The sequence below is a fragment of the Rhopalosiphum maidis genome, chromosome 3 (genome assembly GCF_003676215.2).
Source record: "Rhopalosiphum maidis isolate BTI-1 chromosome 3, ASM367621v3, whole genome shotgun sequence".
NCBI lineage: Eukaryota > Metazoa > Arthropoda > Insecta > Hemiptera > Aphididae > Rhopalosiphum > Rhopalosiphum maidis.
Genome location: NC_040879.1, coordinates 12,926,972 through 13,071,150, shown reverse-complemented (window position 1 = coordinate 13,071,150; position 144,179 = coordinate 12,926,972). Strand labels below are relative to the sequence as shown.

General features: G+C 27.5%; 1 protein-coding gene across 1 annotated transcript; it reads right to left on the bottom strand.

Annotated features, from left to right (window-relative positions):
* Window positions 1-87,205: 87,205 nt before the first annotated feature.
* Window positions 87,206-134,106, bottom strand: LOC113559771 (tyrosine-protein kinase transmembrane receptor Ror-like). Its single transcript, XM_026965519.1, has 10 exons — window positions 133,852-134,106; window positions 99,473-99,628; window positions 99,267-99,406; window positions 95,825-95,989; window positions 93,926-94,103; window positions 92,741-92,902; window positions 90,672-90,793; window positions 89,992-90,165; window positions 89,772-89,930; window positions 87,206-87,646 (listed from the first exon to the last, which is right to left on the bottom strand). Exons 1-10 carry the CDS (start codon window positions 133,883-133,885, stop codon window positions 87,326-87,328), a joined length of 1,611 nt encoding a protein of 536 aa, XP_026821320.1. The 5' UTR covers window positions 133,886-134,106; the 3' UTR covers window positions 87,206-87,325.
* Between the last annotated feature and the right edge of the window lie 10,073 nt (window positions 134,107-144,179).

The following is a 144,179-nucleotide window of genomic DNA, read 5'->3' as shown; positions in this document are numbered from 1 at the left end:
TTACTTTACAGAAACTATTGTCATGGAATTATAAATTGATTTATTGTTAATCTCAAGTTATTAATTATGTATAACTTATTTTAAAAATGTTTAAGATCAACACTGTAAGTTGATGGTAAAAATACAGATACATTTATAAACAATGTAAAATTAATAACATACGTACGTATAACTATATTTTCTAAAAAAAAAATTAAAAATTAAAAAAAATTAATTTTTTTGTTATTTAATTGTATATAACTCTACAGAGTCGTACTATACAATTATTGATATAGATAATAAAATACAAACACGCTTTTAAAATGTTCAGTTTAAGGTAAAGATAAAAGTAAAAAAAAAAAAATAACTAAAAAAATCTAATTCTACAATTTCGTACTTATAGTTATCGTAAACAAGAGACGATTTGAGAATGGTTATAATTATAAAAGTTATTAGACACAAATCTTATAAATTGAGTAATAAAATTCTATATATTAGAAAAAAAATACACTTACTGCTAGTCTCTAAAATATAAATTAATAAATAATATTATACGTTATGATATTATTATACAATCAAACAATGGGGATAATCTAACACAATATTTTCCTTGTAATATTAATATATAGTTGGTATTTTACTATTACAACAATTTACTGATACAAGGACTAACAACTTTTAAAATATCGTTTGCATATCGCCATTTTTAGAATGATGTAACGCAATATTTGGTAAATTACCACAGTGATTCACAGAATTCATTAAATCTTTATTACTTTTATCATTTTTTTTTCAAACATTTTACATTTTTATTATTGTAATTAAAAATGAAATTAATTGAGAATTGTGTTTTTAATTTTATACAATTATTCCAAAGGTTTCTGTTGTTAAATAATTATTCTATCATTTAACTCGTATCTAATACGTTCAATAATAGTGTGTTAATCAATATAATCTTTGAAATACATACAATCCATCAAAGTTAGTTTACCATGTTTTTATAATAAATATTATGAATAATATCTCTGATTAAAATAAATTTTACCACAAACTTTTTGAAAATACCAACGATATAGCATTATATTAGCAGGCATTTTGAAGTTTACTAAAATCGACTTAGGACTAATCTTATAATTCAAGAACATTAAATAAAAGTTATTACTCACCTGGTTTAGCTGGAATAATTTTTTTAAAAATTAATATTTATGAAGTATTAACAATTGTTTTCCAATAAGATCAAAGATTGGAATACAATTTACCTACACGTGATATTCATTATACGAATAATATTAAAAATGATTAATTAATATAAATAATAGCAATTAGTTTTTTTGAAAATTAATTGTAATTTATAGCTACTTAAAAAAGTTCATGTTAATCATTTAAACTATTATTATTATAATATAAACTCACAAATGTCTTATTTATATGTATAATACATAATATTTAATATATTATTGTATAATATTATAATATGTTTAAGACATTAAAAATAAATACTTACTAATATCAACTAAAAAAAAAAAACATACAGTTGTTAGTTATAGTTATTTATAAGCATGAATAAATATAATTAAATATAATCGTATTGTAAAAGCTTGTAAAGTTTTCCTAAAAAAATTACAAACTCATAGTAGCAAACCGTCCTCTTCACTGTTCGTTACCAGCGTTACTCTTATTCGTTTATTATATATAGACTACAATTATTGATGATAATCAAACAATATTTAGAAAGGCAAATATTGTTCACCTACATTTATAAAGAGAACATTTAAACGTTATTAAATTATAAAATATTATATCTATGAACTAAAAATATACAAGCAATGTTTCATACCAGCTGGAAATTAATAAACAAATAATAATTTATTAATAATCAATAATATAATTTTTCATCAAATGAAAAATCTTGGGCCTAATCGGCTGAGTGATAAATAATACTTATGTCTACAATTAACACAATTATTGAAAGAAACGTGTATTAAAGGACTATCCAACTTAAACAATTTTCTCTGGCTTAAATTATAGTACATACTACGACGAAAAAAATGATAGGTGCCACTAAATTTGTTTGCGACAATCCGTTCGTCGCGGAGGTGGCCATATAGAACACACGGCAATACTTATCCATTTTTGATTTAACGTAAAATAACTGCTAATAATGAACTAAGTTTTTTTTTTCGAATGAACTAATCAAATGTATTTAAGAGTAACAATAAAGTAATAATAGATAATAATACTATGTGAGCCCTTACTCACTTCTAGTATTAGCTACGAGTGAAAACTAAAATAGCCAGTTTAGACGTAAAAAAACTATAGGTACACGATGTCATCGTCGTCAAAACAATACTACACGCGTTTACTGCAGTAAATTTATGGTAAGTTCGTAATATAATTTATTTATGTGGCATTATATTTTTTCTAAAAGATTAAACCAAAATGTGATATAATAATACGAATGGAAAGATTATATGAAATACTCTTAAGTGCATTTGATTAATTCATTCAAATAAAGATAAGTTCATTAGCAGTTATTTTAAGTTAAACCAAACATTGATAAATTTTACCGTATACGAGGCATATCCAGAAAGTAAGTGTACTAAGGCTCTCACGACCGCAGGAAATATTTTTTTACTATGTTCGCTACACTGCTGTATAGCTTTACTCCTCTCGTTTATAACAAGACCATCACAAGTTCAGTACGTTGAAAACTGTGGTCACAAGAATTTTTCTCGTGAAACATGTCGATCGAGTTTGCCGCCAAGTGCGAAATCCGCGCCGTCATTCATTACCTCTATGGAACGCTATAAACTGGAGGGTGATAATTTTCTCAAGTCTATTGTTACTGGAGATGAAACTTGGGTTGCACACTATATGCCTGAAACCAAGAGACAGTCCGAACACTAGTGTTCACCCTCAACCAAAAAGTTCAAAACCGATTTCAGTCAAAAAAATCATGGCATCAGTGTTTTGGGACCACAAAGACGTTATATTGATTGAATATTTACCTCAGGGTGAGACCATCAAAGCAGCAAGGTATTGTGAAACCCTATAAAAATTGAGGAGAGCTATTCAAAATAAAAGGAAGGGTCTGTTAACCAGAGGAGTCTGCCTGCTGCACGACAACTCCAGACCCCACACAGCCAATGTCGTGAAACAATTTTTGGGCTCATTTGGATGAGATGTTTTGAACCGCCCTCCGTATTCCCCGACCTGGCGCCTTCAGATTACCATTTGTTCACTTCCCTGAAGAAGCACACGGGTGGAAAAAAATTGTTTACTGACGAGGAGGTGAAGGGGCGGTCGAGAAGTGGACAAAGGAGGTGGCGGCAGACTCGATCGACATTATTCACAAGAAAAATTCTTGTGACCACAGTTTTCAACGTACTGAACTTGTTATGGTCTTGTTGTAAAGAAGAGGAGTAAAGCTATACAGAAGTGTAGCGAACATAGTAAAAAAATATTTCCTGCGGTCGTGAGAGCCTTAGTACACTTATTTTCTGGATATGCCTCGTATTATAGTATATGGCCGCCGCCGCGGCGAACGAATCCGTGACGTCACGCGTAATGTCAAAATTCACTGGCAAAAAAATAATTATTGAATTTTTTTGTGTTGGATGGTCCTTTAAGTATTATTATCAATGATAATCTTATCATGATCGGTAACTAATACAACAAAAATAATGTGTTTTATATAATATTAAATTTATTATAATGTAGGTATACATTTTTTCCTTACACTAATCGGATTTATTAGTATTTCATTGGCTCTAAAGCGATACAAGATAATTTTTAATACCAAATTCGTCGGTAGATAAATTAAATATACCAAGACTTTTGATCCAATCACATTATTTTTGTCAAGATAAATCTTAAATATCAATTATGAATAATTATTTATAATTATTTAATTTATTATCAAATTATAATGATTACTATAATCAACATAAAAACTACTTACTTATATTTACTAGAAATAAGAAATATAAAATAATTGTTAAAAATATGTTTTTATTATTAATTTATAGGGTATTCTTCATTACGCATCAAGATTTGAAAACAAATATTAGGAAATTATACTTGACATTAAGTAATCACTAATTAACCATCCTTACTCAAGCTCCACTATTTACAATAATACTATAATAATATTATTATTTGTAACACATAGTTTACAGCAGTACATTGTTTCCAACATTTAGAAATATTAAACTTTTTTATTTATTTATTTTTTAACGAGTTACAAAAAAACCAAAATCTGCTTTTTAAACTCGGATATTTTGTTCTATTTTTTAATTCTTCACAATTATTTTTAATTATTATATGTATTACAAAATCCAATTGCCTATTAAAAATTTTACGATTGCTCTAAATACTTTGAAAGGGAAAGTATGAAATGAAAACAGTGTAGTCTTTCAATATTAATACATTTATAGTTCTTGTCAGAATCATCCATTTTAAAAAACACATGCTTCATAAAATTATATTTATATGTTTATCATAAAAAATAATACTTACGTTTTTTAACTGTAAGCAATAGGGTTTAATTAATTAATAATTATGTTAATTTTATCATAACCGAAAATAACTATTTATTTGTCATTAGATCATTTCAGTAGAGGGGAAAATAAAAAAGTGAGAGCAGTAAGTATTAAAATAAACATAAAAATACTTACTCATTTTTTCTATTAAAAAAAAAAAAATAAAATATAATGTACCGTAATAATTAATAAATTATACTTTTATACAAAGCAATAATAGATTTTTAAACAATATTATATAATATATATTCTAATATTTCTGAACAACAATGTCTATTTTATCTACAAATATTCCTCGAAAGTAATGGTTATTATTATTCGCATTGTGCGATAAACTTATTAATACAAATATTATGTTTTAATAAAAAAACATACAGAACAAAACAAAAATTTACATACTAAGTAGGTCTAGAAACAAATGTAAAAACAATTAATGATTATACTTTTTTATCGATTTTCAATAGAGAAACTTAAAAATTGTAGCCGAATAATTAATAGTTTTCTCTTATAATGCAATACGATTAAAAACTCAAAAAATACATACCTATTGCTGAATCATCGCTTTGATTGTCTATAAAAATATTAAAATTAATATTTAGATAATTTTAATGTGTGATAGTGCTACGGTAAGAGTAATCTACGTTTGCAATTTTCTTATCAATGACGTAATTACAGCCAATCATAGCAGAGTAGAATGCAGAGGTTGGTCATAATTATTTTTCCCCTAAGGGTTCGGGAAAACATTCAAACAATCGAAATCCATTCAATGGACGTTTAATTGTATCATCCATATAAAACACTGGTTCCTAAACTGGGGGGCATGTACACATTGCTGGGGAGGCACAAGCAATTATTACGAAACTGTCCAAAGAAAAGTGTTGTGAGCATTAACATTAATTATTAATTTCATTATGTATTTTTTTATTTACTATTATTAATTTATTATACTATTTTATTACTATAATATTTCACCTTAATTGATTGTTACATTTTATTATTTACTATTATTTACATTTTACAATTATTATCATCAATAAAAAAGTAGTCATTTCGAATATTGTATAGTTTATTTGGGCGATTGTAAACTCCGCCAGATATTTTTGTTTACCTGGTCAGTGCTCACATTGCCGTGTGCCTTCTCACATTAAATACGATAACATCTATTGCGATGGTAAATGTCGAAATTGACAAAAATAATCATATCAAGGTGAGATCGATTCATTTATTAATAATTTTATCTTCATATTATCTGAAATCAGTATTTCCAATCATGGTGGAGGGCAATTCAAAACTTTGGAATGAGTGTTGAATATAAAAGCGATTCAGAAATAAATAAGTGGCTTCATCTATGTTTCGGATTATTGTTTTTATCTCCCGAAAAAGTTTCCAATGTATTTGCATTTACTTTAGAAGCAATCATGACATCCGACCCCAAAGTAATTAAGTTTTCAGATTACCTTGTTGACAATTACATAAGTAATGACACAGCGTTTCCTCTTTATTTGTGGGCTGATCAGAGTGCAAATTTAAATCTTACTACAAATGCCTGTGAATCTTTTCATAGTCATCTAAGAAATTCATTTTATAAAAGTCACCCGAATGTTCACATTTTTAGTAAAGTTCTTATCGAATTTCAAACCCAAACTTATATTAAACTAAATGGCATAACTCAAGTAAATAAACTAAAAAATTCAAAATCAAAAAAAAAAAATGACTGTATTACAGAAGGATATAAATAAGTGATACAAGACCTAGAATATTGTATCACATCATTTTAGTTAACTATATATATTTTTGGATTATTAAGTATAACGATTATTATTATGAAAAATATGATTTTATATGATTACTTATCAGGGATAACGATATTTTTACTATGATTTAAACATTTAATGTGAACGATATGGATATTATGTTATACTATAATTTTTTTTTAAAAATATATCATATTAATTTTATACTATTACTTGATTTTATTCACTGACGGAGTTTACATGAACTCAATTTTACCTGATTTATTTCAGTGGTAGAGTTTACAGTAAAAAAAGGTACTTGTGGCGGAGTTTACATGCACCAGTTTATTTATAAGTACTCAAAAAAGGTGATAGATTTTTTTCAATTTATAGGAGGGGCACGAGAATTTTGAAAATCTACAAAGGAGGCGTAGAATATAAGAGGTTGGGAACCTTTATTTTATAAAAAGATATTATTCAACCCAAGTCAACTGATTCTTGACGTCACTATGGAGCAATTTAAATGGGAGAAGAACAAAATGCAATACATTTTTGATTTGTCATTTCAAAATCTAGATAAAATAGAAAATATATTTTTGTTTGATGTTCTAATTCAATTTACTTACAAATATATAATTATTATTATTAATAGTAAGTATAATATGACAAAACGAAATGTACTATTGTCTATTTTATAAAATGTGTATCTACAATTTATTCGTATACTAATGTATTTGGGGAATGGACAAATTTCCAGATTTGCGTTGGTACATGCACATTTTATTTATCGGGACACAAATCGTGTATTAAAAAAAAATTGACGGGCATAACTCGTATATTATTTGAAATACCCGCCAGTTACAACTCGTGCAACCTGAAAAAACCTAGGGTTATAATTTCGTATTTGGGATACAACTTGTTTGCAATAATACAAATCTGTGCGGTGACAGGGGGGGATTCTATAACGTTACCAAATTATTTCTATGATATATAATGAAACTAATCAATAATATATGATAAGAATAATTTAAGGTATACGCACCTTTCTTATTATAAAATCATATTATCGTACACACTCAAAGCTAATAAAATGATCCACAAAATTTAATGATGTACCCTCCATTTATCGTAATGCGTTGTCTTATCTTTCTCGCTTATTGGTGCCTTAGGTTTAGATGCTCTTGAACTTCTTTATATTTTAAAGTTCCCACCGATGCAACTCGTAACTAAGTTTAGTTCTATATGCTAATTATCAAGGTTGTAAATTTAATGCACTTAAAAACTATTAAATATGCATGCATATATGCACTAAAACTAACAAAATATGCTATGAAAATTCTTAAAATATGCTCTCATTTTTCAAAAATATGCCAAAAAACTATTAAAATGTTTTAAATCAGATAAAAATACAGTTAAAGAACCACCACAATCAAACCAAGTTATTCATGAATCGACTTCCAAAGTGTGTGTATAGTGTATACATGATGTATACAACTAATCAACCATGTAGCTACCGTCTATAATTTTTTAAAGTAAATGAGATCATAATGCATAAATCTGTAAATAATTATACAGCTTAACAAAATCATATTGAATAAATAACTTAAATTCTTAATAATACTATTGATAATCAAAATACAGATAATACGTACTTATAGATTCTAAAAATTAATATGATAAATTATTTACAATAGTCAATAAATATTAAATAGAGGTACATTTTGAATTCATAAATTATACAAAATTATTTGCAATATATATTATAGTATTTAAGTATACATTTTAAATGTTTAAATCAATATAGTTTATTGTTATAATAAAAAATACAGTCTATTCTTATTACATCTAATAATCTTTGGAAATTTACGATAGTTTTCTTTTTTTTTTTTTTGAAAAATTTGAAATTTGAATAAAACAGCTAATTTTTTGGTCTAAATTAATTTATTGAGGATATGTTCCCAACTACAGTAGATGATATTTAAAATTGTATTTGATTATTTACATTTAGGTTCAGGTATACATACCCATATAATTACGAGATATATCTATTGAGCGTTTTCCTGAAATTTAATTATAGTAGGTAATATACATTATTATTTAATACAACTCGAGTAACATATTATTAAGCGACCCTTTTTGTGATTTATGTATGCTAATTTCTTATATGGGAACCTTGAACAATATTAGACGTATTGGTGACATAGGCATTTAAATTTTGGATTTTAATAATACATAATTACCATTCCGAACAATATTTACATTCTAACTTATCACTCTTATTAATTAAAGATGATATACAGTAGTGGTTTTTGTTACTTAAAAATTAGGATATAAAAATTAATAAAAAAAGGGAGATATGCTAGAAACTCTATATGAACCATAATAGTTAATGTATTTATACTGGATGGTTTTTTTTTATCATTAAACGTTCATTGTTTCAAAAAGTGTTTCATTTTTTCATTTTTTTTAGTTTCGTGTTTTTTCTAAAACTATTATAACATTTTTATTTTTTTCACCATTATATTTAATAGTAAAATCACTATGACCTTTTGATTTTTAAATGGAAACCTATATTTAAAATACCACACAATAGTTTGGCTATTTTTTTTTAATGAATTTCAACGTTAAATTATTATTTTTCATTTAACCGTTAGTGAGTTATAGTTGCTCAAAGTTGGGTTATTTGAGGTTTTTAGATGTTTATTTTACAGATTATAACGGCTGTAAGGAGTTGGTAACTACAGATACAAAATTCATCATTTTGTCAATATTCGATAACGAGTTTATTGTATATAGATATGAATAGGGTTCTAACTTGAAATGTTTCAAATGAAATATTTCAAAATTGAAAATTTCATTCTTTTTAAAAAATTTCAATGAAATATTGCAAAATACTTTTTTTTCTTTAAACATGATCGATTATAGTTGATTAGAAAAACATATACTGATTAAACAGAAAATATTCATAGTAATTATGCAAAAATATGCACTATAAATTTTTGATATTTTTTTAATTTATCACTTGTATTATTAATTGGATCCTTATTGGTTATTATTATTATTATTTATTATACATATTTTCTTTGTTTTACACAATAAACCAACTTTTGAAAATTTTAACTTGCAAGTTGACGTAATTATAAACTTTAAGATATAATAATTTATATTTTATTTTTCATTGCAATAAAATATTTCAAGAAAATAAGTTTCATGAAATTTTAAAACCCTAGATATGAAACAAGAAGTATTATAAAAACCGAAAACCACCCAACTTTAAAAGGCTATATCTTGCTAAAAAATTTACGAAAAATAATAATTTATACGTCCAATTTCATAAAAAAAAAAAAATAGTTCTATTAATTTAGTAGATTTTAAATATAAGTTGTTATTTTAAAATTAAATGTTGTTATTGGTTTCACTATTAAATAAAAGGGTGAAAAAATATAAGTATCATACAGTTTGAGAAAAAGCATGAAACAAATATTAAGAAAAAAATAAATGAAAAACGTCAATACCTACTTGACGAAATAATGAATGTTTAACGATAAAAGAATCACTCTGTATAATTATAAATAAGGTAGGTATGTAAAAGTTTTTGAAGACTATAATGTATTTAAACTATTTCATAACTAATGAAGTATGGCAAAAAATTATTCATATGGAGTAAATAAAAGTAGGGATAGTTTGCAGAGCTATCTGAAATGAGCTGAAGCAGAGATTTTTACCAGCTCACTAATGTGGGCCAATACTCTTAAGTACAATATTTTGTGTAATAGGAACAAAACTTCAACATTTTGATAGTCAAAAAATAAACACAAATTGTAAATTATGAAAAAAAACGTAAATGTAAATAACCGCATCTCCGTACAGCATACATTTTGTTTTGTTATCAGTAAATAATACGCAAAATAAGTAAATGCATAGGTAATATACATTTTAATGATTATAACTAAGATTAATACAATTTAAAAAACGATGTAATTAAAATAAAATTACTTACCAATAAACGCAGCTTTCAGTGTTAATAGATCTAATAAATTTAATAATTATTTATTTCTTGAATAACATAAACAGTTTAAATATTGAATAGATAGCTTTCATTAAATTAACTATAAATGGGAAATTCACGTAATAACATAAATATCGTTTTAAGGACCATAAGTTTGCTAGATTGATTCATTAAATGTTTATAGTAATTGCTTATATACAATCCAGTATTTGCTTAATTAACTTGGAGGTACTGTATAGTACGTTTCCTTAAATATAAAATAACTTTATACAAGTTTATTTTGATGAATACGTTAAAGAATAACAATTGTACACAACCAATAATTTTATTTAGTTATAATTAAATAATAGGATGATTAATTACTAACCTAACGATAATTAAACAGACTTTTACAGAAAGTCGAAATGTCATATATTACTGTAACCAGTTCGCGAAACAAATCGGTCAAACCTTAGAAACCTAATCCTCGAAATACAATGAAGTTATTTTTATTTCCTAAAATGTCTAAATTATATCATTTAATATAAAAATGTAATGTGATATATTTTATAAAATATAAACTAATCAATAATGATCCAGTTGCAGATATATCAAAGATCAATAATAAAAAATAATAATAATAACCTAACTTCACAAAAATTATTATAACATTTATAAAATGTTTTTCACTTTGTGAATTTATTCAAATCAAAAATAGCATTTAAGACTCTTAAAATATCCTAATGTCCTCAATATATTTTTCCGAAAGACTATATACTAAACGCTTTTTTTTAAGAACGACGAATAAAATAAAACTTATTGCACAATAATTTATAGCTTAGCAAGTTTAAATATTTTACCATTAATTCGTTAAACATTACATTTTATCATTTCCCAAAAATATTAAAAATTGACTTAAGGAATCTAAATAAATACAAAAATTACAATTACACTTTATTGAGCATGCAATTTTTGTGGCTATAATAATTTATGGATACGGGTACTGCCAGTTGATTTTAAAAAAGAAATCAATTTTAATTAAAAACAAATTAGAAATTATTGTTTTCGTGAAATGATCCATTGCTCATTGGTCTCATAGTATTTAATGTAAACCATTGTTTAAATTCAAAAACCTAATGTATTAGTCTTATAATTTTATTTAATTATGATTTATATTTTAATTATTAAATTTCACAATCCGTTTACTAATGAGTCATTAGTGAATAGTAACTAACTAATTAGAATTATTACCATGACAAACCGCTAAAAAAAAAAAATATTTATTTTTATTAGTACATTCTATACCTTATGTATCTACTAAAAATTAAGAGTATCAAAAGCCATGATAACTTTCACAAAGTAATAATCTCTCCAATTTTTATGAATAATCTATTACATTTTTAAAGAATAATATTATTTTGTATTCTAAACCTATGCAGAAAAATAAAGATTGCAATTTTATTTTTGTTAATCACATTGATTAAAGCTAAATTTAATTTAATTTCTTGCATTAAAATATTTTTTTGTATTGCTCGTAGATTGTTCTAGGTAAGATGGACATTTATTTTGTGAAGCCAATAATTTTAATATAAAATTTCATTTTACATATTTTGAAAAAATTTATTTGTGAAATTTTCACATTTTTTATCTTTAAATGGTTATCTTATGTTGGATAATAGTGTATTTTTTCAAAAACTTTTTTTATTTCACCAATTTTAAAATGCGTAAGATTTCGAAAAAAAATAGTCACATACAATTTATAGTCAATACATAATCGAATTAGAAAAAAATATATTTTACTTAAACATTTTAAATACTAAATAATTTTTTAGACTATAATACGATAATGATAATACATTTTTTTTCCATTTTTGTATTTTTATATCTAAACAAATATACAAATTATTTTCTGATAAATATCAGTATAAAAACAATTAGAAAACTAAAATAATTATTTTAATTAATCCATACCTCGTGAATACTGTATATAATAATTTATTTCTTCGTCTACTGAAATTACCGGCACAGACCAATTTGCAACAACTATAATTGTAATAGCTGATAATGAATGCTTAAAAAAAACCATTGTAATTTGAATTGAGAAAATATTATAAATGATGAAAATGTTAAATAATATACTGAATTCAATCATACTTCTAGTGTTCTTTATAAGCGATAAGTCAAAAAACTAAAACATGTGTTTGTTTTACAAATAATTGTGTGTCATCAATATTTTGTTTATTTGGTATTGGTAATAAAAAAATGTAACATGACAAATGAGTGCATTTTTATATGTTTTGCTATTTGTATGTTCAATATTTTATTTTTGCGATGACGACAGTGAATTCACAAAAAAATTAAAAATTAAATATTTTTTTTCCACTTTAAGGTTAAATAATACATAATATAATCAAATAATCTGTTCTTTATATTAACATCGAATATTGAAATGTATAAATATTATATTTTATTGGGTGTGATAAATTTGAATTTCAATAATATCTCACTGCATACAAAAAACAGTTTTAATCGGATACAGTCTGTCAGCCTATTTGACTTAGTATATTATGTGATGTGTTTTTTGATAATATAACCATTGAAGTCAATTAATTTACTTTTAGTATTACAGGAGGTTGATAAAATATTTTCTTAAAATATCTCTTTTAATATATTATTAGTATTTAATTATTTTAATAATATAATATTGCTATACTATCTTATATAATTCAAAATTTAATTAAGTCTTTATGTAAATAAGTAAAAATAGATCCATAGTATAGAAGATAATTTTTTTTTTTTTTTTTGGGGGGGAGGTCTGGCCTTTAAGACCATTCCGTATAACAAATATTCCTCCACCTCTTTCGGTCTTCTGCTATACTTCCTTCCAGTTTGCTCTTGGATCTACTGTTTTAACGTCTCTCTTTACACAATCTTCCCATCTAAGGCGTTGTCTGCCTAGCGGTCTTTTTCCTGTTGGCTCCTCTTTAATTACTGCTTTTTGCTTTTTTGTGATTTTGAAAAAATTGACTACTTATTGCTAAAATCTTTATACAGATATAATATAAGAACGTTCAATGTGGGATCTTGAATATAATTTTCAAGAATTGTAACCTATTGTATTTATATATTTTCGATATTTTAATACCTTATTTGGAGTTTCGTATACATTTTTTTAAGTAATTTTACCATATAAATAATTTTTAATTGACATTTCTAAATAATAAAAATTAAAAATTACTTATGCCTATAATAGTTCAAAAATAATCAATATATTTTATCGTATATTATAAATCAAAAATATATGCATATTTTGGTAAGATCTTTAAGTATATACGATTTTTGTTTTCGAGTTAAACAATATTGTGATCATCAATATTAATAATTTGCTAATAACATATTTATAATAATTTGTTCGCGCATCGTACGCTTACAATTAGTAAATATAGTATATTTAATCATTGTATATTAAACAAAATAAATAAAGTATGGTGTAATTGTATTATTTTTAGGTATATTACATCAATATTTTATTTCTATATTCAATAATACGATATTGTTATATAACTAAAAAAAAAACGAAAAATGAATAAAAAATATAATTCTTTCTGTTGTAAACTGGGTTCAAATATATGTGTGGGACACTTTTCGGTTAAAATGAACCCTTTCCTTTTACGGCCAGTTCCCTATTGGTCATTCTGGAATGTCCGTTTTCGGCCAGTACACTATTTTGATCACGAATTTAAAATATTCATAATATTAATCGCAGTAAACTAAATTAGAATTTGAAAATTATAAATTTTTTTTACAAATACCAAAATTGATGAAATATCGCGAAGGAATTGTGTGGTTCGATCATACAGTATTAAACTATACACTACTAAAAATTACGAGATTATAAAAATTATTGGCTCTAGATTTCATCTAACCTGATTTTGGTTTCGATAAGTCCAAAGCAGACATCGGAATTGGATAAAATAATATACTTCTGGGCTGTTGTTTTTGAATCCAGGAGACGTAGAAGATTACTTTGTTGAAGATTTAATATCAATATGTCACGATGACAATATATTAAAATCATACAGTGACTTTTTCATGTGAATTGATAATATATGTAAATTGTAAATTTTATTGACTTTTTTTTCTTTGTACTCTGGCCCGCTAGATTTTCACTTTCAAAAAGTTAGCTCTCTAGTAGTATTGAGTACTGCTGCACTATACCATACCATATATTTTAACAAAGAAACATAATATTATGTACTACCCTGGAGGCAAATCTGAGCACTAACTAGTTAATTTTAATGCATATTAACTTTGTAACTTAACTAATTTAATTTAATGTGTAAAATAATCTAATCTAACTCGTCAAAACCAATAAGTAACTAGTTATTCTTTTAGTTCTTTTTCAGATAATAATGTATTAATAAATATGATTATTATTAAGTGTTTTCCGAGGTATTTTCAATTTTATGACAAAAACATTTATTTTTGTTTGAATAAAATATTAATAATACTATTATTTTACTTTTATAATAAAATTATATAATATATTATATAGTTAATATAGGAAATATAGGCTAAAAAATGCCTATATTATGTATGAATTATTGTATTTATATTGTGTCAATATAGAGTAGGTATAGACAAATATGTTACCATGTTATATATTTTAATGAGTTAGGTATGAATTTATGATAATCTAAGAAATAAAGGTTATTACTTATAACGTACCTACCTACTTGAAAATTTGATCAATATCAGTTGTTAAATTTAATTTTTCATTCATCCCCAATAGTTCATGTTTGTTACCTACCTAATTTATAACTAATTTATGTAATACATTAAATTTAAAAAAACAGGTTTTTTAAATTGATATTTTTAACTAAAAAAAAAACTAATTTCTAATTTATGTTTGTATTTTCACCAAATTAACTTCTAACTAAGTTAGAAATTTCGTAAATTTCAGAATCCTACTTCTATTCTAACTTAGTTTGATTTTATATTAAAGTAATATTACTTTAACTAGTTGAAAAATGACTTACTTGCCCAGCTTTGCCCGCAGGTATATAATATATTATATAATAATTTTAATAATCGGAGTTAGTTTTACATTGTTATAATTATACATTTCAGGATTGGAATTGTATTGCTCAAATTAATAAAAAATGTCTTTAAAAATACGTTTATGCTTGTTACATTGTCTTATTTTAATTGTCAGTGCAAATGCATCGTTATCAAATTACCTATCGATCAAAATAGTGCGTAATTTTCACCACGACCACTGTTTTAAAAACATTTATTGTTAATATGAAGAAATATTTAAATCGATTAAAAAATAAAAGAAATTCATAATTCTACCCCGTTTATTATTTTTACATGATATATTTTTAAACATTTATTACTGGATTGAAGTTAAATATTTATATTTTAACGAATGGCAATAACTATCAACTGTTTTATTTCTCCGTACGTCTTGGAAATTCAGTTTGCTGCTTAATTGTTATTATTTAGTTTGTAGATATATTTATCATAAAGTATGTTATACATGAAAATAAGTTATGTAAGTACAGAAATCAGCCATACTGGTGAATGATGATATGACTTATTGTTTTTTATTTTTTCACTTATGATTAATTTCTCGAAGAAAAAAAATAAGACATAATATCATCATTTACCAGAATGGCTAATTTCTGTACATAACTTATATTCATGTCGACTAATAATAAGACGATTCCCAGTGCCGTAGAAACCACCAGTGCGGGCGGTGCATTGAACTGGAACACTTGATCTTGAAAGGGCCCTGCCGATTACCTGATAATGTAACCAAACATATTTAATAAAACAAAGAAAAAATAAAATATAATAATGATAATAAATAATAGAATGATCTTTATACTTATTATGTAGGTAGACGCGTAGACAGTAATAGTTCGATACATATAGTGTCGTTAGCATGAGACGTGAGTTCGACCTAACCTAGAACAATTAATATTTTAATACTAGCTAATATCTGACTTATGACAAATGTAATTTTGATAATTATTTAATACTATTATAATTATTATTATTTTTAAGTTTGACATTTTTTTTTTTGTATAAAGATTGATATAGATATATTTATCGATGTATTTATACCAATTAGTATAAAAAAAAATATGTTGTAGCCATCGCATACAATTATTAATAATGTGAATTGTAATTAATTTTTTTTTTTTTTGAAATTTGTACAAAATACAATTTAAATTATATATTCGTTTTTACTAAGACAATACCATGTATTTTGTTTTATTTTTTATGTACGTATAGTAAAGTACATGAATATAATATAATACAATCATTAACATTAGTGTTATAGTAATTTTAAATAGTGAATACCTAATAATATTAGATTATATTAAAATCTAGTTCATAAGTGCAATTTAAGGGGGGCTTGGAGGGCTAAGCCCTCTCAAAATCAATCATAGCCAACAAAAACTACAAAATAGTTTGTATATTATATCCTTTTCCGCCTTTATATATCTCAGGGAGCATACACACAGTATATATATATGCAAATTATAATAGCCCCCCCCCAAATCTAAAACTTAAATTGCGCCTACGATCTAGTTATTATTATAATGTAGGTACTTCATAATCTTTTAGATGACGTTAACCTAATAAAATTCTTTGATATTACATTAAATTATATAAAACTTGTGTAAATATAAAATGACGTGTGTTTTATTAAATTATTTAATTTATGTTTCTGAAGTCATTGTTATAAAAATAAATATGATTTGATTTTAAAATTTGAGTGTGGTTGCTTGTGTTGGGGTTATTAAAATTAGTTTGAACTTTTTAGAAACAAAAGTAACAAATCTCTATCTTTACTAAATACCAGGAAATTAAAAAAATATTATGTCAACATTTAATATTATCATTAAAACATTAGTTTGGTACTTTAGTAATGAAAAAGTTACACACTTGTGACTCTTTGTTCAATATTATCATAGTCAAATTCAAATTTAATACATCATCAAAATAAATTATCGATACACCTAATCATTGAAATAAAAATATTATTCATCCACACGTTACGCTATAAATGGCCAAGACTTAAAAATTAATTATTAATTACAAAAAAAAAAAAAACATTTGTTAAAATTGTATTATCGGTTATTAAACTTGGTTACCAATAATTTATACTGTTATCAGTATTATTCAAATTTTTCAATAATATTTGTTCGTGTCGTGCTATTTAGTTTGATGTATAAATATATCAAATCCTTAATAAAACATTTTTATTAAGAACATTTTTTTTAAGCTAGTATAAATCATATCGTATCATTTATTGTATAATATCATCTGCACACGGAAAGCTATAAATAAAAAATGCGTGGGGCTCTATCGATAAAATAGAGTTACGGGTCTAGGTCAAGAAAGTAGAAACGTTGTTGCATCACTCAGTTTGCTAGATCTAATTTTTCAAACTGGAATTCTAGATTGGTGATTTTCTTACAAAAGCATGACGAGCGTGGTTGTTTAATAGAAGATAATATGCTGACTGATTTAGTCAAAAAGCAACTATTTTAAGTGAATGATGATATTGCAATATTATATCTGACATAGTGTATTGCGGATTCTCGTTTAGAATATCCACGTAAAAGATGAAACAGCATTGAAACAGCCAAGGGACCTCGTATGTTTAAATTTTGAACCCGGGGTACATTGAATATGTTATATTTGTCAAAAAAAAAAAAAACAAAATGCTCATGTTGAAACTTAATGATAATGAAGAATCGTGAAACAATATTTAATTCGTTTTAATTACTTATTTAAATAGACAAATTCGGTTAAGTTAGTATAGGCATTAGGTTTAAATTTTAATGGTGAATAAAATATTTAAAATTTAGAACCATGGATATATTATAAATATACGTAATGTTTACAGTACCGAACTTCCGCTAAGCCAAACTAGGCAACTGTCTAGGGGCCGTTATTTTTCAAGTCACAGGCCTCCGGCCAATTAAAAAAAAAAAAAAAATTCCCTACAAAATGGATCAACATAGACAAGGATTTTATGTACAGAATATTAGGTATTTATATTATTTATATAATAATAATTATTTTTTTTTTTTTTTTTTTAATGCTTAGATAGAAATACAATTATAAGAATATTATTATGAAGTAGGCAGTTACTATTGTAAATTAAAATTATGAAACACTATATTGTATATAGTGTTTCATAATATATATATACTTATGTATAAAGTGAATCGTATTTTATACATTTTTAAGAGCAACACATTAAAAGCAATTTATATTAATATATTTTTAAACGGCTCCTTCATTAATAGCTGCCCTGCGGCTCTGAGACGCTTAAATTTGGCATAGTATATTTATGGTTTATATTATGTACGCACTTTTGTATATATGTGCAATGCAGGTGTGCATTATACAATTGCCATAACGATTTCTAACGAAACTGAGAGTACAAATCAACCAAAGACGTTTTATACAATAAGATGCAGACATGCAATCTACTGTCTTATTCGTTGCGCATGTCGATTTGTACATCTTTCTTACATTTGAAATATTTTAAGCAGATACTTAAGGGCTAAGATTTAGGGGGCTTCAGTCCCCATAGCCCCCGTTGTATCTGTGCCTAATCGCTTCTTATAAAGTTACCAACTTCTTATAATATAGTTGTCAAGAGGAATTTAACTATGAACAGATGATAAAATTATTATTGATTTTGTTTGAAGAAATAAACTATATAGGTATAAATTTGATAAAATGCAGTTATTCCGAGAAGTAGAAAAATCTAATGATTCAGTTTCAGAGAAGGTAAATAAGACAGAATATAATATGATTGAGAATATTATGTATGTTACTTTGGTATCCAGACCTGATCTTTGTTACGTAGTAAGCTATTTTAGCCGATTTAAAACAGTATACACTGACACTGATTGGATACATTTAATACGGATTTTAAGATACATATAACAAACTATTGAAACAAAATTAATCTTCTCTAAAAGAAATGAAACTATTGTTGAACGTTCTGATTGAGCGTGTGATACAGTTTATCGTAGAAACGATACAGGATAGTGTTTAAAGTTATATTGTGCATTGGTTTCATGGAAATCTCATAAACAGTTGATAGTAATATCGTCATAAATTGAAGTGGAGTTGGCGGCACTTACCAGTGCAGAATCAGAGGCAGCGAGATTAATTACGTAAAGATTTTAGTAGAAAAAGTGATCAATGATGAAGATAATCTAGCGTGCATTTAGTGCTATACAGCAACTGACACGACATCAAAGGATGAAACATATCGATGTAAAATACTTAAATTACTACTTGTTTCTATGAAAATCGGTGAATTGCTTGCATACATCTCTACTGGAAATCATATCAGATTTATTTATCAAGTCCTTACATTACATAGTATCAAGTATTCAAAGAAAATACTTTTTGATAAATTCATAATTATTTAAACATTACATAATTACATTAGTATTTTTTTTTAATACTATTATGGCATTATTATCATTACTGTGTATGATTTGAGGAGGTGTTATATATATATATGTGTGTGTGTGTGTCAACCACAAATACCTCTTTTGACTAGATCAATAATATAGTGGTTGTGTACCCATCAGACATACATTACTGATGAGTGATGAGGTTTGATGTCGGTATAATAGGTATATTTGTATTTATTTTGTCGAAATCTATGAAAATATTTTGTGTGGTTATAAATTATAAAATATGATAACTAGGTTCTACGGAGATGAATTTATTATAATATAACAAAAAAGAATGATATATAAATGATAATGAATTTACAAAAAAATATACAATACTGGCTCTTCTACCTTACCTAATTATAATAATAATGATTTATGGGTTAAAAATGAAAGCAAGAATTATAAGTAATTTAACAATCGGTTAACTCCGAGATACAAATAATGAATAAAATGGCTCATCATCGCGTTACCTTTTGGTGACTACTGTAGCGTATAACTAAGTTATCCAACCCACGTGGTCATGTGACCGTGCTAAAAATCAATAATTTTATCATTCGAGCCAAAAGTGGGTACAAGACGCGGTGACTCACGCCTACGATTATACGCTAATAGCCGCAACAAAGAACTCACAACACACATAACGTGATTAATGATACAATACAAAAATTAGACCAGTAACAACACACGTGAATCGCTGGGAAATATTAAACTTGAACACCCCCATTCCAGGACAACAGAAACAAACGTAGGTAACCGTACGTTGCGGAACAACGATAGTCATCAGACGATTTATCAAAGGACTACGTGGCTTGGGGTGGGCATTGAACAAAACGAATTCGACTACAAGAGTCGTTTGCAGTAGGTAATAATAAGACATATGTAGTGTAAAAAAGAGATGAGAACGCTCAAAAGGGTCTAAAAATAATATTCACAGATACACTCTGTCAAAAGAATGTAACAAGGCTGAATAATATTAGAATAATAATTCACAGCAACGGATTGTATAGGCAGCACGAGGATAATGATGATATGTGTATTGTGCAGGTGCATATACTGTCGATGGTAATGGCAATTCAGTTTAGAATCTTTCGATGACGATGATGATGATAATATTAATAACTATGTGCCGCAAACTTCGTTAACGATCGGCGCAGCGTAATAATATTATTATGATATAATTTTCTGCGTCTTATCTTCATATAGATAGCCATCGATATGTTTACTTTTCGGCAAACATATACAATATTGTTTTTCATGCTAAACAACTGTCTTGGCCACGATATTAGGAAAAAAAGTCCTTGGAAAAAAAGTCTCGGAAAAAAGGCTACAAATTAGTATTTGATTTAAATTCAGTCTTTTATCATATAGGTATTTATAATCTATACAGATAGGTACATTATAGCCCATAGGTTACATACATTTTACATAATTTGTTGAAGATAATTAACAAACAACTAAATTAAATAGGTACAATATAATAAAATAATTAAAAATTTAATAAATTATGTCTTATAATATTATTTAAAAAATATAAAAATGCATTTATTTAGATATATATCCCTCGTAAAATAATTACCGATACATGACATTTTCACCATTGTTATTTACGGACATTTTCAGTTTCAAATTCAGTTTTTTTTTTTATAAAAATTTGAAGTTCGTATTTTGAAATAATTTATAAAATTTAAAAACTATTTTGTAGCTAAAAATTTATAAAATGTTCAACTTTAACAGTTACTTATAAGCCACTTATAAATTATTATAATAATAGTTAATGCAAATCACCTTCAATAACAAGTTCTTGTAGACTATTTGGTTTTTTCGAGTTTAAACTGCTTCTTTGGTTATGAATACTTCTTTTTATTGAATCTTCGGATGGTAATTCAATTAAAACCTCCTTTGGTACACTTTGTACAGCTTGGGCAAAAATTTGTCCTGGATTGTTACAAATCTGAAGTGAACATTTCTTTATCTTTTGTTTAATTTCCATAGCTCCTAATGCACATTTATTAGCACCTATGACAGTGTTCTTCTTCAAATCGTATGATTTTTGTAATTTCCAAATCAGTAATTAATATTGCTGGACATTTCATGGACGATTTTTTGGAACATTTCCATCGGTTTATACTTTGGCATGTCTTTTTTATAGTATACGTATACCCATCTAGTGCAATTTTATCATTTCCCTTGTGTGATTTAAGAAGTTCCATGGTTAAACACTTAAACTACACTCGCGTACAACTCGCGTACAAAATATTACGTATGATAGGTATATCTGTATATGGTACTGCGTGTAACTGTCAAACTATAGATTTTTTCAATTAATTGTCATGTACTATCTACAGATAAAATTTGTCAACCCAATTTATTTTATAAATAAAATAACAAATATAATGGAAATATCGTTTTATTTATACTGCAACGGGAGATTTTTTTTCCGGGGACTTTTTTTTCGTGGGACTTTTTATCTGTTTACCCTTGGCCACAGATAAGTCCTTTTATTTATTTATTTTTAAACTTTGGTATACAGATCAAGAAATAAGAATAAACGAAACAAGCTTAAATTGTCTTGGTCGACATTGATAGCTAAAGAACTAAGGAGAAATAATGTGTAGGATGCATTATCAACAAAATGAACAATTATTATTTAAAATATCTGAATGTAACACTGCGTGACCCAAGTGATCTTTAAAAACAAAAATACTTCTTTTTAACAGAATTTATTTAATATTTGCTTGCATAATATTAATATATAATGTTTAAAATTAAATATATATTTTTTATTTTTTTACCTACTTACATTTACTATTATCAGTTTATTAAACTTTAAAGAAAAAAAGTACTTTATATATATTTTTTTAAATAAATAAAAACCATATTTGTGCCAAAACGACTAAACAGAAAACAGTTTGTAAGTAAATAAAACCAGTCTGTATTAAAAAAATTGTGAACTATTTTCATACGGTGAACAACTTTTGTAAAAAAAAATCATTTTTACAACAAAAATGTCATGACCTAAACAATATTGTTGTGTCCATATTTTTACTTATTTATTATATTTTTTATCTTTTATACTGAAAATAAAATTAAGCCTATTTTATTGTTTCAAACACACTTTGTTAGAGTGAAATGTTTTTCAAATACTATAATATGACTCATAATATATTATTCAAATTCAGTTATTGTACTTTTCTTTTTTTATCCCATGGTGTCATGCATATGACACATTGTGTAGGTATGTTTGTATGTTGTGATTGTATAACGATATTAAACCGAACAATATTCGACTGACACAAAAGCAATTAGGATTAGGGGTGATAACTCCAATATACGTGAACTCTCGGTTTGGTATTATTCGCGTCCATATAACGGATTTAATTTGTTTTTATTTTCAAATAGGTAATACATTACCTACATTTTGTACATAAAACTCAGGGGAGGGGATGGTTTATCGACCCGGAGACTCTGGAGACAGCCGTCTTACTATTCTAGACGCCCGTTGAAATTAATTTGTAATTTTTGACATTTTGATTATCTACTATTATTAGTTATTTTATATTAAATATTATCTTAAAAATTCAAACTAAAATTATAATATTTTAAGATACTTTGATATTTTGGCCTATGGATTAGAAAGAAAGATGCTATAGTAATTTGGAAAATTAACCGAAGACGTGGCAAAGATCAAAAACGATTAAACCTACATTGTCTTTTATCTATGGAAAACGCGTAGCATTCAATTATACATTTCAAAATTCAAAAAATAAAATCTTAACTTAAATTTAAAAGAATACAGAATAAATTCAAATTTAAATATGCTTGTTTTCATCCTTTTTCATTTAAATTATATTATTTATATTATAACAAAAAAAGAAAAAATAAACATTAATATAATTCTCAAAATCATTATTATTCTCGATTTAATAATTTATTTATAATTGTATAATTGAATATTTCGTATAGGGCCCTCAAGAGCATTTAGTACAGGGGACCAAAATTTGACGTGTGAGACCTGTTGAAGCTTTTTTTTATCAAACGAAATAATTTTATACTTATAATAACTTTACTTATAAATGTATGTAAGTAGTTACGATACGTAAAATCGATACGCCAAAGTCATATTTTCAGGCGTATCGTATATTATAATGAATAGGCATCTATTTCATAAATCATAAATATCTACACCTTAAAACTATAATACGATTAATAATAATAATATTTTAATATGTAATTATTATTTATAAATAAAGTTATAATAAAAATGTAAAAAAATATATAATGTTATGTTGATTAAACAGTACCTATTTTGAATAAAACTAATATACAATAATAATATCTACTATGACGTTATATTAGTAACATATGTATAATTTATAAAAAGTTGACACCTACAAAAAGTTGCACGGTTTTTATAAAAAGGGGTACAAGTCAATTTTTTTATACGCTAATTTTGTGTGAAATTTTATGCGCGATCGAATGGTAGCACTGCCGTGGTCACACAAAGATTTGTTATCACAGTATTTTAAAATGCGATATGGAACAAGTCAAAATTAACTATTTTTTTTATATTCAAAAGGGCACAAGTCATGTATAAAATTTTAAATGTTTATAATATAGCTGTCCCCGTGCACTATGACACCGGTACAAAATGCACTCATTTAAGTTTGGTTGCCTATTATACTAACAATGCTAACATTTAGCGTAAGGATAAAAACTATTTTTGGTTTTCTAATTTGGTGTATACGAGTAGATGATATCTCCTCTGACATATCAATTTCGCATTACTGTATCGCCTAGAGTTGCATTTTTTCAATCGATTAACCGATTATGTATCATTCGTTAAAAATAAATAATAGGTTATAATAATAATAGTTGACTAACTTTAGCTATTAATATTTTATAATATTGACACATTAAAAAAATAAAATATTAATAATTATTTTGAAGTACATGAAAAGGGCACAAGTTAAAATCTTTTTTTTATTAAATGTGAAATTGGTCCAAAGATATTAATAACTGAATAATAATGTAATTTCTTTAATAAAAGTAGGTTAAAAAAACGTATAAATAAAAAACTACAAATAAAACATAAACAAAAAAAAACAATTTAGACTCAGCAGAGAATACAATTTTTGGAATGTTTTACGCCTCTCCTGAAAACCAACGAAAAATGACTTGTGCCCCTTCTCATAAAAACCATCTAAATATGTGTAGGTATCACGTGTGTTTACGTAATTATAAGACATTAGATTTTTTTTTGTACTATTATAAAGTATAATGAAAAAATAATATTAATAATATCTTGAATATCTTGCCAATTTTAATTTAAAATTAATTAGGTATACTATCATGTATATAGTAGGTATATACTTTATAGTTATGTGTATATGTATAGCTTACATACATATCCAACTAATCCTCAGTGGTGAGATGGGCCATTTAACTGTATAAATTAACTATATGTAATTACTATGCAATTTTGGTCAATAAATATTATTATTATTATTATTATATTGTTTATAACAATATATTTATTTTCATAAGCAACTAGTTATTTTTTTTTATTTTTTTGGTTTTTAAGTAAAAAACATTTGTACATCTACGCAATTATAAAAGACATTTTCCACGATAAAATAGTTACAACGTAATATTTTTTCTCGTTTGATTTTTTTTAACAAGTATATGGAAAATGTATTACTTTTTGTTACAACATTTTACATTCATATCAGTGATATTGTCAATATTAGTAGAGTTCGAAAATATGAATATCATTCATAATAATATAACAAAAATTTAATAATTTTTACCTGCAATATCATACGCGTACATGATAAAAGTTTTATTACATTTTTACGATGGTATTAAAAACAGCAGTAAATATAAGGTTATTCTAACATAACAAACTATAAATTAGGTACAATTGGGATTTTATTTTTTATTTTCATATTAAACCACATCGAGATATAAAATATTCACATTGCGTTTCTTTTCACAACATTAATATAAAAATAAAAATAATAATAAATTTTTAAATGATTTGCTTGCATTTCCATCTCATTTAAATAAAATATAAATGTATTTTCATAATGTAATATATTTTTTTTTTTTAATGCGTTTTTATGAATTTTTAGGGCATTGTTGATGTCATTTCTAATAGTTTTAAGTAACTTATTACACTATCAAGTCAAGCCCAGCTTATATAGTCGATTTAAATTATAATAATCTACATAACTTGATTATTTATATTATAATAATATTATCAACTAAAAATGTAAATACAATAACAAAGATTACGAAAAATATGATAAAATATTTACTGCAAATATTAGATCCGCTTTAAAATATAGATTTAAGAACGTGAATGTTTTTTGTATGTCATTGCATTTATAAAGGTCTTGCAGAAGTAGTTTTTCAAATTAATACACTGGTTGGCGCATGTCGTACTTAAATAACGTTTTAATCGTCGCTGAAACCAAACTATGGTAGAAGAAACCCGAATTTCAGGTGGCCCCAGCTGCAATGGTAACTGGGTGAGTATAGACTTCGCGTTTTTTATCAGCAAAGGTCAAAATTATGGCGATTCCTATATTTTTGACGGTGTCGTTTCGAATCGTTTGTATTATAAACGATAATATTAGCTTGAGTGGATTTCCACTGGTATATATACACTATCACTTATTCTTGCTAGAATCACTGTAATAGTATAATACAATATGTGCGTATATCAGTGCGTGCGTGTGGCACTGTAAGCGTAACTAAATTTGTAGGCCTCGTGGGCCATAATATTATATGTCAATGATCGAGCCAAGAGTGTATAATTCAATTGTGACTTGTATAATCGTAATGGGAAAATGTGTAGAATATCTTGGTCTCGCGTTTTCAATCCTATGCCAACTGTTATTAAAAAAAATAAATAAAAATGAAAAAAAATTCGCATTAACTCAATTCTCCGAAATTCTTAAAAATTCTGGTTTCAACAAAAATGATTGTTAATATTGTTATACCTATGTATTGATTATATTTACGTCATTATGCTATCAGGATTTTTTAATCATACAACAATGTGACTTGAATAGTCGATTTTGCATCCAAAAAGTTATTATTATTTTAACTGTTGTTTTATTTTTATTATCCATATCAGTTTTTGTCTTTTTTTTATTTTTTTTTTTTTTTGTTACGCAGTAATACAATATTTTTACAACGTTTAAATCTTAAATTATATTTATTCTTAACTTTTGTTTCATTTTTCTAAATTTGTTTCCGGTTGTTATTATAAACTATAATATATAATTGTAATTTAATACTACCATTACAAGCATTGCTTAAAGGAAGTAGATAGTATTGCAAATTGCTTTCTTTTCTACTCGTCTTAATTTTATTTGATTACGTTTTTTATTTTAAATTATTAAGATTAATTTTTACTAAAAAAAATATATATTTATTTATATACCTAATAATATGTCTAATCACATGTCATAGAAATTCAAAATTCAAATCAATAAAAAAAAAAATGTATGCTGATGTTGAAATTATTACTTCACATTCAACTTGATAAATACTGAAAATGAGTATAACATTATACTTTGTATTTTCAATCGATTGACAGGTCTTCAAATAACTTATATGGTACTCTTCGTATATTTATTTACCGGATAAATACACATTACTTCACTGTCGAACAGATACATGTGAGCTCTACTCAGAATCTAAAAATCGATTCAAAGTGTACGTCTGTCGAGTGTTGTCTTCTATTATAATAGGAAGCGTTCAGTTTTGTTGATCCAGCAATATCCTAGCTATGTCGTTATGTTCTCCTGCGGTGAAATGTATTTACAGGGAAAATCAGCACATTTACAATATAATAATGTAAACACGATGTGACTTTCAAGAATATCGAATTGCTAATAAAAAGTTTTGACTTAGAATACTAAAACAGAAATATTATATATATATATAAAAAAAACAATTTTATATCGCAAATAAAATATTTAAAATACACAAACGAAAATAAATTGAAAATTGTTATAGTTTCCTGTAAAAAAAAAAACTTCTCCGAAAACCAATGTGTTCTGTTCCGTGGAATAATAGGTACCTGTCACTAGCTAGCATAACGCCAATATCTGCTTGATCGTGATGTTATAACAGCATTATTGTTCCGCACGTACCAACTGCCAACCGCCATCCGCCGTCCGTGCTTTACGGGTTAAGTTTATAATAATAAATTAATAAAGTTATTCACGGTTCGATGGGGACGATGATGACAAATTCTATACACAGTAATAATAAACCACCAAAATGTCCATCTTGCCAAATGCCCATCAAACGATAATTTATATAATATAATTTATACTATTATCGACTAAACAGCGCCGGGGCATGCTGTACCTACTTGACTCCGGGTTCATCTGAATATATTATTACTATATTATTGTTATTATTATACCGGATCGTTAGAATAACAGCCGGCTAAAACTATGTTTGTTCGATAATCTCGAACGGTTTCACATCAACAATTTCAGAAATGTACCAATTTTTCAGTTTGTAATAAGAAAATAAAAATAAAATAATTTATTACCACCTACTTTTTAGGTTTTTTTTTCACAATATTTATTGTAGTGATATAACATCGGTAGAGATGTGAGCTCAGTAAATTTATCAGGTAATTTTCTTTTACCGTACAAAAAAATTGCGTGACCCCTTATTTTAAATGTTTTTACTTAATAAGTTCTATTTAGGTAGCCAGGGTAGATATAGACGAATGTCGAATACTCAATAGTCATATAGGAATAGCGGAACGAAATAGGTTAGATAGGTTAGCGGGTAAAAAGGAATAACGATATTCATTCTACATTTGAATACTTCATAAAAACGTTGAAGTAGGTCAGAAATGTAGTACGTACGCTTTATTTGAAAATAGTATAAAAATTACATCTGCATTTTTTTCCTTTCAAAATTTACTGAATTTTACGTAAATTTTACCTGTAAATTTACCGAAATTGTTTTACCTTAAACTCCACATCTCTAAACATCTGTAAGTAATTAGTAATTACTAAAATTTTTTACCAACCAAAACAATTTGTATATTATACGCTTACGCATTAACTAGTAGTTATGTATATAATATGATATTATTATCAACCCGAGTGCTAGATATGCAATGAAAATATTAAATAAGATAATATATTATACGCTTCAATACGTTGTCGTTGTTTTTATGTGAACAATTATAATATAATAATAATAATATTTTATAACGCAATATAAAGTCTAAGCCCTAAAATATATGGTAATGAGTACTCTACTCACAATATTATCACCTGTTGATTATAATTTACAGTTGAAGACAATCACACTAAATGTGTCGTTTTTCGTTTCATAATTATTTGAATGCAATAAGCCAATATAATACTATTTTCTCTTACTTACTGTTCTCGCGACAATTAAAACTGGAAAAATAATGTTCGAAACAATCGTTTACAAGGCTAGTGGCATATACTCGTGACTGTGTTTATGGTTTTTTTCGTTTTTTTTTTTTTTATTTGTTATAAAAATGAGAAAATATTACCGAGATGAACACGGTTTCATTGTTAAAATAATCAAAAAAATTTTTCGATAAGTGTTATACCTATTATACTATAATAATATGTTGACACTATATTGTGTGGTGATAGGCGTCCATAGAAATAACGTCATCGATGAGACTCGGCGTAACGTCAATTTGAGTATACCACCTATACCTATATATATATATAACGTATAATTATAACACGCAATTCTCTCATGTCGGGTAATACGCTTGGAGATTTCACACCCGGCGGCGATGTAATAATGACGTTTGCCATCCCTTTTTGTTCCACGATTGACAAAATGTCCAAACAGCGGTTTACTCCGTTAACCATAATAATATATGGAAATTATTTATAAAACACTATATCTATATGCAATTCGTACAGTCTAGAGACACCCTTTTTAATAAATATTGAAATTTATAGTACCTACCTACATATTATTTCGTCCTATATATTTTGTACTTATACAATTGATAATAATAAGCTAGGCGCATGGGCATTTTATAATAATACGTGCACCTTCAAAATGTTAGTGTATAAACGCAGCTACGGTAAACCAAAGCTGTGAAAGAGGAAATTTATTTTAAAATTGAGTTAATATCATAAATGTTACCCAATATCGTTTTTAAATAAAAAAATAAACTATAAACTATTCCATAAAATCACAATTTTATTTTAACATTATTTAAAGATACAGTTTAATATTTCTTGATTAATTCAAAAGATATTATACCTACCAAATAGAGGAATTTGAATACGATTTTTCAAACCTATAATCATACAAACATAATAATATAGCAATAGAACTAGGAGTGTTATCGAGGGATGTGAGGAGGCAATTTATTCTTCGGAAAGCTATTCCACTACCACTAAAAAAGTGCTAATTTTTAGTTAATCTAACCAGTCAGATTATAATCATGTAAAAAGTCACATTTTTAAAGTTTTGTTGACATTTAGTACTTTTTTATTTGTAAATAAAATAAATAATAATACCTATAAGTATTAATGTTCTTGTTATACTTTTCATTTTATATTTTATGATATATATATCCGTTTAGTAATAATATTGTTTTTATAAACTGCAATATTTATAAAATACTATAAAAATCGTAAAATCAATTTGACTATTTAATGAGACTGCTAAGATTAAAGATTAACTAATGTTCATTGTAGAACTTTTCTGTATTAAGTTTAGAAAATTTTAGGGATATCTAATATTATGTATTAAGCATATAATAGTATAAACTAATGGTTTAATTGAATTGTCATGCTTCTGTTAAATTCAATGCCAAAACTTTATATTATACGATAAAAGAAAAAAATATTTAGTTAACAAGTTCTTCCAAAAAAAAAAAAAAAAAAAACACTGATTACTTATTTTACAATGGTTTCAAAAAAAAAGTGAAAACATAATTCAAACAATTTAAACAATATTTTGAAGATAAAAACTTCCTATTCAAAACAATTACAGATTTAAAAAAAAAATTTAAACTTAAAATTAATTTATTTTTAGTTTTTTTTTTTTACAATTAATGCAAACACAATTCTAGAACCTTTATTTTCTGCAATGCGTAGAATAAAACCTTGTTACGTACTAGATTTAATAGTTCAATTTTACTATCTCGATTCTCAAATCTTAGACATTCTTAAGTGAAAAAAAGACGTGAAATTAGTTTTATTTTAAAAAATGTTAAATTTACTAATCCAGAGGAATTATAAAAAGAAACTAGTGTCTTCACTGTATGCAGAATGCAAATACATCGGACATGTACAATATGACGTGTAATGGCTACTCACTAATTTACTAATATTAAATTTATTTATATAATTTATTAGGTACCAGCTATTTACTTTTTTGTCATGTATAAAAAGTAAAAAACGAGTTTCAAAGACAACATGTATTTATTGTTGCATATTATGTAATATTTTCAATAGCTTGTATAGTTATGGATCATTTTTATTTTATTTATTTCCTTTTTTTTAAATTTTAATTTTAATTATTTTAAAACAGTTTATTTCCAAGTGGTTCATGACGTCATGATAATTGTCTCCGCGTCGAACAAATTTATAGGATGAACCCACCCAAAAGACATAAACATACCAACAAAATATATTACAAACGATAATTATTTTGAAGAAATAATTGAAAAATTTACAAGCATTGAATGAAAATATATTAAAAACTATAATTCGTTAATTATTATTTATGTGTTATTAAATATTATAATTCTGCTACAATTAATATAAAACTGATGTACAAAATGTGTTATTATTCGATTGTTTAAAGTTTTGTGAATATTGTAAAACTTTAGAGAGACAAATTTTTTAAATCTGTAAATAGCCAGGTCTAAATAATCATTATCTTTTCCGAGCTTGAACTATGGTTAGGCAGAGCACCGAGAACATTTTAGACCTATTTGCATTAATGTTTAATAGGCATTTAAAGTTTTGGACAACCAAGAAATTTGTTTAACTATACCATACTTTTTTTTTATAAAGACGATAAAGATTATTCTCATTTGCCACTTATTGTTTCATATTTATACGATATTGTACTTAATAAATATAAATTATTTTTCAATAATTTGTAATCTGTAAAATATATTTACATTTTCTATAAAACATACTGTATACTTTTAGATATTTGGCTTTTCTTTTTAATGGAATTTGTGGTTGCTTTGAATTATTCTGAATTATTTTTACATATTTTTTTTTTCATATATAATTTCTGCTTCAGAATATTAGTTTTAAAATATGATTTACCATTTAAAAAAGTAAAAGCAGTAAAAAATCAATATGTTAGGGAAAATAATGCTGTGTTATATTATTACGCTATCTTACATACTTAAGTATTATAATATAATATTCCAAATCGTGATAGATATATATTTTGTTAAGTATGTATCCAAAAGATGACTTGGAAAATGAATGCATTAAATGACTACAAATTCACACTGTACTTTTATGTATAAGTATAATCAATTTTATTGTCTTAACTTTAAGTCAATGTCATCGTATACCGCTTGTAAATGCACTTAGGAGAGCACTATTTGTATTCATTATAAATTTACAGTAATAGAAGTTTTCATTAAATACTTTCTAAGTACTTTGGAAAACAATACATCTATTACCTGTTTAAAAATAGATTTTTCAAGGTAATAGATACCTGTTTAAAAATAGATTTTTCATTCCGCGCGGAACAATTTACGATACGTTTAGTGTGTACGTCACAGGTGTTGAATGTGTAATTTCAATATTTATGTTTACGTTTTTAATAGTATGTTGTGCGCTAATTTGATGACTTATACGTGGTACACAACAGATAATAATATTGTCGCCATTAACTGCCAGTTATCAAAATATTGAAAACATAAAATTTTGATAATATTTCCCATTTTGAACAACCTAATTGAGTATTTAAATTAACAAATTTATTGATCGAACGCTTTTAACAGAAATTAATAGCTTTATATAACCGTCGATACATGGATAATAAAATGTTCATTTTTTATACGTTCATACGATAATACAAAAATTGATTGTAAACTTACTATAATTTAATTTTAATTTTAAAAATGTAAAATGTTTAAACATAAATCATTCATTGTTTTGAAATTTTTATAATAATATATTATATAGCTTATAATATAACATTATATTAATATTATATTATTAAAATTAACAAGTAATCATTAAAATGTCAATTAAATTGCCAAATAGATACTAATTGAAAACTTTTGAAATTAATTTAGTATATTATATCTATAGCTGTATTAGTATAAATGTATTGAAATTAAAGAAAATATTATATAATGTGCTACCTATTCATTATTATCTACACTTTTCTTAAAAATGGTTCTTAATTACTAACTTTCAAAATATAAATAGATGATAGATCATGGTAGTCTAAATAATCATTATAAATCATTATTATTATTAGATTCATAATCAATAAATTATATGGAGTTAGACCTTATTATTACAAAACTTGTGGATCATTTAAACTTTTAAAAACGAATACACCCCTATTTGAAAAAAAAATAAATTATAACTGAATCAACGTTTCACGTTTATATTATATTTATAAATATGATTGTAATATATTAATTATATGATTAATACCTATGCAACAATACTGAATAATTAACTGTTAAATCTATGAATAAAAGAACCGACGAAATCAAACACTACGTAAAAAAAAAGTGTTTCTTGAGTTATCCAAATAAATTTAATTATTTTAACCAATACAGAAATTTAAGGTATTTATAACTATAAATATTTTAAAATATTAATAAAAAGTATAAGAACATATGATTGATACCTATAAAGAGATAATTTATTATAATATTTTAGATATAGTCATACATATTCGACTTAAGTTATTTAAATTCATATCACATCAGTGCTTGATAAATATTAATATACAAAAAGGTTTTTCAAATATTATGATCGAAACTACACAAATAATAATAGTAATAATAATTAATGATTTTATTTTATTTTAATTGGATGAAAGCTATAAATTCATAATTTTACTAATAGTTTTTTTTTAAATTTTTTTATGTTGAATTTGTTTTCAAACATTTTTAGAGAGACGGACGATTTTTATATTTTATATTTAATGATAGTTGATATAATTTTTCTACTAATAAATTGTTACACATACCATATTGATACAGGAACAATTTTCAATTGCGTTAAGATCAATCAATTAAAAATATAAAAGTACTTAACTTCATGTTGTGTTAAAAATCCAAGTTGCTTCAACCAAACAAGCGCTTATAACATATTTTGAAATTAATGAGGGCAATAATTATACAATTATATGTTTCGAATCGTATACTACGTACCTATCATTAACATGTAGTACATGAAAATGTAGAACAAAAATTATCATTTTCAAAATAACGAGTGCGTGAGGTAATATTTTGTGACGTATTAATTAGTTAGTAACAAACATTACATATTTAACATATTTATACTTTAAGGTAGATGACATAATGATATAATATGTTTTTATAATATTAGTTTATATTATAAAGTTATTAACAACACAATATTTGGATAATTTATTGAATATTAGCTTAAATGTTTGATTTGGCTATTAGTTTCTTTAATATTTCGGTTTTGAATTAATAATCATATTAATATAATTGCGTTATTTAAGAAAGAAAAAAAACGGATACAGTGGCTTTGGACGCGTGAATGTTAAACATGTTAAACATTTGTCTATACCCTGTATAACATTTTTTAAAAAACAGTATTGCCAATAAAAATTACAGGGGCGTATTTAAGGTAGATGTCCACGGGGCCCGTGCTTCTCCCCCCCCCATTCACCGTATTTTATACTTATTTTTATTATATGAGATATTTTACGCAGATTTAAACTTTTTGTTAGTGCCCCCCCCCCCCTAAGAAATTTCAAAATACGCCCCTAAAAATGATATTATTTTAAAATTATTTTTTTTCCTTTTAAATTAATAGGTAAATTGTTTCAATGTTTTTTTAAATATTACCACGGTTATATTAATCTGTCTAGTGTGATTATTACTATCACTTTTATTTTTTTTCGCAGTAGGAAATATATAGTAAAAAATACGACAATAGCAATATCTTTTAGCGTTGTTTGTGGGTGGTAAATTGTCCTATGCAGAATTTTGTTGCAAACGTTCATATTTTCGATTAACCGGAGTTTAACCATTGGAATCGACATTCAACACTGGCATACATCGATAATATCGATATATTATCATTTATTATATGATATAATATATCGGTGTCGCATGCATGGCGATCACATTATTATATTCACTCTGCAGACGTACGGGTCCTCGGGGGTGACAAAGGTAAAATGAATGTTATTCTTTTCAATGTATAGGAACCTTTATCAATTTAAAAATGTGATGTTTATCTCGTAGGTTACGCGCCACCATTGACTATACAACAATGTCTTATCGTTAACAAAATAATATTATGATGTCCATCAGATACAATGATAATAATAACAATAAAAACATATTAATTATATTAAACTTTGACGCGTCTATACTGTGGCATTCGGACTCACGATATCGGTGTATCTTCCATCGTCTCGCGTACCTATATGGCTATATATTGTATTTGTTAATAATTTTTTATAACATTTATCACCGACGGTGAGAGGGAGCCCATTGAATCGGTATTTACGCGTGTTTTGATGTTCCGTCGCGTCTCCGTGAAAAAGACCGATTTCTATTGTGTGTTTTTTCAAACATAAAATCAAAAGTGAAAAGAGGTATATCTTTTACATTGTTAAGATATTTTAAGACGTATACTGTACAGTACTATACTTCTAAAGGTTGAGGATTTTTTTATTATTATTATTATTATTATTATATTGTATTCAAAATAAGTAGGTATTCAAGTACACATATTTCAGTTTGTACTGCTTACTAACATTTTTTTTTATTAATTTGTGGTATATTATATTATTGTTGTTCAAATTGGTGATCATTAAAAATAAATACAGACACCTATATATACCCCGTACAGGTGACAGGTAAGGTCGTTCTTAATGGGAATACAATTCCTAAATTCAATTGACTCGATCGTTGCATAATTTATATTTCATTTATTGAAGTATGCATTGGAAATATCACGATAAAAATAGTGTATACCTATACATGTGTAATATATGGGTATGCGCAGGGTATTACTTATAATTTAGCTTATTCTCAAACTTGAAAAAAAAATCTCCAGCCAGTCATTAAAATTTATTTGTAATTTATGCAAGGGGTTGAAATTAACTTTAAGCAATCATATCCTTAATTAAATGCATAAATATATATATATATATATTTTTTAAATAATATTGTATTAACTATTATGTATGCATTTACAATTTTTAACAAAATATCAATACACCATGACCGACTATTATAATATTATATGTGATTGTATTAACTAAATGGACCATAGTCATGATTAGTAGTGTGATTGGTGGCTCTCGCGTATCAAGTTTGTTTACCATTTATCTATCAATTGACTTGATAACTTCCAACAAAAGTTTATAATATTATTATCCACAACATTTCCCTCTCCCTTTCACTCTTTCTCTCTATTTCTCTCTGTTTTATACTCTCCGAAATCATAAAATAAAATGTTGATCACGTCTGCGTGAGTACAATGAATTTAAATTTTAATATTTCTTTAAAAAACTATTAATAAAATAGACTCTGGATTATCTATGTTAATCAACACTAAAATATATAAAATGCTATGTTTTTTAAGGGAGGTGTCATATCATAATTATATGCACGAATTGACCTTTTTTTTTTTTTTTTTAGTCCTTGTTTCATAATTTGAACAGATACTTATTTTTAAGGGGGTGTCATATCTCCCTGACACACCCCCTGCGTACGCCACTGAGCTATGTATAAATTATTTCTACTCATCAAAAATGTATAACAGTGATAATATACTGTCCTTTACCCATAGAATGTAAATTAATACCCACGGGCAATTTAATAAATAACATAGATTAATTCCATAATTAGTTTTAAATCTATCAATATATATATACATACTCCCATAAAATAAACTTGTGTTTTTTTTTTTTTTTATCAAAGACTTCAGATTATCATAGTATCCGTTTATTATTTAAATTTCGTTAATTGGAATTATATTTCCATTTTAATAAGACGATTATTATGATGTCAATATTAAACATCAACCATCGTTGATACGAATTGGCCGCATAGGATATCGCATGTTCGCGTATAATATAATGTATACAAAACAGCCGCACTACTCGTCCTCGTCAACTATACAAGTCTTGTCCGTGTTTGAAATCAATCTAAATAAACAATATTATAATTTACAGGTAACTCAAAAGGTTGTTATTTCCTGTGATGCGTGTAATGCAGCCGCGTAGATACCCATAATAATATTATGTTGAAAACGAACGGTGTAATTATTTCGTTCTATTCCACTATTATTATTATTATAGTATTTTGATGAGTTTAGGAAAACGATTACTGAGAACTCACACACACACACACACACACACACACACACACACGTAACACATACACATACACGCGCATACACTCACACGCACACACACACAGACACACATTTACGTCCTAATATCACACACACACATAAGTTACTTGACAGTACCACACTGCTACTCTTGTGTTCTTGGCGTGTATGGTATACACGGTATGGTGGGGGCGCGAAGAGAGGTACAGCTATCGATCCGAAATTGGTTACCATGGTGACCCTTTGAACAAATCATCGCCGCTAGCGGACAGCCTCCTCCACCGCCGCCGCCACCCGCTCGAATCAGCAGCATACCTACCTCTATACATTTGCAGCGGAACACGGTTAACCCACCGCCGTCGTCTGGTCGCGTTTTGTGATTTGCGATCTGACGACTGTATTTTTTTTTATAATTCGTTCGTCATTATTATTAACTATTATTATTATTATTATTATTATTACTAGTAGTAGTAGTAGTAGTGGTGGTAGTAGTGGTAGCAGTACTATAAGTATAGCAGCAGTATACACATCATACGAGATGTATACAATTTATAATATTTGGTCGAGGGGAATATACAAGTTATAGATAGTTAGAGGCCCGACCCACGGCGTTTTGCGTCACGTAATAGACGTCACGTCGTTCACGCGATTCGTGGAAATCATGCTGAAAACATTCTTAAAAGGCCGTTGCGAAATAACGTACCGACCTATTTAAATCCGTTACTAAGATGTTTATATACTATATAGGTACCTACACTCGTTTATACGGCACATCCGTAACGAACGAGGCGATTTGCACGAACTAGAATTCCCGTGCTTAACAAGAATACTCTACTTATAATAGTAATATACATATATATTTATCTATAGTACACATATATGGTCGGAATGCACAGCGACGGCGGATGGTGGTGTAGGTGGCATCCTTCTTGTCTCGTTCTGCGCACGCGGACTTGTGTTTTTGCGTATTGTTATTATGATTTCGCTCGGCAATGACGAATCAGTAATCTCCCGAAAACAATATTCCTGGGCCCAGTTTATCATCACTACTGCTACTATATTATTACAATAATATAAGAACCGAAACTATATGGCGAGGTAAACGACGAACCATATAATACGTTTAGACTTTTTTTATAATTTAAAATAATATGTATTATGATTCACGGTGATGTGAACAATATAATTATGTTATTAGATCAAAATCCTATGAAATGTATTTCCAAGTCCAAAATAATGTACAAATGTGTATACAATATTTATTTTTTTCGTACGCGATTAGAAAAACTAAAAAATCCAAATTTTAAAATAATACAATAATAGCTTAAACTAATTTACATTATTTTTATTTTATTTTTTTTAATTTCTATAATGTCTTTATTTATTCACAAAAACATAACAATTAAAATTCATATAGATTATTATACGAGCGATGTGCAGATAAACACATAATTATATCTTATCTAATATAATTAAAATAATTATTGGTTTAGAACATATTTAAGATACATAGATATAATTTTGATTCGTGATTAAAATATAGAAGTTATTGAGTTAAAATTAACAATAATATTAAATATTTAGGAAATAATTGTTCAAAATTTAAAAAAAAAAATATTTGTATTAGTTATTATAATTACATTATAAAAGTGTATTATTGTTATATAACAATATATTTATGGTTAATATCATTAGGTATTAATAATATACGAGAAACCTATTTGGAAAAATATAATAATATAATATAGTATTATACATGTAATATTGTCGAATAACGCACCCTTAGACCATAACAACAACATATAGTTAGAATTATCAATGCTTTTTCGTAGTGTGAAAAAATTTAACGTTTGTTTCTTTGTACAAATCAAAAAACAAGATAATACCTAAGAAATAATCGGATTCAACATACTAAAACTGAAAATTAAAAACTCATATTACATATTATGTAAGTATACGACATACGAGAAAAAAAGAAATGTTTTTTCTTTCTAAAATACTAGTATTAATAAAATTGCTATAAATCAAGAGCACATTATAGAAAATTATGAAACTTATAAAATACATTTCTAAATTCAAGTCCTAATAACGATACATTACAGTTATAATTGTTAATTAAGAACTAAAAAGCTATCTTATTTTATAGTAAACAAAACAAAACTGTATTTACTACAAATTCTCAACTTAAGTTATAAAATATGTATATTGTATAATGATAAATCTAAAATGATCGACGTAAAATCATTATGCACGTTAATATTTTTTTAAATATAATATGTGGTTATCATTGTTAAATTAAAATTTCTTTAAAATGTATAATATTATTTTAAAATAAACTATGAACTTGACACAATGACCATCATGTCCGTTTTCCATTTATTGAATGCTTTCTCTTTAATGTCATCATCTTTAATTTTTAGAATATTTTAATTTCAGAGTAATGAAATTGAAATTATCTCCAACACTGAAAACAATTTTGAATTAAGTCTCTTTACCAATTGTTTAGTTTTCTGAATGCATTTCTTTTAAAATATTAATAAATTAAAAAAAAAAACATAACTAACTCTTTAAAATAATGTTTTTATTGGAATAAAAATACTTACTAACTAGAATACAAAAAGGCACATATCATTTGTAAGCTTAGTGGCTTGAACTCCACTTATCTCGTAATTACATTTAATAATAACTCCATCATTTATCCACTCTGGATCCAAAATAGATGACACTATATATTAATAAACATTTTGTTGTATTCATAATGCCAAAGTGTTTCTTTCAGCACGATTTTCTATTGTAAATATTCCACGATATAATGAAAACTTCGTGGATTAAAGTAACAATGATAAAATATTTTCATTTTTCAAAAAATTGATTTTGATTTTTACTTTTTTTCGTTATTCTAAACAAACACAATCTAGAAGATAAGCGGTAACACTAAGAGTACAGGAAATGTTGGTAGTTGTGTAAAGTAAATATATTTTGTAAACATATTATTTATATATACCAAACGCAAAAAGTATGTATAAATCATCTCTCCAAAGTACACAAGCTTTGTATATCGACATGGCTATTTTTTCAAATAAGACTATAACTTTTCCTGGTCTTTCCACGTTAAGAAGCTTCGCAATTTCTATAAATTATAAGAAATATTTTGTAAGCAATTTCATATTCATTGGGCCTTTGTGCATAGCCGCATAGGCCATGTATTATAGTTGTTTAAGTTTTTAATGATCATTAGTATATATAAGCTTATTAAGACTTTTAGATGTTTTTTTTTTAGTTATACACAATAAATTGCAATTTTTTTTAATTATATTTATTTCATCTACGTGTTTTTTTTATAAATTACATATATAATGCTACATTTATCTTAAATTTTGAATTTGAAAGTACATTTTTAAAAAATTAATTTTTTAATTATTAGATTCACAGTGTACAGGTTCTCGTTTACGGTAAACAAGCAATTCTCATACGACTATACGAGTATAATAATTATAATTTTACAGACATTCGCATGCTCAATGGTAGGTATTGTTAGTGTCACAACTCACATGAATGCGCATATGAAATGTGTACTATTATGAGTTCATATTCAAAAAAAAAATTACATAGAAAATATATTATGTATGAATGGTACAATATTTTAAAGCATATTTTAATTTTCTAAGGTATACTTTGATATTTGTTGGAAATATTTGCATGCATTTATTTCCAGGGTTTTTTTAGTCATAAATATCCCAAATATAATCATCAGTATGAATATACAAAATGGGAAGTTTGTAACTATTAAAATTCATGAGGCTCTTTAAAGAAAAAGTTAACCATGTTTTAAGAAGAAAAATGTCGGAAAATCAATATGATGGTTTTATGTGACTTTTTCTGTGTTTGACATGTATCTAAATGAACATTATTGTGTGTGAATCTTATCTGGAAATTGTATGGTCCATATAATTGTATAAATGGATTATTTTTAAACGGCGCGCATCTGTATTTTCATGTCAATGAATATTTACTTATATCATGGTAACTTTCGATTCGCTCAAAATTATAAAAAAAAAAAAAATTATATCGTCTGACCAAACTATACAAAAAAATACAAAAACCACCGTTTTTACGTTCGATAATATTTTTCCAGTTGAAAAATCAAGTATTGAACATTTTTCCGTTTGAAACATGGTATATTTGAATAAAAATTTATTTTAAAATTAAAACATGAACAGAACTTCTATTCGTTTTGATTCGCGAGATTTAAATATTACATTTTTGTATGATGAGAAGAAGAATTAGATGTCCATCACGCGATTGCTTTAATATTTATCTTCCGTTTTTGTATAAAATTAATAATTTTTAATTCCTAAGTAGATACCCCAGTATTATTAATACTATTACTATTATAAAAATTTTCCGGCCCTCCTCGAAACCTACGCAATTACACTCCTTTTCAATATGTCCTTTACATTATATAAAATATAATCATTTTTTCAAAATGGCAAACGAGGACCAATCACTGTTCATTTAATGTATTATTATTTATTATAATATATTATTAATAACAGTATTAATATTATTTTATTAAATATACATTTCTTAATTTTTTTTATTTATTTTTTTTTAGGTACTTTTTATAAATGCTTTAACTGCCTAGATATTAGTTTTTGTATTTAGATTTAACATATTTTGAATATTGAGTTCAATATATATAAATATATAAAAAAAAATGTCTTTAAGCCTCATCGTATCAATATTCAATGAAAATATAATTATCTATATATATATATATAATATGCAAAACATGTTATATGAATTGTTGTATAATTGTATCGCTGTTAAGTGTATGATGAAATAAAATGTAAACATATAATGTTACAATATTATTACCACGCCACACGCTCATAAATAATTTGTGAAAATTGTTTCACGCAAAACAAAATGACCCAGAAGGCAGTCAATAGTCATAGTCGAGTAAGCCAAATACGATACGGAAGACAGTATTTTCTGTTTTGTAGCGGTTTTATTTGTTTGCTATCAATATAAAGTGTTATTCAAATTTGAAAAACATAAAAATAACGGAATTTAAGCAATAATAACATTTTTTGTATTCATGATATCAAAATAATAAAATCATACCACAGCAAATATTACAGTTTTTTTATCATATAAAAAATTATTTTCTTAGTTATAACACGTCTACGTTAGCTTGAGCGTTCCTTTCTGTAAATACTGTTTTTCTGTATGATATTATCGTAATAATCAAATAACAACCAACCAATGGTACCTATACTTACGTGGACCATTTCTATGTTACTTTTAACAAGTATTTTAATTAATACATATTTATTTTATTAATTTATTCAAAGGGCATTTATTAAGTCAATGTAAAAGTTGTTCACAACTTTAAGAATAATTTAATATATTAATACTAATTTTATAAGTTAATCTAATGTCATTAACGTTATTGACTATAACTAATAATAAATAATGATAATGATGCGGTTAACTAGCTATTATTCCTTGAAATACGATTCGAGAGTTAAGCCCATATTAAAAACCAAAATATAATAATAATATTTTTATAAAATATCTAGTTTGAAAATATATTATTTATTACCTACTAATCTTAGGAAGATAAAATATTTTTTTTCTTTTTATCACTTTTGTGAACATTTATTATTATTTTATAATTCACTATTTTGAAAACCGTCATACAATTGTATACAAAAAAGTATTTATTTTATTAAATCAAACAACTTTGTTTTTTCACTAGGTAACACATTTGAGGGTGTAAAGTCTATTGCTCCGTACGTTTTGTGTCCTCATTTTCATTTTTTTATAAGTTTGTCTTACAAAAATAGTAAACTATAGCAAACATAACTTGTTTATAATTCATTGTGAGGTCTTGCTAATGAAATCTTGTCTATATAATAATTATGTTATGTTTATATGCGCAATTACTGTACATTTATTTTATTTAACTAAAACTATAATTAAATTCTACATATTTATTTATGATAAATCACATTTCTGAAAAAATGAATACATTTAAAATATACATTTAATGTATATATTTTATGAAAATAGCACTCTTTTTCGTTAATGAAAAAAACTATCCATGTGTGAACCGCCAATATGATAATGCAAATATTTTGATTAAACTATTTTTGTTTTCGTTCAGTGCACATTATACAATAATAAATATGTATGTTTATTTATTTTACGATCTTATATGTTATACATAATAATAAAATATAAACAATAAATTATAATAATGTAAATTGTAACGTTATAAATTATGCAGATGTTAAGGATTAATTTGAATTCTTCTAAGAATATACTGTGGCAATATAGAGTTTGAAAAAAATTATTATAAGGTCATTTCAGACACTGAATTTTAGAAGCAGTGATCTTGGGAAATATTAGAGGACAAGCAAAGTCATAACTCTTCCACTAGCTAAAATTATTTTCAACAAAAACACAACATACTCCTTATATTATTATTAATTTGATTATGAGTATTAATAATTTTTAATGTATTATTTATTATTTAGTACAATATTAAAAACATAAAAAAACAACTTTAAGTTAGTATTTCGTTTTTTTTAATGAAAAGGTGTTCAGTAGAAAGGTTTGACAAGCCTCTCTGGTTTTCTATAACAATCTGATAGTAATTTATTCCTGGTTTTTTTAGTGCTTAGTAGATATAATTCTGAGATTTATGTTTGACGAATAAAATATTATTCACAGTAGCGTGGGTTACAGGGTAGGCCGACTAGGCTCGGGCCTACCCAATTTTTATTTGACTGTTTGGTTTTTAATTTATCAAAAATAAAAATGTTACCTACTATTAATATTAGTGATATTTATTATTGAATATTATTATCATACTCATATCCCATGTGATAGGACAAATCTTCCCTAATAGTTATGAACACACATACTACAGAACAAAATTGGCCTACCCAATTATTTTGTGCTGGACACGCCACTAATGATTATTCAATGATCAATCATCACTGTTGAGTTTGTATTATATCTTAAAATAAAACATTTTAAACATAATTATTAAAAATTAGGGTTTTTAGAATGTCTTAAAAACATTTGAGAAGCCTAAGCCTAATATATATATAATATATATATATGTCTATGAAACTTCAATAATAATATGTATAAGTATCGTCATGGCGTTTAACGTAATAAGCGTAACACTAATCTTAAAGAACTTTTTCATTTCCAGAAAACCTAACTAGTGATTTGAATAGACGATCTGTATTTTTTAAAACCACATATTGACATTGTTCTATATTTTCGTAAACGTCATAATTTACGAGCTTTAATAATATTTTAGTTGCAATAATAATCATTTGCATATAATTTATATAACAATACAATATTTATGGTGGTGGTGAATAGTGGATTGTATTCGTTTTATAAAAATAAGAAATATTAAGATAAATTTTAAATTAAAAAAATAAAATGTTTTCTACAACAATAAGGACCCTCCGGAAATTGTGTTCAGACTACGCCATTGATTATTATTTCTAGCCACCGTAATAATACATTATTGTGATGTAAACTCATGGTTAATGAGTGTACTTACGTGAGTAATATTGGATGCAATATTCAAATTTTAAAGGCTAAAATATGCGTTTGGAAAATAAGTTTGCAATATTGCATAATATACACAGTTTATTTGCAAATAAACAGATATTGCGGGACTACACACACACACAATTTAAATAAATCAAGTCAAAGTCAATATTTTGAGATTTTCACTTTCAAATGATAGGAAATTTTAATATGAGTATCTATACAGGCATGGACTACAATTGTAAAATATAATTAGTTTTTTTAAAAACAAATGCAATTTTATTGTGTGTTGAAAAAACAATGTTTTTCTTTGAACGCTAAATAACTATATAATAAGATATAACAATTATAATATGCTATGCTGCTATTATTCGCAATTTTGCAATTTCTATTTTTCGACCATTTTATAAAGACGTAATATTCGATTTTTCGACATGGGTACTCGATTTTTGACTTTTTAACAATATACTTGTAAATATTGAATTTTATAACGTCCAGAATAGTGGCTGACACAGCGGAGAGCTCAAAATCGTATTTCAATATTATTCTACCTTTACAATAATAAGTGTTTCTAACGAGTGCACTGTTTTCGTTTGTTTACGTGTATTAATTGTTTTTGTATACACTATACAAAATGAGATGTATTGGTAAATGTAAATAGGTACGCATGTTATAAGTAATTTTTACAGATGTGTCACAAATAAGGTCGGATAAGGCAGTTTAAATAATATATTACTATATGGTTTTCGTCGGAGTAGTGATTGTCAGTCATAGGTGCACATTATTCAGACAATTATAACAACAAAGGACTGCTGTTACTAGAGCTGTTGGCAATTATGAAAAACAAAGGAAGATGATGAATGCACATAGGTAACATGTTTAGGCCACACAGAGTAAGACAAAACAGTGAAACGTTTCCGCTGGGAGGGGCTAAACATTATACTAGTTTAATATTTCACCACCGACAGTAAAATATCATAACATTTTATTTAATACCGACAAAAATATTAAAACTATTTCACTAGTTGGTAAAACAGCGAGATAGGGTTTTAATGATTTTTAATATAGTAAATACTAAATAGTAATACAACATCATATTATATAGATACGTCCTATAATTACGAATGTACAATTATACTTTAACATATAATTTTCAATATTTCAGATCAGCCATGATCAAATCATATTAAGAGTGTACGGTAAGCAGGGATATTTTAAGTTTAGTTAAAATTTAGCCACTGCACTGCTGCAGTTAGTTATGCTAAATAGCAGTTAGCAATAAAACACGGAAGCTTAACGATTTGTATTTTTGTTCTTATAAAAAATGCGTTAAATGTGTGTAGGTACATACGTATATAGTTATAATGTATATTTGTTAATTTATATACTAAAAATAAAATAAAAACAATTTAACTAAATTGCCGATTAAATACGCGAATATTACAAATAACGGATTAATGACACATCGTTTTGATTTTGTAAAAATGTACAATCCATAAATGTACATAAATATGTGTCTTAAACCACTTAATATCATAAAATTAGATTTTTGAATCTAATTATTTTCTTCTCGTAATAATTATATTAACAAATGCCATATTGCGATAATATTTATGTATTGTTCCAATTGGCTAATTTATTTTCATTTTTTGTTTATCAATTTATTATCTTGTGATACTATATCCAAGGACGTATGACGAATGACTAGAATAATGACTGCAACTATTGGTAAACGTTGATCAATACATTAAGAATAATAATTATTTTATATTTTAATAATTTGTCATATCATAAAATTATTTCAATTATTAAAGAGTATGATCATTGTAACATAAACTATGTAAGTTATGAGAAAATCAGTGTACTATATTGCACATAATGTATGATTACTTGTTTATTACACCAACTTTATAGGTAATTTTATTTTGATGTAGAGATTTATGAAATAAAATATTTGTAATAATAATTCAATTACGGTATTATACCAGAATATATAATACAAAAATAATCTTAGACTAGAGTAGTTTTGCCGTAATCAAAATGTTAAACGCTTAACTCATTTTTCTACAACTATAATTTTTCTGATTTGCTACCATAAAAGTTACATTCTTTTTTTAATAATTTTTCTATCAGCTTTATTATAGGAAATAAGACTACAGCAGTAACCAAGTTTAATATTGTTTAGTAATAAAGAGTTATAGAGAATGCTTGTCCCGATATAATTTGAACAATCATATTGCAAAACATTTGAGTTTTTGATTGTTAAAGTTCTTTTAAATTAAAAATTAAAATATAAAAATACAATGAACAGATTCCGAGTAGTAAATATAGAAAAATTAATAAAAATTGTATTTCCGTTTAAACAGCATTAATTTTTATTACGTATTCTAAAAAGCACTTTTTTTTTAAAAAAAAAAAAAGAAACCAAACACTCGATCTTTTTCAAAACAAATAGCTTATATACTTTTTGTTTATAATCTAATGTGAATTTAATATTTCGAAGTGCACTCCAAAATCAAAATACAATCAATTTCGCTCTTAAAAAAAAAAAAACTGAATATGAGAAATGATTGATTTTAACCCATCGTTTAGAATAATCCGTAAAAATGTGTGGTTCGTCTGTTTTCATAAAAATATAAAAAATTCGAAATAAAATGAAATATTTTATGGTGTTGCTTTGTTTTTGACAAACTAAGCCGGATTAATGTCGACCAAAGATTACAGCATATTGCATTTACTTGTATTTAAATTGGTATTTCAACAATAGTATATCAACATCTTTTTTTTGTAGTTAAGCAGATTTATTGCAGGATATTTGGTTATTTTTTAGTATATTAAGTAAAATCCATCAACGATAAGTCATTATAAAAAAAAAAAAAAACAGTTCTCAACGGAGACCGCGGAGTTTGTTTGTAAGTCTTTATTTCTAAGGATACAATTATTCAAATTTATAGTGCTATTCGTGTTTATATTTTTATTTTTCTGTTAATACAGTATAATAAGTACTGCAGATTTAACGCGAACTAATTTTTGACAAATTCATGACATAATATATTATACTATTCCTTTTAAATATAACTTATTAGAAAAGTATAAGTACCATAGAATTATGTAAATATATTTTTGTTTTATATGGACACTAAACACACAATGGATGACAAAGAGAAAAGGCCACAGTGAAAAAAATATATACCTAATATACATATTATGTTATCTTTACCTTACTATCACGCGTTATCACAGTCGCTTTTATTTATTAGTGTACCGAATCTTATATAATAAACCACAACGATTTTTGTCCATTATCGTCTCTTTACACATAGTCTGAGGTAATTATTATGATTTTTATACAATTATTATCGTTAAAATATCGTTTTAGTACTGAAACCAACGTATTTGTGTATTGTTCGATGCGCATTTTTTATTTTATATTTTCGATTTTTTATTGATGTGCCTTGGCTTATAGCGAGTAATAATTCTGTTTGTACAAAACAGATCTGCAATAAAACGATTATATAAAATAAATTATTAAATTTACATTATTAATAAAACAGTGTGCTCTGCCTTGTTTCGAGGAATAATAACAGTATTAATTCACATATCCTTTTTATTTATTATTTTTTTTTATAAAAAGTGTACTCTTCCCGATTGCGAGCAATATCATATAAACGACTCAGATAAATTGCAAAAAATGTATACCACTCAATCTATGTGTGATTTATTAATTTAACCATTACACGATTGCGTGTGTGAAATTGTTATTATTATATCTAGTTTAGAAAAAGGAAGCAGCAGCTGTTCATTCTGTGATCCAAATTCACAGTCTGCGAGCAACCATATTATTTCGTTGTTAGCCCAAAGATATCATATTTCGACTATATATTATATTTTTATATCATCACCATATTATATTATTATATTTACGTAAAGGTGTTTGCTGTGCATTAAGCCATATTTATATTATTATTCAAGAAAACTCATTATTATTAATTATTGCGTCATTAGAACCATATAGAATTATTATGGTTATTTGTTTACGTTGATTTATGGTACGCAAAAGGACGATGAGTATTAAAATATATAGTAATAATTGTACTAATTTTATTGGTGTACAAAGGTAGTTCATAAAATATGTAACCGACATTGATGAAAAAATATTTCTGGAAATGTCATTATAAATAGTGAAATTATATTATGATGTTTTCACATTTATTATTTTCTGTATTATGGATCACAAGTAAAAATAATCTTTATTAAATACATTGTTTTCATTGTTTTCTTGTTCTATTTCTTCAAATAATAGATATATTTGAGATTGAACAATAACACATTATTTATTGATTTGAGGAAGTTCGTCTTGACGGAATTCCACCAAGCACGATGTAGGTCACATCTGTTGTCGTCACTAGTAAATATCGTTATACTAATGTTTGTATAATAATTTGTTAATATTTAATTTTCTAGTGTTGTTTATTTTTATACAGTTAGACGTTTTTTCTCCTATATATTCGATTACAGGATCGTTGACGATAATTGTATAGGATTTTCGAATCCATAAAAAAATATTTTGCTGAAGAACCGGTAGAAATGGGTAAAAAATTCAATCGCTAGTAAACAACCTTTAAAGAATCGACCGCGAATCTTTCCGTAAAGCTTATGAGGTACTAAGAGGGTAATACCAATAAAAAAAAAAATAAAAATCGAACTTTTATGGACTACCATCGTAGAATCTCAGTCAGCGTTTTCGTGACCGAATTTTTAGAAACACAAAACCATATCTACCATACCATACCATAACCTTATCCTAAGGCAAGGGTGGAGAACCTTTTTGGGGTCAAGTGCCAAATTTTCACAATCAAGGTTTTGAAAATTTTTCACGTATCTAAAGAAAATTAAACTTTCTGAGGATAAAAATTAAGTTGCTGATTTATGATATATCATTTTATTAAATAAGCACACCTTTTTTTTTCGTAATTATAATTTTTAATAATTTCAATTTTTTCACGTGTCATTGAAATTTGATCAACGTGTCATCTTTGTCACGTGTGCCGTAGATTTGCCATCCCTGTCCTAGGGTGTCGCAAAATGTATTTAGGGTCCCGTGAAATTATTTTAAATATATTTTTTAAGAACAAACGATTTCATGAAAAATATAGCACTGTGAGTATCTGATAAAATAGACTATAATACACAACCTATTGTGTTTCATATAATCTTGATAATCAGAATATCAAGTAATATTATAATATAATAATTAAAAATAAAAATATATGGTTAATGTTCAATGTAATAATTTGGTTTATAAAATATAATATGTGTATATACTATATCATAGTCTATAACTCTATATATACCTACGTTTTACTACATTTGTTTATACTTATGCACTGCTAAATAAAACCGAAGCAGTCTATTGGGTAGGGTTCCTCCGGATTTTTAGAAAATGACTACAGGTGCTGTGAATCAAAAAAGCTTGGGAAAGTCTGCCCTACGACAACATCTAGCTTATTTATTTAATAACGAATTCCTGTTCGAAAATCAATTGTCGGTAGGTATAGAAGACGATCATCAGGAGAAACGATCGAGGGAAACGCCATGCCGGGCACCACTATCATGACATCATGACAGGTTTCAACTCTATACAACCACCGACTTCTATACACCCGATAAAATACTTGCAGACAAACGACGTGGCCGACGCGGTAATCACACTGACCAAGTGCTAACCATCTCAGTTGCCTAGCGAACCGCTCAGCCCGATCACTATAAACCCGGCTTTATCGACAGATTCAAAATTGTCGTTCGAGTCGTTCATCTGAGACTTCGACCATAAAACAAATCGGTTTTCCGACAAATGATTTAAGCCGCACGGCCAATGGTAAATAAATAGAGAAAATAGTTCATACCGGGGAGGGGGGGGACTGAAAAATAAGAAATGCTGAGCAAGACGCAGAAAAATGAACGTGAAACGCGAGACAAATGAAAGAAAACTAAATCACGCCGAGTGCAAGGTGTTTTTGTAAAAAAAAGAACACGGGCCGTCGACGATAAATAGAACGTTTAAAGAAAGAAAATTTAGCATTCCGATATCGTGTCTCAAAGTTCGAAATCTCGAATATTTCCCGTGGATTTTTATGCGGCGAGTACTTCACTATCTGTGTATTCGAAAAAATAAATGAATACCTTACAAAATCGTCGTCACTATTTACCGCACCGCTGACCGTCAGTTCGTTAATCAACTTTAGTCGCTTTTCACTAACGCGCATCGCGATGGTATAGACCATGGGTGGCCAACATGACTATGTACGCGAGCCACATAATATATTAATACAATTATATCAAGAGCCAGATTATCTTATCTGTACTTTTATACCACAAAAATAATAGAGATAGCTAACATCCGATAAACATATCAAATTACGAAATATGAAATTATAAAATAACAATAATAAAAACATTTTTTTTATATATATAAATGTATGCAAAAAAAAATTAAAATTTTGGTTTTTGGAAATAAGACCGTGAGCCGCTACGTCGATGAAGAGAGCCGCAATTTGGCCACTCCTGGTATAGATTAAAAGGATTTGTGTATAGCAATGAGTTGTATCTATAATGACATTGTGGTATATGCAAATTAAAAATACATATAATCATATTTTATGTTTACAATAATATACCATAAACGTTATTTATGATTATATATTGGAATTATATAAAATACAACACACAATAATATTACCATAAAATAATTAATCAGACTTCAGCTGATTTGCAGGAACAATTCAAATGTCTAGATACAATAACAGTGGATATACCTACTATATAATATAACATATAAAACAGAGTTAATTTTCCCGAGCGTAAATTAGCAATAGCTTTTAAGTCAAGCACGCGGTTTTTGCTGTTCCGCTCAAAAAATAGGTCTACGGTTATTAAATTATTATTATTATTATTATAAATCGTCCTATTTCTTTTTATAAAAATGAAATGCGTATTAACCTGACATATTATATTAATATAGCCTTGATAAGTATTTAAAAAAAATATATATTTTAAACGTGAAAAACAATTTATAGGTACAAGATAAAACATTATATTATAATCCTAATTGAAAAAAAAAAACGTATTTAATTTTGTTATATTCTAATTTATTTTTTATTGGTTGCTTTGATCATTATTATATTATAGTTGAACCTTCTAGCGAAAAAAACCGCACTGAAAATAACGCGTATATATATATTGGTTTTAGTACTAAAATATTTTATGGAAAATAATTTTATACGATATTTATTTATAACTATTTATTCATTTAATTATTGTACTATATATATATATATATATATATATATGTAATATTATAATAATCACGAATTTGTGTGTGTGTGTGCGCGCGTTTGTATGTTTATTTATTTTATGATTTTATATGTTATACGTAATAATAATTTATAATAATGTAAAATGTAACGTTATATATTATGCAAGTTGTTAGGATTAATTTTAATTCTTCTAAAATTATACTGTGGCAATAAAGAGTTTAAAAAAATATATAATTAGGTCATTCCTGGCATTGAATTTTAAGATCAGTGATCTTGGGAAATATTAAAGGGAAAGGAAGCCATTACTCCGCCACCATCCAAAATTATATTTAAGATACAATTATTTTTAACAGAAACACAACATACTCACCTATTAATTGATCTAATTATGAATATTATATAATTTTTGGTATAATATAAAATACAGGACTTTAATACTTTAAAAATTACCTTACTAAAACAATAATGGACAATTTATCGAGGCGCATACATAGGCAAATTAAATAGAATATAGTACACTAATTAAGCAACTGCAATGATGTGTGGTCATCGGGGAAGATACTACGAATATATTTATAATTTAAGAGTGACCTTTTCTTATTGACAATTATTATAATATATACATAACGTCAACCGGATAAATTATCTAAAATTAAAAATAACATTTTAAAAATTTCTTGGTATATATAAAGTAATAATAAGTATATTAAAAATGTTTTAAGTTCCGCCGAATAACAATTTTTAAGCTAAAACAAAACAATTCAAACATTTGTATTTCGTATAAATATAAAATGGTTATAAATAATTAATGCCGTATTATGCTAAAGTTTTTTTTTCATTTCTTCAGTATAAAAGGAACTTACGAAATCTTATTATCTTATTTCTTTGTTTAAGATATCAAACACTACAAATAATTACCGAATTTTTATGATATTGAAAACTAGAAAAAAATTAAAATTTAATTGCTAATATAAAATGAATATGTCTTTATAATGTTATTTTTTTAATTCTAGTATTAATAACCTCGAATTAAAATTTTAAACTTCTTGATTAAAAATTATTATTTTTTTTTTTTAAATTAGACAATTTAAAATGTTTATTTAAATTGCTGTTACGTAAATAAATTTATTTCCTACATTTCGATGTTTTTTTTATTTCTTTCCGATGACTTCTAAAAATACTTGGAAGTATTTTACCTTTGACCCCCCTAAGTATCACTATATCCAAGCCAGAACTACCTTCAGAGTTGTAGATTGAAGTACTTCTACTACCCCAGAACGTGATGATAGACACTAAAAATAAAAATATTAAAAAAATAAATCACACACTTTATTGTAAAACCAATACATACGTCGCTCCTCTCAAAACCTAAAATAATTAAAAGAACTCTACAAATGAAACATTTATAGTTATTATTACATCACCACAATGATGTAATTTATTATATGTGGCCATGTTTATAATAACACGGGTATATGTTTATATATTATGATGTCATGTTACATGTATTTCTTGTAAGCTTATCATGTAATTGAACATCAAACATCTTTAACTAATATCCTCATTATTAAATATATATAATTATATTTATATATAGGACATAGATGGATATTTGGTTTATTTTTTTAGATAGAGAGGGGAAATTATATTAAGTAAATTTGACACACATTCCGATTGCTATTTACATCAGGGTCCACATATTATATACATGTAAATTCACCCCGTTTGAGGGAGGAAGTAAGTCCTGAAAAACTTCCATGTCTATCTATGATATTATATTCATATTATAAAATATGTAATATATATGGATAAGTCAATCGTTCTTAATCGTGTTACTAAAAAAAAATCTAAATCGTATAACACTGAATTTAATCTCCGTTTTTTCATGTCTTAGCTCACTAATAATATTATATTAACAACAATCACTTTCAAATAAATATTTCACTTATGAATGTATCAAAAGGATAAGTTTGACCGAGCGTAAACGATTAACTGTCTCTTCTTGAGATAAATTTTGTTTAGTCTTCGTCAGATAATGTATAAATATTAAATATATAACTTTGTTTAATTTACAAAACTGGGAAATTAGGATTTGGAAACGCATAATAGCGTTGGTGTGATTATTTTCTTTATCTTTTTTACCAATGCCCCGTTCATACACATAAAATAAAAATCATTAAACAGATTATTGTAAAAACAATAGAAATAGTTGAAAATATTTTTATGCATGAGTGCGTCTTATTATTTACAAAATAATATATACATGATAAACAATACCAATATAGAAACTGGCCTGAATACTAATTTTAATAATAATATGATTTGTTTTTATGGTAAAGTCACAAAATATTATTTTGTCGGATATCTAGGTCATGTAATTTATATGTAGGAAATATAATAAAATACCATTACAGTAGTCTACGCGCTCTATTCCTCTGAATGTACTTTATGCTTTTTTATTTAAATCGTTTAAGATTGAGTTACGTACTTTAAATGTTTGATGTTTTCACTTTTGTTAGACATGAGAATAAGATATACATTATATACACACTAGTACACTACCTTATAAAACCTGTACAATTTGATCAGCTTGTGTATTTTGTTAACTGTGTAATTACTTTGGAAAATAAAGGTTGATATAAATAATTCTCTTTATACACAATTCGTAGTAGTTTTAATAACCAAATGTCATAAGTAAAGTGTCCATTTCCAGCAAAAAATTATTTTGTGTAGGTAATATAAATAATTGATTATATGTTTACTCTAATCACACATGGACTTATCCAATAAATATCATAGGTTCTAATGAAAACCGTCAAAACAGTACTGAATATATAATTTCGATCAATGTTCCAAGAGACCGTTAAAAACCTCTCTGTGATTTACAATTATTACACTTATTTACAATATATTTATATTGAAAATCAATATTGTTAAAGCACTATTTTCTCGGAAAATAATTTTTCTTTTTAAATAATTTATATAAACAACGTCTAGCTGTGTATGTATATTAATATATATATATAAATGTTCATTATTTCATTATTTTCTTATTTTAGTTTTTAAGATTTCATTCAATTGTCTATTTTTCAGTGTTATAACTTAGAGAAGTACGTACATTCTGGTAGATTAATATTAGATTTTCATATTTTGTTCAAATAAGTGTCTGAACTCGTATGTACCACATATGTACGTAAACAAGTGTCGATTATAGTTTTGATAACAAGGTTGTTGAAGATTTCTGTTGTCATTTTGAGCATACTATGTGGGCTATACCACATAGTATAATATATGATCTCTAAGATCTCTAAGATCTCTTATCGAATATAGTACTAGACAATTCATGTGTTACATATTGAGAATACAAAACACACTTTACGACGCGTAAAAAGTACTGTGCGACGAAGAGTGGCGACTATAATAATATTCCTTTACAACAAACAGAACAAAATTATAATTTATATTAATAATACATTTGAAAAAGTAAAAAAAAAAAAACCATGACATAATGATATAATCGTTGTTATTAAATGTTGTTTTTTATTTGAAATAAATTTAATAAAATCAATAAAAAGATACATAACTAATTTTGTTAATTTCCAATATATAAGGTAGATATATGAAAAGAGTAGCTTAGGAAGCTATATTCAATAAACATTGATTTTTTTTTCAAGAATTTTTTTTTCATATGTATATTTTAAGATTCTGAACAGTTTTTTCTGTCTGTAATCTCCTTTTGCCCTTTTAAGGCTGTACAATTCTTCGATTTTAAACTTCGGGGGTAGTTTCTGATTGAAGATTGAATCTAGTTTGTATTTTATGAGAGGTCAAAAGAATAAAATGTCAAGTATTTTTCAAAAAAACCAGGAAAAATAAAAAAAATAAATAGATAAGAAAAAAGAGTTATTATGCAAAACTTTGTTCTTGTCTTGACAAAATCGATTTTGTAATTTTAATATAACTTAACAACGAATAACCATATAGATATTTAAAGTGTTCGCTAAATGATTGTATTATCATTTTATATAAATAAATACATAATAAAAAATGTTTAGTTTATATTCAATTAGGTATTCTTGATTAAAAATTGTTACTTGGATCAAAATAGTAGAAAATTTGACACAAGATTTTTCATAATTATATCATCTACTAATTAAAACATCGAAAATATATTACATCGTGCAATTTATTTCACAAGCATTTAAAATTCGAGTTCGTAGAATCTTAAGAATTTACAAATTATTTTGTTGTTTGAAATTTTCTAAAAAAAATTCTTTTTATATCTTAGATTTGAAAGTCTGATAAAAGATTCTTTATACCTACTTATATTCTTCTTATAACGATAATAGCAATAAAAAAAATGAAAGTTTATCAGAAAGTCACGTTAGTTTTTATAAGTATTTAAAATTAAATGATTTTACGATATTGGATATTAATTTGTAAAATAATTAATAATTATCTCTTCTCAAATAGTTTTTACTATTTTGTTGTAATTAAAAATGAATAAACTTTAATACTTATAATTAATTTCCAAATCCTGTAATAATTAATAATTGTACATATCTAAAAAAAATAATAGGTAGCCATGTGGTTACACCGCTCTGCTGTATATTAGGCATGTAGTGACTAGTGGGTAACTATTATAAATTCAATACGATTTCCAGTAGAAATAACCATTCAAATATTAAATTTATTTATTTTACTTTTAGTATTATAGTAGGTTAATATATTTTTTCCAAAAATATTGCATTAATTATATTATTAGTATTTAAAAATAAATTATAATAATATATGTTTATTCCATATTATAATATCTAATTAACTCAAAATGCAATATTATCTTTCTGTGAATACCATACAACAGTAAAAGTAGGTTTATAGTATACATAGATAATAATATCTAAAAATAAATCAAAAATATAATTGCGTATTCTAAAATACATAATAAAATATTATACATAAAAGTGCTTACTTCCCGCGAATAATGTTTTTAAATTATAAAAAATAATGAACATCAATATTTATTGTTTAAATATAAAATTAAGTAATTTCGTACAACTGTAAACTTAAAATATACATATAAAATTGTTTCTTTCATACACTTTTAAAATTTTATGATTTCAGTATGAATACTTATGAGAAATCTTGATTTAAACGTTCAGTACTTAGGTATAAAACGAAAATTTTAATTAAATTTCTAACTACAAAATAGTTAACAATTATTTTTGCAAATTTTTACAAATTTCGTTAAAATTCTAATTTACAATATATATATAAAAGTCGTACCAGTATACAGATATACTTGCGATAATAACTTATGTAAGACCTTATATTACATTTTCAAAAAAAAAAAATTAACAAAATTGAAAATGTACCAAAATGTCTATATACAATAATAAAATAAACATTATTTTAATATTATGTAATGAATATTGTAATATAAATATTTTATGTTAATTTTAAGTTTCTAGTTATTTCTGAATTAAACAAAATATCAAACAATTTTTGAGGAGAAATAATTATTTTATAGATGAATATCCAACGTCTTAAAAATTTGAACTTCAAATACTTACAAAAATTAATTTATTTCTGGTACAAATTTTTTATATATATATATAGGTTTAAAAATGTAGAACATAATTTGTATGAACTAAATTTACTAAATTTTGCGATTATTTAGAATTATATCAAAATTCTAACTTAAAATGCTTATAAAAAAATGTTGTGTAAACTTTCGATATTTTTAATAAAAATTTAAAAATTTAGGAAGAGGTTTGTATTAAATTATAAAGCATTTATATCTAGTGAATGACTTTACAAATTTTTTTTAAACATTTTTATCAACATATTCATGGACAATAACTAAAAAAAATTTAAAAATGTTATACCTAGTTAAAAAAAGTTGAAATTTTTTTGTTTAGAGAAAATGATAATATAAACATTTAGTGAAAATATAAAGTGTTGATGGTAATTAATTTTCGAGTTGCACCAAAAAACAAAAAAAACAAGACGTACTGAATATATAATTTCGACCAATATTCCAAAATCCTATTAAAAACCCCTCTGTGATTTGCAAATATTATGATAGCCATTCCGACCAACCTGAAGTAAACGTCGACCGCGAAATACAGGAAAATGTAAATATTTTTTTCTATTGTCAAATAAAAAGTAAATAATAAATATTCAATAACACTTACTAATTAAATGTGCGTTTAATTTATTTAGATTCTTTCTATTTAATCATAACAACTTAAAATCGGTGAAAGGACACATTGGACATTCTGTATATCGGACATGTAGTTGTTGGTAAGTTTAGAATACATGATTGAAAAATCAACGTACGGCCACATTATGGTATTATCGCAAAAACATATACCGAGAAGAACAAAATATCGTTTTTTTTCAACACTTATAGATACCAGAATTTTGCTCGACTTGTAAACACAGCGTAGTCACCTAGGAAACGCACTGCAGGATAATACTGCAGTTTATATAAGCTAAGAAATATCGTGATAGTTATATTCAAGACCGGATTGAGGACCTATTTGGCACCGTGGCTGAAATTTCATTCGGGCTCTTTCGAAAAAAAATTCTTTACAGAGCTGTTCGTTATGGTTGCAGGAATAAAATTTCTTATCATTATTTTATTAAATTACCGCATATAAATAATTTTCTTGTATTTGCAAATATATGTAAAACACAAAAATTATCCTCGGTAATAGCTTTATTAATATTTTTTTGTTTTTTAAATTAAAATTGTTGTGATGAAAAATTATTTTGAAATGACAACGGTTTATCTAACTATTTGAGTTTACAACGATTTGTAATTGAAAACAAATTTAACACATTCTTTGCTGTAACCTACAACGTTATGAGGTATACTTAAATCATAATATTTGAAACTACTTCATTTGTTTATAATTAAGGAGTATAATTAATTAAACTTACTATACTTTTATACTTTTATCGTAAAGAAATTGTATTTGTTTTAACATAATTACCAAAAACTTTATCTGAATATTTCAATTCTTATAAATCCTCTTTACACCAATTTTATTTTTACTGCCATTAATATTATAATGCTAATATATAATGTGATTGATAGAACAATATCATATTGTGTAGCATTAACTAGTTACAAGGAATCTGGTACTAAATAATCAAACCCGGTTATGAAAACTAATTTCTATGAAAGGTAATATAGGTACCATTAAAAAAAAAATAATAAAAGTTCCTTTGTTTTTCAAGACAAATTACATTTTCGTTATCAAAATTAGAATATTTTTTCTTTCCTAATATCATGTTAACGTATCAATAAAGAATATTAATTATTAGTTTGTTTTTATATTTACAACAAATTTAAATTAAATACAAAAGTTAAGATAAAAAATTTTAGACAGGTGAAGTAAAATAATAGTTTACAATGCCCGAATTAAATCGAATTAATATTTTTTTCGATTGTAGTAGTCGACTATTAAAATCGTTTTTTATTTGAATCTCAAAAAATTCATTTTACCTATTCATCAGTAAAAAAATAATAAAAATAAAGTCTTGGGAGACGACTTAGCCAACCTCCTAGTGGTGTAACGCCGATAGACTGGTATGAAGTGATAAATTTAATAAAACATGGCTGCAACTCGTACGTTTGTTTCATAAACACTAGCCGCAACTCGTACTTAATTTTGGGATTGGGACGCAACTCACCGACACTGATAAAATTCAGGTCCATTGACCATCTCATTGTAATCAGGTATCTAAACGATATGAATACACTAGACACACTTGATGCCTACCCTTTTGGCAATATCATGTTTGGTTTCAGGTTTTCGTGTCAGTCTTATTTACAAGCATATAACTTAGAATTATAATATGCGAGAGCAAGAAATACGTGTTATTTTCATTTTTGCGTTACCACCATAACGAACAGACCAATTTACTTATTTATTATGTTAATAATTAATAGATCACTAAAACTCATTATTATAAAATCAGTATTATTAGCAGTATGTCTTGTTTAGTGAGTGAAATTGCTTTTAAGAATACAAAATGTTTATATTTTTATATGCTAATAATGTAACATGAAGATTATACATTCTTTTAAATTATACCGTTCGGTTTTTTTTTTAAATAAACTCGATTTCGCAATATTTTCAAACACGTAGGTAGTGTTACATAAAAAACTCGCCATATTTTTTGAAGGTAAGCTAACAATCACGGTATTGTTATTAATTAAAGGAAACACAACAAAACACATTAAACATACATAAACATTTTTCATTAAAATATTAATTTTAAAATTGTTTATGAATTATTTATTTTTAACATTTTTATTTTACAGAAATATATTTTCAACACAAACATAATTAATTAACAGCGTTTACTTTAAAAACTAATTATATAGAAAATACCGTACTTTAAATGAAAAATAAACATTACCCTTTTTCTTCATATTTCTCTTTTTAAAGACAAAATTATTTTTCTTCTTGGAAGAATGTTGAATACGTTCATCAGTGTTTAAACAAATATTTAATGTTGAACACAATTTCGCATATTTTTATCGTTCTTTAAATAAATACAAATAATATAGTTATACTGTATTGAAATCTAAAATTTAAGCCACGAATAAAGCAAAATATTGTTCATTATTTAGTACAGAAGCGGTAATGGATTTAACATTAACTGCTGTGGGTTGTACCCGCTGATTAGGTATCATGCTAACTTACGTAAGAATATGTCTTACAATTAGTATTACAAGCAGTATTTTAAACAAATAGATAGAGAATAATAAAATAACGCATTAAAAACAATGTTTATGTACAGAATTAATTTGATATACTAAGGAGTTACTTTTAAATTTTTATTTTTCAATAAAAACTAGGATGGGCTGAACTTGAATTTTCAGGAACTCATACTTGTATTTTTTCTCAAATTTGAATTTTAATAGAAACATTAAAAATTAATCATACAAGATTTAAAAGTATAATGGTAGAAAAATCAACTCGATATCAAAACAGACAGAGTGTACACTTAACAAAAAAATAATTAAATTTAATCTACGTAATTTTCATATACACAATATTGTTTATCGACAAAAAATTATCAACTGGATTACGAAGCACGTGAAACATATTAATATCAGTCAAACACATACTCATCGAATACAGAAAATGTGTTGCAAACAGAGAAAATAACTAATATAACTAATCCAAGTCTCAGATCGTGAACAAAATAGTTCAATCAAGATTTTAAAATTAATAAAAAAAACTTTAATATTAGAAACAAAATATTAATATATATGTGTGTGTGTCTGTGTAATTGATTTGTTGTGAAGTAGAAATGTTTCTAGTACTATATCAATCAATATCTTGTTCAATAGATTTTTGTAAATTATTGTTAAAATTGATGTTAAAATTTGAGTTCAATGACAGTATATAAAAAATTCAAACTGTTAGGTATCAAAAGCAAAATGTGAGTAGTATTTCAATATTTTTATATTGTTGAATAATCAATTTATGAGGAATCTTGTGTACATTTCCAGTATTTATACTGGTAGTTAAAAATAAAAATCGAGCACCTATAACAAACGAGAACATTTAATATGGTTATAAATAGTCCAAGAGTAGTCAAAATATCATTATAATTATCCCATGTGCATAGAACATCGTATAATAAACTAGTATTTTAGAATACTAGTATTACTAGTTTATACTAAAACTACAAGAAAGTTTAAAGTTTCTGTGAATATTCCTTTTTCATACTACAACAAATACATAAATCGATTTTGTTAAAAACTGCTATTGTACTTGTGTAAATATTTTTCTTTTCCTATGATTTTTCGTTAGTTTTTTAAATTATTAAGAAATATGCTGGTATTGCTGGTATTCTCCTCCCCACCGCCATGAATCAACTAGATTGAAAATACAACCATAGACCACTCTCAATGTTTAAGATCAGAAATTGTTTTGCTTCAAAACGCGATAAAAGCACAAATAAAAAAAAAACATAATCATAAAACCAATAGGTTTTTTGTCTACAAATATTCCAAAACTAAAATATAAACCATATATGAGAATAGGTAACAAAAGTTTAGCTAGCTTGTTAGCTAGTAAAAACAACTTATACATTATGTTATAAAAATAAACTTTAAACCCCCATCCTCACCCAATCACGTAGATTGTTTTATATTTTAATTTAAAAACTTAAAATTGTTTTTAAATTTTAAGATGCTTAAAATAGAACACCATAGTTGTGGTTTGTAAAAAAAGTATACACGAATTGCGTTCTTTAATAATATTAGTCAGGTACCTAATACAATTTATTCTACATTTTTAGAGTCTTTTCCGTGTTATATTTATAAAGAAGCTATAAGTTCTGATATTATTTGATGAAATATATAAAAAAAATATTATAAACTACGATATGGTTTCCCAGATAAGTAATATTCAAATAGAAGTAAAAAAACTACCAAAATTATCAACAAAATCAGATCAAAATATTAAAAAAATGGTTAAAAGTTTAAAAAATTATACATCTAATTTTTTGTTAATATTTATAATTGATTTCTAAAAATCTGTTTTTATTATTTATTGACTTTATTGGTTTTTCATTAGGTTCTACATAATATATTTGATTTTTTTGTTATATTACAATCGTACTTCATATTTTACAAGCAAATTGTTATTTCATATTTATTTAAATATTAGTTGTTTACAGTACTTAATTAAAATATACGAATTATGTCCTGGATATTTCGGACACTATAATATGCAGTAAATACTTTTACGGGATACTACTCATGTTATTTCGTTAAAATTTGTCCCCAAATATTTAATTAATTCCCTTTTCAATTATTATAGTCCAATTATTATGGCCTTCTTCGATGCGCGCAAATAATATTTTTTTATAACACTGTGGCAAGTAATTAATTTCCAAGAAATATTTTTTACTAATTTTTGACAGTTGATTACATTTATAGTGAATATTGTCATTTTTCATAATTTTTATTATTATTATACTATACATTTATCTAATATAATATTATCAAGTAATATTCATTTTATTTTATTACTGAATTACCTCAATATTTTAAAACCATAATTGTATATCCTATACTTCTATAGCATCAAAATAAGATCTAAGCCTAATACTATACAAATAATAAGTATATTATTTTATATTTATAATTGTATGGGTATTGCTTGAACGTAAAATTAATATAAATAGCATTATTTAAATGCTAACAGGTACAATACAGTTTCATATGTATATTAAAAATGTTTTCAGTAATATACACGTTGTGTATGATAAATTTATTATAAATCAACTAAAAAATTATAAATATACCTTAATAGGATGCTACATGGGCTTGTGAAAAACTGTACTATGCGAAAAATAACCACTCAGCTTACATACTACAGTCATAATTAAGAAACTAAACGAATAGACGATGAGTACCTACAGAAAACAATATTGTCTGAATTGTATGGTTTTTAATTTACATTATTTTAATTGTCACTTTAAAAAAATAGGTATATATTCACCATAAATAAAGTAATACTAATAAAGTAAGTAAATAAAGTATTTCGCCAAATATTAAAAAAAAGTTTGAATGAGCTACAAAACATGTTGAATAGTTTAAATATGAAATAAAATTCAAAAGAATATTTTTAATAAATATAATAATATTCATAACAATGTAATGATTATTTTAAAATGTAAAAACTTTTAATTTTGTGTGTAAGTACATTATTAATAAATTGTACGTAGATGGGACATAAAAAAATTCTATTATTATCATTAATAGTGTAAATTCACTAAAAATCAAATCTATTTATGCAAATATTTTAAAAATACATTTCATACATTTGTTTGCTTTCTGATATAATTATGTGTTTATAACAATTTATTTAAAATAATGTTTATATCAGTGATTAAAATACAAAGAAATAACTAAGGTAAAAATATATTATCGAGAACGCGGATCATTTAATGAATAGTATGGTTATGACCGTCGAAAGTAGAGTGAGGATGACTTAGTAAGTCATTGACTTACGGAGAAAAGCAAGAAGAAGTAACATGGAAGTTAATGTTAGCAAGGAGATAAGATGCACCAGGGAAACCATCGATAATAGAAGTAAGGAAAACCAGTTTTTGACAAAATCGATTTTTATTATTTTATACCTAAAACTTAACTTCTACTTATTATACTTATAATATTAATACTTTTTATGGATGGTATAAATTTCAAAATATTTTGATTTTTTTTGAATAATTATCGATTTAACATTTTTTACTTATCTGAACAATATTACTAAGGTTTTTAAAAAAAGTTAAGTTTAAATGTATAATAGTTTTTGATAAGCGTTTGAAGTTAGAATGTTTTCGTAAATTAATTACTATGAAAACGCTGTAATAAATGCATATAATACGTGATATATATTGAATTTTATTTGAAATAAAACTGGTACGTTATTTGTGATCCTTAACTTTTTCATAGACTGATAGGCATTCAATACAAACAAACAATCAAATATTTCCTCTTTATAATATTAATATAGATTATTGAATTTAAATCGAACAAACCTATAATAATAGACCCTCTCGATACCCGACGTACAGCAAAGCGATACCCAATTACCTACCTTTTATTTATTATATTATTTCTTTAATGTATGATCATAAAATTAATTTTAATTTAATCTAGTAAATTAACTAATCGGTTATATTTTATTGTATTTTTATAAATCTATTGTTTTTTTTTATTATGTAATATTCGTGTTATATTCTTAATAAGTAATTTGGCCAAATGTCATCAGCTCTTTCAGATCATTGGTACAGATAATATTCAATTTTAATCAATAACTGTATTAATTAGTCATCAAAATCGTATAAATTAAGTTTAAGTTTAATGAAATTAATAACAATAATAATCATTTAAAAAGCTTAAACTTATATTAGGTATATTTCATACTTATTTGCGGTTATCAATATGTGTACGTATGTGTAGTGTATATATGTATATATTATGTATTTGAATATACTATACCTATGAGTTATCGGCAAAATTACGGACTCACGACATAAGTGTACTAAAATGGCCTACTCAGTACGCCGTGACACAACTTGCACGTATTTTATAAATTATTATAGAAATACGTCGAAGGAATAAATAACAATATTGAACACATTTGTATCTATAGTAAAATTACTTTTTCGATTTATAAAATTCTAAATAAATGGGAAGTTATTGAACTAAATTTATTATAGCATTACATTTTTCTTGAAAGTTTTTACCTATATTTCAAGACTTATTTTCACCAGGTATTGTAAAATAACTAACAAGTATAAAAAAGCGACCTATTTATTTTATCCAAAGCTAGTATACAATATTTTATTTTTTCATAATCAATTAAAGTTTTAAAAAGGTGAAATTTATATGTTATTTTTTTTTTAATGCACACATGGTTTTCAAATATTTAATGACATGATGTTGTATGGTACGCACAAAATCGATTTAAATAAAACTACTAACTAGTCATTTAAAAACTGAATTGAAAAAAAAAATGATTATGTATGTCAATCAGTTTTAATATCCTGTTATAAGCTGTACGTTTGACTTCACGTAAATAATTATCATATTAAAGATTTTTCATAAAATGCCTCAAGTAAGAAGAAAAATAACAGCGTTTTACGTATTCGTTGGATATAATGCATATACTATTATTGTAACTGCACTGTTAGCCAAAATTGATGGCATAATTTCGAAATTAATCTTTATAGTTATTTTATACCTATTATTATAGGTGTAATCGGCTTAAATTCAAATACTTCACTAGATACCCGTACAATCAATTTTAATGCATAAATTAATGTGATTTACTGGTATTCAGCACGGATAAAAATGATTTCCTGATTTAAATATTATTAGAATATTATACCTAACTATTTTTATTAATATATTAAAAATCGTATAATATTATAACTTCTAAGACATATTTAAAACATCAACTTAAATACAATTATTCACAAAATATAATTAAAATTTTTAAATCAATAATTTCAAATTAAATTTTATGAGTAAATTGTAAAATCAGATAATTACAACATTTTATACATTTTTTGAGCTTGTTCTATTTATTGAATAAATGTATATAATAATATATTATTTAACAATAAAGGTATGTTGGGTACGTCGTAAAAAGGATATTCGGAAGGTCCGTCGAAAGGTGTAAAATTGCTATAACTTTATAGTATCTCAATTCGTACAAAAAACAAAAAATCATTTCTTAAAAGTAATCGCCAAATAACACCATTGAAATGCATTTTTTTCAACTTTACAGTTTTACAGTAGTCTCACATAGGCCATCTAAATATGGCATGTGGGACATGATAAAGAGCCATTATATTATATTACACTTTGTGATTGCGTCGTTCGCTCGAATTTGACGCACTTCACTAAACTTAATCATTAATAAAAATAATATTTTTAATTTTAAACTCTGAGTAGGACGATGAATGTATCGAATTTGCACTGAAGTGTATATTCTTTTCTTTTCTTTTTTTGTTCATTATTGCCACTTTGGCAGTAAAAATGCTTATATTTTCAACTTTGGGGGTGATTTGAAATTCAAATTTTACTAAAATTCGATATTGTCACAAAAATTAATTACATAACGTAAATATATTATCAAAAAATATACTTAGTAATAAAGGCTTAGGCTGACAGACTGTCTTCGCTCTGAATCGTTTATGCAATGATTTATCATTGAATGCAAATTTAACGCAACCATTACAGTGGGTTACTCATCAATTACAAGGTAAACTTGGCGCCTATTGTACAGCAGAGGGGTAACCAACTTAAGCTATTTTGTCCCCTTTATTTAAATTTGATGATTTTGAAAATTTTGTAAAATGTAAATATGAGTGAAAAGAATATTGAGTAGATTAAACGCCCACTAACTTTATATTAACTGCTTTGGTAGCTGGACTTACCCAAATGTACTGATACGTCTTACACAATTAAGTGCATTATTTTATAACCAACTGGTCTTACCATAAAATAGTTCTCCGACGTCGACGCTCGTAAGATATAAAATCTATGCCTCCAAATATTATTTAGTAGTCCGAGTACTAATTTCCTAGGATATTTTATACTTCTCAAATCATGCACCGGGGGAAAAATATTTAAAAAAAACATGATAATACCTTCGTGAATAAACAAGTGAATGCATTGCTTGTGGAGAAAAGTTGTCACTTTCACAGTTATCCAGCAAAAAATAACTTATTAGAAAATATTTATTGAAAAGTAATATATTCCAAGTATTCTATTTCTTGTTCTTATTCCATTACATAATTACATTATATGGGAACAAATTATTACAGTATCACCGTGTCTATAGTGACAAATTGAATTATATAGGTAATTACAAAACTTAATGTCATATTATATTTATACTTCAAGTTTTTAAAATAGAACAATTGTGTACACATATTATATTTATATAACCATAGTTTACGGTTCAGTATTCTGTTTAATGTAATTATTTGCGCCGTTGAATAAGCACATTCTCTGAAATACTAAAAATATTTACAGTAAAATATACTACAGTGTAAACTTGAGTAAATACAGCCATTTTATATTATTGTACCATTCAATTTATGAACATTTCAATACGCTAGTGGTGTTAGTGCATTTTGGTCGCGAAAGTGGCAGTAATTTTAAAACAATTATGTCCAAAAATAAGTTTCTTTAAGTGTTACTCACTATTAAAAATACAATTGTATAATCTAAGTCAATACAATATTAATGTTACTTACCGAGTATTGTTACATTTTACTAAAATATTATTAAAATTAAATAACAATCTTTCTATCAAAAAATAAAAACTATTACTAATATTATTATTATTTTCGCTTTTAGTTTGCGATAAATTTTTTATATACTTATTATATGCACTGTGATCTTACTTTATTGTGTAAGCTTATTTTTATTATTGTATTTATTCGGTACTGTCGTACTATGATGTATTCATCTTGAACAAAATATACGAAAAAGTGGTGTACCCGAAAAGCCTATCAATGACGCCGTTTAATCAATGATGGCCGTAATAATAATATATGGTTATTTTACTATTAAAATACATTTCAAATATATATTATATCAAAGTAAAATACTATAGTGAAAAATCGGAAAAATAAACCCACAATTGATAAAACCAATACCAAAATGAAATAACGGAAAAATATCATTGAAGGCGTGCGCTAAGAATTACTTAAGTACAGCATCAGAGCAGTTGTTAATACCTATTATTATAATATTATATTATGTTTTTCTTTGAACAAGCAGACAATGAAATAATATGACAATGGTTGTTACATTTAATACCTATTTCTTTGAAAGCACTTCGTTTGGTTTGACATTTTGTTTTACAAAAGCCGCTTATACTTAGGAAACACTGAACTCCTTTTATGAAGTAACTTTAAATGCTTGTGAACTTGATCGACAAAAAATAATATTATTTCTTCCTATGTCAGAAAAATATACAAAAAAAATTGCTTATTGTTCGTAATAAATCATTTTTTCTTAAATTTTCAATTACAAAATAATCCGATATTTCATGTGAGTTGTAATAAACGTGAACTATAAATATAGAGTATAACTAAGATAGTTTTCATCAAAAATCAAATAGTTTGTTTACTATAAATTAAAATAATAACTATAATAATATAAAAGTATTTTTTCGATTTTTCATCGAATTTTACACAATTTATATAAAAAAAAACTATTACAAATTAGAAAAATAATAATTATTTTTAAAACTGATTTTAAAGGTTAAAAATATTTAGCAATGTTTAAATAGTTCCATCAATTTGGTTTATAATGAATTGAATATTAGTTTTACATATCTTTGAATTTTTATGGGAAAAATTATGCATGGGATTTCATGTTTAGACTTTTCGAAAATCTATTAAAAAAAAAACAAATTTAAAACTGTATTTATTGAATGAACGACTGTAATATTATAATGTTCTATTTGTCGAATTTCCATAATTATACAATCTAATAATATACATATTTTGGTAGGAAATATGATAGTTGCCCGTTTCCTAATGACTAAAGTGTGACATTAATGTCTAAATTTAACAGAAGAAAAAGCAAAGTTTGTGAAAACTAAAATTACTATAATTTTAAAAAAGAACAAAGGATTCAAAACACTTTTAAAAGTTTGAAAGATAATAAATGGAGAACACGAAGAAGAAACTGTAAATATTAATATTACTTTAACTCTGGGAAAAATCGCGTCATTCAAATATATTCCAGTTACATCGTATGATGTGGAAAGGGAGTTTTAATCAATATAAATATTTACTACGTTCCAATAGGTCGTTCATTTTAAACAATTTAAAACAACATATTATATTTACAACATGTAATATTTAATAAAATAACTTTTTATAATATACTTTTAAAATAATTTTAGTATAGGTAAAACATATTTTTTTTTCATATTTTCGATATCAAAATGAATATTTAAAAAATGTTTAATGCATCCTACCCCTATTAATTATTTAATATATAAATTTCAATGTATATACTTTATTGTTTATTTATTTTATAAATGTATATTATAAAATATAAATAAAATAATCATAAGATGGGTTTTTAGAAGTATTAAATATTGAATAGTTACATTAATATATACATTAAATATTCTTCGTTAAAATGGTGCTATATGATTTTTTTTTTTGAGAAACAAAGTTTTAATAATTTATTATATACTTAAATATAATGGTATATTGTTGTTACTCATTATACTTTTTTTCCAAATGAAGGGATAGACTAGCACATTTTATAGTAGGTATAGAATTATTGAAAAATAAATTCTTAAAATAGAAATGTGAATTTACAACTCGCATTGAAATTAATTTTTCAATTGATTTTTTATTCATTTCTCCATTATCAATCTACATCATAACATAATACAAATTAATTACATGAATTATCTACCTCGTTATTTAAGCAGGGTTTATGGGAAATGCATATGAATAATGAAACAGTTCATGAAATATTTAATCATTGTTTCTTGTAATTAGTTTTCAAAAAGTAGTAACTGTTGATTAATAAAAATAAGTGCTCGAAAAAATATAAGAACCTTTAAAAAAGATTGACAGATGACTAAGTCAAAATGAAATTCCCTAAAGTAGTTTTTATGAAAAATACTTCTAAATATAGTAGGAACAACGATACAACTGTGAACAGAATACAATTCAATACTGTAAGGAAACAATAAATAAGATAAAAATAGATTTTACAATAATGTCACAGTCTGTATTTATTTGAACTTTGTTTAATAGACGTACAAGTTTAAATTATTTTGTGAAAAAAATGAAACGTAACAATAAAATCGTAGTTCTGACCAATTTTATCGATTACAAAATAGGAAACGTGAAATTTAATACCCATTTGATGAAGGCCAGACGCCCGCTGTTAGAATATAATAATCATACCGTATTCTAATTATTTATTCACGGTGTCTGCGGGACACGTGGGAATTCAGCAGCACAGCTTCAGATTTCCACGGTCCGTCTGATTATTTTTCGGACATTTATGTTGTCCCCCCCCCTTGGTAATAAATGGAATCATCATCCGATCGCGATAATTTCCTAAAGGATATTGGCGTCGTCGGGTCCGTAAACGTGCGTTATACGTATATGTTGCATATTAATACGTGTCAAGTGTGCTAAATCTTCCCATAGAATCGTCTCGAGTTTCTTCTAAGATATTAATCTTATGCGACTATACACATATATAATAATAATTATCACATAGATAAGTAGAATAATGTACTGCGAAAGCGCTGCAGCAGCTAGACATTTCAGAGTATAAATAATGTATGTAGCTGAAAAGATGACACGCGATAACAATGGTATGCTAAAGTATTGAGAAATACACTTTATTAACATTACAATCATTGGTATTTTATGAAAAATATTATCTTTACCCGATGGTAATCGGCGGTGTTTTAAAAGTGTTTTATCGGATACGTGTACGTTTATTATTATAGGAATCAAACGAAAACTTTAATATCAAATTATATACTTTTTAGACATTTTTTCAATAATAGTTAAAACCCTTAGTTTGCAGATAAATCATGTGTCAAGATACTGATCCACGTCCTGTATTAATAATATAACTGTTGTGTATTTTAAAATTAATCAATCCTATTTTATACACCGCAAACGTCAGGCGTATCGTCCAATTAAAGATATATTTTTACTAAAAATACATTGTATTTGTGTATTATATTATATACCAGTTTGTGTTTTAATGTAAAAAACATGATTTGAAACCATATATTACCTACTGTATAATGCTGTAATTTTTCAGTCCTGGGAAAGACGTCGAAAAAATAAAATAAAATTGAAAGTATCTAATTTAAAGTTTATACAATTAAGTGCAGATGAGCGGTATATAAAATAAAATATATTTCACTCCGTTACGTTTCAGAAAACCACGTAAAGATATTTGAAAAGTGTAAAATTGTTCTTATTTTCCTTTGCATTCGCTTATTTTGAACATTAAAATAATCATATTATATTTTATTTAAAAAGAATATTATTTCGTTTATACATTTCACCAAGTAATTGCGAATACGAAACCAACGCTCAGTATGCTTATTTCGCGAACTAGGAAATCGTTGTTAATAATTTTAATAATAAATTCGTAAATTAAAACTAAATTAATATGATGGTATTTTTAGGCGAGAACAGGAAGGAGGGTCTAAGGATCCACTCGTCCGTATATAGGTCAATTACCACTCAATAGATATTTTACAACAGACAAATTATGTATAAGTTTGGTGTAAGTTTCGTTTTTTTTTTTATTTTTATTATGCGCAGGTACACGCTGTTTGAAAAGTAATTAACAGAGTTGTGAGATAACCTAAAGCGGCTGTGTGCCTGACAGGACTTTATACTACGCCTGTCAAATGTATTCTTAAAAATTCCATTATGTAATGCGTATCATTGTATTCTATACAGGTTACAGTTTTAATATTGTTTATCGTTAGAACAAACCGCGATATAATATTGTGTAATGAGTTAAAAATAAGTTGAAGTTAAATGGATGGGGTAAATATGTAATTATTTTAACAAAGTCATATAAATGATATGATACATTTCTATTTTAGAATTATACATAGTATATTTATATAAATAATGTACCATAATACTTGTTTTCGTATTCTTAATCCCATACGTCTGTTTAGCTACTTAATGTGACAATTTATTGGAGACCGACTATTAGAGTTTTTCCCTTAATAGGTACCTAATATTGGAATGAACTATAAAGTAGTTTATGATATTTGCTAAACAAATCTTTTTTGCCTTTTGTGGAACTCATAGTTTATACCGGTCATTTTACACAGTCCGTCTTTATCGGAGTAGATCTAGATTAATTTTTATAGAAAAAATAATTAATAAGAAAAGTGAAGTATATCAATATTGGATTTTTATTGAATTCAAATGATTATCATAATCGTCATTCGTCACAAATAACGCGTGAATCGGATAAAAACATGTCCAATGATTGAGTATACCATACACGGAACGAGCGACTGAGCGCCGTTTAATCTGTCGTATGGGTTTTTGTATGTATTCGATCCGAGACGCCGCCTTTGAATAGAATCGAATCGCAGATTGTGGCATGACTGAACCGTATTGTGGTGTGTGTTGTATATGAAATGTTATAACATTATTATGTTAGTATATTGAATTGATGGTTATTACTTGTTATAATAATTGATTTGTTTGATGTATCGTACTTAATGTGCGCGTCGTATTGTAATTGATAATCGATTATGTTAAGTGGTCTATAGGTCGTATACCGCAGACATCTTCAGCTGTAAATGCGTCTGTGCAAAATAGTATCCACCTCCTGACATATCCCCCATAGTGGCGTATATAGGTTTTCATTTCGGAAGTGGCTGATTATATATTTGAATTTTTTTGGGGGGAAAGGAAGGAAGAGACACACCATGTATTTATAATTGTGTTTTTCATTTCAGGGAGGGGGCCTCCGCTCCCCCCCCCCACATAAATATGCCGCTGATATCCCAAGTAGTTTCCGCTTTATGATTACACGCGATGCACTGATACATATTTATCGGTTTCGTCCACTTTATATAATTTTTATAATTACATCACTCAGTCGATTTTTTATCGCGCGGTTTACATTAGGCACACGAACATTATTATTATGATAATACGTTATAAATGTTAATAATATTTTTTCGTTATTTGTACACCACTCGCTATGTAATCGTATATTATGTATATGTTGTGCAAATGCAATTCGATGCCATATTTTAAGATAATATATTATTATTATTTCTTATTTTTTTTTCAGCTGTTGTATAATATAAATGATTACTGTTGCTTTCAAACATCTCTGAAAATAAAAATGTTGCTGCAAGTTGCCACAATCAATTTAATATTTACTCTATTTTTCACTGCAGACAAGAACATGACAGAATATAAACAGTTTTTTTCTCTTCAGCGGCACGCTAGTCGAACAGAAAATTGAATAGAGTACAAAACAAACATGAATAAATAATGTAATTTCTGGAGTAAATATATAGATTCAGCTTTCGGGACACAACACATACGTATACAGTTTACACATAATATCATATATTATTACACGCCACACATCTGCACCGGTTTGTACACGTACATAATATTATGATACATCGCAGGTTACCTACATTTTGAACCGACAGCGTCGTGGATTATAATATTCTGATTTTGATTCAGAGAAAGAACGGAACGACGAATATAAACAAAACACGATTATATAACCGTTCCACCAATTAATAATATCATTATTATTATTATTATTATTCTAAATTGCCAAATTAATAAAATATCGCGTTCAATTATAAACAAGATCGGATCACAAAAACTACTTATATTTTATTCACGACCAATTTAATATCGCTCTTAAAAAGCAATTCCATTAACGAATGCAAATACTGTATAATATTATAATGTGTACATATACAAAGCGAGCAATATTTAAATAATTTCGCATAACACTATCAAACAAATCTACATTAATGTATTTCCATGTTTGATGTTTGTATTTGAAATATCAAATAGTCATCGAAGTCTCTTTACAAATCGTCGGATTGTATTTTATAATACTGTTGTACGTTTAAAAAATCGACGAGCAATCGATGAATACCTATTTAATTTATCATATTAATTACTTATCAAATAAATCGTTTGATATTATATAGTTATAGTTATAGTTATAACTTATAATTATATTATTATCCATATATTCATAATTATATTTTAAACTTTGTACTTTTATTACCATTTATACACATTTTAATATTATTTTGGTGTTATTATACTGAATACAATAATAATTAGTGAATTCAAAATACAAATCGTTAAATATACACGTATTATATATACCTATAACAATATATAATATTTAACTCTGTAATAAATGTGCATTTTTTCTTTTATTAAAAATTTTGTATTTTTACTTCAGTATAAATGTTGAGTGTATAATCGTTTTGCTACAGTTATTGATTTTTTTTTTTGTAATTTATTGTTTAAGTCACTTCCACAATTTTACCCAAATTATAATTTTTTTTATTATAGTAGTATTTATTATAAGTGTTTTGTTTGACTCTGACATTATACTTGTTACAGTGTAAATAAAAATAAAACAGAAATCTTATAAAGTATTTGAACATGTTTAAAAATTAATTTAATATATTAAAAATTAATTAAGTTAAGAAAAATACATTAAAACTAAAACTTTCAAAAATTTTCAATGTAAAAAAAAAGGTTCAAGCTTATATCTCTACGTATATCATATCGACAATAAAAATAATAAAAATAAAACGTTATCGTTACAATATCGCAATTACGTTTATAACACAATTATGTATTGATGTATATAATGATTATTAACACATTTTAGTGTCTGACAATATTATAGCTCTGTAAAGTGGCCCTTATAATATTACTCCTGTTCTTTCCGGGTATTAAAGTGCGGTATATCCGTATATAACATGTAATAATATTTTAAATTATCTGTTAACGTTAAATTATGGTAACTCTGCGAGATTTCCGAAGCAAAATTGGCATAGAGATTTGTTAAACTAGTAACTAAATAGATAACAATATAATAATTGTAATAGATAAATATTATGTGTCTCCTCGCTTCAGTCGCATCTTCCGTTAATAAATCTATTCTGTAGTAATAAATTATATTCACTTGGCACACTTTTTTTTTTTGTGCCGAAGATCGTAAAATGTTTACTTACGAAATAAAATAAAATACATTTTTTAATATTAGTATATCATTATATATTATACATTATAATAATATTACTTACTCACTTATTTAATATATTATAATTTTAATACGTACACTACACGCGATAGTTACTTATACATATAAATATGTTTAGCTCAACGCTCAATGGTTTTAATCGTCTAGTAAAGATGATGTGTACGTACATATACTTATCATTTTGTATTTCCCATAGACGATAATACATATTTTAATGGTTTTTGATGCGTTAACGGTATGACAAGACATAATGACGTAAGCGCACAACCACGACACACAAATGTATTAAAACCTTTCCCACAGAAAGCACTCTGCAGTATGATAGCTACTCAAAGGTAAACCAAATAAGAACGTTCAGTAACCTTTAGGCTGTTATATTATTCCTTATATTTACTTTAATACGTGTAAGTAGTAATAACCTTCCCATCTACGTAATATAATATCATAAACCATGCCGATGTTTAATATGTAATCAAGAATTATAACAAAAATACCTATACGCTTAGGAATGAGCAATTTCCGGGAATACAACACGACGGGGATTCCTAGGAATTCCCTGTATCTCGGCGGGGGTAATTCACAGAAACCACGTGGAAATTGTCGGAACAAACAATTATAGTTTGCGCATTATATAAGTAGAAAATATAACGATGTATATTTACTTATTAAATAAAAACTGAAGAAAGGTATACCATTTTTTTAGATTTTTAAAGTTTAGGTTTGTAATAGTGTTACTGTAAACATTGCAACTTAACTATGTTGTGTATAAAAATACACGTTCAAATAATAATGTTATATACACAGTAGTATTGTAAATATTAAGAGAAAAAGTAAAAGGAAAGTCTATAGCTAATATGCACCGTGTGTACATATAGATTTTCAAAATATAACAAAAAAAAAAATGAGTAGTTTTTTTACCCCCGTGGGTTTCATAAAAAAAAAAAAAAATGATTGAGATTCCGACAGCGAGTTTGACCCATTTTCCACGTAAATAAACCAGCATACATCGACCTTTTGAGTTTGAAAGCAACAAACCATTGCAATTTGCAGTTCCTATTATGTAACTATATTCACTCACAATGTTACAAAAATGATTCTGATTAAAGCTCGGAAATCAAAACCAATTTTGTGTTTGATTATAACATGATATGAACAATAATGCATAATTGTATAATTTGCCTATACACAAAATTATGTTTCATGCAATGGCTTATATTATTATGTTTATATTATATATTTTTTTATTTTACGTATTTATTTTATCAGCTTGCTAAAATATTTCCAGAATACAATACGTATAATAATTGCTAAGATCATTAATTTATAATAAGTCATTGAATCTGTGGGGGGTTGATTCGAATATCAGCCGTTTTTGTTTGAATACTTGAATTATAAAAAATTAAATATACACATAATAAATAATGTGCCCAAAAATATATATTAAATATTGAAATGACATTTTAAGCAGTACTTTACTTCTACCTCTGTGTAACATAGTAATCCATTTACATTAAGATATTTGTACGTACCAATGGCGGTGTGTTCTGAAAACAAATTAAAAGATTACAATTTTCCATTAAGTCTATTAAAATATTTAAATACGTCATATTAGATATAAGCTTTTCTTAATTTTTTTCATAAAATGTCTTTTTAAACATTTGTACACATTTAAAATTCTTTTTGTAGTACCCAAAAATAAAATCATCACGATTTTGCCGCGAGTTGAAATCTGTTAACAGCATATTTTTTTTTACCACAAGATTGATCGAATACATAATATAATACAACAAAACACCTATATATTACGTGTAAAATAAACGAAAACAACAAATGAATGCTTCAAAGTTAAAAAACGCGAATCGGCGGTATATTTTGATTAAATTATGTTTACTCTTTAAATGTATTGATAATAGTTTTTTTTTTATTATTATTATCATTATTAAAACGTGCTCGTTTATATAATGATGGTTCTATAACTTTTTGGTGACAATATGAACCGTAATGAACAATGTCTGTTTTTTTCCATGCTGTATCATTCTGGTAACCCTCGTGGAACTTAACGCAACTTTATAATGATGTTTGTAAAAGAAAAAAAATGTTATTTATTTTTAATATAACCACATAAAAATAAAATTTGTAAATACATTTTTTACCACGCATATTTATGTTTTGTATTTAATTTCTGTTTAAACAGATATCACATTATGTCGACCTGTATTATTGGCCAGGTTAGAGTTAATATTCATAATTGTTATATGCAATATGTATATTATAGTATCAATTCATTTTTTTTCCACCATACATTGGAAATAATTTAATATTTAGTGAAAACGAATATTATCGTATTAGGCTCCTTATACATAATTAGCAGACGGGAATTTATTCAATAAACTACAATTATATATACAATTATTGTATACATATACTTGGTTACCGCAGCCGTCGGACATAATAACACTACATATAAATATACTATATACTACTATAGGTATATGTGTGAAATGTTTTATCACCTCAAAATAATAAAAAAATCGACCATCGTGAAACCCTCGTACTCTGCATACAGAAGGCAATAGGGCATGTAAAAGGGTAAATAATAATATGGAGTTTGTCCCCAACTATTCATGATTTTTAATTTTTTTTTTTTTTAATATCTGCCGATTTGAATATTTAACAGTAATACAGTGAAATATTCCATAATGAATCGAGTTCAAATTGTTTTAAAACAAAAATATGTTAAAACATGTAAATGTTTTGTATGTATTTTAAAAACGTATATAAAATCCATTTTTAAATATTTGCGAGTTAACTATTACTGTACAGTGACAATGTATACCTCAATGAAGACGGTGTTATAGTCTTAAAAACAATAACTTCGAGCGAGTCTATAAACTCGGATAACACGCTCCGTCATAAAGTACAGCACGCAAGGAGATTATTTTCCACATAATCGAAAACGAAGCTTTAATTGTCTTGCTAATTGAAAACTCCAACCACGTATGTGGTATATATTGGTACCTAAGTAATATACATTATACAACGGGCCTGCACGGTGTCAAATCCACAACGATGACTTGTCTTCACTATTTTATAACGAGCGAACGGTTTACACAATATATTATTAATACAAACCGAGTGGAAAATTATACGCATAATTGCAACCCATATTTGAATAATTTTCCGTTAACCCGTGTCCTCTATAGTCAGTGTTAAAACAGTACACTCGAGTTGATCTTATTATTTCCTAATTTCCTAGTTGCTTCGATAAAAAAATGAGTATTGAGTTTTCCCATCGTTCGTTATAAATTGTCATATCACGCTTTTTCGTCCTAAAACGAAAAATGACCTTTATAATTAAATTCTGATATGTGAAATTGTCTACAAAGGGTTAAGATGTTTATAACTTCTACATCTTTTTTTTTTTTTGGTCGTGCACGTTACACACCAAATAATAAATGCATTTTATATGACGAGTGTTGAAGGGATATTTGGTTTTTGATTTCTTAGCTATAAATAAAGGTTTGTGTATTATTTAATAACATTTTTAATATTAGGAATTGGTCGTTTTCTGTTAAATTTTTATAATTTTTGTCATTCTATTTCAGTTTAAAATTTCAAAGGGCACTTTTAAAAGTATTTTTTTTTTTTTTTTATGTATATTTATTAAATGTACAAGTGCTCGTTCATGGTACGCAGACGTGCCACACATACTTTTACAGACACCCGTAGGGCGTATGCAACACACGTATAGAAAGGTATTATATTTTTAGTGTCACAACTCACGCGAACACACGAACATTTTATACTTATTCTATTAATAATCTATTATAAACGTACCTATTGTATATAATTTTGAATAAAAAATAGATTTTATAGTGTCATATTTGCATGTATTTTTAAGAGTTTTTTAGGTCATAAACATCCAAGCTCTAATTATATATTATATATATATTCGTATTAACATCTGCATAATATAATGTTGTGATGTAATAACACTGTTATGTTTAAGTTGTTAGTTGTTACTTGTTCCATTATAATATAATTACGCGTACCTATTTTACACTTGACAAAATTATGTATGTATACTACAAGTTTTTTTTTTGGGTTTCAAATCCATTTTATTAAGTGTATATTTTAAGAAAACCAAATGAATACGAATAATACATTTATTGTAAGTTTTATTTATTACATCGGGATTTGGATCACTATCTAAATCTACATTTCATCGTTAAGCTAATGCTCTAGAATATATACTGATTAAGTTATTCTCCATAACTATAAAATATCATAAAAAATTGTGTTCTTAACTTTATTTTTTAACTGATATAAAGTTTACAGTTTTCTATTAAAAAAAAATTAAATCCCAAGCCAATTTCTAATAACGCCACTGAGTTAAAAAAAAAGGAGAGGGACCAACTTCACACACGTTAGCATTTTTTATGACTTAATTATTACGTCATCATTAGATATGTGTACTTTCCTATAGCTATGTCCTGAATCAAAATATAATATACCTAACTAAATATGCATTTTTTTTTTAAGTCCGTAGTGCGGATAATCGATCACTGTATAATATGTTTATTATTACTTTAATGTAAAATAAATTGCATATACTTTTAAAACCAAACTTACAACACCATATTATGTAAGTAAGATCAATGTAAGGATTATTGAATAGTGCAAGCTAAATTTTGTCAATAATCTATTTAGCTATGTGTACAGACATTGGTACTCTAAGTAAAAACATACAAAATTGATGTAAAAACGATTGATATGGATGGTTTTAAGTAGAATTTTAAAGCTGGAGATGCTGGTATCTTCATTTAATTACTTTTATAATTATCATTTTATAACGCGTTGTAAGTTACCACTTGTAACAATATAATATGTTAGATGAAAGATACCATCTACCTATATAATATAGGCTCCTCTATCTTTATTATTTGATAACTATAGAATTAATTTCGAATGCGACTATAATAATAACAATAAAAATATCATTATTATATTATATTACGTGCACGTGTTACATAAGCGATGTGTTTTCAAACACATTACCCTACACGCGGCGGTTGTCGTGGCTGCGTTTGTTTGCAAATTATTCGTATGAATATAAATAATTGTTGTACACTATATATTATAATATATACGTTAATTGATTTTGCGTGGAGTTTTATCGACAGACGAAATTTCATTTTAATAAAGCTGTACAACATCGTGTATCTACGTAAAACGAGCGTACACACATATTTTATTTTGTACAGAAAGTTGTAGCACCGCAAATTGCTCAAATGCGAGCTTACTAAAATATCACCACCGACCCAAAATATATACATTTATATTCGTTATCTTTAATGTGGTATATTATTGGATAGTTTCGGGTGGGTTCGACATTAAATTTGGATGAAAAACAAATAATATGATTTGTGTTTTAACGAAGAAAAAAATGCTTATAGTCGTCACGACATTATGTATTGTAATTCTGTTATACTGTGCATATAACTATAATATTGATACAAGTGATACTTTAAAAAAAAAAAAGAGGTTGATAAAGAAAAATATCACATTGTACATAATCATATAATCATATCAACCACACCGCATTATAATAATGTTAATGGTAGAGCAATTTTAGTCTAAATAAAATTCGTGTTGAGAGTTAGAAAGGAGTACTTACATTTATGGTAGGTACTTACCTCACATTTTAGTATTCCATTAGATTATAGAATATATATGTTAAATAAGGTATGTTAGCACTTAACATTCGTATATACCTATCTAACTCCTTGGCTATTTTAATTAAGAATGGTAAGTACTATCGTAAATAATAAAAGTGTAATGTTAAATTTTCAATTAATTTAATCAAGCTGTTTTAATAGCTCTAAAATAACAAATTTTAATTTTTTTACATTTTAACGAATGTGTCGTTGTCAAAAATAAACATTAACAAGTGACGAATAATAATTTTTAAGTAATTTAATAAAATTTATACAATTATCATCAAACGAAAATACCAACAGATTGTTGATAAATAAATAAATATATAATGTTAATTTTTCAAATCCTATATAATATTTTCACTGTCCTATAGTTATCAAAACTAATGAACTTTATTTTTAAAGTTTAATTATTCCCAAAATATTTGAGTTTATATACAAACTATTAACATAATTAATTATCATTAGTACATTTTGAACTTTTTCGAATGAGTTCATTCCATATTATACAATATAGTAACAGTAATCCATTAAGTATATTATATACTATAATATACTATTAATTAATTATGTATTAAAGTAACTTAAAATTTTGTACATGTGAAAATTTATACTAGGTATTCATTTTAAAATATAAAATAACAAAAAAACAAATTACGAAAAGTTTTGATTATCTATCAATGTTTGTCGAAATTTTCTTTTACTTTTCAAACCGTTCGTTTTAGATTGACTTTAAGTTTACAATACTATTTAACTATTTACGGTTAGTAATACGATGTTATCTAATGCATATTTTTGTAAAATTTTATAATAGTTTAATATTACTCAATCCACGCTAAATCTAAAAATAATATTATTACATTTTCTATTGTAAACATATTTTAAATTGAAAGATCTAGTTGATACTTTGATGAGACATAAGTAAAAAATTCCAAGTATTTTTCAAAATAGTCGGGAAAAAGCTGACGAAAAAATGTGTAAAAATGGTAATACATTATATAAATGTTTTAAAAAAATATAAAATTCATCATAAAAATATATAAATTATTTTATTTCTAACTTTATAAATTATTACCATAAGGACATACTCTGGTGGTTATGAGATTCTATCAAATTTCCTTTGACTTAACAAGTAGGTTTTTTGCTACGTTATAAGACGAGTAACCATTTATTTTTCACTTTTTTCTTTTTTCTTTAAGGTTGTGTGTAAAAAAAAAAAAGGTTAAAAATGTAATACAAAGTATTTCGTACTTTCTACATAAATGTCATTCTATAAATATTATTCGTAGGAATTTGAATATTTTCATAATTAGCCGTACTAAATGTATTGTTTATACTTTACAATTAAATATTTAAAATTTTTAAGTATTTAAGTTAAGTATATATTTTATATAATTATTAATTATACTACAGACTTATTCAGATTCGTTAATTGTACTTTTAACCAGCTAGTTTTTATTGCATTATTTGAAAATATAATAACTATATTCTAATATAGTCGATTTGTTTTTGACAAAAAAAATAATTCAGAGTACATTGTTACCAAAAAAAAAAATTATTTTAATAACAATACAAAAATATTAAAAATATCATGAAAAATAAGATGAATGTTATCATTTATCATTAAATTTAAATCTTTTCATTCAGTCAGTAACATACTCAACAATGAGAAACGTTTGAGACTTACTATATAGCAAAGCAAATTCTACGGTGTTTTTAAATTTTTTTTGTCTGCAATCGTCTATTGGAGCATTAAAAATGCATAATACTTCAATGTTTTTTTTCTGGTAAAAAAGTTAATCTAATTGAAACTTGGTACTTTATTAAAGAGGAGGGGCAGGAATCAAAAATTAAAAACTTTCAGTAATTTTAATAATTAAGAAAAACGGGAATTTATAAGCAAAACTCATTTTTGACAAAATGTATTTTGTTATTTTATTGTAAAGAAAAAACAAATTACGTAGGTATTTTAAAGTTGATGCCATCGCGTATTTAGAAAATAAGTTTTCAAAATATTATTTCTATTCACAATTAATGGACTTCTGAAATGTTTTGAATGTTTAGTTTTTTTTTATATACTTAAATGTATGCTCAGTGAAAAAGCTTAAAAATCTAGTACAAGCAAGTTTTTTTATAAATTCTTATTATACCTACTGAAAAAAAGTTGAGCGTCATTCATATTTTTTTATGAGCGTCTGAAATTTTAATGTTGACAGTTGACACAGTTGAATATAAACGCATAAAATAAAAAATTTAGTTGTTTTGTAGTGATACACATTATATAGTTATAAATTTATAATAATAGTGACAAATTTATATTTTTTTATTATAGTATAACCTCTATAAGCTTGTCTGATATATTTTATCGTCCGTTAAATTATTGATTTATATCGATTAGTGAATTGTGTACACTATCCTAAAAAATTGCACCATCCGCAAACGACGATTTCTATCGCTCCATTTCCGTGGACCGAACACTGCTGTTTGTATACATATATAGGTATATATATATATATATATATATATATATATACCATTAGGTGTTCAGAAAAGCAAATTTGTAAGTCCCGAGAACGGTATTATTTTCGTAGCGGTCCATTTGAATGTGGACCAAGTAATTATATAGCAGACGTGCTGAATTCGTTTAGGCGAGCGCGTTCTACGGTCGAGGTGCCGTCATATTTTTATTAGGTACTTCAGAAATCCTAAGTTCGCGGTGTAAAATGAATTACAAACACACCTATATAGTGAAGTAGCGACCCCGCGTAGCTCGTTGCCATAGGCAACTCGTGTAGGTATTTCGACTATTAATAACACATGTGTGCATTTTAATAATATGATTTCCCGAGTAGCTCGTCATTTAATTACTACCTCAACATAAATTAATTAAAAGTGATCTCGCGAAAGATACGATGGTTGCCAAACGTTTCAACGGGCGTGTATACCGTTCTGCAGTTTGACATCAATCCGTATTTTGATTAGACTTGTGACATATAATAATAATAATAATAATAATACCATACTAAAGATAATAATATACGCTGAAGCCCGTGAGTTGACAATAACGATTTCATCGTCCAAAAAACACTAACATAATATTATTACACACACACACACATACATATATATATATATATATATATCCGCGCGAATTGTTTATACTTGTTGGATTCCGGCTTTGCTACCTATGTATTATTACGTTGTGTTTATTCGGCGGGGTTGGGTTACGGTTGATTAGAATTAAATTTGTCGTTTCCGGCTATATCGAATTTCCCCTGTACGGCGTAAAACCAAGTATATGTGATCCGGTATACCGTCGTCGTGGCTCTGTGAAGTACGATATTGGTATATTATACATAACGTGAGGTTTTTTTTTTTCGGTCTCTAATAAAATGTTTCATCTGGAATTGATTGAAGTACCTACCCATATTTATATATATATATTATATCGATTTCTTTCGCATTTGTGGGATATTGCGTTTAAATTCATTCATTTCCATTATCCGCCAGAAACGTATATGTGTACGCGTATAATATATACGTCGAGCAAAAATGATAGATGTTTTCCGGTCGGTGAATGTACTTTTGTTTGAGTAAAAAAAAAAAAAAAAAAATTATTTTCGATCGCAAATAATACTTTATTATTAGGGTTTATTATCTTTATTGCGTTTATTTGAATCTAAAGATAACGTTTAGCGTATACTATTATTTTAGTATCGGCGAGTTTTTTTTTTTTCCTTATACCGGGTTCCTCGCCATATTTACAAGTTTTGCACAAAGCGTATACGGAATAAAAAAGTAAACTATACACAGCTCGCCGGCTCATTTTATTATTCGAAATTAATTATATCGAACCAACTTGTAAGTCTTATTAGTACGGCTGACAACAAAGATATCTTTGCAAACAATAACAAACTATACCGGCTTCGCGGCATACAAATTTAATATAATACACGTATAGCTTTATTTTTTTCCCCCGCTTTTTTGTAACTTGTAAGGTTTAAACGTGTACACAAGCGTAGGTACGCGAAAAGAACGACACAGAAATCATAAATTATATTGTGAGCAATTTATTATTATATGTAAGTAATAGGGTATATGCGTACTTCGCGCAATGTACATTACACCTGTCTCGATTGAATAAAATATACATTTTTATTTTGTTTACGGTTTATTTATGCGTCCTTGGATTTTACAGCTGCTGGCTTAGACGTTTTATAGCGACGAGGTAAAATCAGTTACCTACTCAGATGTCGCATATCATACGCGTACTTCGTATATCCTGCAAGACTTGTGAATTCAATGGGGCAATTCCTGCGGGAGTTTAGGATTTTGTACCCGAAGTATATTTTAACGATGTTTACCAGGACGATATTCTTTAACCACTTGATATAACAGATAATTAGATACGTTTTAGTTAAAGATATACGTAGTCTCACGAGAATTTCGACTGCGAACATAAATATTATAGCAACGCAGTCGAAACTATTAATTTGTTCTAATGATACGTCTACAGTATATATATATATATATATATATTGTGTATGACCGTACGAAATAATACTATGTGAATAATTATTTGATCGAAAAGACGAAAAATCAAATTCATAGTGAGATAAATTGTATTTTTTATTCCGATTAGGTATGTGTATAGGTACTTACGTTCGTTAATAACGATACACTGTCATTAAATGAGACGTGTGCCGTTTTATTTAGTATCCTGTCTGCACTGTTTCGCATCCCTTTTTATAGATATACTTAGATCGAATCTGTGGCACGTTGCACGACGATGAATGCTTTTTCTTCGTACTTTTTATACATTTTATCTGGTTATAAAAAGCTTGAAGATTTTCATTTAGCTCCTCGATAAAATTATAAATTGAATGCGCACGGTTCAATACGTAGTTTTTCGATAGAACGAATAGTGGGAAACTACAAGCAAAGTAACCGCCTTAAAATATTGTTCGTAAACATATCAAGCATTTTCGAGTAAACCGATATGTTTTGGCCTACTTTGAGTCATATTTTGACTTTCTTTTTCGTGCTGAGTGCCGACTTTTCGATTCCAGTAACCTGTAATGACTTAAAACGGCGGTGAACTATACCAAATAAAACAATAATCCGTACATATAATTCGTGTACGTGAAACTCAAAATAATAATAGATTTTAAAGCAATATCAATAAAATAAAAAAACCGATATGTAATAAATACAAAGATTATTTATTTAATTTTAAGCTGATTACAATAGATGATTTATTTGATTTTAAGCTAATTAATAGATGATTCATATTATGATATAATGATCCAACAAAATCAAGATAGGTATAATAACTATTGTGTAACTGGTACAAAACTAATGTAATATCACTGCACAGTTCTATTTTGTTATACGCTATGAATGCTATGATACTATAATTCATACAATACAAAATTTTTTGAAAACTAAATTAAATATAAAATGAAAATCGCTTATTACGTAAATGCCAATTATTAGTGTTATTCTAATTTATTATTGTTATTATTTAACAACAGTAAGTAACATGCGCAGTTCACTACCTAATAATTGTTACGGCTACTACTGATTACTAAACATTATTAATTGCTGTGATAATAATTAATATTTAAAAATGCATTAAATGATGTGTTTTTTAAGAATACAATAACTACAACATAATATTTCATTAAAGATAATGTCTATACACTATACTAATGATGTTCAAAGTCATTAAAATACATTACATTTTACTTATAAAAATCAGTTTAAAACTCTTGTACATCGAAAAAATACTAAATCAAAAAAAAAAAAAAAAAAAACTCCAATAAATGAATAGATATGTATAAAAAAAAAATGTAAGTATATGTTATAAAACAGTATAACCAATGTATATATATCTAAAACTTACTTTATCGAAATCTTATACTTATTGAGTATTAGCGACTTGCGTAATAATATAATGTAATATTATTATAGCAAAAGGAACAATTCAAAGTTTATGCAGGATATGGCATAATGTAATCTACAGGGACGCGTTGTTCGTCGGGCTGCAGGTAATCGTCGACGTCCAAAAGTTCTTCGGAAGGCATTTTTCTCAAGCTCAAATGATCAACGATCACCGGCAAGGTGGGTGGCCTGGGCAACGGACTGTCCAGTTCTGGACGTTTGGTGACGTTTTTCAAACGCTCGTGTATGTCGATGAATCTCAAACGTTCTTTGGGGTCACTTTTCCAGCATCCGTTCATCAACACGCATATAACCGGAGGACAGTTCAGCGGTATGTCCAATAACACGCCATCGTGAATCAGCTTTAAAACCTAAACAATAACAAAATTACTCAACAATTGGTATAGATACGTCGACCGAGTCGAAACGGAAACACCGATACTTCGAACATTAGCGGTAAGTTATAACTTCAAACAATGTGTATCTAACAAAATATAGTATAGCAAATATTATGGATATTTTTTTTTGCAATAAATAATACGCATTACAGTCGGATGAACACAAAAAATATCGAGTGCATCAAACAGTTGCTCTAAAGTTTATCAAAACAGCACTAATAATTACGTGATGTATTATAATATGTTTTTTTTTTTTTTTTGATAATATTATGGTTAATCAATAACTGATTTTTAGAATTTTTAAATATATTTTAAGATCATAAGATATTTTTGTACTGCTTTTAAAGAATTTTCGGTGAAAATGAAAACTTCGGTTTATCAAATATTAATTATTTAATAATAATCCTCTTGTAAACTATAAATTATAAAAGGATATTTTTTCTTGAATTTGTATAATATCATAATTTAAATTTAAACCAGTAGTTTTAGAGTTATTAAACTTTGTGTACTAAGTATAATGAATTTGAATATATGAGGACTATAAATAGAATTTTGAACATTTAATATTTTATATTACCTAATCAATCAATATTTATAATTTGTTAAAATGTTCCAAACATAATACTAAATCTAATTCAAATCTTTCGAAGACCATTTTTAAGTTGATACTTAAATCCTTAGAATAAATTTTTTATAATCTAAAAACTACTCGTTCGAATTTTTATTTACATATCCATATCAAAAATTTCCGAAAAAATATCCACTAAATAATTTACAAAAAAAAAAAAGTGGGTTCTCATTTGAAAAACAAAATTTTGTATCATCACAAGACTCCTTAATAGGTAGATAAAAAAATGTCAACAATATCAAATTTTAATCTTTAATATAAATACAAATCGTAAAAATTGTATTTGGAATAAATTGATTATTAAAGGAATAAATGCTAGTCTACGTGCTTAGCGAATCACTCTGTACATAGGTGCCAACAAATTTACAGTAATACTCGAGTACGATACAGTAAAATTGCATTAATGTATGACATTCACATCACATACAAATACGCAATACGATATAATATTTAATATATTATTGTATAGAATACTATATGGAATGTTTAGCGTCAAACGTTACTTAAATGTCAGTTTCAGTACAACCCGTGTGTACTGTTCATGCGTCTTGAGTGACGTATAATCGTGAACTTATAAATAATAGTGATTGTTGCATAATTTATTAATTTCACGCCAAGCATTTAACATCGCATCTAAAGCCGGTGATTATATCTGGTATACCTTTGCGGAACATTGAGTACTCACCGTGTCATAATAATATACATAAACTTATTCTAGTGCAATACGCATAGGTTGTTCGATTTCGAATTTTCCTAAAATATTATCGTATTTATGTAGTAGGTTCCGGTTTCTTGTCGTTGTAAGCAATATATTATAAGACTGAAAAAGTAGTAGGTATGGTCACTTCGTTTCTAATTAAATAGGTAATCGTCTATGATTAATATGTATAAAGGTGATCACGATTTATGGTTGTAATTGTTGTTTTTTTTTTTCTTTGCCATTTTCGTGATAATAAATGATAAATTGGATGCGATTATTATTATTTTTATGTACGATACGCAGAATACACATTGCTCGTATATAATAATATATGAGCATACTTCTATGACCATTGAGCAATGCTTACGTTCTATTTGCCTATCTTACGCCGTATACATCCATATCGCCCACCCAATAATGCTCGACAATTTTTAAAATTATTCAATTTTTTTCCACTGTATAAAATCTTCAACTGTTTGCTGTTATTTCGAGCACATTAAAATATTTGCGACTTCGGAACAAGCACGTCGAAATAATCGAACAATATTACCTATTATAATTACTGCAGCTGTAATTTATAAGCCGGAAACGTTCGATGGACAAATGCAATAACAATAACTTTACTATATTCCCGTTTGTATGTTTAGTCGAAAATGTTTTCTAAGCGTAATTTATTATTAACACATAACAATATAGTGTAATTATATACGTTACACTATATGTACATATACCCTTATTTATCGACATGATAATAATTGTAAATTGTTTACCTCGTCATTCGAATAACCGTAATACGGCTGTTTTCCCAGTGAATAGATTTCCCACAACACGACACCGAATGACCACACGTCTGATTCCAACGTGAATTTCCCATAAACAACGCTCTCTGGTGACATCCACCTCACGGGAAGCAATCGGGATCCTCCGACCTGAAAAAGACGAGATAAAAAATTAATGTCGTGTTCGCTGCGCTATTAGGGCGTCTCGTACTTTGTAATAGTCGCAGGTGTAAATGTCCCGGCTCATTCCAAAATCGGCGATTTTCACAGTCAGATCGCTGCCGACTAAACAATTTCTACACGCCAAGTCTCTGTGGACGAACCGTTGACTCGCCAAGTACTTCATGCCCGCCGATATTTGTAAGGATATCACCAACAACGCTTCCTTAAACATAACATTTTGATATATGAAGACCCTCTGCATAGGAATTAAATATTCATCATTTATTCAAGCACAGCTTTCAATAACTACCAACGTAATAATAAAACATTTGACATAAATACGATCAACGGACCAACAACACTACATTAAGTTTCTTAAGATGCCATCTAAGAATTAAAATACCATCTAAGGTTATGCCAAGTATAACTGTTACATTCTAGACCCTAAGATCTAAATTATCTACTCAAAATAGAGTTTTTAGATTTATATCTTTTTTTATATTGTATTATTTATATCTTACAAATAACCTATCATATGAACAGTGTACCAATTTTAAACTCATTAAATTTGAATACAATGTTTAAGTTGGGTACGTACAAAATTTTAAAAAAATTATTATTTTGGATGTATTATATACTTACTAATGTCGTTGGTAGCATAGATATAATATTAACAATAAGAATAAATTTAAGTTTTCAAACATAGTTTAATAATTCGTTTACACTTACTTTATCCAAAACTGGCAAATGTTCAGAATAATTTGAAAATTGGTCACTGCTGTTTCTCAATACTTCAGTTAAATCTCCATACGCCATGAACTCGAATACCATCCACGGTGAACATTTGTCTTCTAATCAAGTAAAAGGTATACATAAAAATGCATTAATTACATTCATGATCATTAAAAACGATTCGTTACAATATATATATATATATATATTTACGAGTATATTGTTATAGACAATTTTAAAGTATATTTTATATAAAGTATACTAACATTTTAACATATTATTATGAATTTTTAGTTTAACATTATAATTAAATTGTTACGATCTAAACAGAAGTGAATCTTTTTACGGTTTATTAAAATTACAAAGTATTAAAGTATTGATAATACAATATATTGCCTTCTATCGGTAGATATTTACAATAGACATATTAATATCGTTTACATAGTATAGTATCTATTAGGTTACATACTTGATTTATTTTAGTTATTACATTAGGTTAGTGAATCGGTTTATTTAACGCAAACGATTAAACATTCAAAGTTTGGTTACCTAAGATAACAGTAGATGCAATCGTAAAGTAAACCAAATGGATACGGAAAATCAATATTTAGTAGAACATAATGTTTTATTAAATACAAATGCATTAAGGCGAGAGTTAAGCAATTTATAATGAAACTTTACGATCTAAACTTTTTTTTAAATACAAATAAAGTATGAATATTATAATGAAAAATGCAGCAATAATTTATGATGTTCGTAATCATTCGAATATAATAATTATCATACACCTTTCCGTAACTATATATTTTATTAATTCAGAAAAAAATATAATGAATAAAACTATAGTCAAACAAAATATTGAACTATTAATTATCTACGATTTTAATATCATAATAAATGAATTATAAAACTATTTATTTTTATTTTTGAAAGATCTATAAAAATTAATGTTAAAAATATGTACTGCTCAGATTAAAACAAATCGACAAAATCATAAAAATTGATCGTCTTTGCCAATGCGTTTGTTAGGTTTTGTCAGGTGCTATTACTTTTATGAATATGTGCGTTCGATGCGGTTATTGAAATTTCGTATTCATTGGATGAATTAATCTTTGTAATTATGTTGTTTTTTTTATTCGACAAGCAAAATAATTGCTTTTAACACCGTTAATAATATTATTTGATATTTTGCATTCAATGAAATATCCACTTCTATTATTACTATTATTTTAGTATGTATATCCTTTTTAAAATAGCTATAATAAAGGAAAATTTAGTTGAACTTTACACCTCAAACTTTTGACAAACGCGATAACAAGTTTTGATTAATACCCAAAATGGTTGTTTAAAGTTCGAGTGCTCATATATATAGTACCTACCTATATATTACAGGTGGTGTATAACGTAATACGTATATATATTATATGAACTGTAAATGAAGTAAATTGTTTCACTCTCAACTCGTATTTCCCCTGCGCGTTTAAACTTTTAACAACCTTAAAGCCTATATAATATATTTTGAGTAATTTGTACTTGAATACGAGCCCTTCAATAATCAACATAGCCTATAGTACAAAAAAAAAACACAAAACTCAAAATAAAAGATCGCACTATTTTTAAAATTATATATTATAATATGTCATATATAGAATGTGTAATTCCACAGTTATAAGTTACGTATTTATATTGAATTTTTTATTTTTGTTTTGAGGGATCGTGAACCATCTCACCCTCTCCAATCATTCCATAGTATCATTAACAGCTATATTATAGCTTCTCTACCGATATATGAAGCATTACTTTGATATTTATTTTAAATTAACGGTATGCACAAATCTAGATTAATTACATATTATTAATTTCGAATGAATAAAAAATATTCATAATAATAATTCGAAAATATTTATGACGGGTTGTACGAAAAATATATATTTCATTGCCACTGGGTTGTAACACTATTATTATTATTATTATCATCATCATCACCGAAATCATAAACTTATAATATTATATTATTTTATTGTCGTTGTCAATATGAAACGAGTATAATAACGTGATAATATTACCTTGAGGACAGACTCCGATCAGTGTCAAGATATTTGGATGCCTGAAGTATGTCATTATCTCTACTTCCCTCATAAAGTCTTCTTTGGCCTCCAAGTTGGTGTGATCCTTCAGCACTTTTATGGCGACCGTTTCGTACTTGCCGTCGGTTTGTTGGAGGACCCCTGCGTGGACAATAACCGCATTGGTAATTACAACGGTATCAGCAACGATAATGTGCGAGTGTGTTGGTGAGATTTTTTTTCAGCGTTCGACAAACAACAACGACTTTCTAGCTAATATTTCGTTCCGGTCGCTTATAAAATGTCATAATAATCTAACTGTAGTAAAATGTTATTTTTAAATATTTCTCGGCGGTTTTTGGGATCGATTTTTTAACGTGCCATACCGAATGCGAGAAAAATCGTTGATATGCTTTTCTATAGCGTCATACTAAATGGCTCTTTAGAATATTATAATTTTTACGTATATTTGATGTCTAAAATCCTAATATTCAAAAAAAAAAAAAAACACGATATCAAAAGTTGTAAAAACGATATATTATTGTGGTATTATGTAGTAACGTCATAGTATGTACTGTATAAAACTATACTAATTATTATTTGCCGAGAAATGTTAATATTTCTAAATACGTTTTATGTGTTATCGAGTTAAATCAAATAATTCCATTTTTGAAATTCACATTTTTTTTTGACTTGGATTTTTTTCAAGTTTACGTAGTTTTCCATGGTTTTTTCAGAGCATCGATAGTCGACGTATCTGGGAATTCAGTGTCGAGACTTATCCAACTTAGTTAATCTTTCGTTTAATCTTGGTAAAGCGTATGGTAAAGTTATAACTAAGACAGATATATCCTTATCTATAGATTAATCTTAAATCTTGAAAAAAAAAATGTTTCGTATCGTTTTAATTTTTCTCGGATTTTTCTTTGATATTCTTCGGTAAATACGCGGTTATAAATTTGAATAAAAATATGTATTTGTGTGTAATGGGATTACTATTACTCAAAGGTTTTGCGTGTTTATCGTTATCTACGTCTATATGAGTGATACAAACATTAGTATAATATACAATTATTTTTAGTTTTTTGTAAATGTTTATCATCTGCACGATCAACATCACCGTCGGGGATCCAAATACGTTTAGAGTACCGGTGCTAAGGTAACCACCGCTCAGTGAAACATTACCTTTGTACACTTTCCCGAAAAATCCTTGTCCGATCTCCACCATCGACGATATACAGGTCTTACTCAGATACGGTATGAGAATAGTGTCTTGAGCAACGGGCGAGGGCGCGGCGTATTGCGGGTTCATCGTGTAACTGTCCTCCTGGATCACTCCTCTTACCAGGGACACCACAGGTGACTAAACAGATAAACGCGAGGTCGTAGATATCATACTGTATAGATTACATTTTATAGTAGATATTCTTATATGCGACAGAGTACGCGCATATTGTTATAACATACAGTGTACAAACATAATATTACATTGAACTATGTATACCCACGCGTTTGCGGAACCGCAACCGCAGACTTCTATGACGGTATTCGATGGCGACACGGCAAAAGGCTGTAGCCCAAACGCAACCCAAAAGCTCAAAAATAAGGAACCAATAAGCGCAAAAAAATTACCTTTTTATTAACCCATGAGTGCAAAACCATTTTATGAAAAAAAAGTATATTTTATTAAAACCATAGTTATTATTAATATTAAATTAAACATTTACAGTGATGTTAAAATTAGTTCAAAAAATCAATAAGAAATAAAAATATAATTTTGAATACTTATTATTTTAAACTAGTTAAACAAGTATCATGAATAAATACATAAGTATAATAAAATTATATAATAAATATAATAATAAGTATAGGCACCTTAAAATTAAATTTGAAATATAGTAAGCGTCGAGAGTCGCGCGTTAGGTAGGTAATATATTGATATTGTATCAGGTAATACAATTTATTTTTGCGCTTTTACCCCACTACCAAGGTACAAAAGCGCAAATTCATTTTGCACTTTTGAGTTATCGAACAAAAAGTTCGATTTGCGAATTCGGGTTTCACTGCGGGAAAAGGGTCTAAGCGACATAATTCGTAGTTTTCAGGAAAGCCAAACAACTTTGTTTGACGATTTAATTTTTTTTTTTTTTTTTGATAAGCAATAAATTTTCACGGTAAGAATAGGACATTTTGTCATTTTATAGAATACTTGTTTTTTGTATGTATCCTTAATGTGTATTCATATTTTCAAATGGCTTTCGGTTATAATTTTTACGTGTATACGGCAATTTGATCAAGTTTTTCAATCATTTTAGCGTTTATGCTTACCAAAATATATTTAGAAATACTATATGATAGTACAAAACAATCGGTTACAAGCACGTCGCGCATAAACGTTGCTTGTTCCATACAAATTGTGCTAATGTCGTTTGTTCCCTATTTTTGTCGTTTAGACCCTTTATTAGGGAAGACAAAATATAAAAGTGTTGCTTAGACCATAAACTTAAAATTCAAATTGTCGTCATAATAATGGTCACAGCTGGTTTTGCGCACGCGCAATGAATGGAATATGTATTTATCCGTCCAATAGAATAAGTCGCGTCCGCTCAGTCCCTTTTGTCGTGTCACCATAGCATAATTATTAGTATTTGATATATAAAATTAAAATATGAACACTCAAATACTCCTCTTCCGCACCCCCCCCCCCCACCACCACCACGCCACTTGTGATTGCGATACCGTAACACTTTTAGCACCGTGTGGCGCATACAGTATGTGTGCCCGGGTGTTCCCATAGGGTATACTCTCAAGATTTTTTTTTCAATATTATGGGTATACGGCATATGCTCTCAATCTCAATTTTTTTTCCATATTATTGACACGCTCTTTACCAGCTTTACTCATATAGACCATAAGAAAAATATTCTTATTGTATTAAGTGTTTATATTTAACGACATTAGTATACTCTCAAAAAAATGAATGGCAACACCAATGCAGTGTGCCTATACTGTATAGTTATAATAATATATTATATAGCTGTAGGTCCGCGCGCCTATACCGCGGCGAACTCCACCGATACTCACGTGGTTGACGACTCTCTTCTTCTTGCAACAGCGTTTCCACTTACGAGTCCACCAAACGCATATTGCCAACACCAACAACACGAGCCCTGATATCGGCACTGTCGTTAACATTACCTTGTCCGTTTTAAAATTATAACCCATTACGCCGACGTCCGACTCCCTGGCCTGCGAAACAACGGAGTGCATACGTGAATAACATTATAATAATATGATCAGTGGTGTATTGGGGGGTATACGGAGGTATACGGCGTATACTTACTTCTCTAGTTTATTTTTTAGCATATACTCTCTAAATAAACGACGATACGCGGGTATACGGCCGTACAGCCCCGTATACCTGTTAAAATTTTCAAAAATAAATAAAATGCACTAAAAATACTACATAAATGACCTTAAAGTATAAAATTCCCTAAAAATGCAAAAAAATGCAAAATGAAAACTGTACCATTAAATTCTATATTTCATGAATTAAATTTCTGTAAAGACGAGCCTCGAATGTAATCATTAGAAAAAAAGATGCAAATGTATCAAGTTCCGGGCCCTAGCAATCATGATTAGTGCACCAATCATCAAGTTATTGGCAGTTAGTAACCATTCTAATTTCTTAGACTGTACTAATTTTTTTAAGTTTTTGTTTGGTCAAAGTGATACTGATAATTAGAATAAAGGTTGTTAGTGAATTAAAGCGAAGCGAGAAAAATTTTTTTTTGATTCAATGTTATAGGTGTTATAGGTATATCACTGACAACTAAGACCTAGAAGGCGTATACCCACGAATGTTTTTAGCAATACACCACTGAACATGATGGACGATCGGCAATGATAATAATATATTAAGATCGTCTGTCTATCCGAACGCGATTCGCCGCGGAAACTCAATAAATTATTATTTGCGACTCGTTTCTTTCGGATACCTGACGACCTCGCGCACGTAGAGCGTTTGCGCGTTTCGGGAATATACAGTAATATACCGTAATAATGTACCAGCTACAAAGTATTACTAAAAACCGTGATATCGCTTTCGCCACTGTGTGACGCCGTTCAGTGATAACTAGGGCTAGGATTTCTATGCATTTTCATGTTATTTTCCTTGAGTCCATATGTATTGGTTGTGCAGATATGTCCACAATTCGGCTTATTCTTGATTAAATAGTACGATTTTTTTTTTTCATATTTTTGCATATTTCGAACATAATGCATATAATTGCATGTTATATATAAATTGTTGAGAATCCTGTTAATTTTATATGGTATTTATTTAATAAACGTCTATAATTATTGGTTTATTTGTCGAATTATTGTAAATATACTACCTATTTAAACTAAAATTAACTTAATACTAAAGAAGAATAAGGGATTTAAAACATTTCAAAAAAATTTTATCATTATAAACGGTGATTCTTAAACGGAAGAAAAAAATGTAAATATTACTTTAAATCCAGCACAAATCGCGTAATTAAAATATGCTCCAAAAACGTCGTGTGACGTGGAAAATAGTTTCAGCCAATATAAATCTTCGATTTAATCGCCGGTCGTTTACATTTTAAAATTTAAAAATACACGATTTAATAATAGCGTGTAATAACATTAACTAATATTAAAAAAAAAATTGTTTTTGCATATTTTACAATTTCTCACTGCATAGAAATCCTAGCCCTAGTGTTCTATGGGTAATACGAATATGAGCGTGGTAGAATGAACGTCGAAACCGATAATCACAGTACGCAAGCTTCAGCGAAATTCGCATAATAACTGTGTACGATGGATTTAATAATATTTACAAAGAGGATGTCGACGTGCTCGTAAAAAATATTATTATTAATTTACTGTAGTTTTTTCCTTGATTTATTTTTCATTAACGGTTTTTTTTCTCGGTTTATATTGACTACGACCGTCCGCACACACACAATGTTTATCTCGAAAGTCATTAGAATTATATTTTTTTTGTATGTGATCCGCTTTTCTCGAAAAAATATTGTTTAAAGTTTTTGACTATTTTTTTTTTTCAAGCAGAAATTTGAAAGAACACTATACCCGGTACTCCGGATTGTCTCCGAAAACTTATTACGATAAATATTTATACCATTATCTATTATTCATTATGTATTCGATACACAAACAAGTCTGTCAGATACAATGACGGGGTACTCTAATATATATATATATATATATCCAATATCACAATCAACAGTCTATAAAATATCATTTTAATCGAGAACTGAATTCACAGAACTAATTTAAAACCGGTGAAACGTCGACTGGATTTTTCTGCGTACACCAAGATGATAAAAACATTATTTCTTATAAGCCGAACACAAATCATTCATTTGCGGTTATAAACTATTAATTTATTTGTTTTTTTTTTTTTTTTTTTTGTATCATAAAGCATACGCAATATTGCGTTTACTGTAAGTATGATAATATTATAATGTATAGAGTATGACGTACTAGAGTCGTACCCGACGAAAACAATATATTTTTCATTAAACGTTTCTGAAAACTATATAATATAATAGACGAAAATTAAGTAATTATTTTCAAAGCAGAATATTATTAGATTGTATAAAAGAAATCGAGTTTTTTTCGTTTAATGTACTGCAAGACGGTGGTTCTTTTTACAGGAAAGTGTTCGATTTTGTGGCGATTTAAAAATTATGAAAAATCGAAATTGTCAAAAACGTAAATACTTTTCGATTAATTCAATAGTGCTCAACTTAACAAAAATCACGATGTATAATATTATAAATATTAAACATTAATTGGTAATCAAATATTATTTTACAACCCTTTCGCCGATTTTTTTTCCTTTATGGTGAAATCGTGATAGAAAAACATAATTTATTCGGCAAATATTTTTATTTATTTTTTATACTGCATATTTTACGGACACGACAATACATATATATATTAGCAATCAGTTATCATAATACTTCCCCCATCAGAAACTTTTTTCCAACCAGATTTTATTATTTTTTTTAATCTGATTTGGCCAATTATTCCGATACGTTTCCGGATATTCACATTTATTTGTTATTGTTGTTTTTATTCAATACGATAATTTATTGGTTTTATAATAACGCAGTCATGTAGGTAACAAAAAATAAAATAATAAAATATCGGTATTTAAAAACATATTTCTGCAAGGTAGGAGTGACGACAAACAATTATACAATATAGAAGATAATCAGAACGTGTATTGATATTCAGTTAAAACCTGCTAAAAATTTATATGTTCTAAAAATGCTGCATAAATAAAAACGTTTTATATTTACTTAAATCATATCCCGTACAAAAAAATTTAAAAATACTCATTATCATAAGTATAACATTTAAAGTGTGAAATTTGTCAAAATCACGAGTAAAATTGCAAATTATTTTGTTTTTTAAAAATACAATGTATGCTAAAAAATATCATTCAGTCATAATGTTATAATATACTCACGGGAGAATACGGTGTCGTAAAGTTCGTCGTGGTCTTGAATGGATGACTGGTGGTCGTGTACGGATGAAACATTGTTTCTAATGGTTTATGCTCGTTTTTGTTGATGCTCAAGTTTACAAACGATTTCGGAGCCACCGGCACTATACATACGATGGTTCACAATAAAAATCAACAGGAAAATAATGCGACTTAAAAAAATATATTACCTGTCTTTCTCGTGAGACATTTCAAGTCTTCGGTGGGTTCACTCAAATCTTGTGGACATATGCACAAATAATAATTGTTGCTCAATTGCCGACAAGCCGCTTCATACCCGCACGGTCTCTTCTCGACGCAAGATCCGAATCGACGGCCACTTTCCGCTGAAATTCGAAACCCTTACGTTAGTTACAATGTTGTACAATACATCGAGGGTAGTCGACTAACTTTCTTAACTCGTTACCATATCACATGAAATAAATAAACCGAAATCAATGATTTTAAATCGTATTAAAAATAATTAAAAAGCTAATTCTAAATAGTAAATGTGACTTTTCAAGCTTTGAAGTTTGAGAAAAATATAAAAGGTATGTCAGGATAGTATACGACGACGTATATACGAATTTTTACGGTATCCTATCAACTGACACGACATAGAAGTACGTAAGAAATTCGCTTGTATTGATTTAGTCAAGTCCCGTGGTCGGCGTTGACGACAAAAATAGTAACCTTTTTATTATTATCATAATTATTACTCTTAATTATCCATTCGTGTGTCAATAATAATACGGCGAGTTCATTAAAAACGAACGCAAACGTATTTCGACTCGATTTTAATTTTTAAACTCGTTAACGCCTAGCCCCCCGGCCCTCGGGTCTTCGACATCAAATGTACGTTATTGTATCATACATTACCCTAGGTGTGCGTAATCGTGAGAAGAAAGCGCAAAGACGTGCGTCGGCCATATGTGTTTTGAGCCGTACCTAAAAGACATCAAAGGAACGCGACCGTACACAGAGGACGCCGACGTATTAAAATGACGGATCTACGTTTATTCTACGGAGAGCCAAACGCCGTGTAGACAGACAAGAGTCGGATTACCGACTGTAATTTCAAAGTGGTCATAAAACGCTTGTTTACTTGTAATCGCGTAACGTGCACGTGAAGAGGGTTAACTCGATGTGATCGTGAAGGGCGCGAGTGTGCCTATTATACATGTATTATATGTATACATAATTATGATATATATGCGTTTATTTATCGTCGTTATTGATATATTTTTCTACGCGTTTACCTATTTCGTATATTATTGTACACATCAGTGAGATTTCGAGTAGTCTAACAAAAGCCGTTCTATCGCGTTGTTCGCACGCAATGCAGAACGATAAATTATATAATATTATTATTGTGTAGTGAATTTGTGATGCACCGCAGAAACGTCTGACGCCAATGAGGAACGGTTAATTTATGAATATTGCAATTTATTTTTTTCCAAAATGCATAACATAAACCGACGTATGAGATATTAAAATATGCAATCTAAATGGTTTCGTATAGACTGATGTCAGATGACGGCAGATTGTGTTTTAAATGTGATACGATTTTGACTTTGGCATTAGAATATTATTATAAACGACAACTCGTTCGAGAAACCGTGCGATAAAAAACGGAACACCGGACTATTGAACTTGCTGACCGTTTTTTTAAGACGACCAACATGTCACCTAGTACTTTGTACGGTTTTTTTAGAACGCTAGGCACGAGCTATTACAAAACGCTGATTGAGGAATACATTTTTTTTTTCTTTTGACGGTTTCGTTGCAGGCACGTACAATATTATATTAGACGTACTACCGTTATTCATATGTACCACGCATATTTTCCCTCGCAAATAATAATAATAGTTCGTCTAATAATATTATGACGTTGCCTGCAATAATATTATGGTACGAATATTATTATTGAAAAGAGTAAATTTTTGTTTGGATTTTAACGACGCGGATATATATTATTTTTTTGTAAATCAATTTAATGAAATATATATACTATGAACATTTTATTCCCGTTATTGTACTTGGACGCAACCATAAAAGTTCAGCATATTTTTATGAACTTCTATTAAATTTATATTACATTTTATGCGAACGCCAAGCAACGAAAACACTATAAATATACAAACTGGTAAACATTGATTCGATACAAATACTGATATAAAGCATAAAAATAGAATAACCTTTAGACGGAGAAGTATCAGAACAGTAAATATTTTAGTGTTTTTTAATAGGTGCCTGATATAATGAAAAATGTAGAACGGAATCAATACTATGTAGCGACAGCAGCATTAATATTAATGTGTACCAAATGAACCCGCAGTGTGTTGTCCGCTGTTGTATCATATAGTTATCAACATCGGATCATATTTGGGATTTTGGTGATTGGAGAAGGGGGGAATATGGAAAATTGAACTGTTAGTGGCCAAATAAATTTGGATTTATATGTATATTTTTTTAAATTAAAACAATATACTTCTCGTTTTTTTTTTAAGGCATAGTTCTTCAATAAACTCATCTATACTTGTTTCTACTTATCAATATCATATCATAAGGCTAATACCATATTTAGTGTTCATAAATACCATTGACTGAACAAATTAATTTATTGATTTTAATGGCAACTAAATGGTACGTACAATACTCATGAAAGAAAATCAAAAAATATTATTTCTCCCACATTTCCCTCGTAAGCACATCGTTAGTTACCCGCAGTGTGGTAACTGTAATACAGATACATATACGGAAAGGATGCTGTGCGTTAAAGAGTTAGCTTAATAAAACCTATTTTTTTTCCACTAACATTTTAAGACAATAAATTATATCTAGAACAAGATATATTGAATAATGTGTAACAATATTTTCGAAATATAAAAAATATGTAAAAATAATATTTATGTAAATATGTGATTAAGTGTACATTTTAAATGAGTGCCCCTTTCCAATCTCCACTGTGCATCCATTCCTTGAGCTATTTATTATTTACGCGTTAATACTAAATGGGTTGACCATTTATCAGCTTAAGTATATAAGAACTGAAGTTAGATACACACTGATAGTGTATAGAAACTATTAAAGACTTATAGTAAGTATACCTAATGGTATTAGGCTAATACCTATTTCTTGAATGTTTGACCTGAATGACCTAAGTTTTATTGAGATTAAAGTTAATTTTAATAATATGGTCCAAAATGTTGACTCAACAGTACTATATAGAGTATAGATAGTACCGATAGGGGTAAATAATTCACAAGAACGTGTGGAAATTAATGAATTCGTGGGTATCATACAGAAATACTGTTGGAACGAACTATATTTTACACCGCATAAAGCTAAATTATGGTGTATTTAATTATTTAGATATTCAAGCTTTTTGCTAAATTCCAATTAAAAAAGCACTTGTACCACTTAAAAATATAAAAATTCAAATAATCATTTAATGACGATGACTATAGCAGTAGAGAAATACGTTTACCTATATAGTGCATAATATAACATATTATTATTTATTTTTGTTTTTCATCGTATTCATCGCTAACAATTTTATAGTCACAAATACTGTTATTTCATTAAAGCTAAAGCTTTTGTGTTACTAATTTTCGGGTTATTGTCTTTTTTTTATTAAGCATTAATAAATTATTTTCCATACAAATAGAGTGGAAAAATATTATTCTATATATTTTGTTTATTTAATTTAAACCAAATGTTTAGCTATTTATTCACATTATAATATTATACATTTCGGTAGGTATACTACAGCGCATATAGCTATATTGATATTATATACTTACGGTAAAAGCAACTACCACTCCCTCCCATCTGTATGTTGAATTTAAATTTATTAATACATTTTTGTTTGTATTCATTCGGTCTGTTATATACTTACACTATATGTACACACTATGATATCATATTTATGTTTTAGTGTATGATTTTTTTTTTAAATAACATTTATTGTTTTTTTTTTTTTTTATAATCACATATATGTGTTATATATCTATATATTTTTTATTTTTTAGTGCAATTATTTCTCTCCCCTAATAATAACAGTCGATCGCGATTAAAAGAATATACGGTGATACCTATATATTAAAATGCAATGGTTTCACAGTGTTTATTATCTACATCAATCATTTTTTTCTGTTTTATATTTTTGAAATATGATTAATATGATTTTGGTAATTAATAACTTTATTAGATGTCCACAATTTATGTTGAAAAATATATACTATTTTTTGATTTACCTTAAAATTACTTGAAATCGTAATAATAAATTAACAAGTTTGTTTTTCTTAATAATTAAATTTAATACATTTATTGAAATTTTCTATCAGTATTAAATATTGTAAATATATATTGAAATAGTTAGTTGTTTAAATAAAAAACAGCAAATTTTCACTCAATCTAATGCTCTGCTACAGTGTTGAGTAAATTTAATGCATTAAATCATCAGCTATACCATTATAATCATTTAACATATTATTAATTGTTATAATTTGATTTATTTTGTGTAATATTTTATAGAAATAAAAGAAATAAAAATACGAATTTCAGTCAAAGTACAAAAAAAAGTGATTTATTCACGATAACACCTTGTAATAATTACTAAATTTAATTTATAAAATGTATTAAAGTTTAAATAATTATATGAAAATAAAATAACAGTAACATTTAAATTGCCACTATTGTAGACTTATGACTGACATCATCAACTAAACATTTTTAATTATTAATTTTATTTTGTGTATTCATCAAAACCAAATAAATACAATTATTATAAATAATAAATAATTACCGAAGTACCACACCTCAGAGTCCCAGATTTTAATCTCCTATGGTCTTTATGGACTACATTGAATTGGATTAAAACAGATATTGACATTATTATCTACTACATAAATTTTACCTAAATGAAACACAAAACTGCGAATGTGGAGACGTTCAAACTATAAGACATATTGTTGTAGACTGACCCAGAACACGCTTTGAAGAAGATTTAGGAAAATTACATACTGCGAAATCGGGTGGTGTTAACTGCAGGTTGATAGAATTATAAATACGATCGTAAATTATTTATAGTTAGCAGATTCTATAATTTATACCATGTTGTCTATATATCTATTATTATTATTTATTTATTGCGCATATATATGTATACTCTCTATATTTTGTTTTATTGTTAATTATTCAACTCATATTTATATATAATATATTGTATTCTGTTGTTGTTGCTTAAAATATAAAATCATATGCGAGTATATAATATAATAATATCACAATGTAAGAGTGAGGTTACGTGTCATATCCATCATATCGAAATAGTTATAACTCAGGTTAAGTACACACACCTATGTAAGTACGTTTTAAAGTTTAAGTCGCCTATTCATTTTTTTTTTTACCTATCGCCTTTACACCTTAGCAGAGAAGTAAATACGATAATGAATACAGGGAGACACGAGCCCCATACTATTAACCTTATACTTATAATGTACGATTGATTTTCAACAATAGTTTTATGTAAAGTAAACTATTAGGTATGTATAATAAGTAGGTATTACTTACGGGTAATTTAGTAGCGACTTGACAAAATATTTAGTTATATTTATTATACATAATAATACAGCAGTCATGACTTTAGTGTGCAAAACAAAAATGCAAAAATATAGAGTACACCAAGTTGGCAACGAGTGGAAATAATTTTTAACGTTGATAACTTAACCGATCACCGTTCGTCACAAACCTCAGTCAATAATAAGAACCAATACAAATAAATAGGTTATCAGTAGGATTTCTTTTTTAATTGGGCTGCTTTATAATTCTAAAAGTTTTCACATTTTTTTTTTTTCAGCGTATTCCGGACAGATATTAAGCATAAAATAAACGATATAATATAATATGCAATAGGTATCTGGTGTACACATTATAGAGTTGGCTGCAGCCTGTTGCGGGTACCTGTCTATTGTATATTATACGTGTACACACGTACACAACTTACCGTTTTCATTAACGACGGCTGAGCGTATATATATTTTATATTACCTGTCCCGGCATTTGCGACGTATTCGATAGCATCAAATATTAATTAATGCAAACACATAACGTTCGCTAAGCCCAAAAATCTATTCTACACCCCATTTATAATACACGGGATAATTCACAAAGCATGCGCTCGATCCGCTTTTATCATAAGACAATAGTATTACAAGCCTCGTCGCCCGAAAAAAGGATGATTTTTGTTTGACGGAATTTAATTTTGAAAAATACGATTAGTACATTAACAAGTTCGCCGTGTTTTAATATCTGTTTTACAACTGAAATAACAATCAACGTAAAAACGGTGTTTTTTGTATTTTTATTTTATATTATAAAATATTAACAATTTTGGTTGAGAAGCAGCAGATTTTTCGATACAACTAAATCGAAATTAAAAACAAATTGTTTCTGAGTTTTAACATGATTTAAATAATAATTAGTCTGTGTATAATAAATACATACTATTAGCCTTAATTCCAATTAATAAATCATCGTTCGCGAAAAAAAAAAATCTACTTAAAAATGCATAGGAAAGAGATAGGTACACCACTGTTTTTGATCTAAAGCTTAAATAGTATAAAAAATAAGTTTTAAGTTTTTAAAAATACGATCATTCGATAAAAATAAAAATTGCAAATATTAGATTTTGAATAATAGATTAAAGGGAAAACGAGAATGAGAATGCTTGATGAATAAATACAAGTATCGCAATCCTATACGAGCTATAAATATATCTACGTATTGGTTGTTGGGTAGCTTTTACTGCGTGTAGAGGTTGAGTGGTTTACTTATATGTTATTTATTACGTATACATAAAGAGATGAGCTTTTAAATTTTAATTCCGTTTCGTCGACGTCATTTTGTCAGTTTTCGTCGGTGTAGTCGTAAAACAAATACTTTAATTGAATATCAACGTTATAATAATATAGTATGGTACAACATACCGAGTAATTATTTTAACAGTGAATACTCATTATCTCGAAGAGTATTAACGGATTTCACAATATATCCTTTTGATTAATTACAAAACGACATTTTTATTATTTTTTATCGTTATGTTTTTTAACTTAACTTTTTTGAAAGACAAAAATATTGTAATTTGTAATATCATGTAACTATTAGGTACTTATTATTATTATCAAGCAGAATTTTGTAAAATTGTTATCGATAAAAATCGATATTTTAACAAGTAGTTAATTAGTAATCAGAATTAAAAGTTTGGTGAGCGCAATAAAGTGGCATTAGGTATACCTCAAAAAAATGGAATTTAAAATTCTACTTCGGAATACAGAAGACAAGACTAAAAATATGTGTTGTAAAAAAGTATAATTTCAAAATTAAAAATATAAAAATAGGTGAAATACTATTTTTAGAAATTTTATTTTGTAATAAATTCTAATTGTTTGTAATGTAAAAATATATTTTCACTATTTACGCTAAAAATTCACACATGACGAGTTTTTACTATTTAAAACAATCGTCCAATAGATTTCTATTTTACTTTTATAATACGGCTATATTACACAAATAACGATCAATCGAAAAATCATTGTAATTAAGTATATTATTAAAAAATCACGATAACGTCTAAGACCATTAATAATACTACACTGTGTTCACTAATATAGTTATCTATAGGTGACATGATAATATTATGTAGTATTTTATGTATGTTTATTATATAATAATACTTAATATTAATAATAAAAGCACAATGTTGCAGTTGGTTTTCTATTAAAAAGCAATTAATTTTTTTTTTATTGACATATATTTTTTTTTATTCATTGATGACTTTTAATTAAATCTCTTCATCAACCCCACAAATAAGTATCCTTCCAGGTTTTTCAATTATGTATCGTTTTAGGTTTCTGATATATATATATATATATATATATATATAGCCAAATTAAATTAAATACTTTATCGAATGAACAACAAACGCGTTATCAAAGCCTTTTCGTAACTGTCAACATACCTCCACATACACACTTTAATTATAAGTTGCGTTCAATATAGGCTTTTATTTTTCAGTTTCTACTTTTTTATTAAATAATCAAATATTTAATGAATTTGATTGGTTTGAGAGCTCAAACACCCAATACGAAATTCAATAAATAAATTAACATATTATTAAGTCAACTAGATTGTTTTAAATTCAAAATGTTTCTTGCTCAAGCACCTTATCATAATATTATAATATATTGAATATTGGTATTAAGGGAACTTCCCACAAGTGCATGACATAGATTAAAAGTGTAAAATATGGCAATTAAAATTATTGTGTCTTTTAAATTTTCTGTCATTGAATGCAACACATTTTTCACTATATATCGAATGTACTTTATTTTACAATAATTTTTATCTATTCATTATAACAGCCAATAATAATAATATTTTCCGTTATCGAATAAAGTTACATTGGATTTTTTACGTTTGTTTAAAATAACTTATGTAAAATGTATAAATTTAATATAATATAATGGATTTGATAATTAAATTCAATATTATTAATCTAATGGAACTACAAATTAATCGGCTGTTTTACACTTTTATACTTTCAACTGGGAAAAGTGGTAAATTTCATACTCCGTTAGAAAAATTAAATATTTATAAATAATTCATATTATTAACGAATTCATAACCAAAAATGTGAAATAGGTAAACATTGAAAAGTTTTCGTCAACTAACAATCATAATTTTTTTTTGCATTAGCAGTTTAATACACATTTCCGCTTATTTAATATTATTACGGTGAATTATAATTTATTAGTAATAATAAAATTTGAAAAATCTGACATTAAAATATATATATTATGAAAGACTATTAACTAAGCACACTCGCCATTCATCACGATATTGCCTTTAATTGTATTCGTATTTGATTTAAAGGTTTTAACCTGTTATTATTAATTATGTGAAACGAAAACTTTGTCGTTATTTTGGATTGAAATTAGCTGTTTCAAAATAAATCTCTTACACTTTGTACCGCTCTCAAATCAAATTGATGATTAAAAAGGGTATAATATTTCATAAAGAAATTCATGTAACAATATAATATTATTATGTCTTAATAAACTATATAAAAAACCTTTAGTTATGAAATTAAATTCGATATTTTATTAACACTAATAAATTAAAAATACATAAAACTCAAGTTGTTTGTTCAATAAAATACAATTTTATAATTTATGTAATATAACTATCAATATAAAATGAATAATAATATTAAGTGTCTTTACATTTTTGTTTGAAAAAATGTAATAGATAAATAATTTTTCTTACAACTGTATTTATATTTCAATATTTTAATAATAATTTGCACTGTATATTATATTCACTCCAGCGGAACTAAAGTGAATAAAGTAAAAAAAAAAAAAACTAAGATAAATTTATAACATTTATATACAACGAGAAAATGTATTTTAACTTATATATATATTCATAATTATATTATTCGAAGTTTAAATAAACGTTAAGTACAGTTATATTTTAAAAAACAAGTGTAAAGTCAAATATTTTATTTAAATTACTGAATTCAATTATAACGAATTTCAACAATCAAGTCACCTAATTTCAGAAAATTATTTATTATTGTTGTTAATTTTTAAAGAAATAATATTTTTTAAACATAAAAGAATCATCACTTTAAAGAAATTCTGAATATTTACAATAAATATTAGCTGAACACTTATCTCGAAAATCTTATAATTCAAGGTTTTATCCTTAAATTTAAATTGTTGCTACTTGCGAATATTTTGTTCGAAACATGTTAAAAGTAAAGACGTTGATGAAATTACCTGATCTCACCAATACAAACATAAATGACTCAACAAGATTTAAGTATTAATCAAAGGCATACCGGAGTAATAAAAATATATTAAGACAGTTCTCAGAAGTTTGAAAAACAAAATTCTGAGAATACAATAATATGATTACCTAATTTTTTAGTTAATTATAAATAACTAATTTTGATAATAAAAATAAATCTAATGTTCATCAATAGATCAATAATATTGTATTATAATGTTCAAAATAATATGCTTATAATAGGATAATGAATTAATTTTATAACTATAGTACCTATCTAAAAGTTATAATTAACGTAAGAACTAAACAAATTCAAATGTAATGTATGTAACTGTAGACGAAATAATGTTAATAATACTTGACGACTACCTAAAAATGTAATAGGTGGTAGGCAGGTTAAATTGAGTTAGATCACTTTCGATATACGAAAAATCAACCGACATACAATAACCTGTGATTGCATTTAAATGTACATAAAGTGTCTCGCTAAGCTTGTTCCCACACAATTTTTCTTTTAATAATTAATTTATTTGAATTCTGATTTTTATAATCTATACGTATTTTTGATCATCGCATATCTATACAATTTAAAAAGTATTGTACAGCGATAATAATTATTAATTTTTCTTAAATGATTATTTTTTATTGTAAATTGTTTAAATTATAAATTAATATTCAAACGAGTAATTCCCTAGTTCTTAAACTTTAAGTTTAGGTACTAAGGATAAAACTATTCATGAGAAAAACTGTTTAAAAGATATTTGGGCTTTGACGATTCAAAAATTATAGTAATTATATAATATAAACGTATGTATTATAACTTTATTATTTGTTTAAATGATCAAAGAGCTAGGATATATTATACTGTACTATATTTCACTCTGTATTATTAAGTTTATATTGTACATTTTATGTAAAACACTTACAAAAGTTATCAACTTAGAAACTACACGTTTGAATTTCGATTTAAATGTATCAACAATTGTCAAAAAAATGTATGTTCTTAATAGTATAAACTGAAAATGGTAAGTTTTCATTTGAAAAACAGAAATATATATATATACACCTACATGTACATACTTACTCTTTAAATAATATAAAAAATCGAAGTATTTGAAAATATCGACTTAAAGCATAGTATAAAATCCAAAATTCAGAATATTTGGATAAGTACATTATCAATATTAATAATAAATCTGCATGAGCACTGAGAAAGTTTGGTGAATCACCCTACACGATAATATGTAGTCTAAAAACCGAGCGATTAAATTTGTGTGTACATTATACATTGGGTTAGATTGGCACTTCTGGAAATACTCAGTTACAAAAAATTAAAACGTTTATTTTTCTCATAATATGTGTACTTAATTTTATTAAGCTAAAATTGTGTTTTAAATAATATTTAACGACAGTAGTTAATGGAATAAATATTAGCATTCATTGTACATAACGGATAGATATGTACAATCAATATAATAAAGTCAATGTTAATCAAGCGCATATAAATGCGAATCGTTCCCATGGACAATTAAGATAAATCATTTAAATATTATTAATCATCAACCGGATGTTTAAGTAGCGATAGTTAAGAAATTCTGAAGAGAACATGTCGATGGTCTTAGGCCCTGTGTATCTAATTTATATAATAACATGAAACCACAATTTACAACAATGTGTCAATGTGTGTAACCCATAGTACAATGCTGAATAAATATGATATTTGATGTGAACCGCGTGGAATTCAATACATTTTCCGCAGTTATCGATTAATATTTTAGAATTCTCGTAGTGTTATATTTTGCATTCACATCTAAATGTTAGATAAAATCGCTGCATAATATGTTGACACAAGTTAGAGCTTCAACGAAACTCAATATATAATTACAAATTTTCTTGAAAAACGTGTACCCAAAAGAATATTACTAAAATTACAGAATATTTTTGTAAAATACTGTGTTATTATAGAGGTCTTTTATAACAAGAATTTTTATTCTAAAAGTGCATGCAAAATATATACATATAGTTAGTGCATATAAACGCAATTTGAGCGGGGCTTGGTGGACTAAGCCCCCTCAAAATCAATCAATGCCCCCCCCCAATGGTGTGTATATATACCCTTCCACCTCATATATCTCTGCAGGGAGTATACACACGACAGTACATACATGCAAATTATAACAGCCCCCCAAATTTAAAACTCAAATTGCGCCTATGAATTTGTGTTTCACCTACCTAATAAATTCAAATACTTATTTTTAGACATTTTAAATATAGATAATTAAATATCCAGATACCAGTATTACCAATATTCGCGTATATTCGCATTGAAAGTGCAGGTCGTATATATTTTCACATCCAATACACTGGTACACCATAGTGACTCGCTAGACACCTGCCGTACAGCAGAGTTGTAGTACAATTATAGTGCTCACTAGTTCGAACGGCTTTTCTTTATTTTACATTTGCTGGTTTTATCTTTTTTCCGTCATTTATAACGACGTCGGTGTCGAAATTAAATACGTGTGTATATATATATATATATATATACTGCAAATGATCGTTTTCCGACGGTAATTACCCTAACGTAGGTATATAACATCTCTATTAGAGCGTAAAAGTATCATCGTATAACGACAATAATAACCCACAAAGCGTTTAACGCACGGGCATGCCGAAAAATGAAAACAGTCAAAAGTATATTATATATATATATATAATAATATTACGAAACGTTCAACGTTAAAAACAACTCGGGCGCTTACTGCACAAGTGTGCGGCGGATAGTGTGTTTGCGTGTGCGTGCGTGTGTTCATTTATTTAATCTGTTTCGTAGGTATTTACCCTTAGCCCCAGACACTTGTTTCGGTTTATTAACGCCTCGATCGTCGGCCGCACGTCGAACCTTGGACTCCACCCACTCCTACGGATCACGCACGCAAACACGTGGTCGAGTCGTATCGCACAAAGATTATTATTATTCATTACCCGGCCCCGTTTTAATCGAATTCGTTTCGCCGTCTCCGCGCGCCCTCGTCACGATCGCCCGAACACTGATGGGACGCTGCTGTACGCGATGTGGAAACTCGTAAGCGGAGATCCGAAATGAAAACGAAATTTGTCAACACGAGTTTCATAACCGTACCTATACTCGATATTATTTATTTTATGGCGTATATTTTATCCACGTAAACGTGCACTCCGACTAATGGCTTTACAGACAGTAACCGTTTCGGGGGCGATACAGCTAAAAGAAAATGTCCTTAGCCGAAAACTATAATAATGTTTTACGATAACAGGTCGAGAAACTATACTATGGCACAGAAACGGCCAACTAGGCACCGCGTCAGTCCTGTCACGAGTGGGATCCCGAGTTAAAAGGGAGGCACCTTGGCACCGTAAAACTCTAGTGAATCGATTACTTTTTTAATGTTGAAAACTCGTAATATAACCAAAATCAAAAATACAACTTATGCAGATCGTAGATAACGTTTTTAGCTTGTCACATTTGAAAATAGCATAACAATAACCATCGAATGGTTTATAATTTTACATTAGGTTAAAAGAAAAATGTATGTAATGTGCGATCGTAACCGTACGTGCGCAGATGAGTTGTCACGGTTCAAAGCGCAGAAACCGACCCAATTAACACACATAAAGAGCTCCGTATTTTATTTTTTCCAAAACCGTATAACCTAATCAATATCGCTCTCCTGCTAAAACCAGTAATACATAATAATTTATACTTCACCGCAGCCATACAGTAATACGTATTGTTATTGGGTGATTTGGGCATATACTTTAGAGCTGAATATTTACTTTGAAAGTGCTGCAGTAAAATATGTTAAACTAAATATAAATTTCCTTTGTAAAACGAATATAATAATAGATGTAAATAATGTTTTTGGTTTACAATTTCATTTTGTCGTTTCTAAATGTATTATTGTGGTGGTGATGGTACAAAAGTATTCTTCCGAAGCCCACGGTGATTATACGGCTTTTATTATACGTATTATTATACTTTTATACAATGAAACGTTTTGAAAATAATCCACAAAAGGTGGTATAAATAATGATGCCAGTCCCATTACAATATCAATATGAATCAAAAAGTAACAACGTATGTTATGATAATAATATAAATAATATTAGTCAATTAGGTATAAATATCTACATGCACAATTTTTTTAAATTTTCGGTTTGGTAGAAAATATAGCGTTTATAATTCATAGTCGTTATTCCATTTCGACGAGCCCGAAAAATAAAACCCAAAATTAATAAGAACGTCCCTGCAGCAACGAATAAATAGGAATTTAAAGAATAACACACCATACGTTATAATAAAATCCGTTTCTATAACGCTTAGTCTTTCAAACAGGGAAAAAGTTCTCAATGTTTTTAAATGATATTATTTCATAGAACGTTATTATAATGGACTTTAAATTTATGGCATAAAATATTAAAAAGAACAGCGTTATGTAATATTAGTGGACATAAATATTGTCATGTTAGACAGATAAAACTGTCAGAAAAATGTTTTATTATATTATTAAATGCTAACTGAGCAACCAAGTCGGTGGCTGCCCAAAACAAACAATCTTTTAAAATACTAAATTCTGTACACTTATATATTATTATAATATATTTACATTAGTAAGTCAAATTGGAGCAAACTTTAAACAGAAAACAAAAATATTTTTCATGATATCGATAAAAAAAACTGAATTGTTTTAAAGTTATTTTCATCACACAAATTTGAAATTTGAAAATTGTATATTTTTGTATTTTTGTACAATACCTACAACTAAATACCAGAAAATTTATTTAAAATACATTTTAAGACCATTTTCAATTTTGTATAAATAAAAATAATAGATTAATGCCGATTGACTTATTATGCGTGTGTAATATTTTTAAGTAAATAACTGATCACTTTTATTAAAATGTATAAAATACATTATAAATAACTGATTCCCAAGTAACTACAGCAGCGACTGTGTGTTGAAAATTACTCGAAAAGTTCATGACACATCGTAGTAGTTATAAACATAATTTGTTAGCTATATAATTATATAGTTGATATTGTTGCACAATAGGAGTTTCTGAAAACAGTAAGTGTTGTTCTGAAAACGGAGCCCGTAACTCGACTTTTAACTTTTAAACTCGTTAACATCCGGTCTTGATCACGCTGCAGTTATATAGGGCGTGCGCACGGGGCAAGAATGTCCAGCCCAAGCGGCTCGATCATACAATGTATTTTAATTTATAATGTGTACTGTATGTTATATCTATGATAATACATTTGTGAAAAATTTATTTATCGAAATAATACGGTTGATTAAAAATATTTTTAGGTACCCCATCGCCTCGATCAACAAAAATTTATAATTTAAGTCCAAGCACACCTATGTATCACGTAAAAGCAGGATCTCATTAGCTGCGATACGATTTTCTAAGAATAAAATTAATAAACGAGATGCCAAAACTTTTATTCGACTTGCCTTTTTTTCCAAATATTTAAATATTATAATACTCGTGATAATATTCTGGATTTTTTTTAAGAACATTTGCATTTATTCAAAATGTTGTTTACTTTGTATAAATCGCGACCGCAAAATAATAATTTTTTTTTTTTTTTACTCTTGTAGTATTACGAGTATTAAGAAACGATGATCCTTATTGTGTCGTAGTAAAATACATTTATATTTTTCATCATTGGTAGATATGCTTAATGATTTTATATATTTCATGTCAAATATGATACCCTAAGTCTACCACATGAGTTTTTCCCAACAAAAGGCCCCCAACATTTACTCGTGTAAGAAACCAAGTTACCCACACCGGCGCGCACACACATATGCATATATGTATATTTTATATACACCGGCAAGACCTGTTATAATCGTGTTGTAGAGTATAATGTGGTAGTGGTGTATGTTATGTAAAATTACCGAACTTATATTCTGAAATGTGCTCTCCGCGCGCCCACATTTGCCCTACAAACAGATAACGACTGACTATCGGTCGGGACCTTTATTGTTCTGTATCACGAACGTATAATGCATGTGTATTATAATAATAATATGATATAGGTAGTTACTGTACGGCCGGCGTGTAAACGTGTTCTTTTTGGTTCACTCGCCTTTATCGAAATGTTGCGCGTGTGTTTGTGTGATCTCACAGATTATTACGCACACAGCAGCCAGCCACACGCGTCGTACACATCATAATATATTAATAACGTTTATCGATAGGCATATTAGATAATGATATATACACCACATGCGCCGTACCTATACATGTACATTACAATATTGTACTGTGATTGTGCTCTTTTGGACCGCGCCGATTTGTTTTCAACCGTTTATAATAGTATTATAATATTATAATAATATATTACATATTATTATTAAAATACTACAACGGCGGCGGAGTGTCCACGCCGCCGCACGTTTGATAACGATTTTTGCCCGACATCGTTTTTAAATATAATTTTCCGCTTATTGCGATAGACTGTGCAACACAACAGCCGTAAGTGGTCATTCCGCGTATATTATTATGATATAATATTATAACAATACATCAATAATAGCATAGACGCTCGTCCTCACATCGGTATACGCAGAAACGTTCCCGGCGCCACGGCTGCCGTGATAATACAGAACTTGTACTCGCTACCAAACGGCATTAAGTTACATAAAAAAAAATGAATATTATCGTTAAACATACAATTATTCGAGAATTTGATAAGTCTGCGGTGCTGGGTGGGAGAGGGCTCCGTATCAAGACAGTTTTCATCAAAACATTTTAACCGACCCCTCCCTAATTGGTCGTTCTTCCGAATATAATGATATCCAATTATTTTCAGCTCAAGCCGAGTTAGTTTTTTAATTGTAAAGGACCAAACTATATTCAAATTTCACATAAAACGAAACCAAAACTTTTAAAATATTCAAAAGGTTCAAAATCAACTTTCCATTATTTAAAAAACTAATTATTAATTGACCGATGAAATAATTAATAAAGATTACAAATTATAATAGGTACCTATGCATATTTTTTACGGCTTACACTTATTAAATAACAACTGACTAATAATATAGTACATAAAAGTATGTTATTGATTTTTAGTTTGTACTTTTGTTGACCATATAATATACCATAATTTCATCAATAATAAAAAAATCTTGGAATTAAAACTGTATGGAAATTGAAAACTGTGATGAGCTCTTATTATACATGATGTGATTAACTAACATATATTTTGTAAGGATAGGTAGGCCGCTCTTATATATTTTTATTATTTTATACACATTTTATTATATCATATTATGCCGTATAGAAACACGCATTGCAGCATTCACAGTGTGGCGCAAGTATAATATAGTATATATTTGTCTGCTGGTAGAGAGGTGGGGCTTAAGCTGGCTCTTGAGTGATGTGTGTTATAAAGCGGACTGTAAATTAAAATGCACTAATAATTTGTCGAATAACTTTAAACTGATGTCTAATGGTGGACAAAAATATGCAATAATAACCCGACAATATAAAAAAAAAAAATTATTCTATCAAAATAAACTACAAAAAGTGGAAAATTGTATTACGTCTATAAATAGCTCGAAATGAATCAAAATATTTTAAAAATAATATTATCGTTATAGATTATTAAATATGAAAAATATGTCTAAATCGAAAATCGAACTTAAAGAAAACATACGCTATTAACTATTTAAGACAATTGTTTAATACATTTTTCTTTTATAACCCTTCTACAAAGTATAGCAAAAATAAATAAATATACAAATGCATTTTATTCACAGGTCCGGATATAAGAGAATTCAAATAGTTTGCGCTTAAGTTAACTTTGCTACAACTATTCGGCTTCGTTGTGTTATCACAGCATAAAATATATTTATTTGCCGAGAGCTACGAACATCCATGTAGTAATATATTCAACGTAAGAAATTTAATTATATTATAAAATAAATCCCCAATTACTGGCTTTTGAAATTAAAGTCGTTCGGTCGAAAGAATAAATACTCATCGTAACTATTTCTACATCCCATTCGTTATGTAAACACAATTTTGCATCCTGGCCATGCAATATGTTGTCATCGTAACAAATTAAAAACGATTTTATATTTTTAACACTGCGGATGCAAGATTAAAGTTATTTGAGCAACGGCGCGCAGGATTTACGGTCTCAAAATTATCAATAAAAATCTCATAATATTATGATGACGAATTTTTGATATCCTGGCCGCAACCACGAGGCATACAGGGAATACAATTTCACAATATTCTCTGCTCGTTGTTATAGATCTGACGATATGGCGTCGTATATTATTTGTTATTGATAATTGTTTTACAACGATAATGCAAGAACTTTTTTTGAGGAAAACACCTTTGAAAAGCTATTTTTCTTTATTCCTCCTTATTTCTTGTATTGTACTATTAAAACTTATCGTAGATTATGAACGGCGCTTGGCGAGGGTGAACAATATATTATTACGGTTCTACAATACGGTATTGTGTTTTCTTTTAGATTACCATCTGAGCGATGAATGAATTAGTTTTACACTGATGTATTTGTAGCAAAAACCTTGACGATTTAATACAATAGGTTCCTTAATTTGTTCATACTGGAATTAAAAGTACTGAGTAAATAGCCTCAATCGTTTTTATTAGAAGCGTTTGATAATCAGATATTGTTGTAATTCGGTGTGTAATACAAATTTAAAAATATCCGAAACTCAAAAAAGCCACAATTTTTTCGTTTTATCAAAGTACACTTTTTGACAGAATTGAATATTTAAACGAAAAACTGCGATTTTTATCTCCAACGATTTCAGTTATTCTTATTTTCTTCGTTAATTGTTGTAATTAATTAAATATATTACAAAATATTACGACGTAGAACCTTTGAACTTTTATGTACATATATATTATATATATTACACTATCGTATTATACTTGTGTAATGTGTATTATTATTTTCAATATACAATGCAATTTTTCAAAATATAAAAAACTAACGACTTTAACTGATTCACACCATTATACGGTACTTCTATATCGGATTGTAATTATATAATATAAGCCGATAACAATAATATTTTTTGATATAATATTATAACTTGACCTACCGTATTATTAAAATAGTAATTTATTAATAAATCATAAAATATCCTTGGAAAAAGGAGGCTGATACTGCAGCACCTACGCTCAGAACCGTGTTTCGTATACAATGATGTACCGTCTACAGACACATCCATTACAGTGAACTTCTCAATGACGAAGTACACTCGAAAATTTGCAATCTACAGAGCAATTTTCCGATTTGAAAAAAAAAATACATTTTTTTGGCCGAGCGTGTTCTGACTAGCAATGATTCGTGTAGCACTATCATATAGATACCTATTTGTTGAAAACCGAAAGTCTTAACACATAGCACAAATGCTCAACAATAATATATAAATAACAATACGAGCCGCGTTTACGGCATATAATGGAAACTATTTTTACTCATAACATTATGTATTACAATAATATTAGACGTGTATACAAATACGACTATGTTTGGGGTAGAGTCGGTGTAGAGCACACACCCGCGCGTGTTCTAATTTTATGTTTTTCATGTTATAATCGTTAGGTCGGATCGTCACGAACTTTATACCGAGAAACATTGTCCATCATTGTAACACTACTAACACTGCTGCAATCACATTTTCCAAGGACGTACTGTTTGCGGCCAGAGCTACTGTAGTCGATTTTAGATCGTGGAGAGGTAATTCAAGTGTTCATTTACATCGTACTTTATAATACATTACAATTATTATATTTATTAGTGATACCTGTAAAAATGTTTAAAAAAATTAATTTAATTGGATGTTACAACGAATATTATCGACGCGCCTATTAATAAAATTATGGAATTAATCTATGGTGGTAATTTAAAATGTGATAAAATTCTAAAAAATATAAGTAGGTATAAACGGCCGTAGGGTTTTTATGTTGTTCGAGAAAATTGTAAGTTTAAAAAAAGTAATTTTATTACATTGAAATATTGCAGTTGTGGGGTGTGGGGTTGAAATCCTCTCATTTATACGAGCTGATAAACTGCGGTAAATGAATGCTCCAATTAAATGTCTGACAAGTGCCACCTATTCGTACTGTAACTTACAGACTTGCCGTATTTATATAAAAAAAAAAAAATAATAAATAACGAGAAGCTTTTGAAACACTACATCACACAAACACAGTGACACACGCAATACGAACACTGCGTTGACGTTGTCTTTCCGCTGCAGACTATTCGACTATCGCCTCGAGCATATTATTATTATTATTATTATTATTATTATTATTTTTGTTATTATATCTACGAGACTAAAACTGACTCTACCTCCCTCCGATCGATTTCCTCGACCCTATAGCCATCACGACATCTAGCCATGCTTAACCTCAATCCGAATGTCACTATATATGCGTAATATTTCGGTTATCCACGAATCTACCCAAACATCGGGTACAGAAGCCGTCATTATGTTATTCGAACATATCTACATATATTATCCTAGCTTTATAGTTTATTTAAAGATCTTCGTAATAATAATAATAATAATAATAAAGTGTGCTTTTGGTCGTCTACTCGGATTTCAATTGCGCCAAAGGTGAAACACTAAAATATCAGATTTCACTTAACATATACGCAATGTAGGTACTTGTTTTATATTATGACGTGATGATGCTTGAATAAAACAATTTTATTCAACCCGAAGCTACAAAAAATATTTATAGTAATATTTATTTGTTTTATGAAATTAAATAAAATCATTCTTAAATCAATCATTTGAAATTGATTTTTAAAAATAACTTCAACTTAAACTCAGATATTGTACCTACATTGTACAACATTGAACGTCTTATAAAAGACGTTTAGTTTAAATTAGTTGATTATTTACTAATTAATAATTATTAAGTAAGTACTAAGTTTAGTATTACCTATTTAAACGTATATACTAGATAATTACTCGTGTATTATATTATCACCGATAATAATATTATATCAGCTTTTTCCTGTTGAATAAGCAATTTCAAAATAACAGTCGTACGATAAAATTGTAATCGTCTATATAAAGAATAAATAATATAATTTTTTTTTTAAATTTAAGTATGTAAAAACGAACAATTTATCAATTCATATATTATTAATTGCTCGTAGACCAGTACATTTTGCGAATAAATAACGTGCCATTAATTATTGCTTGAACTCTCCTAGTCACTGTAAAGAATAATAGCTTTTAAAATAATAGCTGGGAAAATGTAACGATTATTATAATAGAATAATATATTCAAAGAACAAAACACTTTTTTAAGTCGAAAAATGTATACATTAATTTTAAAAAGTACGGTTATGACTGTAACTAGCCGCATGTTGGGTAGGGCTATGCCATTATTATTATAGTTTCGTTTCACTCTCGGCTGTGATAGTCACTGCTCGTACCGTTATTATAATAATATGAAATCAATAAACACAATTACCGGACACAAAAAGCTTGTTTAAACGCAATTTCCCATTTAATACGGTCAAGATTCTATAGCAAACATGTGACTGTGAGTTTTACATAACTTGATTTTTTTTTTTTTTTTTTGCTAAAACGACAGATAGTATAGTGATATTATTAACCGAATTTTTAATATTCAATTTCAAAATGTTTTCAAAAACGATATTACACACATATACGACGTTATAAAAATATAACCATGTATGAGGAATATAGGATTTTCAAAAGGTTGTCAGACATTTCCGTAAAAATCGTGTTGTTCGACTACCCGTCCGGTGTACACGCGGACATTGGTTTTTGTATGGTTCCCGTACATTTCTAGAGATCAATTCAAAAATTGTCTGTATGTCTCAACTTTGTCTCACTTCAAAGCATTTATGTCGTGTCACTCGTTTCCGTGCTGTATATTATAAAATATATGTATATTATATATATATATATGATGACGGTATAAAACTTTTGCAGGGTCGTCGTGTATGGGTTTCTTACCGTTTATATTATAAATATATATATATATATAGAAAGAGAGAGAGAGAGAGAGAGAAAAGAAAAGAAGTGAAGGAAAAAACGCACATTATCAAAGAACCATTTTAATGGGAAAAGTAAATCGTTTTTTATATTATCTACGAAGTTCTTTTTTCCGATATATTACATTATTATTAAGCAACACATACGAATATAACATTACACTGTACACAACGACAATGCACAGACCAAGCTATTATTATGTATAAGATATTTTATCACGAACATTTATTATTGACCGTTACCGCGGTTATTGCTGCAACGTATAATATCATTGTACTTTTATTATTTATAATTTTCTTAATATACAACCATAATAATTGTGTATTACGGTTTTATTTAGTTATTACATGTATAAAAATAAAATTATACGTAAAACTTAACACACTATAATATTTTCGACATGCTTAGTATTGTATAATAAATAATAATATTATACTTTCGGTACCAAAAAATTGTATTGCATTATATTTACACGAAAGTATAGGTGCTTTTAGGGCGTGCGATCAGCTTATTTATTGTTATATAACTTCCTGACATGGCTGCATATAGTTATAGGTGTTTATATGATTTCGCACACGTAAGTATGTAACTATTATAAATATTTTTATACACGTAGGTATATTGTTATAAATACATTACGGTTTACAATAAAATATTTAACGACCGGAACAGTTAAACGTTGGACAATAATATTGAAGTTATCGCGATGATGCAAAATTCTGTACGATATATTAATAAAATAATATTATTGTGCTGCTCATCGGAATACCGTGTTTACTCGTAATACGTTTTAGTATATCATTAATACTGAATGCGCAGCTGCCGTAGTAGGTATGACTACAGATGCGCAAATAACAATCTCCTATTTACCTACTATTTATGAATCATTATTATTACCGATGCGTTGTTCAAACATAATTGTTTGTGTGATTGGTTTTAAAACTACACTGCAGCGAGTTAAACAAATATTGTTACGGAAGACCCTAGAATAACCGACCCTAAGTATGAATATAAAAAACATCAACTTTTATTTTTCATTCAAACTTTAACCCAAAACATTCAATCATTGGACGTATTTTTCGTTATTTATACAAACAAATCACATACATAATACTATATATATATATATACATTTTTCCAATTTTATTTAAACATAATTTTATGTAATTACATGAAATAAATTTTTATTTGAGTACCTACTATTTAGAATAAACTACACGATCGTAACTATTTAGTATTTACAAAAAAAAAAAAGAGGATTTGAAAGGGTAACCGTCTTTCCCGGCACAATACAATTTTCGATTTCCTCATTAATATTTATCAAGTAGTTTGCTTATTTTAGTAATACATTTAACTTCAGATTAGTTGTTGACCTTATTACCTATACTTTCAGTTCTTATATCTCTAACGTGCTTGCCCTATATAATAGCAATTGAATTATGGTGTTACGTGACGTCTCTTTACGTTTCGAGCTACTGAGAAAAATGTTTGGGAAGTAAAAAAAAGTCTAAACGCATTATGTTCAGCACTTTTTAACAACGGAAATTACATTCATCAAATACTAAGTTTTCGTCATAGTTCTTGGAAAATTAGTAAAAATTGTGAAAATACGTGATGAAACGTAATAAATATTATAGTTAAGCGCTGGTTTTTACCAAATCATGACAATCGTCTATAATTTATGTACATCAAACAAAATACAAAGTACAATAAAAAAAATTAAGTTAACGAAAAAAACCATATCGCATCTGCTAAGTTGCTTATTTTCAAAACATTTGACACTGGGGTCAACAAAAATTAAAAGAGAAGGTCTAAATTGACGAACTCTGGATCCACTGATAGCTGATTAAGTTTATATCTGTAGTGCAATCGCGGCTTATCGGTGAAATTTTCAAAATCCTATTATTTTACTGTCCATCAAATTAATAACGTTATCGACTTGATAAACCGATTCGATACGTCTTCGCCTCGGGTGAAAAACGATTTGCCGTCCGTGCGTGGTATTGATAAATTACGAGTATATATATTATGTATAGCAATTAATATTTTACGCAAATATTCAACTGATTTTAGATTAAGCACGTTCGATCTCGACATTTTACTGCAGTTTTCGTTCGCGTTTTATAACCGAAAAATAATGTCTCCGCGTTATATGGCCGAGTACTGGGATGCCAAAGTAAAAAAAAAAAAATATTATGCTTGTTTATTATACCATAGGTGATATTATAGGTACCTATAATACACATATAATGTCACTGGCGTATCGATCGCGTGTGTACACTGATTTCGTTTCGTATTATAATTTCCAATATCGAACGTGCTTATCACAGTACTCGTGGCAGGGGCGTGCCTAGGGGGGGTGACCCTCCCCCCCCAAAAAAAAAATTATTAATAAAAGTTGTTTGTAATATAATATAATATATGCGGAAAATTATTGACCCCCACCCCACAAAAAATGTCTAGGCACGCCCCTGACTCGTGGTCGCGTACACCTCATACATCCAACAGAATGATAATGTTAAAATCTCATCGTGTGCACTGTATAATATTATATACCTAAACATCATAATATACTTATTGTAATAAGAGAAAATTATAACAGTATTATAATATTATAATATGCAAATATATAAGTAAGTATTCTATAAAAATATTTCTATTGTATTTATTTATTAATTTATCATGGGCACAGTTATTTCATAGCCATGAAAATATAATATAATATGTTGTAATATTTTACGATTGAATCATATTAATAGATGATAGCTTTTTTTTAAAGAATTTAACATTGGAAATTAAAGCATTTTATCTAAAATGAAAATTTCAAAAAACTTCAATCCTAAATATTTTACGAACGGTTTCAAATCATTTTTGTTGTTATTTGTTTTGTAGTCAACGAAATTATTTAGTTAATTAAGACACGTTGACGATTCTAAATCTGAAACACGTCTTATAGAGAAACAATAATATTTTGTAGAAATTGTACATCCATTTTTAATTATTTATTTAACAACTAAAGCCTTAAAGTATAAACAAATTAATTATTTATTTTTTTAAGCAGCTTAAGCAGTAACTTTTTGAAAATCAATCTCTATAATTGTATCGTTTTACTGTTTTCTCATGGGAACGATGTCGTATTTTGTCTTTCTGCAAATAATACTGTAATTAAAGACAGAATGAGACTGTGGGTATTACTGATGTTGGCAATTGTCTTTCGTTGTTTACCTTGGATTTTGGAGCAAAATACTGGTGTGCTCATATATTTGAAAACAATTCTAAATTTGGCTCTTTAAATATTTCAAGTAGTGCACCGCGGTTAGCTCATATTTTCACAAAATTGAATTTTAATTTTTTTTCAAAACTGTTCAGTGCGTACAAATAATATTTATTAATTTTTTTAACATGTTAAAATTTACCTAACACTTTCTCGAGATCTCCACCCCTCTTCTCCATCATTTGTAATATTATGAATGCCACTGAGAACAATTATTGATAGTGCACAATCTCACTCACAGGTGAGTGAAGCAAAACGAGTGCTCGACAATAAATCTTAGTGTCCTTGTAAATTGTTAAAATCACATTAATCAGTGAATTAACACTGTTTTTTTTTTTTGCCGCAGGAGCCAGGAATGAATCATGTTTACGATAACGGTTCTCTTTATATTTATATGTACCTACATATAAAAGGAAATAGAACTTATTTGTTCCTTTTTTTTATGCGAAACGATAACTATTTCATTCATCGGAGATCATATTAGATAGATAAGTATTAATAGAGAATGTCTAATATTATCATAACTGCAAAATGTTCGCTATTACAGTCGTTAATATATTGATCTCATACAAATTATCAACATTGTTGAACTCTGATACTTGTTAATGTATTTGGGCATAAGCATTCAACAGTTTAATCGAATTATTTGCTACAGCAATATTGAATTTATTGGACACATTTTTAACTAATAGTATTTTAATTGAATATATATATATATATATATATTTACAAGTATCATATATATATATAGGTAATACAGATAATTATACTCTATACAGAGTGTCCAATATAACCATTCTTCATCTTTCGGATAACTTTTTTTTTTTAAATACATTTTTTATCGCGTTGTTTAAATTGTAAATTAATAATTTATATTAATTATTCATAACTAATACATGGACGTGTACCTTGTTCTTTAGAAAACATACCGTCAGATTTCCTGTGGGTAACTTTATCGAATAATAAAATTAAGCAGAAAAAAATAAATTACTCGAGGGAACTATAACGTTGAAAGACATTTTGTACCTAACGATAAAATTAATAATTTATTTATATATTATTATTACTATTTAATCTCGTAAACTCAATAATTTATAATTTCGTTTAATTATGTAAATAAAGTACACTAAATAAACATTAAAAAAAAAAATACTTATATTTAACGACGTTAATAGATTTTAAAATAATAATTAGATTTTAAAACGTGAAATAAAAAATAATTATAATAAAATGTTATTGCGCGACTCAAAATAATTGTGTACATTATCAAAATCGTGTTATATTTAAATCATAATGATATCGTTTATACGAACGAATATTTACATAAGCTTTGGTTACGTTAATATTATAACGAGAGAAATATTATTTTTAAACAAGTAGGTAATTTTATTCCGAGCGACACGCTGCACTTATCAGCGTAAGTATGAAAAATGACGGGGCGTTAATTTGTTGTTATCGTGTGCATACACTGGCTGGATTATTGGCGGAGAAAAAAATACATTAAAATAATGTAAACTAAAACGTTATAAAATTTGTCGCGCATCCGAACGATCCGTTTCCGTTTTTATAGTAGACGGTCGTACGTCCGTTTTAAAAATAATATAACGAAATTCTTATTATATCGTTTTATTATTATATATTTTCTCGTCGAAATACCCCTTTGCCGGGCCCGCGTGTATACACACAGTTGGTCGGTTTCACCCTTGACGGCGCGGCGCGGCGACAACCGTATAAAATGTAAATGCCTACACCCACCCCCGTTATAGGTATATTATGTAGTCATAATATTATTATAATATATATTAACCGCGTTCGGGAGGGACGAGATCGACGACCACGACGACGTTCCTTCTGACGTCCCTCTCTGATTTTTTCGATCGACTGTCGGACCGCCCGTCATACCTATGCGTCGAAGGGACCGCGTGAGCCCAACTCTGGAGTGAATATATTATTTTCGAAGTGCTATCTAAACGTTATACCTTCCTGTAGTCGTTATAATACGATGATTATTGCTTACGAATGTTGTAAACGTAAAAACATCAAACGCCGATACGCGCCGGAGCCGTAAAGGAGGTCTTAATAGTTGCCCCGCGGCCAAACTCTTTGAATAGTAATAATATTCTTATCCGTGTTTGTTATTCCGTCCAGAATTATTACTATATATACAATAATACCGTGTTCCCGTGCCCTATATATATAATTATAATATAAATCGGTTAATTTAAAATGTATATAATATTATACGGACCAACACCGTTAATAAAAACAAAATAAATAGCTATTGGAACGATTATTGTATAATATTACATATATATTTATATTCCTATTGCCCGATTTATCGATAAATTAAAAATCTAATTAAATAATGTTTATTGCTTACTTTTTTTTTCTCGATATTACAATGCACCCCGAAAACAAAATAATGGGGTAGAAAATAACTAAAAATTAATCAAAGTGTTGGAATAATCAACCGAGAAAGATTCTGACAATGATACATTACTAATTTATTTAAACGTCGTCCGTATATAGGTATTATAAATACAAAATAAACTAATTAAAAAATATTTAAAAACCGCTCTGTTTTTTCCTTTGTCGATCGGTACATTACTGCGGAATGCGCGGAGAAGGTGTAAGCAGTTTTTTTTTTAATTACCCGCCCAGAACACTGTATATTATTTTTTTTTTAATTTAAGTTTAAATGTTGTGCACCTTTCGAGAGTCTTAGAAATGTTTTATTTTAGTATTTTAACTATTAATATAAGAATTGTGTTACGTCTGTGAGTTCTACCACGCAAACAACAGTCATTGTGTTTTAAAAGACAGTTTGTTTAATAAACTTTTAAAAAAGTATTTGAGAAATTAAAATCAAACGACAATACAATACACAAGCAGCTTATTAATGCAATTGAATAGTTCGTTGTATTTGGTTTACCTCGGTAAAGTATATAAGGTGTGGGAGACGAGAGATATAAAAAACAAATCTTCACTTGATATTTATCTATTTTTTGGTTTCAGGATTTTTGAAAAGTTTGCCACACCCACATATTATTCTTAAGTTGGTTTAGTTAACAGTGGATTAAAACTATTACAGTTGAGGGTTAGTTTCCTATTCGCCTTTATGTAAATTTTAAAAACACGAGCTTTTTCATAAACGTATATTATATTGTAATATTTTGTACAATTATTAAATTATATAGATTTTTTAATGTTACAATAATAATAATAAACATTATTCGAAATTCGCGAAAAGCTAGAAAAACTTTTTTGTTATAATGTCTGATACCTCTACTCCACACTCCGTTAAAAATTTTAAGTATGACATTGCAATAACTAGACATTTACCGTTGAATTAATTTTTAATTTTATACATAATTACATCATATTAGTATCAATAATTTTCTTTCGTGTACTTACTTCACATTATTAATTTTAAGCTTAAATTCGTGTTAATAGCACTATATTTATAAATTTGTATTTGTATTGCTATTATACGTACCTATATGTATATTAATATTTTTTATGTAGCTATATATTATATACGTATAGTTATTAAACTTTATACATATATAATTTAAATATATCTTAATTTCGGTTAAATTATAGTTAAGTGGGAATTTATAGGTTTTAAGGTATCTATGTCAACAAAAAAAAACACGATAAAACAAATTTTAGCAGTATTTACAAAGACGTTTCATACATTATAAGCCCCATAAGATTACTGAAAAACAATTATCAAGTAATGATAATGTCGGTTTAAACAACTAAAATGTGCACCATGTATTTTTTTTTATTATAATAATCTTTTTTTCCTAAAATTTAATGACATGTAAATGGTTATGACTTTACAATATTGCTACCTCAATAATATTTTTAAGCAATTTATTTTTTTAATTTATATACTAGCAGAATTGTTACTTAATCGGTAACAAAAATATAATTATTTTCTCTTAATTACTGATTAGAAAATAAAGTCTTGAATAAACATGATAAATGATAATACAGAATTTGACATTTTCGATTTCAGTATATTAATTGCTTTCTATAGAAATCGCAAATAAAAGATAGCTGATGATATGATTGTTGTAGAACTGGACTATTATATTATTATTAAAATCACAAAATATATGTACATATTATTTGATTATTAAATCATTATTATATTTAAACTGTATAGTCTAAAGCAATCAAATCTATCGTTTGAATTTAAAGTATTAACAATAACCTTTTAGTTGAATGACTAATACTCTCCTAATCTAATCCCGGAAAAATACTAAAAATAAAAAAAACTAAAATAAATAAGCAACAATACAAATTACTACTACAATAAAATAGTTAATTTAAGATAATATTAAAAATGTATTTGTTAATTTATTACAAAATATAATCATTTAAACACCTACTATATTTATATAAATATATAATATAGTAACTATAAGTACCAATTAAATTAATGGATCCTATTTGTGGCCATATGCCTGTATGGAATAATATAATTGATGATACTATAACTAATATAACTAAAACTACAACTAGTAAAACAATAAATATTATTAATCATAGGTTTATTACTTTTTACTAGTATGTAAAAAATTGCATATTAAAAATTGATCGTTCAATAAAATTAATATGAGCTTTAAATTATTATACTGCAGCGTTTATCAACATTTTTAGTCTCGCGACCCTCCCCCTTCTCTCAATATCTAAATTAAGTATAATTTTGTATCATATCGTTGGGAAAGCCAAATTTCGAACGAAAGGTTCATTTTGTAAATCAGTGTTTTATTATTTTTGACCACAGTGACCCCCAGCGAAGGCAATCGGGACCCCCCTATACCGCACAAAAAACTAGTGTCGTTTCAATATTTTCTACAAAATGAATTTTAGTTTTAGAAATTCAATGTTAAAATATCATTATATATATAAATTATAAATAATTCAACAATAAGTATAATAAGACTACTTATATGTGCTACTTATCTGTGATCTAAACGAATACACTCTAAATCATTAATCAACCTAATTTATTAAACCACGGAATTGTGGTATATTATGTAGCTATTATATAGCTATTTAAATTGTATACAACATGTTGTGCAAAATGTTGAAATTGTAAAACCCAATTCAGAGAAGATTTTTTACGCAACAACCGATGAGTATAATATTAATATGTATCTCACATACAGTTGTGTACACGGAGATGTAAAAAGATTCTCTCAACATTGCCCGGTTATCTAGAACGGGGAAAATTTTAAGTTGGTCATTTGTGAAATCAAAGTCTAAAATGATGGTATAATTTTACTACGTATAATCACATAATGCGATCTATCCAATTCGTATAATATAATTGTAACGTTGTATTTGTTTAGATGACGATAATAATAATGTATCAGTTAACAATACACATTAGTAATTAATTGAATGTAGTCTTATCGCAAAAATAATATGTACTCATAAAATATAATGTTACATAGATCGATGTCGCTCTGCGACATTTAGCTCCGGAAATGAAAAAAAAATTCGACTTTGAACCCTAGATTAGTCTATTATTCGTAATAACGATGTGCCGTCTTATGATTTCAAAAACGCTAATCGACGACGAAAAATGTGTAGGCAATTACAATAAACGATGTCGCGTGATAAACGTATCTGCTTATTGTTATGTGCGTGTGTGTGACGAAGAAGAAGAAAAAAAAAAAGCTACAATTATTATTGCCGAGCAACACCAAGCGGTTCTCGACAGTTTTTAGCGGAGACAGACGAAATCTAATCAAAGTCTATATGGTTCGAATAAAATGTCGACGACGTTTTAATGGTACGGCTAAATTGGATACGAAAAATGCCAAAGAAATTATTTGCTCGTTATATCACCATTAAAATATTTCTACTCGGCGCGCGCGGCCGTTCACAATAACCAACCACAAGCGTCGCATGGTGGTTTAATCGGCGTCCGTTAGATACGATCGTTGTGACATTGTGGTGTGCACAATGGTTTCATGGATGCACATTTTTTTTTTCCTTGTCAAAGCCGTAGCGTTGTTGTGTTCGGGGTGTTTACATTGTATTCGTCGTCGTCTACCTATACACGCGAAGACACCCCCGAGTGTGTATGCATAACGTACGACGCCGGTAGGTGCGTGTCCCGTTCGCTCGGCGTCGATTTCAGGGTCACACGACACGGCAGAATGGATAAAAGGACGACTCTATTCATCGCGAATAAAGCGTGCGTGTGCATTGTGTTTCGATCAAAAACGGGGCACGCGCGCCTCTTCAAAATAATGTCGTCGTGTACATTACACGGCTATAACCGACTTACCAACAGCAGTTCGATTGGCAATACGTCTTGGCCTACCTGCGTAGAAGTGCTAATGTCAGAAAAGGTACGCTCGTGAAAAACTACAGTATACCAACTTATTCACTGAACATAACGACGTGCAGCATTATATCCAAACACTTTTGGAATAACAGTCGTACCGCCGCAATGTTTATTTCGAATGCTACACGATAATATAGTATACATGTCGTGCGATATTGTAGGATGTCCAAAATTTTAATCGACTCGATTCACTTCGTAACATAATGATACATTCGTATTTTTCATCCGTACCGAATCAAAGAAACGTGTCGTGTACAGCGAGTGTGCAAAAGCGGCCAATGGAGACCGAATGTCGTCGACAATATGAATAGTGCGGGTCGCCAAGCCGCACATCATATTCTTACGATTCAATCACAAGTTATGTGAATAGGCAATAATGTGTGATAGTAGTGGGGTCGAATGATAAGCGCGGCAGTAGTCCTGTCAGCCCGAACCCGATAATTTATGAATTTTTTTTTTTTTTTCTTATCGGAATGGTCGATCGACGTGTTAAAATCTTAAAATAGTATTATTTAACAATAATAATATGAACGCATTTGATGGTAATGAACCCACTTACACGTTGCTTAGCTATATCTATGGTTAATAATATTATCGGTGGACGGGGTAAATATGATAAAAAAAAAAAAAAATGCATTTATCTAAACGTTAAAAAGAGATGAATTACACGAAAAACTCTTGAAAACAACGTACGGGAATAATACTCACTATCCGAGCAAGTAGGCCAATTAACGCGTTCGCCGAGCACCGCGCGGCATTATTATAATATATTATTCAATACGCGAGCAGCGTCTTTGTACAGATGTATAATATTATTATGGTGTATATGTATACGTTTGTGCATTAAAATATACAATATAGTTTTGTCGGTAGCAGCGGTAACAATATGATATTATGCGGCCGTAAAACACGTGTAGGTACATAATACATATAATATAATATTATAATGTACGTTATACACCTAGATGTGTGTGTGTGTGTGTGTGTGTATAATAATAATACACCAAAGATGTACTCCACATTTTAATGGTCTTCGCGTTCGCGTGGTTCGGTAGAAAACCGTAAAAATATTAAAAGTTCGTCGTCGTCGTCGTCGTCATCATCGTTTTGAAAAATAAAACACAATAACAACAGAGGGCACGGGTTCACGGGCCGGTGATAAGGCACTGTTTTCCACTCGAATTCGAAAAATAACAATATTATATATTATACTGATAAGAGACGGTCGATACGGATGAAGGATTTAAACGGTGAGGCAAGACTATGTTAATAATGAGACTGCGTTATAACGTCAGACATTCGGAGTGTTGATATATATTTCATTTATCGTACGTTGCCATTTCTCGTAACCAATCATTATTAATTATTATTATTGTTACAAGTAAAATGAAAATCCCTATTACTCGGCCTACTGTCATATTTTTTTATTTTTATTATTAAAAGAAAAAAAATATATACAATCTGTATTATACTATACAATCAGTAATATGGTTAATAATTTACAAAACCGGACGGCTTGATGGAAGGGGGTGTCCAAACAACGCTGTCATATTTAAATGAACGTTTACGAACGATTTTTTTTTTACGATCTCAATAACAATTTTATCGTATTAATCGCATATCAAATACATTATAATATTAATAATATTATATTGTCAAATGAAACATTTTTCTCCGGTAGCACGGACACGTAGATATTCAACACTGTTATTTATCGATCGCATAATTTAAATTGTTTTCCTATTGTACCCGTACGATTCCGTTTATTTTTTTCGTTTTTAAACACAATACAATAATAAAATTGTTACATTATAGTTAGGTTCTGATCTCTCGATAGCGTCGACGGACAATATAGCACATACAAAATACAATACATCATACTGTTACAATAACACCTATGCCTACCGTGTTCGTATAGTATAATACATATTGGGCTGCATGTAACAGTGTTGCCCCGACTAATATTTTATATATTTACCTATTAATAATATTATTACTGACTGCTACATATAGTAACACCAAAAAAAATCACAAATTTGTGTCTGTTAAGTAGGTCGGTAAAATAAATGCATATATCAATAGATGATGGAACATTATACGTTTTTTTACTCATTGAACGTGTTAAATCTTAATAATCATAATATGATTACGTGAAATGTTTTATTCAATATACGTATAATACTGAAGTATAACAATATTATAGTGCGTACGATTCGATAAGTAACACAATTATTAGACATTAGAAGTATACTATTAAGTCAATAAGAGTACATATATATAATATTTACATATATATATGACATATCAAACAAAATTTTAACCATGCTATACATATAGATGATTGCGTTTAATTGAATAATATTTATAAATATTTTAAATGTTTCTATTATCATATAAGCAAACTACAATATCGATAAATATTATAATATCTGAAAATGGTCAATTCGACGTATGTTTATATTCGTTATGCTTAATAGTGAACAATAATATCTGAATATACCTACAGCGAGTTTACATTTTGCCGTACGCGATAATATAGACATAACATAATAGTTTACCCAGCAGTACAAACAAACGCGCATATAGGTACCGGAATTGATTTAATTTTGTTTGCAAAACTTTTCACGGAGCGCCTATCTATAATACGACGCCCGTTCAGATTAAACAAATATTTGTCCGTACGGAATATACTAAATGTATAATGGAGTATAAAAAAATATTTAAATTTATTTTATTGGCTCATAATTATTAAGTGTAACGAAAAAATTAAAAACACGAGGGTTGGAAAGAAAAACAAAAATATAAATAATATTATGAAAGAAGGTGTACGCACAAAAATATTTATATTTCTAGACCAAAAAAAAATAAAAAAACAAAATACCTACCTACCGGACTGTACTATAGTACACTATAAGTAGTAAAAATAATATTTTATTGTAAACGATAATATATTATTATGACTAGGAATATACTGACCTCTAGTCGATCTCCTGTAGCGTTTGATAGCCATGGTCACAGGAACGGGAGTCGATGATTTCTTGGTGCTCGAACGCGAAATTACAATGGCAGTGCGATACAGGGACTACTGAAGAATCGGGAGTGCGATTTTACCTTTCACTTGCATCGCCGTGTGGAAATGGACTTGGCGCATTTCACTGCGCGTCCGTCGGCCACGCGGAGAATCGAACGGTGAAAACGAAAATCGACGACAACCGGACAATAAAAAAAACAAAAAAAAAAAACAGAAAAAAAAAAATAGAAAAATCGAAACGAATTGGCGGCGACGAGGGTGGAAAAAAATGAAGATGAAAAAATAAAATAAAATAAAACGGCGAAAACAAACTCGAAACGTTCTACGATCGGCACACAGCTAACTCGGTCGGTCGCGTAGCGTTACAGCAGTAGTAGCGCGTCGCGGGCGTGATGACGTCGAACTGATCCGGTCCGGACCGACCGAAACGGTTTCTTTTACTTCGTTAATCGTTTATTTATCGGCGTATGATAGCAATACGTTGTTTATTATTAACGGGCGCGCGTTATCTCGATTTTTAATTACTATAGATATACGTATATGTTATTATATTTTATATTATCCGGAGAGCTGGCGAACGTATGTGATACAACACCGTCTGTGCGCGGAATAGCGATGGTGGCGATGATATATTATATTAAAACTATAATATGTTAAAACGCTGTGCGGAACACGGACGGTTGACGCGGACTGTGAAACGTCGTCAGTGGCGATCGGTGGCGGTCTACCACGCGTGTCAGAGCTCGGGATCGAAGAGCCTATAAAATCGGTGCTGTAGTCGCGCGCATCGATCATCGGCAAATGGCGTTTTCGTATATCACTATTATACACATACGTACGCGTGTACCGTATTATGTTGTATAGTGTATAGTTGTCGTCCTTTTCAAGACGATTATAACTGTCATCGGTGGGGGGTGGGGGCGTGTATGTGTGTACGACGTCGCGTTTACAATACGCCGCCTCTGCCGTACATGCATTTCCATGTATTATTGTTATTGTTATTATTATTATTATTATTATCATCATCATCATCGCCGTGTTCCCACCATCATTTGTATACGACACTGTCCTGCTGTTTCGTGCGACCAGCCCCGCACCAGCAACCGCCCCTGTTTTCTACACCAGCAGCCCCTCACCCCCAACCCCACACTGTCGCCTTTGCTGCGTGCTGCGAGTCCGACTCACAAGACGCTGCAGGACCGATTGTGTGTGTGTGTGTGTGCGTGCGTGTTTCCACAATGTATAGCTTTAACGGTGGAGTGTGTTGACCACACACCGGGAGTTGGCTTCAGACGCATAGAAGTAAAAACATAATCCCCTTGTTCGTAAGGGTCGCTTTTTTTTTTTTTTTGTCAAGGTATTTTCATTTTCGAGCGAATTCCGAGTGTGACGCACGATATAGCAACGATACACCTATTATTGTGTGAACGACAGTTTTGCCAAAACCAAATTTGCCATATTATCCGGGGACAACACACTGCGCGGGTACATAGCGTCTTCTCATAAGTCCTCGCAACATCTATAATATACTATACACTCGTAGTGTTTTAATATCGCACCTCAGCTTCTGCGCGTTTCTTATAATATATATGTGTACAGTATACACATTTACCCATCACATAACTCACCGCCCCCGCCGGATTATATACGATGCGACTAAATGTATATAATATATAACGATAATATTGTATATATAATTGCAGAGGCGTTTGAGCGATATAGGAGTGTCTTGGGGTTGATTGTTTTAGGTTTTTTTTTTTTTTTTATTATTATTATTTCGCCCTACCCTCGGAACTCCGAATCCTCAAACATAGGCGTTCCGGCTAATTAATAATCATATGTGAGTGTTAGCGGATCCGTGACGCGTGAGATGAATGTATAATGACGTGCTTCTAAATGAAAATTGTTGTATTCGTCTGTTGTGTGTGTGTGTGTGTGTGTGTGTGTGTGTGTGTGTGTGTATTTTCATTTTTTTCTCCAACCTGCAGATTGTAAATAATTATTAGAATATAGTGGCCAAGGCTCCGTTATGTCGTAAAATCGCGAATGATGGGTTTTAGATGATGAAAAACAATGTCGAATCATAATAATACTAATAAAATGTTATGATATAATATTATTTATTATTTAGGATTTGCATGTATTAGAAAACTACTTCAGTGTTCTCGATAAAAATATTTTGTTTTTATGAGAACATTCTTGGTAATAATTATTATCATATTGAAATGCGAATGTTATAAAGTTGTCAGCAGTTGATAATGGTTATAAATGCAATACGACATTAAAAACGTCGGCCGAGTCGTTAAATTTGAGATTTTTTTTCAATATTTTGCTCTCAACTAATTTACACAATGATAATGATGATGTTATTAATAATAATAATTATGACTGTTATTATTACTACCTATTTTTTTGTAGTAAAAATGTAAAACAAATTTATAGTAAAAAAAGAAAAAAACATTGTATTAGTTGTTTAATGCTTATTTTATTAAAATGAAAATATAAAAATAAATTTCCTAAAATTAAAAAAATAAACACAGAGCGTACTATACATAATATAAAAGCCAACGAAAATCGATATTCTCAGTAAATTACAAAACGTGAACGAGTATATATTTGAGGGATAAATCCGACTACAGGATTGTATATTTTGTTATAAAAAAAAAAGGTCGTAGGAATATAAATAAGTAAAAGTAAGGGTTCATATAAATATATATATTATACATACGCAAAGGTCGAGAATGCCGAAAAATGTATTTTATAGAAACTTAAAATAAAAATATTGAAGGAAATATTTTTATACCTAATTTGAAATTTCTTTACCATCACGGTCGGTATACCGTAAAAATTAATTAAAAAGTACGTCTTTGAATAAAAGTTTTTGCCACAAATTTCTTTATCTAATCGTATTATAATATCATATAGGTACCTACAATATATTAATTATATATAAAATATATATGTTTAACTATGTGTATTAATATTTATAAAAAATAATTATTTTCACAGAATACCTTCAAGTGCAACAACAAGAACAACAATAATAAATTGTTTTTAGTAACTTTAACACCCTTGCATGTTGACGTGAATATCTTGTCGGTCCCCCGTTTTTTTCAAAATGCCTATGTACTACACATAAATAATTTGTGAAATATGCATTTTAAACATACCAGAAATAAACTTATCTGCATACCGCTTTAAAAATATTTCGCGTTGACGTCGTTATGGCATGATATATTAAAAAGTAATTCACGAATATAACAAAACTATGAAAGCGTCCATACTTTAGATGTTTAAAAAAAATCACTAAAATCAATAAAAACCGATTTAAATACATTAAAAAATAAATCATATCGCGCAATCGCATTATAATATAATATACGTATACCTTTATTATTTGTACATAGTACATAATTTATATTATATTGTAATATATGCTTATGAGTCGTAGACTTGGCTTGCTTGTATTTAAATTAAATCGCGGACGAAAAGTCCGGGGTCAAAAAGTCCATGGACAAAAAATCCGTTTTAAAAAGATGTTGAACAAAAGTCCGAAAATATAAAATATTTTATGTAATTATAATTAATGAAAATAAGAAAATAGAAAAAATATATAATAATATAATGTGTATAATATATAATGTCTACAAACATTTTTAAATTTTTAAAATAAATATTAATTATATAGAATATATTTTTGTATTTTCGGACTTTTCGTCCGACTATAAAAACTGAATAATCCGGACTTTTTGATCAACTTTTTTTAAAACGGACTTTTTGTCCCCGGACTTTTTGATCGATTGCCATTTAACTGCTATACTACCTGAAAACGTTTTGTTACGGGCACAGATTGATCACAAATTATACAATATAGTATTTTACCATCTTTTTAAAAACATCAGCTGAAAATTCTTCAACTAATTAACATAACTCGGTACTTTCACTTTGAACTTTCGTCATTTTATAAAACTGATATTGTTATTAAAACCACTGAAATTATTAAGTATAAGTGTCCGCACATTTACGCAACACACGACGTACTAATGAAATTAAATACTTCTGTGCTGTCTCACTCTATACGTCGATAAACAATGTGTAGTTAATTCTATCGGTCGTTCGATCAAAATAAAATTTATTAAATAGGTAGTATTTATGCTATATATTTACGAAAATTCGCCGGATAAACCAAAAACTATCGATTTTGTGAAATTGACACCATTTAAAATTAACAATAAATTATCAAAATTTCAAAAAAAATCGAAATCTCAAAAATCTATAAGTACGCAATTATGTGCTTTATGTTCAAAATATGCAAATATATGCAAAAAAAAATGGTTCTATTTAAACGAGAATAAGCCAAATCGTAGACAAATCTGAGAATCAATCAATTTGGACTTAAAGAAAAAAAACACGCAAATACATATAAATCTTAACCGTACTTATGACATCATATAAGTTGTACTACGTGTGTTCACGTGTGACTCATATAATATTGCATATTAATATGTGTATAAATTATTGAAAATCAATGATTTTATGTTCTGTAACTCGATAAAACTGATAGAAGTATACCATACAAAACGGTAAAAAAAAAAATACAATATAATTTTCTGCAATTATATTATATTGAGTTTTATTTTACTTGTTTAATATTATTCTATATTTATATGAATCAATTACAAAACAATATCGCTGCAGGTGTGTTATCAACAAGCAACAACACAAACACGTCATTATATCACGTCTCAACAAAATAATATTTTGATGTATTGATCAATTAAAATATAATATAGTTATTAACAGATCATAATACTATACAAATTAGGTATTCATACTTATAATGTTAAAATAATACTGTATGTCAATAAACTTGCGTATTCCTTTACATAATGCCGAATACTCATTATATATTAAACGAATCATTTCTTGAGACCATCAGTCATACTATACATATTATATCGAGGTAGGATAAGCAAATAATTTTATTTAATAATAAACTGGATTAAGTTAAGTCGATTCAAAAACCAGCGATGTAACTACCATTAATATAACAACTATTAGTACTCAAGTTAAACGTGATAAATTATTAATAACCTTTGTCCACAATAATAACTCAGACTCAATTTTTATAAAACTAATTTTAATCGTTCGAGTACCTACATAATTTGTACTACGGAATATTATCGAAAATTGTTCTTTACACTTTAAACCGTACTTATCTACTACGCCATAGGCCGTTGTGGAATCGCATAGGTTCTCCGCTGCAATAAAATCATAAAAAAAGACACATTAATTCATATTTTGTTTGGAAATTCAATATCAGTTAAAATAAAATATCTACAAAATGTACATACACATTTTTTGTGTGTCAACCATATTTTAACCATGAGTAATGGCTATAGATGATAATATTATGGTCAATAAATGTATCGGTTGTTTCTCGTTATCGAAAATTATCTTATCTTATTCAACTATCGATATTTGTAATGGCTCACAGGCGGTTCCGATATGCAACTAACATGTGTTGTTCCGTACTTATATACGCGCGGTTCCTCGACAGAACAATATAATATAATATCATAGTCGAAAATCGGAAAATATGGTGGTTTTTTGGGTGGTCGTCCCTCCCCTCCCTTCCCCTCTCCGATGGAAATTAAATAGCTAACCTACCAATATATTATATGATTTATTACGACTACCCTGCTGTGATTGTGCAATCACATATGTTTAAGCCCAAACAAAAACAAAAATATTTTTATATAAACACATTCTTATGATAACACAATGTAACAATATCTCGTACTGTATGTGAGCGATCATTTTCTGTCCCGCGAAGACTAAAAACATAATAAAATAGGTCAATAATAATATTACGTCATAAAAGCAATTTGGTGGAAAGATATAGTGAAGAATGAAGAGCTAAGAGGGGGAACAGATTGGAAGGCACGGGCAATTTATGACGGAAGGCTGAATGTTTGACGAATGGTAAAAAGAATATTATTATTATATATCGTTCAAAATATTAATTAATAACTAAAATGGTCCTGAATCGTTTTCGTAAAGGTTATCGGAACCTAAAATATATCGCACAGTAGAAATAATCACCACAACGAGCATCAGTTAAAACGAAATATTATACTACTTTCGACGAGCAAAACGCTATAAGGTCTCGGCACGAGCCATATACGATTTTACGTTAAAATCATAGGCGCAATTTGAGTTTTAAATTTGGGGGGCTATTATAATTTGCATATATGTGTACTGTGTGTATGCTCCCCGAGATATATAAAGGTGGAAAGGGATATATATATATATTAACCATTTTGGGGGGGCTATGATTAATTTTGAGGGGACTTAGCCCCCCCCCAAGCCCCTCTCAAATCTCGCTTATGGTTAAAATATACCTACGTATATGATTTGTGTACATGTTTTTTTTTTTTTATTTTTTAAGTTATTGTTAGATCGTACTAATATCATTCCAGAACGACTATTTCAACGGGTAGAGTGGGGAGAAGGGGTTAAACACTCTACGTAAGTTTTCCGTTTGTTGTAATGATAATAATAATAATAATAATAACAATACTAGCGACCGGCGAAAAACAGTAAGTTTATGGGTGTACCTACTGCGCAGAACGAGTCGAGTTCGCCGTCTACGGCGTATTTTTATTATATCATTACGTGCAGTTATTATATGCCAACCCTCCACGCGGGCCCTCTGGCCGCTACGAGTTATATACGACTATAACACTAAGCCTGGATTAGTGTTCGTATATATATATATGTACGAGACGGCCGCGTGTGGAAACTTTAATCGTTATTACAGTTTTTTCGAGACACGATGGAGTTTGCGACATTCGAAATCGGGTGCATATACCGTATGCATCATGAAATTATGTGCAAAAATTACCTTTTTATTTTTTTTTCGTCAGTATTATCGAAATTACGTTTCGAATGTACAAAAAAAAACATTACATAATAATGTATGGTAAACCCACGACAACCCCTATTTTAGTCTGCAGTACGTGAGCGCAAACGTGTAAAATGAATTTAAATAATGTATACCCATAACTTACAGTTATACAATACTGGTTTTCGATTTTGGAATATGATGCTATTTTCTGGTCTCCTTGTTATGCTATATTATAAAGGTAAAATTCGGAGTATCGGTAGAGTCCAAACCCGTTCCCTAAATTTTGCGGGTTATCGTCTCGACATTGCACATCACGCGAGTACAGTCTTATTCATGAAATTATTCAATCCTAAACCGTTATCTGAACGTCACTACATCTCCAGAACTCGATTTATTTGGTGATTAATTAATGGATACTTCGATGCACATACATCCGCTAAAACGATCCAGCATTCGTATTTCCGGTAATATACCTGATTTCGAGATATTTTTTACCTACCCGTGTGCACAACGAATTTCGCAAAACACATGCCCTTAAATTATGTCAATAGCCGCGGACAACCGTTTGGGGTAAACCATCCTTATATTTAAGGCTACTAATTAACTAAATTCTCAAGTAATATTTATTTATGCTAAAACTTAATTTGTATCCATAATAATCACATGTGCGCTTTAGTGTTATTACAATGGATTTTATTATTATTGTAAGGTGATAAATAATATATAAATAACTAAAAATGCGTTCAAATTTTCTGAAAAAAATGTTATTCATATTTTTTATCCATATACCAATTAAGATTGACTAATTTACAGAAAAAAGAGCACGGTTAGAATTTTTTTTTTTAAATTAATTATTACTTACTGTTGAGTAGGTGATTTACCCATGTCCGGATTAATATAATCGTAGGTCCTAGGCAAATCCTTTACCGAAATATATATGAATGTGATATTCAATGTGGTTTTCATCAGTACGAAAAAATGGTGTACGCACATAAGCAGAGCTTGATACACTAAATTAGAGCCTAAGTTTTAACCTAACGTATTTTTTTTTTAAAAGTTTTATTATTTGCATATTGCATGTAAAAACATAAATTATATTAAAAATATTAGTATACTCACATAACTGGTTAGGTTGAATGAAATATTTTCACGAGCAAATTATATTAGATAGGTTTGATTACTAATTAATATGTTTTATAAACAATTATAAATATTTTACAAGTTTCATATTCATACCAAGTCAGTTACAGGTGGTAAATTTTATATGCAGGAGGGTTTATCCCCCTAAATCCGTCAATATGTATCTGATACCTAATACCCGAACAATAATATGATATATATCAAATGATGAATCCACGAGCTATATAAACGGATCAGAACCTTTTCATGAATATTTTTCAGCACAATTTAATTTACCACACCACTTTATTCGTATTATAATAATATTATGTTTGTCTATAACTCAAGAAAATCCAAATCCCAAACATAATATCGAAAATATATAAAGAAAACTTATGAAATTATTTTGAGGAAGGTGAAACAAATTATTCACTTTCTTGCGAAAAAAATATAAACCAGGAATTTCCAACAATTTAAACTACAATAAGGACTTATATTTAAAATTCTCGTTTTTTCGAAAAAATTCGACGGTTAGGTTAGATTAGAAACATTTGCGATAATGATAGGCAGATAGGTGTCTTATAATAGCAATATTTGTACACCGCTGTTGCACTAAATTATTTAATCTCCGTCGTAACACATATTTTATTATATTTCTTGAAGATGATGTACTGATACTGCGCGTTTTTTATACGTATACTGCAGTATACAAGATGACAGTAGCTTATCTATGATACAGCAACCGCGATTAGTGCACAAACTTCTGTGACCTCATTAATATATTTTTCTATAAATTTTCTGTCATCGTAAAGAATTCGCAAGCCGGTAAAATTTTTAAAAAATTAGCTTTGCGCAATATTTCCTATTTTTATTGCTGCGTTCTCAAATTCCGCAATCGTATATCGTTTGCATTGCAATTGCTTACAAAATAAAAATAATAGTTAATCGTTCGAGTATATATAATATTGCGAAAAATATTACAAAATTATAGGTACTTGAAATGGTCAAGTGATGGGTAAATTAATTTGCACGTGACCGTATTTATGCAATTTACTGGAAATATTTTTTATAGTCAAAGAACCATACTTGACCAAACGGACGAACACTGAAGGAAAAATTAACTGGTGAACAGTATACTAAAACTGTCGTTAAAACTAAAAAACTTAAAAGCGATGAACTAGTCTTAATATTTTACACACTCGAATGCATTTATCGTTAAGTCTACTTGAGGTCACCATTTCCTTATTTTTTATTTCTTTTTCTTTAATTAAAATATAAAAGTTTTTAATTTATACTTGTTCATGGTTTAGCGAAGAAATAAACAAAAAAATTTGAAAGTCGACTTCAAGCAGGTATATACTTAATGAAAAATTAAAATCTATTTTCAGAACATTTGTAACGCTTCACTAGATAAAATGATACGTTGGAAATAAAACACATTTAAATTTCTATACTATACGAGTATTAGACAAAAGCAGAATATCACTGTGTACGCTTTCTATATCCCTAAAACTAAAACACGCCACCAATAGGTTATCACGAAATAATAACTTGGATTATATTTTTTCCACGACATCAACGATTACACATAAATAATAATATTTTTAATATTAAATAATTTAATAACAATTATTATAGATTAGTAAACGTTTGCTACATACAAAACTTGTTTACTTAGTATAAGGTATATGGCTACAAGTGATAATTATTGATGATAACGGTAGTCAGTAAAACGTATTATCTCCAGACTATACAACCACTATAAAATTGTAAACACGAGTTAGGCAGAATCGTTTTTAATAAGCTATAAAAAATATTAAATAAATATGTTAAAATAAAAAATTTAAATGTTGTTGGCGATTGCACATTACATATTATTTTTATTTATCAAAACGCTTGAAAACTATCGCTGTAATTTATTACAGAAACACGATTCACAGTTTATTATTGAATATCATTACATCGTAATAATTTGTAAAAATATTTCAATTATTTTTAAAAAAGAAAAAACATTATGTGTGACGTGTATAATGGTTTTTTAAATGATTCATTAAATACATAATTATGTATACTCCAATTGATAATATTTAGTATAAAGTATACATTAATGACTTAAAATCGCAAAACTATATTTGTGTAAGTACGTATAAATTTAAAAACACGATATAATGAAATGCAATATTATTCTGAAATATTATTAACTAATTCACTATTCAAACACAGTAATTCAAATTTCTATCGTTA

What these genes read in the sequence shown, in the direction of transcription:
- LOC113559771 (XM_026965519.1), bottom strand. Translation starts at nt 133,885, where the DNA reads ATGGCTATCAAACGCTACAGGAGATCGACTAGAG. An exon ending in TTACGACACCGTATTCTCCC is followed by an intron (nt 95,990 to 99,266) that starts GTGAGTATATTA and finishes GTTGTTTCGCAG; the next exon opens with GCCAGGGAGTCGGACGTCGG. An exon ending in ATTTGCCAGTTTTGGATAAA is followed by an intron (nt 90,166 to 90,671) that starts GTAAGTGTAAAC and finishes GTTATGTTTAAG; the next exon opens with GAAGCGTTGTTGGTGATATC.